The 113,179-nt window shown below is 48.0% G+C and overlaps 2 protein-coding genes, 1 long non-coding RNA gene and 1 other non-coding gene across 9 annotated transcripts; 3 read left to right on the plus strand and 1 right to left on the minus strand.

Moving 5' to 3' along the window:
* The first annotated feature begins 5,826 nt into the window (after window positions 1-5,826).
* Window positions 5,827-41,314, plus strand: IGF2BP1 (insulin like growth factor 2 mRNA binding protein 1). Of its 5 annotated transcripts, none has more exons than XM_037149947.2 (15): window positions 5,827-6,007; window positions 7,139-7,193; window positions 29,155-29,203; window positions 29,684-29,735; window positions 32,214-32,277; window positions 33,596-33,877; window positions 34,700-34,834; window positions 35,484-35,606; window positions 36,308-36,443; window positions 37,371-37,493; window positions 37,869-37,985; window positions 38,764-38,838; window positions 39,629-39,760; window positions 40,008-40,121; window positions 40,972-41,314. In XM_037149947.2, exons 1-15 carry the CDS (start codon window positions 5,827-5,829, stop codon window positions 41,062-41,064), a joined length of 1,731 nt encoding a protein of 576 aa, XP_037005842.1. In that variant the 3' UTR covers window positions 41,065-41,314. The 5 variants fall into 5 exon arrangements, with proteins under 5 accessions (XP_037005842.1, XP_037005840.1, XP_037005841.1 ...); XM_037149945.2 differs by having other exon boundaries at window positions 5,827-6,001; window positions 7,133-7,193; window positions 37,866-37,985; XM_037149946.2 differs by having other exon boundaries at window positions 5,827-6,001; window positions 7,133-7,193.
* Window positions 41,315-61,589: 20,275 nt separating this feature from the next.
* B4GALNT2 (beta-1,4-N-acetyl-galactosaminyltransferase 2) lies at window positions 61,590-96,740 on the plus strand. Of its 2 annotated transcripts, XM_053657037.1 has the most exons (12): window positions 61,590-61,753; window positions 61,892-62,024; window positions 74,558-74,755; window positions 75,295-75,426; window positions 80,493-80,599; window positions 82,292-82,329; window positions 83,961-84,141; window positions 85,096-85,182; window positions 91,764-91,951; window positions 92,720-92,860; window positions 94,670-94,889; window positions 95,518-96,740. In XM_053657037.1, the coding sequence occupies exons 3-12, from the start codon at window positions 74,610-74,612 to the stop codon at window positions 95,721-95,723; spliced, it is 1,446 nt and encodes a 481-aa protein (XP_053513012.1). In that variant the 5' UTR covers window positions 61,590-61,753; window positions 61,892-62,024; window positions 74,558-74,609; the 3' UTR covers window positions 95,724-96,740. The 2 variants fall into 2 exon arrangements, with proteins under 2 accessions (XP_053513012.1, XP_037005850.2); XM_037149955.2 differs by lacking the exon at window positions 61,892-62,024.
* Window positions 96,741-100,511: 3,771 nt separating this feature from the next.
* LOC128626132 (uncharacterized) lies at window positions 100,512-103,609 on the minus strand. Its single transcript, XR_008390056.1, has 3 exons — window positions 103,483-103,609; window positions 101,949-101,976; window positions 100,512-100,814 (listed from the first exon to the last, which is right to left on the minus strand). It is a non-coding gene; the product is annotated as an uncharacterized LOC128626132 (long non-coding RNA).
* A 511-nt stretch (window positions 103,610-104,120) lies between these two features.
* TRNAQ-UUG (transfer RNA glutamine (anticodon UUG)) lies at window positions 104,121-104,192 on the plus strand. Its single transcript has one exon. It is a non-coding gene; the product is annotated as a tRNA-Gln (tRNA).
* The last annotated feature ends 8,987 nt before the right edge of the window (window positions 104,193-113,179 follow it).

The following is a 113,179-nucleotide window of genomic DNA, read 5'->3' on the forward strand; positions in this document are numbered from 1 at the left end:
TAGTGGATGTATGCATTTTTTAAACTTAAAAAAAAACAACAACATAGCAGCATCTTCTGTTAAGCACTTTGAAATATTTGAGACAGCTCCTGAAAAAAAAAAAGTCCTAACTAGAAATAGGAGTAAAACTAATTAATCTTAAAGTCAGGAACAAAACTTTAAATATACAAACAAAAGTAATTTGCTATCCAGCCAGAAAAATTCTTTTAGTCTTAAAAAAGTATAGATATTATGTAGCAAAAATCAAATTACCTCCACACTATTTGTAATCACCTCCATGTTGTAACTGATTCATTTTGAAATAAATTCATTTAAATACTTTGAAGATATGTAGATTTCAAGAACAAAGTTGTATTAGTTTCACTTTAAATACTATTTAGGTATGGATTCTTTTTGTTGCTTTTTACAATTTTATTTTGAAAAATATCTTATTTCCCTGTCTTTTCTTGAATTGTACAATGACCTCCCTTCAGTGAACCAGTGATCTATTTTGCATTTTGTGCAAAATTGGGATTAAGGAGAGTTGTTCATTATCTTTTAACCAAATAATTTTGGAGTGAAAAAATGCAAAAGGCAGTTAACAGTGGAGAGTGAGGCATGTTACTGACATTAATTCCCCATGTGCCAACAGAGGCTAGTATGGTGCAGTTTAATTTACTAACAAACTGAATTTGAAAATACCCATTTTTTTCAAAGTGAATCAAATAAATTACTCCCTTACTTCTCTGAAAGTTTCTAAATTGCAAACCTAAAGCTAAAACAAAAAAGACTGAGCAGTTCTGTCATGCATTGTGTGACCCATAGAAAAACAGATGACCATTCTGAAAATTATTTTTTCTCCCTGAGTCTTTTTTCTTTCTGGAAAAACACATTTCTTTTTAAGATTTTAAACAATGAACACTTCAGTGATAACTTGAGGACATTTTTCTCTTCTGCTTGCAATTTTATTACATTTTATGAGTTATCTGAAGTACCTAATGACCCTTATTTATTTAACAGCAAAAAATGCTGCATGTGTTCTTAACAGGGGCTATTTTACAGTTTCTCCAAGTTTACAGTCATTTAAAAGAACCACACTAAAACCTCAAGTTACAGGAAGAAACAAAATATCCCAAGGCAGTAATAATGAAAAAACAAACAAACCACCCAACCAAACAACTAAATAAATAAAAACCAAACAAACAAATTCCTTTAAAAACTCTGAAGTCAAAGTAGTCATGTCAAGAAATGTGAAAACTTTTCCTGTATTTTATAGGAACCATAACTTCATTTCAAAATCAATTATGGTTCATTAGAAAATAAAATACAGAAAAATGTTTAATGTATTTCCTTCTAATTGCTTTCCAATTTTTTTTTTTTTTTGTAAAATAGGCTAACCTTTAAAAACAAAGTCATTAAAAAGATGAAAGTCATGGATAAATGTTAGGTTTGAAATGTAATATATATTCTTGGGGTTTATCCAAATGAGTTAATAGAAGAAAAAGTTATGTTTTCCTCAACATCTGTTCAGCACTATTTACAAAGGCAAAAATTAAAAAAAAATTGCCATAACTTTACATAACTAAAAATAACAATTAATGATGAACTTCCATCTACTTATTGTACTGCTACCTGTTCATGAAAAACGAGTTATGACAATTCTGAGGCAGCATGGGAAAATGCTGAAGATACAATAGCAAGCAAAAACAAAATATAAAAATAAAATAACTACAAAACTATCAAAATGAACAAATGCTGGAAAGACACATTTTGGAAACAAGTAATTTTGTATGACAATGGTGAAATTGATTTCTTCCCTTTGTATTTCCAATTTTTAAAAAGTTGTTTTAGTCTCTTACATTTTTTTTCTCTGCATGTATATTTATGGATTGAAGGAAAAATGATCAGAATCCCACCTTTAAAATGGAGTCAAATTTCAGTGTTTCTGAGGAAAACTGAATTCTGTAACTAGACCCAAGGCTTTTCCAGGAGAAATGAAGAACTTCTTAATACTTAGGAAGTATTATAAGAATAACTTGAAAATGATGTTATCATTGAATTGTATAAATTATCATATTATTAAAGAAAACAATTTATTCTGTAGCTACATTTTTCACTCATCAACTAAATTTAATTCTGCATTGAATATTCTTTTCCAAAGCTGCATAGAAAAAAATGGAAAATAAATACTATGTTTATTAGTTGTGCTTAATATTTAAAAAAAACAAAAAGGAAGATGATAAATTATGGAGCCCTGAGTCTGCCCATTTTTATCCCTAACCTAGTAAATGTGAGTTTGACAAGAAATAACCCTTCTCTTAGGTTAATTTTAGTACTGGGCTCACTCAGAGGGGAGAGATGAAGTACCAATTGGCATCTCTCAGTCCCCCCCCAACCCCAGCCTGAAACAGCCAGGTCACTGAGGCAAAACTGATTTGGGGGCAAAAAAGGTCTGGATGTAACCAACCCCAGCTGTCTCCTCCCTCTTGTGTTCTTTAGCCTGTGACTCTGCACAGACCTTGGAAAGGGGGGTGGGGGTGGGAGGATTAGAACTCAGTGAAACAGCCGATTTTTAAAACAAATCAGTTTCCATGGAGCACTGCCTGGTCCATTTTTAATTTTAAAAATGTATATTTTCTGTTACTTTAAAAATTATTTTCAGCTAACAAAGAAAAAACAAACCTACCCATGAACTGAATTCAATGTTTCCTTGAAAAAATGTTGCTTCCCTTTGAATCCAGGATGGGAAAAGGTGGGCTGCATTTTACAGGCGTGTGGAGGTCTGGTGAGAGGTTTCTGTGCGTTGTAACTTGCTTTGGTTTTAGACATAAAGAGGTAGCGTGGTCGTTGTGTTCCCCAGGGAGAGGTGCTTCTATTAATTCCTTAAGATTTAAATTAAACTAAGGAAAAACAGCACTTTCTGGGAAGTGGAATGCTCTGCCTAGTACCTTCTTTCTTGTCCCCCAATATAACAGAAGAGATTGAAGGAGGGTAGGGCTCCAATTTAGTAAAAGGCCAAGGAACACAGCAGCCTCTCCGAGGCTACCTCAGCCCTTTCGAAAGTACACACAACACCAAAAGTTCCCAGGCAACAGATGCACGCATTCTGGCCAAGATAGTTTTTTTTCCTCCTGGACTTTTTATCCTCTGAAGCCTTTTTTGCTTTGCAGTTTCTATCAGGTTGTTTTTCATTTAAAAATGTTTATTGAACGCCTACTATGTGGCAGGTCCCGATTCCAGGTCCTTGGTTTTCAAGTCATGTTTATGGTCAGGAGTTAATAGTAAGTAACAGAAGGGAGGATCGAAGGATGGGTGGGGGGGTGGGTGGGAGACACATGCTCCCCACCTTCTTGGAGAGAAGTCTTTTTCGACTCAGCAACTAATTGCTTATAGTATTTTAATTTCTGTTGCCCCATGGAGAGAAAAAAAAATCGCCAAAACAAAAACGCGACAAACACGTGGCTGGCTAGAACAAAACGTGAATTTGGAGGGTCGGTTTTGAAGGTGGTGGAGACAGAGAAACCGAGTTGGAAGCCCTCCCCCGCCCCCACGCCAAGCCCCATTTCTCTCCAACGCGCGAGGAAAACCGGGAGGGGGACAAAGGTGCGGCGTGCCGCCTGGGACTCCCGACTTTTGAACGGCACAAAATCGGCAGGCAGAAGAGCGGTGCGCAGAAGTCGGAGTGAGCTCAGACTCTGCAAACAAAAAATAAGAGAAAACCTCAAGGCATTCATATCGATGCAGCCAACACGTGTTTCGGAGTCGGCCCGGGCCGCCGGCGACTGAGACAATGGGGTCGGGGGCCGGGAAAGGGAGAGTGACCCCCTTCCTCACCTGCCCTCGCAGCACGCGCGCCCGGACCGAATGACCGGCCCCTCCCGCAAAACCCGAGCTTCCGCTCAGTTCCAGGAGCTTCTGGCAATATCGGGGGTCCACTCCCCGCTTTCCAAGTGAAGGGGCTCCGGGCCGCGCTCTCCGCCCCCCTCTGCGCCACCTCAGCCCCCGCCACAGGAAACTCGCGGGCCAGACTGGTGCCCCGGCTCCGGACCCCGGGGGCGCGTGGACCGCGCGCCCGGCTCGCCGCCGCGGATCTGAGCCTCCGAAACGCGCGGCGAACTGCCCCCTCCCCCAACGCCCAGACTGGGTGCGAGCGCCCACGTGTCGACCCTTGCCCATTCCGGTCCATCCCTCGGGGTCTCGGGGCCGGAGGATCCGGAACGGGTGGGTCAGAGGCGAGGAAGGGGACCAGGGCGGGTCCTCTTCCCCCTCCCCACGAACGGGCGCGGGGCGGGCCGCCGCCCCCTCCCCGAAGCGCCCGCCCCTCGCTTCCCCAGCGCCGAGCGGAAATTGCCCCCTCCCCCCGCGGGTCTGACCTGGGGACGGGGCGGGGCTTCGCTCTTGGCCCCTCTCCCGCCTTCCCGCCCGGATCCCTATCCCGCACCCCAAACAAAGTTCCGAGACCCCCGCCCGGCGCGGGGAAAGCGGCCATCGCCGCCCTGGGCGGAGGGCGGAGGGGACTCCACCTGTCGGTGCCCCCGGCGGGGCTGCGGGAGGAAGGCTCGGGTCTGCACCCGGTCACTCCCTTCCTGAGACCTCCCCCTTCGGTCCGCCCGGGTCTGCTCGCGCGACCACTCCCCGTCCTCCTCTTCACCCCTCCCTCCCTCGTGGGGTCATCTTGGGCCGGAGCCGCGCGTCCTCCCAGGACCCCGAGATCTTGTCGTTCCACAGCCAAGTCCGGGTGCGACCCAGTCTTTCTCCCGTGGGAATCCTGAAGCCTGATTTCCTGCGGATCCCTCGTTCCCAACCGCGATTCCCGGTTCCCATCCTCCAGGTCCCGCTCTCGCAGGGCCCCTGGATCCCGGATCCCCGGAGGCGAGGGAGTCTCCCAGGGCTGGGCATGGAAGGCCGAGACCCTCCCCCCAACACACAGTTAAAAATCCAGGGAAAAGGCGCCTTTTTTTTTTTTTTTTCCCCTAAATCATCGGTTCGCCGGCTTGCGCGACCCCCTCCTGAAGACCCCAGAGTCCTCGGCTTCTCTTTGTCTATCTCCGCGGTCCCCCGCCTGTCAGTCGGTAGCAGTTAACCGGGATAAAGTGGGCAAACTACCCCCTCCACCCACTACACGAATAAAAAAAAAAATAACCGTACATTTTACATATGAAGAGATGGGAGACTCTGGGCCGACCACCCTCCCCCAGCTAGGGCCTGGGTAGGGGGATGGGTGGGGGCGGGGCGCCTCCCTAGGGGCCAGATTCTTGCAAAGGAGGAGGGGGCAAGGGAGCTCCGGCAACGCAGCCCCACCCGCCGGGTAGACTCGGGGGTGAGTTGAGCGGGCCCCCCCCACCCCATCCACCCAGGCGCGAGATTAGTCGGCTGGGCTGGGCTTGAGGGTTTGAGGGCCCGGAGGCGTCGGGGGTCTTCCCCTTCAGGGTGGGTGGGGGCCCTTACCACGTGGCTTTGCCTCCCCTCCCACCCCCGCTCCATTTTTTTTTTTTTCCAAGTCGATTTTATTTAGAGGCGGCGCCAGGGCGGCCGCGGAGAAACGTGACACACCAGCCCGCTCGGAGGGGTTTCGGACAGAAGGAACGAGCTGCGCCGCGTCGTCCGCCTCCCCGCGCGCCGAGGGCACTTCTCCCGGGCCTCCCCGAACTCCCCCGCGACCTCTGCGTGTCCTCTGGCCGCCCTCTGCGCCCCGGGCTCCGGACAACTTAGGGGTGGGGTGCAAAGAAAGTTTGCGGCTGCCGCCGCCGGCCGCCCGCCTGCTCGCCTCTCGGCCTAGGAGGCTCGCCGCCCGCGCCCGCTCGCTCGGCCTTGCTGGGGACCGCGTCCCGCCCGGAGCCCGCCACCATGAACAAGCTTTACATCGGCAATCTCAACGAGAGCGTGACCCCCGCCGACTTGGAGAAAGTGTTTGCGGAGCACAAGATCTCCTACAGCGGCCAGTTCTTGGTCAAATCCGGCTACGCCTTCGTGGACTGCCCCGACGAGCACTGGGCAATGAAGGCCATCGAAACTTTCTCCGGTAAGAGTGCGCCCATCTCCCCGAGGAGCCGCGACAAGGTTCCCGAACAACGGAAACCTGCCCCCCTTCTTTCTTGCCCGCCAACTCCGCTCTTCCCCCGGCCTGCGCGCTGGGCTTCAGGGCCCACTCTCCACCCACCTCCTACCTCCTTCGACGCCCCTCCACCCCAGCCCTTTCCCGCCCCCACGTGGAAACATTCGGGGTTTCCTCACCCCTTCCAGCCACTGTAGGTTTGGGAAGGTGGTCCCCGAGCTCTCCACCGACGTGGCGGGAGCCCCAGGGGTGGTAGTGGGGGGGCGCCATAGGGGCCACCCCGTCCGGGCGTTATTTCTGCGCCGGCCCCTCCCTACCCACGCCTGGCGCGCTCCCCCCGCACCCCAGCTCTCCCTGCGCCCTAGGCCTTTGCAGGCGCGGATCGGGGCCCCTCTCTGTTTCCCGTCTCCCGGGTCCCCGTGTGTCCTGCAGCCTTCGGGCAGGACCTGAGAATGCGGATTCCGCCTCCCGCTCAGGGCCTGGGGCTTGAGCCATTTTGATTTGAAAGTGGGGCGTGAGCGGCTGTCGCGGCAGCGGCGGGTCGCCATGCTGTTTCCCGAGACGCGAGGCTGGGCCGGGAGGCGCGCGCCACGGCCGTCAGGGACCCTCCCTGCGGGCCCCGCTCTGCTCCTCCAGGGCCTCTGCTCCCCACCAGCTCGACAGGTGACCGCTCCGCCGCGGGAAGCCCTCCTCCTTGGCTCGACGCAAAGATAAAGTTTCGTTTTGAACCCCCCTCCCCAAAACACACTCAGAGAAACGGGTGTCCTTTCTCGGCCGGCCTCTTCTCCCCACGTCTGGAAGCCTTGTGGGCAGCCCGGCCACACAGATGCCCCAGCACTCCACGACGCAAAGAGCCTCGGTGCGATAACAACAAAACAAAATTTAAGAAAATAATAATGAATTTACAGACACCACCATTCTCAGGGCGACCTTGCTCATCCGGCTGCAGAGCCCATTGGTTGGATTCCTAGGAAGGTCTCAAATCCCATGAACTCGCGAATTATCCTAATGTTTTTTTTTCTTCCTTTTCCCGCCCCCCGCCCTGTTCAAGCTCTCACATAGGGTTTTTTTTTTTTTTTTGTATTTTTTAATCTTTAGGGAAAGTAGAACTGCAAGGAAAACGCCTAGAGATTGAACACTCAGTTCCCAAAAAACAAAGGTAGGAAAGAGTTCTTCTGTGGGGAAAGGGGCAGCCTGGGGGCGCTGAGAGGCTGTGTTCAGGGGTCCTTAGTGTCTCCAGTGGGAGAAACCCATTACTGGCCTTTCCACCCCCAACTCCGGATGTTGGGGGCAGGGAAGGAAGATTGGCCAAGATCTTGTAATGGGTGGTTTACATCTTGTAAAAAAAAATCAGCTGGGGTTAGGGTGGTGTAAGAGATGTTCCTTGGAGAAGTAAAAGAGTAGAAATCAATAGGGAAGAAACCCTGTGGAGTTTGTTCAAGGTGTGTGGGGCCATTTTTGTGAGGAAGCAAAAAAACCCCTTGACGAGTTTAGACTCATGGACACGTTTGCAGCTTCCTGGCAGGCCTCATTTTCTGTGTCCCCCCCCCTTTCCCTCACTATAATTTTTAAGTGGCTTGGGGGGGTCCCCTTTTGACTCTGTAAGGGAAATGGAAGGAGTTCCTGCCCCCCCCCCCAATTCTCTTTAGGGTTGTGCAATATTTTAATATTTCTGCAACAGGCAAGGACATGCACAGACCCCCTACCCCTAGTCCCTCCCAACTAGATTTTGCAGAGTATGCTTTGGTTGTACTGTCTTTTGCAAGCCCCCCACCCCCCACCCCACCCCTTCAGCCCATTGTTACAAGGGGACCATCTGGGGTGAGAGCTTTGTGTTCAGGCTGTGAGCTGGGGCTCTTTGGAGGATCTAGAACTCCCTGGATGAATGGGTGTGTGTGTGTGAGTGTGACCGTGACCGACCCAATACCATTCTGTCCTCACTTCAGCAAAAGTGGGTTGGTTACCTCTGTTGTGTTACCCCCCCCCCCCCAATCTAATTCGTGGTGGATTTCAGATCTTTATTGAACTCTGGGTGGGAGGTGTAAGGGCAGTCTTGCTGCTTTCTGAAATCTGACTTTAAACACGTTGCCTTCGTAAACCCGTCATTCTTTCACTAGTCCTCTCCCCTCATTTCAGCTGGAAACCATTTCAGAATAGTCCCTGGCCTTTTCTGGGTGGGAAGGTAGAGGTAGGTGGCTGTGTTTTTTTGGAGGTGGTTATAAAGATCTAGAGAGTTTAACACCAGTTAAGTTTGTCCAGCGGTTGATCTTGAGATATTTAAATAACCTGGAACCATTGTATCTGCACAAGATCAATATGGCTCGTAACTATGGTTATAGAATTTGTGATTTAACTTCCAGTGCTTGAAATACTCTGTTATCGGAAAGGCAATTAGAGTTAGGATTAAGAGGTAATCAAATCGAAAGAAAAAAAGTCTTAGTTATTATTTTGAAACATTTCCTGCAGATGGGAGTAATAAGAAAAAACCTTACATGGACACCTACTTACTGAGTGTGACGTCTATTGAGAAGGTTGTGTACGTTTGAACTGAAAGCTGAATGTTTGAAACACGTTGATGAAAAATATTAAGGATAACTGGAATTCCAAAATATGTGGGGAATTTTTCTTTTTGCTCTTTAGCGTGGTTTAAATTTTGAAGGGAATAAATTGAAAAGCAAGAGAAATAGCAAAATGTGATGAAATGGAACCCCAAACATTTATATTTTAATTTTCATGGTGCTCTGTATTTATGGATCTTTTCCCCTAAGCCATCTGCTTGCTTTCAAGCCATTTTTAGGCTCCTTGTTCCCTCCAAAATGCACTACTGAGGGCTCTTGTGAGTTGGGAAGGGGTGGGGTTTGTGAGAAGTGTGGGTACAAAATCTGTCTTTCCACACCCATATTGAATTCGATCTTTTGTGTGTTCTCTCCTTCCTGAAATAATATGTGAGCATCAACACTGTGTCAGTTGTGTTCTGCTTTATTTTTTGGGTGGTGGTGGAAAAGGCACTGCATTATTCTAGAATGCATCAATTTTTGAAGTTTTAGAATATAAAAAAGGAAAGTTTGTTTTCTTGAAGTCAGGACGCTCTATCATTTTGTGTCTCTGGGCAAGTATGTTTGTGGTATGTGTTTTGAGTCTGTCTGAAAAGTATTTTTTCAGTTGGTTTGTTACTGGTTTTTGTAATCTCATGGCTATATAAACAACAGGAACCACTTAACTCACTCAGTAACATTTTAAGCAAAATGAACAACTGTATGTATCCTGGTGTATGTATGCTCCAGCGTTTACGAAGTTTAAGATGGAATTCTTGGTGCACTCAGTGCCACGTGAATTATGACTGAAACGTTTTTAAGACATTCATAAAATCCTAATGAGCTAAATGGTCCTGATATTTTTTTGAGGGGGGAGTCCAACAAAAAATGTTATTATTACAGCAGTTAATCTCTGAGCAACCCTGATTTTGGAGTATTAACATTTTATTCTACTTGATAAATATAATTGTTTTCTTCTTTAAAAAGATGTATGTATTGATTGTGAGGAGAGAGGAAGGGAGAGAGAAAAATAGAAACAAACACTGATTGGTTGCTCCATTATGCATTTATTTTGGTTGATTACCTGAACAGGGGTCAACCCAGAACCTTGGTGTGATGCTCTAACCTGAGTCATCAGGCCGGGGTAATTGGTATCTTTTTACGAACCCCAGAGACTGAACACTGTCCATTTAAACCAAAACTGTTAATTTCAGTTTTTAAATGGGTGACATTAAATTTCTCTGAGATCACCCCCCCACCACCACCTTTTAGTGTTAAAATTTTGGTCAGCAGTTTTGGCTTATTGTTGAGAATTGGCATACATTCCCTTTCAAATATTAGGGCCAAAGAGTAAAACCAAAACCCTTTTTAAAAACAGCTGTGGTGTGAGAGTTTTGTGTACATATTCTAGTTTGAGATAGAATAGTTAAGGTAAAGGGGTAACTTCTTAGTGAGTCTTGTTTATTTTGGGAAATGGCTTGCTTTTTAAGGGAGTTAAACATTTGTTCATGTGCCCGTGTGTGGCCCTTTTCTAGAGGAATGTGACCTAAAGATAGCATCCCTACTGTCAACTGGTGTCATCAAAATTCAAGGTGGTGTTAAGAAAAAAATGAGGGGCTTGCAGTGCAGCTTTCTTAGTGAGGTGTGTTCCAGACTTGATTTCCTTAGACGGGCAATGGCGGTTCTTCACCTTGTATTGAAGTTTGGTGGACTAACACTTTTCCTTGAATTTCCAACTAATTTTTTTTTTTAAAAAGAAAGAATTGGTCTCAGCCCTTGTTAAGTGTGAGAACTCCCAGAAAGTGTTCAAAATGAATTGTGATTTTTTTACAGTTTAGTTTTCTAAAATGAGCCCCTTAAAAAATTTATTCTGTGAAGGGATGCCTTACAAATGGCAAACATGTTTTGTTTTGTTTTTTAATTATTGGAAGTGATTTGTGGAGACTATGAAGAAATCATTGGGTCACTAAATGTTTTCAAAACAAGCAAAAATTTTGCCTTCAGAAATGAGTATGCCTTTAGAGAAAATGGTTCTTAGGGGCTGAGAATGAATTATAAAAGGGGGTTAAGAAACAAGGGAATGTCTTTGAAAAAACAACACGGGCAAAAAGCACTAGAGTGGGGGGACTTTTAGGCACTTTGGCTTCGGTGATTGTAGTTGTCAGATGTATCTTTCATCAAGCATGTATTCAACAAGTGTGGTCAGAGTAGAAACAGTTTATGAGCTTTCAGGAAAGAGGTTTTCTTAGGAAAAGGAGGGTTAGTGTTGGGCGCATTAAATGAGTTGAAAAAATGGTTGATTCTTAAAGTTTTCTAAACTATTTGGAGAAAAAGTAGAAATCAGTTCACTCTCCCCATTTTTAATTTCCATATAGAAAGCGAACTTAACCTATTCATAAATTAAAATTTTTTTTTTCACTGCTAGAGAAGTCCTCGCTATTTAATACTTGGTATTTCAAGACAACTTTTCTAAGGGTGGTGGTATTTGACTGTCCTTTGGAAGAGTTGGATGTGTCCAGGACCTTTATTTTCTGACCCAAAGGAGAAGGATGAAATTTTATTCCAGTGGTTTCCCAGATGGAGAATTTGAGTAAAGAAGGGGAAGAATGATAATTCCCATCACAATGTATAAAAAAGTATAGTTAGCTCTTCCAAATGTAAAGTTTTAAGAGCACAGCTTTTGGTGGGAAAAAAGCAAAACATTCTCATAATTGTGTTTTAGAGATGAAATACAGGACGTTAGCTATTGGAAGGGTTTTGATTCCAAGGTTCTGAGCCTCTAATCTTTTAAAATTACCTTAATATATGTCATTTGCATCTATTCTATGTGTTTGGGTTTATTTTTGAGTTTATTTACTTTAGACTCGAATGTGTAATAGCCAGTTGAGAAGGATAGACTACAGAGTACACAATTTCCCAACGTTAAAGGAATTTTTTTTCAGATCCGTTCTGTTGAGTGAAAAGGGGGGGACCAGCAAGTGTTACTTGGCGAAGGTTAGGGGTTTGTGTTGAGGGGGTGCGCGCTGATTGTACCTGTGCTGATTTTTTTGAGCGTTGGGAGGGGGTGATAGTGGTGACATTATCATTAGGATAAATGTATGAACCAAAGGCGTCTGAAAAAAAAAAACAAAAACAGACATTTTGCTAGCTTTTAGAGTTTAAATTCAGTCTTGTTGTCTCCCTATCTTCTTAAAAGATACTTAAAATGTGGCTAATGTCTTCCAGAAAGTGCAGCCGAGGTTTGGAGGTGGAAGTGTTGGGGAGAGAAAAGGGGAGGAAAAAAAGCAGCAGGGGAGACTGGAGAAATCAGACGAGTTAGTCCTGGGTTGGAAATTCCAGACGGGGGGAAAAAAGAGAGAGGGGGAGGTGGGGGTTGGGGTGGGATTCCCGCTTCCCTTTTAAGAGAGAAGCGGCTGGAGGCGCTCGCGACCCCTAGGAGAGGGGGTCGCAGACGTCAGGTTTGGAAGACCCGCGGTAGATTTCAGCCCAGGGCGGGGCTATTTTTGCTTTCGGACTTGCCTTGCCTTCCCTTCCCCTTTTCAAAAAAGCAGAGCGAGTCGCGGCAGCGGCTCTTCCTGGAGAGCCGGCCCGGCCGCCCCAAGCCTTCTCCGCACGCCCCAGCCCCACTCATTCTGGCCGGGCTGCCTTCCTCCTCTCAGCAAGCCCCTGCCCGGAACATCCGCAGGCCCGGGTCTCCGAGGAGGGCTCCCTTTCCCAGGCCCCCAGACCTTGGCCCGCCGTGTGCCCCCCAGACTGCCTCCGCCTTAGTCCTTGGAGCCCCCCCGCGTCCCCAACCTGGTCCACGTGGAGTCTTCCCTGTCCGCAGGGTGCAGATCCTCCCAGTGCCCAGCTGTCTTAGGACCTTTCCATTCTAAAGCAAAAAAAAAAAAAAGCCCCAAGAGGCCATTGGGTAAATATGAAATGAAGAGGCAGAGTGGGTTAGGGGGGAAAGATAAAGAGTGATGAGAGCGGTGGAGAGGAAATGGAGGCACCTTGGCCATGGGGCATAGAACCTTGAAGACTGAACAGAGTCAACTAACCTGTGACCTCTAGTAAAATGGACCTTCTCCTTGTACCAAAGGCTGGCTGAAACAATAACAAAGGGAGTAAGAGTAACCCGAGGCTCTGGGCGATTTGATTCCGGTTGTAAAAGACAGACCACAGGGCCTCCCGTGGGCCACTGGCTGGGCTGGGAAGACCTTTCTCGGGGTCTCAGCCGTGATTGGCCCCATGTTAGTATAAAATTTGCACACCATTTCCACCTGTGTTGAGCACATTTCCTCTCCCTGCTCACACCTTTTAAAATGCTTGTCAAAACAAAGTCAGAAAAAGTCTCGGCCTCAAAATGCATGGACCTATAGCATGCTTATTTGGTGATTGATAAAAGTTTGATTTGGCTAGGAAGGGATCTTCCAGGAGAGAGCCCCTGCTGGCCCACACCACGGCCCGGCAGGCACCGCTAACAGGTTCGGTCCCCAGCCTGCTGCCTTCATGCTAGTGGAAGAACTTGGGTTCCCCTCAGATTTTGTTTAAAGGAGACCACACCTTCTAGCGGGTGGAAAGGGTCATCCGTCCTACTATTGAAGAAGCAGAGCCAGCTAGCTCTTTTGTAAGACCTGCTTCTTACCTGGCTGGGCAGCACAGTAAGAAGGCTTGCTTGCAGCAGCTGGGGGTGCCTGGAAGGAACAGGCTTAAGTAAGCTTTCACCCTCCGCAGACGGCTGAAATGAAATGTGTGTGGATTGTGGGTACATCGCAGGGGAGAAAGTGTGTCTGGACCTTGACATGTTAATATAGTGGGAGAAAACCCGAGTGGAAAACACTGAAAAGTCAGTGGCTACAGAACACACACCATCAGAAATGCACTCCTGTTGCAGAAGCCCGGGCTCCCAGGAGTTGACGACCTGGCTGTGGGTGGGGCAGAGCAGAGCCTGGCTGATCGCCGGCGAACTGCCTTTGAACGGAGCAGCAAACAGCCGAATGATGAAAAGAATTTTTGACTAGGTTGTCCAGATATTTTCAAGACCCCCTGAGGACAGGTGGCATTTTGGTGGCTAAAGGCTTATAAGAGACCTGTCAGGATGGGTGGGAATTTTGTTCATAGTTTAGGGGAGGATTGTGGAAAGGATTTATTTTCTCTTTTTCTTTCTACTCAGTTTGTTCCGTGGATTCTAGGCAATCCTCTCAACATTTCCTTAGGAAAAAAGAGTTAAGGAAAACTTCAATTTTTATTCATTTTGAGTTAGTGTCAGTTAAAAAGACATCAGTGTTTTATCTAGATGTTTTGACCCGCTGAAATGGAAAATGTTAGGTCTAAGTGAAATTCAGTTGTGTAGTTTCACTTAGTTGATTGGCCATAGATCGAATCTTTAAGAGGAGAAATCAAAAAGAATTTAGAAATTTTAAAACTTACGCGTACAGGTTGTTTGTGGGGTCTGCTATGTTTTTTGGCGACGGGAGCGGGGAAGACTTAGAATTCTTGAGGCTCAAGATGGGAGGAAGCTGTATGAGGTCAGAGTCTTCCCAACCCACCTACCCTGGGTCCCTCACACAGTCCATACCAGGGTGTGGAGGACCGGTCTCCCAGGAGAGGTCTGTGTTTAAGCACAAGAGCTTTGGAGTCAGGCGGTCACGGGGAAACTGGAAAAGTGACTTAACCTCTTTTGGCCTCAACTTCTGTACTGTAAACTGTCCCTATTACATACACACTAGCTGTTACTATCTGTTTGATACGGACCTCGCTGCCCCCCGTGTATTACAGCTTGGGGTAAATATCTCAGGGAATAGGTAGGCTGTCTAAATCTACTTATGTGGATGTGACTTGAATTTGTTTGGACTACTGAAGAAGGGGATTTGTGTGTTGGGTGCTTTGATAACCAACTGTATGCCACCGTTCTTACCCGTTGTCACAGACGACGGGCGGGGGGAGATGGGCTGCGCAGGACGGGAGTGCTCCCGCTTGTTCCATGGGGAAATGGGCCCCTGTTGGTGCTCTGAACCGCCAGGTTCCTAGGCGAGATTTCGAAGCTTGGGGCTACTGTCAAAGGTGCGTGTAGGACAGTGATGGTGGGAGAAGGACCACCCTACTCCTGCAGATGAGGTAGGTCTCCTAAGAATTCTGGATGAACGGGGACTATGTGAGTCCCTTTGATGGGGGAAGAAAGGAGAGCGGTTTCCCCACTTGGTGGGAGGTAGGCATGTCTGTTTTAATGTTCTGCTCTTGGTAAGCTAACAGAGTGGGCATTCAGGAGTTGGGGGTCCCTGGGTGTCCAGTCCAGGAAGTGGCTGCGGACGTTATTCCCAGTGCCCTCGTGAGAGGGTGGAGGAAAGCCACAGTGTCCTCACATTCTTCCCTTGGCCTCCCGGACTGGAAACGGTCCCCAAAGGTGTGCTCAGAACGCACCTTCCTGTCCATTTGCTCTCTCCAGCCCTCCCTGCTCCAAGGGTACGCACACGTGTGCACATACCCACAACCCCTTGTGCCATCTCGGTCCAGACGAGGAGTCTTGAACCTTCTCTTCCGTGGGGTCGGGAGGGGAAGGGCTCTAATCGGATGTGGGTTTTGGCCATTTAACAGGCTTGCGACTTTAATCAGTTAGTAGAAAGGGTTTTACAATTAGTTCATGTGGAATGATGCTTGTTTTTTTAGAGTGGCATTTGGGATTGCTCGGGGCTCATCAGCTTTCCACTAGGTACTCTGAGGAGGAGAAAATGAGGGGAGACAGGAACTAAAGTGGGGGCCGTTGGGTGGAGTAAACTTGTTGATGTCTGTTCAGAGTTAGAAATATTTATTCCACTTCCTCCTCCAGGTCTGTAAGTAGCTGGGGAGGAGAAGTCCAACTGTAATAGAGAGCAGTTGCTTTGCTGGGATTTGGAGACAGAACCTCAAATTAGAGGGCAGAGATGATGCTTCACAGACAGGCCCGTGGTGGCCACAGCTAGTCAGTGTGTTCTGAGCAAGGACTAGACATAATTGGACCTTGGCTGCAGAGGCGGTAGGGTTCAGAGTATTTCCTTCCCTCCTGTTGAAGGGTGTCCACTCTAGCAGCTTTTTATTCCATGTATAAGAAGGGGAAATCTAGCTGACCAAAGTTACTTTATCTGGAAGAAGGCTTTCTTCCCTAAGTTGATTACTGTTTGGCTCCACACTGCTGCTGCTGGCTTTTTATAGAATAGGGTTGTGGAGTGGTACCTGCGCAGAAGCAGCTGGGGCAGGCAGGGGATGGAATACAGCGATCCTCACAAACTTCGTGAATACCCGAGAGAATCTTGGATGACTAAAGTCACTTCCTACTCTTGCTCCCCACTGACCATCTTGAATGGGTAGTTTCCCTGCAGCTTATAACCAGAAGAAACAACGCCTGTCTAGACCCAAAGCTCCTTTGCTCTCTCCTAAGCATCCCACGATCAGCAACTTTAGCCTGGGGGGTGTGTGTGTGGGGTGCCTTTTCTAGTCATTCATTAGCCATTTTGGGGGGGAGCTGGGGGGAGTGTGATTTTTATAATATATTTACAACTGAATTCCATTTCAGAAAATATTCAGCGAGGTAGTGTGAACTTGCGTGATAGCTTGCACATTGCTGCAGAGGCTGGTGGTACCTCTAATCCTGTATTCTTTCACACATGCTCGCATCCATGTAGCCACTTATTTTTACATTCCGAGTCTGCTGTTCTTTGTGGCATGCTCCCTTCCAGGTACTAGAACTACAGCAGGGAACAAGGGGAAAGACCTTGGTCTCAGGGTGGAGATAAAAGCAAATATAATTTCTCAAATAATTTTTCCAGGGGCTTTTACATTTTCTACTTTATCCTGGGTATTAAAGCAAAAGCAAACTTCGAATGTGGTAACAAAACATACACAATTTACCATTGTAATCATTTTAAGCGGTACAGTTCAGTGGTGTAAAGAACAGTCACGTTGTAGGACCATCCCTCCATTTGTCTCCAGGATTCCTCCCCTTGCAAGACTGTAACTCTGTACCCACCAAACAATACCTCTCCAATCACCCCTCCCCCAGCCGCACTGAAACCCCTGCCAGTTTGGCCTTTTCCTACACAGTCGTCCTCGCTCCATCCTATATAAAATAGGAGTCTTTGCCTGATCCCTCTGCTGTATTAAATATTCATTACTCACTGGGTTTTTATTTAGCGTTAGTGGGTCTTTTTTTTTAGGGTGGAGAAGGGCGAGAGAGAGCTGCACAAAAGAGGTAAAAGATGAAATCCCTGCCCTCCAGCGTTTTCCCTTCAGATCCAGGAAAAGCTGGGAGACAGCAGAGGCCCAGAGACTGGAGGAAAACGAAAGGCACACAACCTCAGGAAGTAAACTAGAGGAGGGGGGCTGGACCGTGTTTTGGAGGGCAGGCAGGGAACACAGGCTTGGACTGAGGAGGGAGCATTGGGAACCGACGGAGGCGCTTGTGGGAAGACAGTTCATCGGGAAGGGTGGGATGGCTTGCAGACTCACGTTGGGGCGGGTGGGGGGGCGGGCAGGCAGATGTCCCTGTCAATGTCCCTTTTTGAGCATCTTCTTTGCCCCTCAGCGCTGTGCCAGTTCATGCGGGTCAAAGGATGAGCTGCTGCTACAATTACAGGGAGCATTTGTTGAGAATCTATTCAGAGTCCAGCCACTGTTGCTTCAGTGGGTCCTCAGAAGGCATTACTTCATTGTATAGGAGGAGAAACAAGCCGAGTGGTTCCAGTAACCTAGCCAACGAAAGTGGTACCTGGAATAAGTGGTAGTGTTAGGGCGTACGCCCAGGGCTGTCTGCCTCCAAGGCTGAGCTCACTTACAAGGTGGGAACAGGTGATCCTGGATATTCTGAGAAGTTGTCCGATCATGATCGTGGGCTTTTCTCAGTGAATAAAAACACACTCGACATTAATTTCTCCCTGTTCTGAATCTCCTTACTTCCCAGGTGTTTCATGCTTGCTTTGCATTGTATTTTCCTCCCCCTGTTGGGATTTTTCTGACAATCTTGAGTGATTGGAGAAAACTAGATAACTCTTCCTTTGTCTGGGTAGCTAAGGTGGGCACTGGCAATATTTTGCTCTTGGAGGGAAATAACCCACGGAGAAGGACTTGATGGGTTACCCTCGGGTGTGTCAATCTCAGCCCTGCCTTTCCCCGGATGTGCAAACTGTGGGGTCTGGGGTCAGTATCTTTTCCTGGGTCTTGTTTCATATCAGTTGTCCAGATGCCCATAAAATAAGCTGGTTAAGTATTTTGAGTGGTATGAACCTCTGCCCTTTGGCACTTCTGGTAGGCACCAGGGCTGGAGCCTTTGGGGGACTCCCTACCCCTTCTTTTTCTTTGGGTTCAACCCTGGGGAAGATGGGAGATTGGAGGGGGACAGGGACTGAGACGCATCCCCTGCCATCCCCTCTCCTCCTAGCAGAAGGGGACAAAGAGTTGACCTTTGTTACATTCCTACGGAGTCATAATTCATATGTGGTTTTGAGGGGCAACAACCTTTTTGTCTTGACAGGCAGGAGCAGGCTTCATGGTGTAGCAGTGACGCTTGCTGGCCGGTGTCATCTTGGGCTGGTCACTTGAGCCCTCTGAGCCTGTTTTTTTTAACTGCAGAATGGAAATAAAAACATTCTTAATTCTCTGGTTGTTTAGAGCAGTGATTTTTAACCGTTTTTTTTTTCAAATGCATTTAAATTTTTTATTGATTGATTTTTAGAGAGAGAGAGAGAGAGGAAGGTGGGGCAGAGAGGGAGAGAAAGAAACACTGATTTGTTGTGGCACTTATGCATTCTTTGGTTCTTGTGTGTCCTGACCGGGGATCGAACCCGCAACCCTGGCACTCTCATCAACTGAGCTACCCTGCCAGGGCCTTCAACTGTTTTTATCTCCTAGAACAGATAAACTAATTACTAAAATTGTGTAGCACACCAAGAAATATATATTTTGCTTATCCGACCAAAAATTGGTGTAATTTTGATTCATTCACAGCAGGCTGCTGTGGTGGCAGGTGTTTTTTTTTTTCTTTTTTTGGACAATCTAAGGGAAAAGAGTCAGTGCCCCAGACTAAATGAATAAGTCAGGTGTTGCATGTTTTAAAAATTCTCGTGGTGGAAAATCGCTGGTTTAGAGGCTCAAATCTACCTCTCGTCATTGTCCTAAGTTCACAGTAGAGTGTGGTGCAAAGTAGTACTTTGTAAACTCTTAAGTATTGTGCAGATGTGAGTTCCAAGATTATCACTAACTGATGACACCCCAAAAGGGCAGACAAAGAAAGTGATTCTCACCCTCAGACAAATGCCCTACTCTTCGCGGGGTGCCTTTCCTTTAGCTTCCCAGAACGCTTGGGGAGGAGGGTAGAGGGTCTTCTCCCTCCAGGCCTGGATGGCCTCGTGGTTCCGTGCCCCCAGCGCAGCCCACTCCACTCCCAGGCCGACGTTGCTGCCCTCGCAGTGGGGGGCCTTCGGGGCCCGTCCTGCCTCCTCCCGCAGCCCAGCCGAGGTCTCTAAGGAATGCCGCCTCCCGGGCCATTTTCTCCCCTCCAAGCTTTTGCGGCCCCACTTACAGCCCCCTACCCCCAGCCGGTTCCCACTTAAATGCTTGCAGGCCTGTTTGCAGCGGGAAGCCCCCTCCCCCACAGGACCACCTCAGTCACAGCCCTGACCACGGGGAGGTCGGGTCTGGATTTACTAAAGGACCCCGGAGGGGGGAGCCTGCCCCTTGCTGGTTGCCTGGCTCGCTGATGGGGTCGGGTTTCGGCTGGTGGCTCTGAAGAGAGAGACAAAGGGCAAAGTCCTGGTCCCCACCCCCACCCCGGTGCGCGTCCCCTCCCCCTCGGGGCCCTGTGCGGGTAGCCGAGGGCCCCCTGGGCCGGGCGAGACCGACGCAGAGCGAGTCGGGGAGCCGAGCGGGTTCCGGAGGCAGAACATTCTAGACGGACCCGCGGGGACCCGCAGCACAGGCCCCCCCCCCCCCCAGGGCATCCTCTGCCCGCCTCCCGGAGCCCCGCCGACTGGGCCCACCCAGCGGCTGGGGTGGGAGGGCGAGCGCTCGGCTTTCCCGGGGTTAGGTGAGCGGGGCTGGGGGAAGGGGCCGCCCACGTGGGGCACCGGCCGGCCGACGCCAGCCCGGCCGCTCAGCTGCTCAGACCTTCTCAATTGCCCGTTCATGAGGGCTCCCCTCCTCCCCCCAGCTGCCGCGGCCCTCCCCCGCCTTCAGCTGCTGCCGCCCTTCCCAGGCCCCGCTTTCTCCCCAGTTGCCCAGCCTGCGCCCACTTTCCGCCGTGAAAGCTTGCTCGCCACCTCGGGTCCCGTGGCCTGCTGCGGACCTTGCCCCCCGGTCCTGGCCGAGGGTGGCTGGGAGCCGTCGTGGAAGGCGCCATGCATCCCGGAGGACGGGATCCCTGGCCTGGGGAGAGGAAGGCCTCCATAGAGAGGGCTTTATGCTCCGGCCCCAAGCCAGGGTGGAACTGGGGGTGGCTGTCCCTGTCCGATGAAGAACCACCTCACTGGGAAGAAGCAAACACCGGTTCCTGAAGTTTCTGACCACCAGCAGGTCTTTGGCAGCTGAAGTGGATGTGATGAGTCTCTCTCGAGGTTGTTAACCTCGTGTTGGAGGAACACGAGCAGAGCTCCTTTCCACCGACAGGATACATTATTACTATTTATTTTTAAATCCTTCCCCGAGGGAGGGTATGTTCATTTACTGGTTTTAGACATAGAGGGGGTGGGGAGGCATGGATTGGTTGCCTCCCATGCACGCCCTAACTGGGGAACCCAGCCTGCAAACTTTTGGTGTCGGGTGGAGACTCCAACCAGCTCAGCCACCGCACCAGGGCAGGATACGTTATTGTTTCAAAGTGTGTTCTGGGATACAGTCTCATCCTTTCCCAGGAAATATTCGATTCCAACAATGGCTGAATCCCAGAGTCTTTTTCTCAGTGCAGAACTGTGAATTGCAGACTGATTTCTCTCGGGGCTGGTCTAGTTCCCTTTTCCTTGCTTTTGGGAGCTTCACCTCACAGTCCCTGTCTTCAGCTGGGTTCTCCCAGCATGCTCTTCCCTCCTAGCAGAGGACCTTTTTCCATTTTCCAGGCCCCACCCTCAGCCAGGTCACTGGGCCTGGGAGTGCCAGACCTTTTGGTTCTTAAGTTCTCTGGAGAGATGCTGACATCTCCACAAAGCCAGGGTGAGCGCTAAACCAACATGTCCTGTGAGGCAGGACATGGCCTTTCTAGCCCCCCTCCACCTTTCCTTCACTCAGAGCCTCTTAACCCTTCTCACCCCCAGGGAAGATTCCAGAAACACTTTGCACTGCCAACCTAAGAAGTGTCGAGCAGTGGCAACTGCCGGTAATCGAACGGTTAATGCCCACCCCACCCATCGCTTGCCTTAACCTGGAAGGTTGCACTGCTCACATTTGGTCACCTCTTCCATTTGTCTCCACGCGTTAGGTTTATTTTGATGGTTTCTTCTCCACCCCCCACCCCCCATTTTCTTTCTTCCTACTTCACACCGAAGAGCACACATAGCCAGCTTCTGCTCAGGTAGAAGAGTGAGAGAGTCAGGCAGAGGGAGCACAGTGGAGGGAGGGGGTGACAGTTGGCCCGGCGGACTTGGAATCTGTCTGGAAAGAGCTCCACTGACTCAGAGCTTCTGTTTTGGCTTCCTCCGGCGCTGCCCAGATGGGCAAGAAAGAAAATGTGGGTTCTCTTGTCAAACCATGCATTTCCGAGATGAGAGAATTGAGCAAAAATACTCATCTTTGAGGTTTGCTTGCTCTCTCACCAGGGTAGCCCCTTCCCGCTCAGGGCCACACCGGTGCTTCCTTGCCTGTCCCAAACCTAGATAAAATTTTTTAAGGCTGAAGCGTACTCTTTTACCCTGCTAACAAATCTGACAGTCATCCAGCCGTGTTATAGGGTAGTTAGCTTTTCTGCAAGTTAAATCCTGTGCCCAAATTGGAGCCGCATGCAGTAAAAGCCAGTTGGCACGCACTTAGCCATAGAGAATATGGGCACTTTTCCTGCTGCTGACATCGGGGCTGTGCAGCCGCTGCTGTGTGAATGCTTCTTGTCAGGGGGAAAGCCATGAGGCTTGGTGGGACGAGCATAAACTGCTAGTTGGTGGGGGAGAGCTGAGTTTGGTCCCCCCTCAAAGGTGCCGAGTCTTTTTCCTTTTTCCTGAGCTTCAGTTTCTCCATCTGTAAAATGAGAGTGACTGTTTGGAGCTTACAGTTCTCCTGTCTTATTGTAGGAGTGTAACTTGCTTCAGCTGGAACGTAGTGCTGGGATAGTGTGTGAGTGTGTGTCCTTGTTCCTGTAAGGAGCCCAGTGGTCTCTCCCCTTTCCTGACTTCAGGTAGACCACGAGCATATCAAATGTGGCGCATGAGCCTTCCCAATGGGAGGGAATAAGGTTCAGCCAAGAGTCGTCTTCTCTGGTCTTTTCCTTCCTGCTGGTCCCCAACATCGGCACAGGAGTTGGCACACATGTGGGAGAGTGTGCGTGTGCCACAGACATTTAAAGGACATGTTCATGGGACCATGGATACATTCCAGCCTCTCCTACACTCTGCCTGGTTCCGGACCTCCCAGTAGGTCAGTGTTTTCCCTGTCAGCCCCTACCTTGCCATCAACCCAGCGACCCACCTGCCTATCCGCTAGCCTGCCTGCCTGGTTGCCCTGCCTCTGGATCAGCCTGGCACAGAGCCCTGGGCATCAGGCCAGCTCCTCCTCCCCTCCCCAGCCCCGCCTCCTTTCTCAGCTATTGCCTTGCCTGGAGCGTGCCAGGTCCGCCCCCTTCAGAAGCTTCCCCGGACAATTATTTTTTTTTCCTCCACTTATCCACGCTGTAGGGAGAAGGAGGCAGGGTGGGGAGGAAGCACTAGGTCATTGGTGATCTTATGGAAAAAGCAGAGGTTGGCACGTTAGGACTTTTTTTTATGTGTGACTTCTAGTTGGGAAAAACAACTGGGAAGGGAGCCAGCTCTTGGGAGGTTGCGTCTGCTCCTGCGTCGGCCGCGTGGGACTCTCTCGTTGAGGAATCAGTGGGATCGCCGGTTTCTGCAGGGATCCAGCGGATGACCCACCTCCACACCTCAGTTAACTTTGTCCATTCCCCTTTCCCATCCCACACCAAACTGGGGTCCCTGCTGGACCAGAAACTCCCTGCGAGCAGGAGGCGTGCCGTTTACGATGCTCTGGGCTCTGCAGCCCGGTGCCCAGCGCCATGCACAGAAAATGCAAAGGGAGGGGGGGACACACGTAAGTGCACATTTTCTGATACCCACATTAGGAAAGAAAAAAAGGTGAACTTAATGTAAAAGGTGAACTCAAAAATTAATTTAAAAATTAAATGGAAAGATTGGTTGAACATGGATCAATAAGAAACAATGAGATATTTTACTTTTGGGCAGCACTGAGTGTTAGGAATTCCGGTGTGTATATTTGTATACTGGGAGCCCACCTGCCTTCAACTGCTAAGTTTTCATCGGAAACATTTGATCTGTATTTAGATTTCATAAACTTTAAAGATGAAAAAGCTAAATTGTGTACACAGTTAAAATGCAACACAAGCAGAATTCAGTTCCTCAGTTGCGGCAGCCACATTTCAAGTGCTCACTAGCTGCATGTGACTGGTGGCTACCACAGTGTGGACAGCGCAGGCCCAGTGCGAGGTAGGTGCCTTGAAAACCTGGGACGGGTGCCTCCAGCAGCTGGGTGCCTCCAGCAGCTGGGGTCCAGACACCAGGAGAAAAATCTTCCGACTAGTGATTAGAATGAAATGAGCCTGGTATGTTTCTGCAGGTTTGAAACATCTTTTGAAACATCTTAGTTCGCTCACTCATTTCCAACTTCCAAGCTACAACCTCCAACCTCATCTCCAGTCCAGCTCGTTTTCTGATTGCCCTGGGCTAGTCTCTTCCCACAGGCCTGTAGGCCTCCTGGAGGTTTGCTTGAAGACTGGGCCATCACTGGGGAAGAAGTAAAACGTGTAGATCTGTGGGAGGGTGTTTTAACTTTATCATGGGTGGATTCCCAAGTCTTCATTAGCCCCAGACATTTTGAAATTGTGTGCAAAATGTTAGTGCCTTTTTTTGTAATTGGTGGAAAGAGATCATATTTTCTAATGGGAACCCAGTCTTAGAAGAAAAGTTAGAACCACTTACTCAGACCATCAGGGCACAGAAAATCCCTCTAATTAAGAGTGTAAGTGGCAGGGATCAGGGAATTGGAGATCTTGTGAAATTGACTAGTTCTTATCCTTGTTTCCCAGATGTAAGAAACTGACTTCCAGAAAGTGGAAGCTTTGAATTGCCCAAGGCCACGCCCGTAGTCAGTAAGGCTGAGAGAATCACAGTCTAGGGGAAGGGTGGGGCTGAAGGATCTAATCTGAAGATCCCGGTTTAATCCTAGCTCTCTGTGGGGATGAAAGTGCAGATTTGACTCTCAATAGGGGCCTCAAATTTAACAAAATTTCCAAAACCTTTCTCCCTACCCCCAGCTGGTTTGCCCCACCCTGGTGCGAAGGATCTCCTTCCTTCAGGGAGGAGTGAGACTATCTTCCGGATTGAAGATGGCACTTTCCCCTCCTTCCCCTCCGGGATTGGGGTAGAAAGAGGAAGGAGCAGGTTTGCAGAGGTTTGGAGAAAAGAACAGCCCCTGGGGCAGCTTTCAGTCTGCCCCACCCTATCCGGTTGCCGTGTGAGGGGGGTCCCCGTCTGGGCATCTGTTCCTCCCACACTGGCCTTCAGGCCCACACGCTTCCTGCCCCCAGCTTTTGCCTAACCAGGGCCTGGATTCTTGGTAATAAAATACCAATAGGAAAACCTCATTAGCTTATACCCACAGATTTGGAACTTCTAATGACTTCAAATCCGGTTGAGCTAGAATAATCTTACCCCCCCCCCAAAAAAAACCCTCTTATTATGAGAAAAAAATTGTACATAAAAAAGCGGTGAAGACAATGTAATAAATCTCGTGTACCCATCACCCAGTTTTAAAAATTACCAATTTAATTGTGGCTGGTGTGGCTCAGTGGACTGACTGAGTGTTGGCCTGCGAACCACAGGGCTGTTGGTTTGAATCTGGGTCGGGGGGGGGGTTGTAGGTCAGGTCTCCAGTGGGGGGCATGAGAGAGGCAACCGCACACTGATTTCTCTCCCTCTTCCTCCGTCCCTTCCCCTATCTAAAAAAATAAAATCTTTAAAGACAATTAAAAAGAACGAAAATTACCAATGTATACCTAATTTGTTTTCATTTATCCTGTTTGCTGATTATTTTTGAAATAAATCCTAGACATCCCATTTCATCTGCAACTATTTCATCATGTATTTCTAAAATGTAAGAACTTTAAAAGTCACCGAGGCTTATAAAAAATGTTAACGATATTATCAAATGTCTAGTCTTAAGAGTTTCAGAGAGTCACTTGTCACGTAATTGGAAATGCTCAGGGGAACGCAGTTGCTAGCTGAGGGAATTAAGGGGTGTTTTGAGTGGTACTCGCTTGGGTAGAGTTCACTATGTTGTGTGAACTCCGAGTATCCGAGTATTTTAAATTTCTCCTCAAGCCTAACACAACTATATTTTTGGCAGAGGCCTCCTGTGTCCTTTTTTTTTTTTTTTAAATTAAGATTTTTATTTGTTTATTTTTAGGGAGAGTGGAAGGGAGGGAGAGAGAGAGAGAAACATCAATGTGTGGTTGCCTCTCATGTGGCCCCCCACTGAGGACCTGGCCTGCAACCCAGGCATGTGCCCTGACTGGGAATTGAACTGATGACACTTTGGTTTGCAGGCCCATGCTCAGTCCACTGAGCCACACCAGCCAGGGCTGTCCTTTTGTTTTTTTAGATTATTTGTTTATTTTGAGAGAGAGAAGAAGGGAAGGAAAAAGAGGGAGAGAAACATCAGTGTGTGGTTGTCTCTCATGCACACCCCACCAGGGACCTGGCCCATAAGCCAGGTATGTGTCCTGACTGGGAATTGAACCAGCGACCCTTTGGTTCGCAGGCCCATGCTCAATCCACTGAGCCACACAGCCAGGGCCTCCTGTGTCCTTTTTGCCACTAAACAGGTAGCAGAAGGGACAATGCAAAGAACCTGGAAAGGAGACAGGCCGAGGGTTCACATCCTGGCTCTGGCACTTAGCAGCTGTGTGACTCGGCAGAGACACCTAACCTTGCAATCTCAGGGCCCTGGCCTGTAAAATGGGGCCATGGATAACAAGAGGTTTGTAGGAGGCGCTGCGCATCAGAGTCTGGCACCTGGTACACTCCTCAAATGTTAGGCTCTTCCAAATGGACTTATTTTCCTTCCCATTCAGTCTGCTTTAGCTACGCTTCTCTGAAAGAGTGAAAAGGACAACGGCCCAGGGAGAACTCCCAACCATACTTCCGGGTGCCTAGCTTCTGCACTTCCTGAATCCCCTCGTTTTCTACTGATTAACTCCTTATGCGGTTGCATGGATGCTGTCTTCCTCTGGATTCTTCTGGAATCTGCCCTGGGCTTGAGAAGAATAGTCACTTGGTCCCTGTGGCCCCTGGTGCCTCTTGCAATAGACAGCTGGGTCCCCTGTGGTTGCTCTGTATCTGGGAAGCAGCCCGAGGGCCCAGTTGCTTCCCTGCAGGTCAGGGTAGGCAGAGGTCAGCAGATTCAGGGATTTGGCGCCCAGGGACATAATTAGACTGGGGCAATCATTCGTTTAGCCGAGGGCTAGCGTCTTCATTCTTTCTTTCCCTTAACAGGTTTATCGGCTGGGGGGGTGGGTGCTGGTTTTGGAACTCCGGTTCTTTCTTGCTTTTTCTGAACAATGGATGTTGGGGGTTCAGGCTGGGCTCAATACAGCGCCCTGTTTAGGTAGAGCACAGGCACTGCTCAAGTCCAGCGGGAGTTCCCCAGCTGGGTGCTGGAGTGGTTCCCTGTTGTTGACGGGGGTGGGGGTGGGGTGGGGGGTATTCCAGGCTCTGTGGGTTCCCACCAGTGCAGAACTCCTTATTTTACTGTCACTCAGGGCATCTCATTGTCAGCCCTGCTTTCCTCCTGCCTCTTCCCCTGCTGGTCTGGACGCCTGCAGGTCCAGGGGCCTGGGGCAGGGGTTGAGCACCGTGGCATGGTAGGCATCCTGCTTTAACTCTTAAAAAAGCCCTACCTGTTCGTTTTCCACAGGAGAAAACTAAGGTACTGAGCAAAGACCTAAGCAGTCAGGACTCTCCCGGCTCCCACTGAGCCCTCAGCACACTGCCCCTGCCAGCTGCAGTGTCGTGAGTGGGATGAGGTACCCAGGGGCCCCAGGGAAAGCCTGCGGTTCCCTACCTCGCCGCATGCTTCGGGCCTGAAATAAACTAGGTAGCATCATACTTCGTAAAAACTAGGCTCAGGGTTTAAAGTACAGGCAGACCTCGTAACCTCTGTGTCTGTCGGGGTCCTGTCAGGGTCGGGGGGCTTTGCTGAAAGCCGGTTTCCAGGCCCGGAGGCGCCCCAGGACTGGGTGTGTGCCCTGAGGGCTGGCAGAGGGCTGCAGGATGTCTGTTCCTGCCTTGGTCGGGTGGCCCTGCCCTCCTCCCCTCCCCTGGAACATTCCAGGCATTCCAGACTGCCCTGGCTTTCAGGATATGGATTAACATCCCAAGCAGATATTTGATTTCACCATCCCATCCCCTCCCCTGAAAAGAAAGCCCCTAAAACTGGGAGTTGGAAGTAGGAGGAAGGTGTTTTTGACCTTTGACCCTCGATGACACTGCAGGGGGCCATCATGAAAGATAGCTGTTCAAACTGAACTACTGCTGGGGGGGGGCAGATAGCCCCCACTCCCCTGTGCTTCATCCTTTGCTGTGGAGGTCGTGTCGTGGGCTTGGGTGGCCCCCGTCACTGGCGTTAAGCCGGGAACAGTGTTCTCAGTCTTCTGATGGTGTAATAATTTCTTCCTCAGTTCTCCCAACAGTTTGCCTCGTATTGTTGGGGGACCGGCATTTTCTCTGTCCACTGGTCACCAAGAGAGTCTAATGGGAAATCCCGCAGAAGGGCGGTGGCCCGGGGCTGCCCACTGGCCAGTGAGTTGTGCAAGAAGGTGGCCTGGTGCGGGGTCAGCGGGCCCGGCGGGGCACTTGTTTTCATCCTTATCCTTCTGTCCTGCTGGAGTCTGACCTGAGATCAGATCCCTGAGCAGCTGGAGCTGCGAGCCGTAGACTCAGGTTCTCTTCGCCCTTCTCTTCTCCTGAAGCGATGTCCCCAGAAGCAGTGTCCCAAACATATTTCGATGGTGACTTGCCTCCCTGAATGGGTCTTATCATTTCCACTTTCTAGCTGGAGGCACTTGTGATCCCCAGGGGTGAACTAAGTGAGCCGGCCCAGGACAGAGGCAGGTTGGAAACATTTATAGTCAGAGCTTAGCGTCCCTTGCCTTGGCCTCCCGTGTTTTCAATACTCCTTTCTCCCAGCCTGTCAGGAACTTGGGGATACTAAGGCCTGAAGCTTAAGTGGCTTGGTCAGATGAACACCCAGTCTGGGGCAGTTGGAGGGCTAGAACTGGACGTTCTTGCTTCCTAGTCCAGTTTTTTTCTTCATACCACTGGAGTTTCATTGAACCGTGTCCCTGAACTAATAATATTTTTGGGATCGGGGATAGAAAAAGACTGGAATGACAATTGACCGATACAGATAAGTCCATTAAGACGATTTAAGCCCAGGGATTAGGGTATCGATTTGGGCAGTAACCAATTTCCCTGCGAGTCATCCTTGAACCTGAAGGCTTCCTCGGGGGAAAGTACCTTGCGAGGCATTTGAAAGACGGGAGGGAGAAAGTGTAGGTAACGTGGAGGAGGGACGGGGCTGGTCTGAATGCTGGGTTCTGTGTGTGCTAATCACCCCACCTTACTATTCACACATTCGTCTATTATTACACTGTAAGTACTTACTCTAAGCCCTTTGCTAAGCTCTTTATAATATTATCTAACATTACCTTATATGCCACGCCTTCAGTAGGTATTATCCCTGTTTTACAAAGGAGGAAACAAAGCCTCAAAGGAATTAAATAATCTTTTAAAGATCAGTGCTCGTGAGTGGAGCCCAGGTTTAGCTTCACAGCTGCACAAAGCATGTCCCTGCCTCGCTGTCCTCCCTCCGCTGCTTGTTTGCATGCAGGTCTCCCCTAATAAACAGGAGACGCTTGAGGCCAGGCACCTGGCCCATTTTGTTCATGGCTGTGTCCTCAGCATCTAGAACCAAAGTCCAGCATATGAGGTAGGCACCAATTAAACAGGTATCGGGTGAATGAACAAAGCTACAGTGACAGCTTTGTATTTCCGGGGTCTGAAACAGAGTGGGTGGTAGTTGATGGTCACTGAGTTGGTTTCTCTAGTAAGAAACCTAAGCAGAGAGGCAAAGGCGGATGGGATATTTAGGGAATTTTGTTACGTGCTTAGGGCATCTGACTTTGGTTTTTCTGTCTGGTAGCATGGATAGAAATTTTGCTCTCTAAAAGTGAGGCACTGTTCCCAAAGTTCATCCCTCTCAGACTCGTTTGAGGAGAAGGTAGGGAAAGACTTGGACAAGGATTAAAAATCGCAGGTCACAGCCCCCTAAAGTGCTCAGAGCTGTCGCTAATCCTGTTTGCTCTAATTTCAGGAGTCGGAAAATTCAGATCCGAAATATTCCACCGCAGCTTCGATGGGAAGTAAGTGATGGGGGGACTCCTAGTGGCGTGGCGGGAGGAGACTGCATCCTGAGTCTCAGTCAGCCTGCGTTTGGCAGAGGAGACTGGGGAGGCCCACTGGTGGCGTGGTTGGGGCTAGGCCCGGGGTGCTGAGGGGAGGTCGGCTGGCTCTCTTCCTTAACCAGTGTTAGTCCTTTGAAATTTGGTCCCGGTAGTGAAAGGTGGGAGGGGTGTTCCTGAGCCCCAAACTTACCGATGGCAGGAGTTGATTTAGGGACCCAGTTGTCCCAGGTCTGCCGATAAAGAGGTGCTAAATCCCTCTTTGAGCTTAAAGTATATGTTTTGCAAAGAGACCCTGGTGGACCACCACCAGTATTAGTGGCCCAGAAAGGGCAAACGGAACAGGCAGTGCTGCTCCATGTCTGCTCAGTGGCTGGCCTTGTGATATTCCTGGGATGGTGCTCAGAGTAACTAACCTCCCTCCCCTTGCCGTGCTCCTAGGTCCTGGACAGCCTGCTTGCCCAGTATGGGACAGTAGAGAACTGTGAACAAGGTAAGAGTGGGCAGAGGTGGCAGGGTGGGGTGGTAGAGGAGTGGGTGTTGGAGGACTTTGGGGGATCTGCCCCCCCTCATCTTCCATGAGCAGATCTACTTGGCGTACAAAGAGACAACAGGTGGAATGTGGTGTAGGGGAGCTACGCTGGCCTGGGGTCTGGCGAGTGGTCCCCGCTTTGGCTCGGCTGCTTGTCGTGGAACAGGTTTCTCCTCCCTCCAGTGAGAGACTTGAACAGCACCGATCGCTCTCGTCGCGAGGTTCCCATGCTCCCGGGGGGCAACCCAGGCTAGGAACGGTGCTCCTGGAGCTGCCAGGGCTTTAGAAAGAGTTTAAGAATGGAAATGGCGCATTTACCCTGGGTAAGTGTGCGGTTCTTTTTCTCTAAAAGCATCTCGAGTCTATTGTTGGCTAGAACAACCTACCAGTGGTCTGTTTTTGTTACAGTCTCTGAATGTCGCTCCCTCTCTCTGGTCAAAGGAGAGAAGGAGGTTTATTGCTGTACTGCACCTGGATGGGCAGGCAGAGTCTTTCCCAAGTAGGCCTGCAGAGGAAATGATACAGAACTCTAGACTACAAACAATTGGCTAGGATTTCTAAGGCTTCTCCATTGTTTAAGGTTACACACTTTCATAGGAAATGAACTAAAATCAAATGGAGTGAAAGGGAGAGGGAGAGAGAGCTTGGTCCTTAGGTAGATAAAGATACAGTTTGAGTTTGTAGATCTTTGAGAAACTGAGATAATAATCACCTACTCAAGATTTACATATCCATCTCCAAATTCTTTGTGGAAAGGCTGAGCCATAAATCATAAACCATTAAAATATTCATCTGCCTGAAGATGTAAAGTGCAGAATCCATCAGACAGGTCCTCTCCTGCTTTGACCTTACGGCTTGCCTCTCGTCGCCATAAATACCAGGACGCACCGATAGCCATTGCCCAGTACTGTTCAGGGCTTAGGCTGATGACTAAGTTCCTGCTGAACACACAGACTGAGCAGGGGCTTAGCCTCAGTGGGAGGCCTGGCGGGAGTCAGCGAGGGTTTAAGTCGTCCAGGGCTCACCAGGGAGCTCTAACACTGGAGGCAATACCTGCTCCTGGGAGAGCAGAATGGGCAACTTTTCAAGTTGTCAAGCAAGACAGAGAGTCTTCAAGTCTGTTCAAATGTTGCTTCTTAAACAAAATTCCTTCTATTACTTTTTACAATTGGCTTATTAGTCATTTCATTCACTACTGTTTCCATTTAACAAGAAGATTATTCTTGCAGAGTCTTCCTCACCTCTGAGGTGGGAGAGCTTCACTGATGAAGGCCAGAGGAGTTAAGAGCGTGCCCTGCTTTGAGGTTCTGTGGCCAGGTGCCTTTCTCTCTGTATTGGCAGGGTGGGGTTAGAGGCTTGGTTTTTGTCCCCGTCGTCCACCCTGGGGTTGAGCAGGCCCAGGAGATCCAAAATCACAGGACAGTGCTGCATACAGCAGGCTAATTTTATTTATTTTAAATGAGAGGTATAGCCCTGGCTGGTGTGTGGCTCAGTGGATTGATTGCCATCCTGCAAACCAAAGGGTTGCCGATTCAATTCCCAGGCACGTGCCTGGGTTGCAGGCGAGGTCCCCAGTATGAAGTGTGTGAGAGGCAACCACACATTGCTGTTTCTCTCCCTCCCTTCCCTTCCCTAAAAATAAATAAATAAAACCTTCTAAAAAAGGAGAAGTATATGTGCCCGATTGCCCTGAAATTCTGATGTCCCACCCCTTCTTCCTGCAGGAGAGAATGTACGGTCATTGAATGAAAACGAAAGGGCTGCTCACGAAGGGTTTGATGGGGTTACCGGCTGGTGCCCTGAGTGCAGGACGCCCTGAACGAGTGCATTTCCACGGCCCAGGTGTTTGGAATCCTTGGGAAGTCCTTTCCCTGGAGAGCAGGCAGACATGCTCCTTCCCCACCGCCCCAGACCCCCGCAGCAGCCCTTCCTGTCACCGCCTGGCCCCGTCATACTGCGCACACGCTCGATTGGCGTGTTCTTCGGGACAGTCAGGCCCCTAAACTGGGTTTGGGTTGCCCAGATCTCTTCAGCCATATCCTTAAGGACCATTTCTTGGGATGTTTACTTCTATAAATTGTTAATCTCAGTGCGTGTTGATTTTTAACTAGTTTAACTAGTTGAGGGGTAACTTTGTCTCTCACAGGTGACCTGCCGATGTCTTGACCAGGTCCTTTTGTGTATCCAGCTCCCATGGGGGCTGGGAAGGGACGTCAAAGGAAGACATAGGAAGGAAAATGCAAGGAGATGAACTTAAGTTTTCTAGGAGTTCTGATAAAGGGGGCTTGAAGGGGAACTGTTTGGCCTTGTCATTCAAGTATTTCAGAAGCTCCAGGTGGTCTGCCTCACAGGATGTAAGGACCGGCCCTCAGCCCTCAGGATGCACTGGTCACATCTCTGGGTCTCCTCTCTAACCCGGTCTCTGTCTTGCCCCCCCAGTGAACACAGAGAGCGAGACGGCCGTGGTGAATGTCACCTACTCCAACCGGGAGCAGACCAGGCAGTGAGTAGGCTGGAAAGGGGGGCTCGGAGGGTCTCTGTGGGCTGTTGCTGGGTTGTCGGTTCAGGGATCTCACAGGTTCAGTAACACGTTACATTGGGATTGAGGGCAAATGGTTTGAAAGGTTGGGACCCAAAGAACTAACTCTAGCGCCCGTGGTCTGGGCAGTTCTCCCCCCCCCCCCCCAAAAGGTGGGACAACCTCTGTAGGAGAGAAGAGGTTGGCTCTTGGGAGCTAGCTAGTGGCCTGAGAACTTCGGGCTTTGCTGTGTCGATGGCGCCATCTAGTGATAGAGAGGAAGAACTATGTTTTTCTAAAAGGTTGAGTCAGCATAGGCAGTGGTGGGGCAGACATTTTATTGCAGTGACCTCCGGGAGCCCAGTTTGTGCTTGCGGAGGTCCTGTCAGTCCCCTTACACCTCCTCTTCCTCGCTCCTTGTCCCTTTGGTTGAGCAGTGAACATTTCCCACCCATTGGTCTTGACAAAGTAACTACGTGTTACACATTCGCCCATTTATATCTCTGTAGACCCTGTTGTAGGCCTTTTGCTACCTACATTTTACCATTGATGGCTTTCTTACTTCATGCTGCTGCCTCTATCCTTTCTGTTTCCTCCAACTTAGGCTCCACAGTAAAATCCCACCACTTCATTAGATACCATTTTATTTTAAATGTCTTCTGGGCTCAGACTTTTCTGGAGGCTACTACTGCCCCTAGTGGCCAACCTGTGGCTTTTAGTCTGGCTTTACAGAGGCCTGCGCACTGGGGTACTCCCCTGCTGCCTGTAGCTGCCCTGCTCACGTTGCTAACTGGTGACAGGTCTGGGGGTGGGCGGGGCTTGGCCCCTCCCCTCAGTGCTGCTCAGTCACTTTGCAGATGCCGGAAATGCTTAACCCCCTGCCTCCACGTGGGAAGCAAGTCGATCTGTCTCCAGCTCTTAACTTTTTTCCCATGTACTTTCTTTAAACATAGGTGCCAGGCTCAGTAACTGCAAAGATGAATCTTGTGAATTTTTTTTATGTACTGTGTTTATTCATTTATCATGAGGCACATGTGATTTTCACATACCTCATAATATAGGTAGTTTTGGCTAAAGTTGAAAAGCTGGATTAGTGGAAGTAAGTAGTTTGCATCCCTTCACTATTTTACACCCTTTAGACTGGAAGGGCTCTGAGGTGGAGGTAGGAGTGGCGGGCAGGCGGGTGAGTCCGTTTCTGGACTGTGCTCTGTGCTGTCACCCCATAGAATGCTTGGCTCACGGAGAGCGCTTGGTGTGTGTGGCATGGGTTGCAGTGACCGGTGGGTCCTCCCTCTGTCCGCAGAGCCATCATGAAGCTGAATGGCCACCAGCTGGAGAACCACGCCCTGAAGGTCTCCTATATCCCTGACGAGCAGATCGCACAGGGTCCCGAGAATGGGCGCCGCGGAGGCTTCGGCTCTCGGGGTCAGCCCCGACAGGGCTCGCCGGTGGCTGCCGGGGCCCCAGCCAAGCAGCAGCAGGTGGACATCCCGCTGCGGCTCCTGGTGCCCACCCAGTATGTGGGCGCCATCATTGGCAAGGAGGGCGCCACCATCCGCAATATCACAAAGCAGACCCAGTCCAAGTGAGTCCAGGCTGCGGGGGAATTGAGATGGGTGCCAGGGAGTCGTGGTTTGCACGGGGGGGGGGGGGGGCCTCCTGGAAGCATCCGAGGGTCCTCAGTGGGAGGTTTGCCTGGGGCACGTTCCTTCTTTTCCATTCAGGAGTCCCTGCTTCCCACCAGGAGGGGAGCTGGCGTGGGCGCGGGTGCACTGTGTGGTGGCAGCTGCAGGCCCTGTACTGTTGTTAGTAAAACAGCTCCAGAGTTTCTCGTCGAAAGTCCCGGCAGTCAAACCTAGTCTCGGCCAGTGGGTCATCCTTTGGTGCTCTGTGGTTTCAGCACCACTTCCTGGGGTCAGTGGGGCTGGTCAGCCTGGCCGGAGTCCGTCCCATCTCCCCTTCTACCGCAGCCCCCTCTCCGTCATCTTCACAGCTGGCCAGTGCACTCTGCGGGCGAGCAGGGCACGTCGTGTCCTGAGTCATAATCTATCCTTCGTTAGCTACTTTTAACTCGGGACAGTGTGCCTTTCTTTTAAAGTTGTTTGAAGGGGGAAACCCGAGAACTCACAAATGAGAGCTGCGGGCTGTTGGTCCCTGGCCCTGCATTCCTGTGATAGATGCCATCGTTCCCACCGCCACCTCCTGATTAAGACAGGATCCAGAGCGACAGGCTGGTCATAACATTCCTGGCCCTTTCCTCTGCCCTCTCCAATTCTGCCTTTGATTGACCTTATTCCAAGTAGAGCAGCTCCTATGCCTTTGATCTAGGAGAGGTCGGGGGACCCTCAGAAAGACCTGGTCCCCCCAGCAACAGCCAACCAACTGTCCTTGTCCTTGTGGTTTTCAGGATAGACGTGCACAGGAAGGAGAATGCAGGGGCTGCAGAGAAGGCCATCAGTGTTCACTCAACCCCCGAGGGCTGCTCCTCCGCCTGTAAGATGATCTTGGAGATCATGCACAAGGAGGCCAAGGACACCAAAACGTAAGGCTTTTCGCGGAATGTGGAGATTGCCACCTCCCCGAGTCCGACACACTCTTTATTAGCAAGAGGAGATGTAATCAGAATTGTACGAAATGTTGTAAACAGAGAGGAAGTCCTCTTTCCCACAGTGACACCTTTTATCTCTCCAGAAACTCTATGCACTTGAAAGCATGTGTGTCCGTGTGCATGTGTGTGAGCGCATGTGTTTTAGCATAAACAGGTCACAGTGAACATGCTGCTCTTTTCGTTTTCACGTACCAGCACGTACTGACTCAGCTCATGTGTTTAGAGCTACAGAGAATTCTAGTGTGTTTAGAGCTACAGAGAATTCTCGTGTGGCTACTTTAAAGTGCACAGTTGCATGGTCTTTAATGTGCACGTGCCTGTAAAACCGTCACCACAATTAACATAATGAACGTACCCGTTGCCCACAGCACTTCTGTGCATCTCGGCAGCCCGTCCCTACGACCCTGTTTCTCTTTCCCAAAGCAACTGTTAATCTTCCGATTTTAGTGCTGCTCTTCTGGAATGTCATTTTGACCTGCAGTTTGCCCTGAAAGCCGCCCGTGGGTTGGCTTGGTGGCTGAGTCTGCACGAGACTCACCATTTAGGAGCTCTCGCCCCTCACTGCTTTCCTTGTCTCTCAAAGGGCTGATGAGGTCCCCCTGAAGATCCTGGCACATAATAACTTTGTGGGGCGTCTCATTGGCAAGGAGGGGCGCAACCTGAAGAAGGTGGAGCAGGACACAGAGACGAAAATCACCATTTCCTCGTAAGGCACTCCAGTGTTCCCTTCTTTGGCAGGGGGGCCGGGGGCCTGGTGCTGGCCGTATTCCATTATTGAGTCCTAATCCTTGCCCTCCTTTCCATCGGGGCCGGAGTTCTCCCATCGCCCCCACTGTGTGGGCTGGGGGGCTGAGGTCAGGACGCTGCCCCCTCAGGCCTCTGCCCCTTGGGCAGAGAGCCTGCAGCTTGGAGCCAGGGCTTTGGGGTTTCAAGCACGTGAACGGGGCTGTGAGAAGGGGACAGAACTAGGTCCTTTTCTGGGGACAGCACCTGTGGTGGCCTGCCTGTCTGGGAAGAACCTAAGTTAAGAGGGTGGCGTAGCTCCTCTCCGAGCTCCGTGCATCTTCATTTCATCAGAGACTGGCTGGTGGGCATAGTTCTGCTCTGTTCCCAAATGGCACAGAAAATGAATGGCCTTGAACCACGGGGAAGGAGCGTTCTTATTCTGTCTGTGGTGACACACAGCCTGTGATTGGGCTCCTCGCACTTAGAGGGGTTTCAGTTGGGTGTTCTCTCCCTGCACCTCACTCACCCTATCCTGGTTACAACCCAGAGGCCAGGGAGAGAGCTGTTTGGCCAAAGTTACACAGCTTGCAGAGATGGAGCAGAGACTGGACTCGTCCCGGCTGGGGCCAGGGCCTGTCCTGTCCTATGAATGAAAGGGTGACGCCACTCTGCCACCCCCAGGCTGCAGGACCTCACCCTCTATAACCCCGAGAGGACCATCACCGTGAAGGGGGCCATCGAGAACTGCTGCAGGGCTGAGCAGGAGATCATGAAGAAAGTTCGGGAGGCCTACGAGAACGATGTAGCCGCCATGAGTGTGAGTGCCAGGCACCTGCCTGCCCTTCTCCGGGCCTGCACCACAGCAGCGCGGGCCGTCCCCAGGGGCGGGCCGTCCCCAGGGGGGGGGGGCGTGCCAAAGCACCATGTGGCCTTGGAGCACTTTGCTTTTGGACCTTGATTCAACAGAAGAAAAGGCTTTTAAATTTAATTTGTAGGGGTTCTTCATTTGATTCTTGGGGTGGGAGTTTTAATCTTGGGCTTTGAGGTCTGTGAGCATCCTGTAATTATGTGTAAAATTTGTGCGTGTGCGTGCGCACATGTACTCTAGTGCGTGGATGGTCCATGGTTTCCATTTGATTTTTAAAGGGGGCCAAGGATGTAGGGTAGGTGACCAAAAAGGTGAGACCTGTCCCTGCCACCCCTCACGTAGACCAGTTGCAGTGCAGGCCTGTGAGTTTAGCGTCTGTCTCGACGTGAACCAGAGGGTGGACTTCAGTTTTTTTCTTTTTAAAAAAATTTTAAAATTTACTTTCAGAGGAGGGAGGAAGAAGGAGAGACACTCATGTGAGAGAGCAATGTCGATCCGTTCCCTCTCGTGTGTGCCCTGACCAGGAATCGCACCCAGCGACCTTTCGCTTTGCAGGATGACACCCAGCAGAGCCACACTGGTCGGGGCCGGAGGATGGACTTCTGACAGAAGAGCCCATTGGCTCTTCTGGTCGGCATTGCTAGTTCTCAGTTCAGTGAGAACACAGTGTCACTTACAGCGGCACACCCCAAGTATTATACTCATGTGGGAAGAGCAGATGGCAGGAGGGCGTTTGGGTAAATGTGTGTAGTTCTTCTGCTGTTGGCCTACTCTCTTGGGGGGACTTGTCCTCTTGGTTCAGCCAGGGACACACACAAGGAGGGACCATCAGGCCCTGTCAGAATGAGCTGACCCCTCCTCACCTTCCTTCCACAGCTGCAGTCTCATCTCATCCCTGGCCTGAACTTGGCCGCCGTGGGTCTCTTCCCAGCCTCGTCCAGTGCAGTCCCGCCTCCTCCCAGCAGCGTGACGGGAGCTGCTCCCTACAGCTCCTTTATGGTAGGTGCAGGTGGGCCTGGCCGTGGCCGCCCTGCCTGGGGGTTTGGAGGGAGGGGGAAGGGGTCTGAGGCTGCTCCTCTTACATTGTTCCCAGCCCTTGGTGACACCTCAGAACCTCGGCTTCGTGGAGGGCAGTCTCGGATGCTGGCAGCACTCTTCCTCTTTTCTCCTCCTCTTCCTCTTGCCCAGCTTCTTCCCTTTATCCCTGCTGGGCATAGGGAGAGCTCAAGAAGATGTAGCCCAGGTTGGCCACTGGGTGCCTGCACCCCTTTCTCCCTGAGGATGCATGGCAGGGGTGGGGAGGGGCATCTGGGCTGTGCCGTTGGCCCCGAGGTAACGACGCACCCTGTCTGACTCTCCCTGTCCCGGCAGCAGGCTCCGGAGCAGGAGATGGTGCAGGTGTTCATCCCTGCCCAGGCGGTGGGCGCCATCATCGGCAAGAAGGGGCAGCACATCAAACAGCTCTCCCGCTTTGCCAGCGCCTCCATCAAGGTGATCTGCCCCGTGTTCTCCTGGGTCCCCGGTGTGGGCGTGCTCTGCTTCCATCACCCTCTGCCTTTGTTCCCAGGCACCCCATCTGGCTGGTGTTGGGGCCTTTGTCCTGTGGAATGGCAGAAATCCTTCCCACAGGGCAAAGCTGGGCTCTCGGCAGTGTTATAGTCTGGAGAAAGGTTCGCCTCTGTCACACGCTGACATGGGTTCACATCCCCGTTCCTAGGCTGTAGGTCCTGAGCCTCAGTTTCCTCATCAGTATAGCAGTGACTATAGTACAGCTGCAGCCCCTGGCTCAGTCAGTGCCTGGCCATCAGTGACCGCTCAGTACATGGTAGCAGCCATCTTTATTTGCCTTCCCTGGCCTGGCCTGTAGAGAAGGGAGGGAGACTGGCGCAGGGAAACAACGGCGTTGTTCAATTTCCAAGTCTAAATCCACTTGTTTCAGTGGTCTTACGGTTTTGCTGGAGCAGTCATTGCTTCTTGGGACATGCTGTGGCTGCCCTCCCCTCATTGGTTATCTCCTCTGCCCTCCGCTTGGCAGGACTCCAGTGGGACCCCCCAGGACAGTGGGTGGGGGCCCTGCTTAGGTAATGTCCCTGAAGCAAACGCCCTCAGACCTTCAAATCCGTTCTGGTGCAGGGGCAATGACCTTGGGGTTCGGGGTGTTTTTTCTTCCCTCCCGCGTCTTTCGAAGCGTTAGTGGGAGCTGGGCAGAGGGGTACAAGGCCTGGAGCGGGGCGGATGGGCGTGCCTGTGACCAGCGTTTGCTTTCCAGATTGCTCCTCCTGAAACTCCGGACTCCAAAGTTCGTATGGTCATTATCACTGGACCCCCAGAGGCCCAATTCAAGGTTCTGATCTTTATGGTTTTTTCTAAGCTGTGGACACATTGGAAATGACTCGGGGTGGGGTGGGGTAGGGGTGCAAAATGGTGTCCGGTTTTTAAGCTTCTCTGCAGAATAGAGGGCCGGAAGGCTGCTTTCAAACTGGCATCGAACCTCACTGCTGTTGACCACCACTTCCCTTGTGACTTCTGGGAGGTCGGCAGGCATGCAGGAGAGAAGTCCGAGGCTTCTTCAAGGCGCGCTGCCTCAGTTACTAAGGAAGGCCTTTGATGCCAAATTCCCTTCTATCCTTTGTGTCTCTACCGTATCCCTGGGTTCTCGAACTTCTGGTCAGGCAGCCAAAGAGCTGATGGTTAACTTAGCCCGCCAGGGATGGAGAACAGGGACAGCTCTCCAGGCTGTGTAGAGGGTCCAGCAGCCCGTTCTCTGAGTGGCCAGCTCAGCTGCTGCTCGGACCTGAATTGCTAGCACCACTGCCTTGTTTGAGTAAATGCAGTCTTCCCAGACTCCCACGGGTCCAGTTGATGGCCAGTTTTCCCAAACCGAATGCATTCTTCTAGGAAGTATGTGTTTGGTTACTCCACCCAGGTTCTCTGTATCGATAAGCCAAAGGGGCACTGATGTTGGGATAGTGCTGTTGACCTTCCATATTACCTGGCCTGGATGGTTGATCCACCCGGGGGCTGGGGTTGGGGGTCGTGGGCCCTAACAGTATCGGTGGGGAGCTTGGGGACTGTGCTTCCTGTTTTGTCATGTGGGTATGGCCCGGTGATTAACAACGGCCTCCTCTTCTCAGGCTCAGGGAAGAATTTATGGAAAACTCAAGGAGGAGAATTTCTTTGGTCCCAAGGAGGAAGTGAAGCTGGAAACCCATATCCGGGTACCAGCGTCAGCAGCTGGCCGGGTTATTGGCAAAGGCGGCAAAACGGTGAGCTGTGAGGGCCACTTTGAAAGTTTTGGACCTTTGTGCCCAAAACCAGTCAGTGGCTCTGCTCTGGCCTGCCCCGCCCAACCTTAAGGCTTCCGGTTTGTCTGTTCCCTTGATTCTGCTCCCCAAACTCAGCTTCTGTCCCCCCAGTTTCCACCTGCTAGTCACCAGCCTCTTGCCCCTCTCTTTAAGCCCACCCATGCTTTCTTAATGGCAGCTCACACTTCTCCACCTGCCCTACCTGCAGGTGAACGAGTTGCAGAATTTGACAGCAGCCGAGGTGGTGGTGCCAAGAGACCAGACCCCCGATGAGAACGACCAGGTCATCGTTAAGATCATCGGGCATTTCTATGCCAGCCAGGTACACAGGGCAGTCCCCATCACAGGAGGGTGACAGGAGCCCAGGGGTCAGAGCAGCAGGGCAGCAGAGGCTGACAAGCCCTGGGGGCCCTTCCTGCCTCTGGGCTGGCTCATTCTTCTCCTCCGGGTGCAGGTGTTACTCCCTCCGAGATTCCCTAGGGAAATCGATGTGTTACACGGTCTTTGTTAGTGACCTTTCCTGTTAGTTAACTGTAGACCTTCCCTAACTTTTTTTGGGAGGGGGGCACTGGATAAGAAAAGAAACGGATAATTTTATCACCTAGTCTTGTTCACAGATGAGAGAGAGACATTCTGGGACATTTTAAGTGAATTTTACATTTTGTAGTGGATTTTCCTTATAAAACTTTGTTCTTAGGGAAAAAGCTTTTAAGAAGGAAAGAGTAGAACTACTGACCCTTCAGCACTTGGCCCATTCACAGTGGTTGGTCCATGTCCAGCACTTCATCCACTCTGCGGGGGGGGGTACTTACGTGTGGAGCAGGGCCGAGATTTATGATGAGGGCTTTTGGTCGATGAGCCTTTGATCAACACGTGCCCTGGGAACTCCAGGAGGCCCATTAGGGGTTTAGTAAAGTGACAGCTTTGTAAAGTTTTAAGTTGTGAGTAAATTCTAGATCCTGCCCTGCCCCCCGCCGTATCAACCAGTGAGTTGCTCAGGGTCCACTCGGAGGCAGAGAAACGTGGGTCACTCTCCTACTCAGTCTTCCTCATCTTTCTTCTAAGTCCTGTGTGTCCTGTTTGCTGCTGGTGTCTGGGTCCCTAGGGCCTGTCTCCCTGTGTGAGGCTGCCGGAGACCCCCACTCCCTTTTTCTCGCCTGCTCTTTTTGCAGATGGCTCAGCGTAAGATCCGAGACATCCTGGCCCAAGTTAAACAGCTGCACCAAAAGGGACAGAGTAACCAGGCTCAGGCACGGAGGAAGTGACCTGCCCCTCCCGGTCACATCAACTCGAGGACGGCGGGCTGAAATCGAGAGCGCGTTCTCCCCAGCAGGCCTGAGAATGAGTGGGAATCAGGGGCACGAGGGCCGGGATGCAGATCAGGTTTGCCCACTTGTTTGAGAAAGACGTTCCAGTGAGGAACCCTGATCTCTGCCCCACACACCCAGCGATCGGCCCGGCACTGCCCACCCCTCAGGGTGTCACCATGGAAATTCTAGCTCAGGGTGCTTTTAAACGTGGATTGTTTTAAGTGAGTTCTTCCTGTCCCACCAAGGGGGTGGGCCAGATCCCACTGGGAAGAGAAATAAAATTTCCTTCGGGTTTTTAAAACATGCAGAGGGGTGTTTTAATCAACCTCAAAGAATGGTTTGCTCTTTGACCCGAAAATCCTTCCAGCCTTCTCCTGCTTTTGGTTTATGGATTAAAATACCTCCATTCTCACGCCCTGACGTAACCTCTTCCTGTATTCACACCAACTGTTCTGTCGTGAGTGCTACCAGAAAGAGTGGGAGCAGATGCATCGCTTAGCTTACACTATTGACCCAAAGGGAGAAGACACGGCAGCATCTGTAGTTTTAATTCCAGTCCCTCCCTCTCCAACCACCAGGAACAGCAAGGAACAAAGAAAGAATGGGGGAGAAATGGGAGAGAGATGATTGAACTCTAGTAATCCACGTTTAAAAGGGGTGCCCTCGTGGCTGGTCTGTTCCAGATCAGCATCTTGGAAAATTGGCACAATTCAAAGTTCCCCCTCCGCTGGGGCTTCCTCACCGAGACCCCCTGCCCCATCTCGTCCCTCCCACTGTGCCGGTGCCACGTCACGTCCGGACACATGTGGGTGGCACTGAATGCTCCGTGGGACAGGGGCCGACCACTGTGCTGTCCCTGATTCCCATCATTCTCAGGCAGATTTTATATTTTTTTAAAGTCTATTTTAATGATTGGATGTGAGCACTGGGAAGGGGACATTTCTCCCCTTGATAAAGTCTCAGTTCCATGGAGGACTTGCGTGGCCCCCAAGGCTGCCGCCGTGCCCTCCCCCTGGCCCGAGGGCTCCCCTGAGGGCTGGTTCCCCGAGGCAGGGGTTGTGGGGCACTCCCCTCCCCCCCACGGCACTGTTCTATTGGTGGTGGTGGGATGTGGAACCCGACCCTGAGCTCCCAATAAAGCTGAAGTTCATCATCTGGCATATATTACGAAGACTCAATAAATCGGAGAGTATTTGCTTCTGTCTGTATCCTAGAGGCATATTTAACTGTTGGCTCCTGCCTCTGCACCCTTGGCACGATGAAAAGTGTGCCCGAAAAAAAAAATTCAAAATACCAGCAATGTGTTATGTACCGAGGGGTAGATACACTTAATTTATTAACTTACCAGCCGCAATAAGATCCGTTGCAAGTTCAGCCCTTGTGGGAGACAGCAGCCCTCAGCCCTCTGAGGTCCGGCCTCTCCCACTCGCTGTCCGTGCAGATCGGCCAGGTGGTGCACTTCAGCTGCTCTGGACAGTGCTGTCCAGTGTGCTGGGGCGGGAGGAAGGCCTCTCTGTGTGCGGGCCCCTCCTTCCGACATTGCAACGACGGTAACAAAGAGACAACCTTGACACGTGGGCGGAGTCAGGTAATGCTGTGTGCAAGTAAACTACCTCAAGGTATGAAGTTACCTCAGCAATTACTTTACTTTTTGTTCCCCCCACCTTTTTTTTTAAATCTTTTTTTTCTTTGCGGCTTGCTGATATTTTATATAAAAAAGAAAAGAAAAGCAAAAGAGACGCTGATAGTCTTGAATATTTTATTTTTTTAATGAAAAGAAAAAAATGAGAAAGTTATGTTTCATAATTTCTTAATCTCTTACAACGTGAGCCAGTGTAACCCTTCAGGAACTCCCTGGAGCGCAGGCCCTGTGGGAAAGGCAGCGGGGCTGTCTCCGTGGGGTGTGGGGGGACTGGGGCTGGCCAGGGAGGCCGAGTCGGGGGGGCCCAGGGCCAAGCTCCGGGCTCTGACTCCAGCCCCTCCCGGAAACCCCCAGCAGCAGGGCAAGTCTCTGGTGTCCCCTCTCCTGCTTTGGCTGAAGGGCATCCCAGCCAGTCTTTCCCACCAGCGGTACTGTTGACATATTTTAAAATATTGCCTCCGTTTTATCGAGGAGAGAAATAAAAGTAAAAAGAAAAATGCTTTAAAAAAATTTTATATTCCTCTGTCTAAAATACGGGAGCCAAGATTCTGTTGGTGGAAGAGACGAAGCCACCCTCTCACCTCCAAGAGGTCTGCCTGGTCTGCCATCGCCGCGCTTTCCCTCCTTTGTTCTTGGCTCATTTCAACCCCATCTTGTCCTTCTTCTTGGTCTGTTGAAATAGACCGAGAGGCAAGCAGGTTCTTGGACAAGCGCTCCTCTCCGCCGCCCTGTCTGTTGATTGGACGGCAGACCCAGCCTTAGGGGATTCTTGGTTTTGGGGTGGTGGGGGGCCAGCAGGAGTAGGGGGTATGGGAACATGACTGGGGGCAGGTCTGTGCCTCATTCATGTCCTAACCACTGTCTTGCTGTGACGTTCCTTTATAGCCCCCAGAACTGCACTCTCAAGGAGAGGAGACCACAGGAGAGCATTTGGGGGCAGTATCAGGCCAGTTCATCCTGGCGCTTCCCACCTGCCCTGACCACAAGAAAGGGTCTTCCAGCTTTCATCTCTGGCTCTACATGCTTAATCCCAAAATGAAGCAGATAACTTTCAGACATCGGCCATTTAGTGATTTAAGGTGAAGTTACAGCAGCAAGCATACTTTGATACCTGGTTCAAACCCCCGTCAGGAAAGAGAAAACCCCGCAGTACCCAAAACATGATTGTTGCAGTGCTCAGTGTGCTTGGGGTCCTGCTCCCGCCGCTCCCTCGGCCCAGGTCCTCCTCAGGGTGGCTCAGCTCCCGGGAGAGACCTGGAAATATGGCAGCGGACTGTCTGCCTTTGCTAAGATTAGGCACAGCTCCACACATTGCTGATATTTGCCCAGCAGGAAAATCATGAACGTTAACACACCAGAAAGCAAAAGGAACTTGGTTTGGTGGCTAAGGTTTTAGCGGGATGGACTTGTCTTGGTGGGTCCACCCTGGACCCATAGGCCAGGTCTCCGGGCAACGCCTCGCCCTCCTGCACATCACCTCCATGTCCCCATCCTCGGCGAGGTGACAGAGCTAATGTGAAAAGCACTTGGGAGATTTGTGTGATCTGAGACAAGTGACTTCTGTGCTCTAAGATATATATATGTGTGTGTGTGCTACATATATATTTTTAAGAAAGGGCCATCTCTTTAGGATCTATTTTTTAAATCTGTGGAACACGTAAAAAACCAAAATGGTTTGACTCAACTGACTTAGAAGCTGCATCTGACAGTTACACCCCAGTGGCTTTAATCCCAAGGGTCGGTGGCCTTTTGCCCTTTGGGCTGTGGCCTCGGCTCCTGCGAGGGCTCTGGGTGGTGGGGAGCCACGCTCTTAGGGACGGGGCGCACTGTTGTGACCTTGCGCCCCTTGCTCCCCTCCTCCCAGGACTTCTCGGTCTCCATGCTTTCCCCTGAGCTCCCCCTTCTGCAGGCACTTGGGACCTGTTCTCTTAGGCCTCACTGTTGGCAGACAGACGCATGTAAAACTCAAGAGAACGCCTAATGGGACACTCCAGTTGGTTCTTTGTGTCCATTTTCCTCTGTGCCAAAGACAGAGGCTGAGAGCGGCCATTGCTGAATCAAAGCAGTAGCCATCTTTCCACGTGGACCTGGGCTGTCTGGAAAGGGCAGGGCTCCTGGAAACAGAGCTAAAGACTGGACCCTTCCTTTCTGAGGCTCCTGGGGGTGTGGGGGCTGTATGTGCCAAGGGGTAGGGAGCTGCGAAAGGGGTCTGATGGCTCCTGGTTGCACTTTGGGGGGTGGAGGGGAGGTTTGGAGCTCCTCCACATGGGACTGCTCTCTGTCCCCTGCCCCCACTGCGGAGATGGCACCTGAGTTCCCTTCAGGCCTGGCAGACTGGCGGTGAGGAGGGGCCTCAGTTAGCTCTCAAGGGTGCCTTCCCCTCCTCCCACTCCAGACATACCCTCTGCCAAACTGGGAACTAGCAGGTGCTAGGTAACTACCTCACAGAGCCCCAGAGGGACCGCCTGGTCACCCCCTTCCTCCCACCTCTCCTCCAGGGGTGGGGGGTCACCTCCTTCCTTCTCTCCCCACCCCCAAAGGTGCTCTGGGGAGACCCCAGTGGCTCTGGCACCGGCCGTTCTGCCCGTTGAGACCAGGTAGAGAGGAGAGCACACGGCCTGCCGCAGTAATTGCAGGAAGTTGGAAGAAAAATCCTCCATACCAGGGGACATAAAGCCATTTCCCTTCCAAACACTTGACTTAGATGCAGAACATGTTTCTTATATTCAGACTTAGAGCAACACCGGCTGAAAACTTCGGTTTCTGCCCTTTGGATGCATAAGGCTTCCCTGGGGGGCGCAGGACTGGCAGGAGGCCTCGTGACCGAAGGTAGATTTGTAGGGTGAGGGCCAGAGCCCCACCCCTGATGCTCTGCCCTCCTTGGGGGCACAGTCTGTGGGCACCGTGACTGGTGACTTGGTATGGTTGAATCCGGACTGACAAGACAAAAGGAAAGGAAGATTTTTTTTCTGAAGTAGCAGGAAGCTCCTTCGGAGCATGTGTTCTGAGTAACCACAGGTGATGGAGGCTGTGAGTGTAAGTGGATTAACTACCTCAGTCCTTACAGTAAGGTTGGAACCGAGGGCGGGGCCTCGCGCGTAGGGTAGGCAGCCTGGCCAAGAGGAGTGAGTTGAGGCTTGTGCCACGAAAGGTTTGTCCTCGAGGAGCAGGCAGGCCTGCCAGTGTCCCCGGACTCCTGTCAGTTGGGTTGAGGGGGGCTGGCCATCAGTTCTCCACTTGCTGCCTTCTCTGCCCTGGGGTCCCAAGTTTTCACCGCTTTCGCTCCAGCTGGTCCCTCTCACCTGCTGTATCTTCGTCGGTCAGCCCCGGAGGGTGAGGAGAGGGGTCGCCCCCTCTCCCACCAGAGGGGGGGTGGCTGGAGGAGCAGCCTGGGGCTCGGCCTGGAACCCAGCGCTAGGCCCTGGAGCTGGGAAGCCTGGGGAAGCCGGAGCTAAGGCGTCTTCAACAGGGTTTCCTTGAGATGCTCCCCCCCACCACGCCCCCCCAAGTCTCCGCGGAGACTGGGGGCTCTAGAAGGAAGAGAGGTGGAGCCAGGAGCCTTTGTCCTGAGCGTCTGAGGGCCAGGGTCCTCTGGTCGCTCGGGCGTCTTTGTAGTCAGGGGAGTTTGCTGGGCCACCCCAGCCGCTCCCCACCCTCTAATGGACCTCCTCATAGAAGCCCCATTTCACTTTTGTTTTATCTACCTCTTAGCCAGACAATAGAGATAAGTTAGGTAGTGGCAACTCCACTTGCTTAGGTTAGGGGGGGGGAAGAAGATTTCTTTTTCCAAAGGAAAAAAAAAATATTACCTTAAAAATAACTTTCCAAAAATTTTTAAAAGCCAAAAAAAAATTTTTTTAAAAGAGGGAGACATTTTCCAGTGACTACTGGATTATTTTAATTTCCCCAGACTTTTTCCCCCCCCCCCCCCCCCGTAAGTGAGTTTGACTCTTTGGCGATGAAGATGATGCGCTCCTCTAACAGGTACCACTTCCATGGCTGGGCCCTGCCCTCTCACCCCATTCCTGCTCATGAGTCCTACCTGTGCTTCTCACTTGTTCCCCACCCCCACCCCTTCCCCAGCCAGGTGATTTCCGGTCACCCCCAGCAAGAACTAAGGCTTTGTGTGTGTTGGGGTGCTTATGTCTTGATTTACCATTTCCCCCTGTAGGGGTTGGGGGTTGCTTGTAACACTTCTGTGTAAAGTTTTTGTAACCCACTGCAATGCAAAGGTAAGATGAATTTCAGCAGGTAATGAGTTAGCATCACAGATAAATGTGTACCACCATCATGTGGATTCTCCCGTCTCCAGCATCTTGATCTTGGTCCCAGAGAAGAGCCCCCACCCCTGAGGCGAAGTGAATGGGTACCTACGATACGCCTCTTACTCAGGACAGTAAAAAATGTGTTGTGGTGAATGTGCATCGCGGTGGGGGCTGGCTGGGGCAGGGGTGGGGGACTCACATACATCTGTGACTGTGCAACCCTGTTCTGTAAATGTGGCCGCTTTGGAAATTGTACTCTGCTGGAAATTTGCCAGCCATCACCACCCGGATTTTGATTGTACCCATTCTCCCGCCCTCGAATCTGGCCTTGACTTTGTCCAGGGGAGGTGGGGCAGCTGGCTCAGACTTTTGGAGCTTGTTCTTTTGCTGGATGAGCACTCCAGTGTCAGCCACAAACCACTTCATTCCACTGTTTCAATTTCAAAATAAAAGGAAACTTCATATTGAAGGCTGCGAGTGTCTGTGTCTCAGAGGAGGGCTTTCTGGGTTGGGGAGCCGAGCTGCTGAGACTCAGCAGAACGACCTCAGGGTGGGAGCCCTGGTTTCCAGGGTCCGAAGCGGGCGTTCTGCTGACATTCTCAGCGGGGCGGTGGCTTCTAGGTACCACCCTGCCCTAATGTTCTTTGTGTATCAGAAGAAGACCTCCGCTGAAGAAGACGTTGGAAGTCACTGCGCAGAGCCGTCACAGTTGGCCCGGAAATGATAAGGGTGTGTCTTGCTCTTCTTCCTGAAACCTGTCCTAAGAAAAGCTGTTATAAAAACAGCTTCTAGGTTTTTGGTTTTTGTTTCCTGGGAAGAGAACCAGGTCACCATTTGTCATGTTGTTTGCTGCCTTCTCCTGAATGTTTCCTTTTTGAAGACCGGATTGGTGGAAGGACAGCCTTGGGTGGTATGACTTGGCTGTCCTGATGCTTGGTCCATCCCTTTCCATCCTAAAAAGTGACAGAGCAGACTGGCTCACACCATACCTAAAGGGATGTTCCGGACTATGTTGGTGAAGAGATGTGCGTGGTACCGCTTCCATCGTTCTGAAGTCCGTTGTGCAAGGAACACCAATAACCGCCCCTCCCTTTTAGTTGCCCCGGCTGCTGAGTGGACAGTGAAATCTTAATTTCCACAGGGGACAGCATGGAGTTTTTGCTCAGTGTTGCAGGAGCAGATTGCCTGCCTTCCCACCCTCTCCTGCATCCTTTCTTTTTTCCCCTCTACCTAACCCACCCAGTCTTGTTTAAAAAAAAGCTTTAAATGTCAGTCTGGATGGGTTCAGGTCATTAGGCTAAGTTCGGTGTTGCTGTTAAATATACCTCACCAAGCCCTGGCTAGTGTAGCTCACTGGATTGAGCATAGGCCTGTGAACCAAAGGGTTGCTGGTTGGATTCCCAGTCAGGGCACATGCCTGGGTTGCAGGTCAGGTCCCCAGTAGAGGGCACATGAGAGGCAACCACACATTGATGTTTCCCTTTCTTTCTCCTTCCTTTCACTTCTCTGAAAATAAATAAAATCTTAAAAACAAAACAATAAATATGCCTCACTAAACAATTGGATGTACCGGTAAGTGGGGACATGAATTTTGAGTGCTGGTGGGAGCTTTGTGTAGGAGGTGAATATTTATTTGTTCCCTGGCTTGTCTCGAAATTAATGACTGTATTTTGCTGTGTATATATTGCACTCCTGTGTATAAATTGTGCGCCCACATTTTTGGCCTGAACTTTCAGGAAAATTTTAATTCAAAATTTTAATTTTCATTTAGAAACAAAAATGATCATTGTATTCCAGGGTTTACTTTGTGGATATTATTGTTTTCTAGAGTTACACCTTTAACACTAAGTATAAAAGAATTTAAACATTTATGTAGATACAGAATTAGCACTACCTATGTCTAATGCTCATCCTTATTTTTCCTTCAGAAATTGGGGCAAAAAAGTGGGCATCATACACGGCAAAATACAATAAATGATTTAAACATAGTAATGAAACCCTGTGGGAATTTTGCTAATCGCCAGTATTTCTTGAGATAAATGTGCTTCTCACACACCCGTATATGTCATTAAAGGCTTTACATGACGGGTTATTTAACCCTCAATAATCCGAGAATGAACGTGGCTCATTTTCTAGATGAAGACACTGGAGATCAGAGAGGTGGTTACTAAAGTCCCAGACATTTGATTCCACAACCTGTACCTTTAACAGTCCATCTAACCAGCATCTCTGCCAGAGCGACCTTCATCGGTGCCTGAGAGACAACGTGGAGACTCGTGTCATTTCAGCCGTAGGTTTACTGGAATACATTATCTTTTTACCATCTCTGTAAATGATAAACTGTGAGCCTAAAAGTGACTGTGAATCTTCACCAGTCAAATTGGTCAGACCTTGGCCTTGCCTTGTTACATAGGCATGAGCTTGACCACTTTGGCGCCCAACCTTGGGACTCACAGGTGACAGAGCCCCGAAGACTGGAGGCCATATGGGTGAGGTCAGGGGATGACATACGTGCGCCGGTACCTGGTGGCGCAGCCCTCACCTAAGGGGTGGTTGGGAGGAGAGACATTCTACCCATGGGCCGTGTGGGTGGAGGTCAGGTTAGCATAGCGAACGCACCTGTTGGTAAACGTGTGCAGGTGAAGGCAAGAGGTTGGATTGGCGCCTTCAGCTGTTGGGAGATAGTTTGAGGCTGAGTTAAGAGCCACTTAAAACCTAAACTCAGAGCAAAGCTGAGTTTGCCTGTTTTCTGAATAACAAATTGGTTTCCAAGAATTCTCCAAAGTCAAAGACTTTTTTTAAAGTGTTTTTAAGAATTGATGGATTTTAACATAACTAAATGTGGGTCAACTCTTTGCTGCTGTTCTTTTTTGCTGCTTAGTCCAGTGAGGAGACAGAAGCCAGTTATTTAGTAGAAACTGAATTTAACATAAAAGTTATTAAGAATTGCTAAGTAGGTATAAAGTTAGCAAGCAGATAATTCAAAGTGTAAAAGGAACTATAGGGCAGCGATTTTTCAACCTGTTTCATTTTGTGGTACATGTACACTAGTGAAGTGATTTTGATTCATTGACGCAGGATGGTGATTGTTCTGTTGGCCGTTGTCAGTTTTTTATTTGACAATCAGGGAGAGGGGTCAGTGCCCCTGCTAAATAGGTACTGAAAGCTTTCAAAATCCTCCAGGCACCAACAGTTGAAAAGGGCTACTGGTATTCAGGAGTTCAAATTGTCTGAAGTAGCTACAAATAGGAGCAGTGTCCTCTATTGGTTTTTATCTGTAGCTTTGGTTACTTTTTATTTGTATTTAAAGGGTTTTACTCATCTATTTGTAGATAAGTTTACTTACCTGTTTTTTAAAAAGATTTTCTATTTATTCATTTTTAGAGAGAGGCAAAAAGAAGGAAATGAGAGAAAGAAGATGATCAATGTGTGGTTGCCTCTTGTGCCCTGTACCAGGGACTTGGCCTGCAACCCAGGCATGTTCCCTGACTTGGAACTGGCTACCCCTTGGTTCGCAGCCCGCGCTCAATCCACTGAGCTACACTAGCCAGGGCTACTTACCTGTTTTTAGAGAGGGGAAGAGAAAGAGGGGAGAAACATCCATTGGTTGCCTCTTGCATGCCCACAAATGGGGTCCTGGCTTAAAACCCAGGCATGTGCCCTGACCGGGAATCAAACCAGTAGTTCGGGTTTGCAGGAGGGTGCCCGCTCACTGAGTCACACTAGTCAGCACTCACTGGTTACCTTTTAATTATATACTTCACTTTTCATTTCCCAGGATTAAGTTTTCTTCTTCAAACTTGGAACAAGGAAGAGGTGTAGAAACTGAGCTGGCAAAACAGAATGAGTGTAATTTGGGGGTTGAGGGGATTAAAGATTCTGGAGGAAAGAGGGGCCAGGATTTAGTCTTCAGTAGACATTTTGGACTGCTTGTATCAGGAAAAGCAGAGGTTGGGAGAGTGGAAGGGGAAATGAAAAATAGAATTTGATAGAAACACAAATGCTCCTTTTCCTTTTGTTCCTCCCTTTTTAATAAAACATTTGCATTAGCCAGTAAGTTGCTATAGGCTGGGCATCACAGGCCCGGGGATCTAGTAGTCTCATACTTTGTACTATCATTGGGGCCATTGGTTTCTGCCAACTTTCAGTTGTTTATATTATTAGGGAAACCCTCTCCCGAAGCAACAGCTTTACCTGCCATCTCTTTCTTTTAAACCCTTTACCAGAAGCGCTCACACGGGGAGCACCATGGTCTGCGTCCCACGTTCTCCTTCCCCTTCCCTTTTGGTGGTGGAGGTGCCGTGAGAAAGAAGTGGCCTGGCTCCTGCGTGAGCACCGAGCACCGGGCTCTGGCCTCCCTGAGAACCAGCTGCATCCCTCACTCCCGGGGCTCACTTTCCATCTGGCCTCCCTGGGGGCTTCCATCAGAGGACCTTGGGAGAGCGCTAGTCCTGGCGGGGGTCCTGGAACCCGCAGGTCTCCTTCCTTAGGGAGATGGTCAGTTGAGTGTCTAATTGACACTCAGCCTTCAGTGTCTGTGGGCTGTTTTCTCTGTGAGATCATCTCCCTGGGGGCGACAGAATGCTGTACGGGAGCAGTTTGGGCAGCCGAGGATTCTGGGTGTCGCTTCAGTTTGGACACAGACAGGGAGGTGGAAGGGTGATCTGGCCTCCCGCTGCCAGAGCCGTTCCTGGCCTCTTCCCTCCAGCAGCTGTGGGGGCCCGGCAGCCACACTGTCTAAGCAGTTACACTGCCTCACCTTGTGCTCACTCTGTCCCCTTAGACTCATCTGACCTTTGGGAAGGAGGTCACAGAAGCCGTGAAGGTTCGCACAGGTGGCCACACAGGTGGCCCAGTAGGAAGCAGATGCAGTGATCACACAGGATCAGATGATTGGCCTCATGAGACTCAGCAAAGTGTACTTATCTCAGCTGTAACAATGACAGAGGAGGTAAAACAGGAGAAGAAAGAAAACCAAATATCAGAGATTGGAGATATTCAGGTCCTTTCTCAGTCTCCTGGAACATGCTTCTTTTTTTTTTTTTTTTTAAGATTTTATTTATCTTTAGAGGGGAAGGAGAAAGGGAGAGAAACATCAATGTATGGTTGCCTCTAGTGCTTCCCCTGCTGGGAAATAGCCTGCAGGGAACTGGCCTGCAACCCAGGCATGTGCCCTGACTGGGAATCGATGGAACATGCTTCTTGAGAAGATTACAGATCACCAGGATATGTGTGAGGGATCTAGGTCTTTATAGAAAAACAAGATACTATAAAAGGTGAAAGATATATTCTCTTCGAAGAGAAAGCAGAGTGTAGTAAGACAATATAAAACAGCAGCGCTACAGAGTGAATTGTGTCCCTTCCAAATTCATCCACTGAAGTCCTAACCCTCCCAATGGTGGCGCCACTGGGAGACGGAGCCTCTGGGAGGTAATCAGGTTCAGGTGAGACCCCGAGGGCGGGGCCCTCCTGCTGGAATCAGTGCCCTTATTGGAGACACCGGAGCTCCTGATCAGTCTCCACCCCGTGAGCGCACGATGAAAAGGGGCCAATCACAAGCCACGAAGAGAGCTCCGCCCACCACTGGGCCAGGCTGCCACCTTGAGCTCAGACTTCCAGCCTCCAGAACCGTGTATTTTTAGAGAGGGGAAAGGAGGGAAAAAGAGAAACATCAATGTGTGGTTGCCTCTCACCTGGCCTGCCCTGGACCTAGCCTGCAACCCAGGCATGTGCCCTGACTGGGAATCGAACCGGCAACCCTTTGGTTCACAGGTCAGCGCTGAATCCAGCGAGCCACACCAGCCAGGGCTGTTTTTTTAGCCTTTTCAGATAGAACTCTCGTTAGATGTGTTTTGGACCTTCTCCCTTAATCTGTTTTTTTCTTTTTTTTCTCCAAGTTCTTTAACTCTCTCTGTGGCATTCTGGAGATTTTCTTTAGATCTATTTTCCAGTTTAGGGAATTTCTTTTCAGCTAAGTCTAAATTATTTTTTATCTGTCCACTAGTTTTTATTTTAATGATTTTTTCTATTCACAAACTTTCTAGTAGAATCCTTTTTCAAATCTGCCTGTTTTTTTCATCATATTCCATTTTTAAGGATTCAATGTCTTCCTTACTCTCTTTGAAAAATTCAAACACACTAATTTTAAAGTTTATTCCAAATTGCATTATTATTTCTACATTACAGTTGTTGCATTTGCTAACTATTTCTCATGGTGTTAGGTTTCCTTATATACTTTATAATTTTTATTTATGAGTTTCTCCTTGGGAGAGTCTCTTCTGGGCGTTTCTTCTTGTGCAATCCTTGTTATTATCCTGGATTATAATACATTTTATAGTTGCCTTTTTTAAAGTTATACAAGATCCACTTGTTCTGAATCAGTTTTTATATTACTTAGCCATCTGGGAGTTTCCACAATGCAAGCTCAGTCTGTGATGCCTGAAGAAAAAAGGAGGAAGTTCAACAAATTCAAGCCCTGCCTCAGGCTTAAAGGAGACATTTCCCATTAGGAGAATTAGTGCCAATTCTTCCCCTTGGCATTAAATGTGTCTCAAAGCCCAAGTGTCAATGTCTTTTCTGGGTGTGACAGGTTGCCTGAGCCCACCTCCTGTGTCCGCCCCCATCCTTCCCCTCTGCCATCTATGGAAAAAAGACGGTCCCTGGTGCAAAAATGTTGAGGACTGCTGCATTGGTTCCCTTCACCACCCATATCTCTGTAAACAGTCCCTTGTTTGAACTCCATTCGGTCAAACCCTTTTGAAGGAGCCACATATATTTGCCCGTGAAATTGACATTCCCTGATGCATATAATTATTTAAAGAAGTTTAAACATTAATCAACCTTGACTGATGTGGCTCAGCGGGTTGGGCATCATCCCACAAAGTGAAAGATTATAATTAGTTCACTTCCTGGTCAGGGCACAGGCCTAGGTTGCAGGCCAGTCCCTAGTAGGGGCACATGCAAGAGGCAATTGATTGACGTTTCTCTCAGACGTCAATATTTTTCTCTTTTTCTCCCTTCCTGCCCCCACTCGAAAAATAAATAAATAAAATATTTAAAATGTACTGGTTTAATAATTAATAGAAATAATAGTCTTTGTCATTAATAGAAATGAAAGTCTTGGTTGACTTGTGCCACAGTAAGTGCTATATAACAAAGCACCCCAGCACTGCTTACAGGAAACACTTAGTCTCGAGCTCTTGGGTCCAGAGACCAACTGTGGGGAGCAGACCTGGGCTGCGCTCACCTGGGCGACTCTGCTACAGACCGCTGGGGAGCTAGGTTTGACTCCAGGCCGTGGGTTTGCTTTGGATCTGCTTCCTAGGTTTTATTCTGGAGCCAAGGCTGAAGGGGACAACAGCTACCTGGGCAGGTTCTTCAAAGAGCAGATCGCTGGAACTCAGAGGCAAAAAAAAAAAGTTGGCCCACACAAACGTATTTCAGCCTCTCCTACCATCCTTTTAGCTAAAGCAAATGTTCTGGCTGAGCCCAAGTCTGCGGGGTAGGGCCCATCCTGAGGCTGTGATAAATGTGACGTATCACTGTGATATGTGTTGGAAGCAAGAATTCTTTCCATCACAAGTAACATCTGCTCACTGTTTGTTATTAACAGTTGTCCCCACATTTTCCACCTCTGCTCCCCTGCCTCAGGCAATCGCCACACCATTGTCCTTGTCCAAGGGTCATGCGTATAAGCTCTTTTGCTAATCCCTTCGCCTCTTTCACCCAGTTCCCACCTGCTCTGACAGCCGTCAGTCCGTTCCGTGAATCTGTGCCTCTGCTTCTATTTTGTACTTGACTTTGTTCATTAGGTTCCACATAGAAGTGAGATCATGTGGTATTTGTCTTTCACGGACAGCCTTATTTCACTTAGCACAATGCTCTCCAGGTCCATCCGTGCTGTCACAAACAGTAAGAGTTCCTTCTTTTTTACTGCTGCATCGTATTCCATTGCGTAAGCATACCACAGCTTTTTTATCCACTCATCTACTATGGGCACTTAGGCTGCTTCCAGAGCTTGGTTACTGTACATAATGCTGCTATGAACATAAGGGTGCATGTTCAATATAGATAGAGCTTACATTTGTGACTCACTAAATTTAATCTTAACTTAAACCTTGGTAATCACACGGCAACTTTTCAACGCGTAGGAGGAGCTGCCCTTAGATATTGCTAACACTTAACTGTAGAAGTATTATTTCCTAATAAGACTTTGTGTTTGAAGCGCTTGAGGGCACTTTACATGTATTAATTCACTTAAGTCTTAGAACAACCTCACGAGAGAGGTGCTATTATCACCTGCATTCTTGTAACCGAGGATAAGGAGGCACAGGACATTAAATAACTTATCCATGGTCCGCACAGCAGGAAAGGGGCAGAAGCAAAGTCAGGCTCTAGAGTTTATCTTTTAACCAGTACACTATGCTGCTTCTTGAAGGCATCCAGATAATTCAGAAGACAATGAAGTAATGTTCAGCCTCTCAAAGTGTGCTCCTTTTGCCTCGGTCCACACGCATGACGCATTTCTTGACTGCCAGGGTCAGCCTGAAGCCAGCAGGGTGGCACCCTTGACTTCTGTCCTTGATTCATTGTTCCAGACGTGTCCCTGGTCCTTCCCGGCTTTCTGTCTCTTCCTCGCCTCTCCCACACTCACCAACCCGGACCCTCCCCACACCTGGCCGCACGCTATACTGCCTGATACAGGGACGTGTAGGGCTTTAGATCCAACAGACCTGGCTCCAGGCCTTCTGTGTCCTCTCGCAGGTCTCTCAAGTTTCACTTCCCTCCCAGGAAAACGAGACATGCAACACCGAGGCTCAAGACTGTTCTGAGCAGCGAACAGTATAATAACATTCATCCATTTCTTTCTCTAGCAGATAGTTTTTGAATGCCAACTAGGAGCCCGCCCCTAGGCTGAAGTGGTTTGGCTTTTCAGGGAACACGGGAAACACAGCAAACACACATGCACCTTCATCTACAGTTGCCAACTCTGACCAGGACCGTGACCAGAAAACACTGGGACACCCAAAGAGGAATCTGGCCTGGTCGAAAAGAGGCCGCGTTGAGGAAGTGACATTTAAGCAGAGACATAAAAGCCAGACAAAAGCAACACGCAGGTGCGGAAGAAATCTTTCTTGGAGAAGGGACAGCATGTGAGAGACTGAATGGCCCTCGGGCTCTGAGACCCTCACACAATCTGCTGAGGACCTTCCTCCCGTGAAGCGCAACTCGGCACCCCCACAGCTTGGTTCTCATTCTTGAGCAAATGACGCCACTTCCTTTTTCCTTGAGTTTCTGGTAAGCCAGGTGTTGCAAGAGGTAATTGGAGAACTGCTTGTCCATTCTCGGGCGGGACCTGGGCTCCCCACCCTGTCCTGTCCTTGGAATGTATCCCCCACCCCAGTGTTCTCACAGTGGGAGCTGGTCTGAGGACGCAGTGTAAAGGAAGATGTTGCGACAATCTAGACACTACATATGACTGACCACAGTTAAGGCCTCTATGTAAACTTTAAGATTCTGGGGGGGTGAATGCAAAGATCTACTCATTTTGTAGCCACCCAGGACAAGCCTCTTGTGTAAGTTCCCTGGTTTATTAAACCTGCCACCAACCAGGAGAAAAGCAGTTACTTACCTACAAGGAAGCTTCCTGAGACTCTCAGATGATTTCCCAACAGAAATTTTGCTGGCCAGAAGGGATCGGCACAAAAATATTTCAAGGGACGAAAAGCCAGGACCTACAGCCAAGGTCACTCTACCCAGCAAAGCTGTCATTTAGGATCAAAGCACAGATAGAGCTTCCAAGACAAGAAAAAGCTAAAAGATTTGCTCATCACCAAACTAGTATTACAAGAAATCTTGAAGGTTCTTTTTTAAGAAGGAAAAAAGGATTAAAAATACAAATAATAAAATGGTAGTAAGTACATATCTATTAACAATTACAATTACTGTACATGCAAATAGATGAAGTGTTCCATGTAAAGGACATATGGTGAATGAATGAATAACAAAACAAGACCCTTACACGTACAAGAGGCTCACTTCAGATAGAAAGATACATACAGACTGAAGGTGGAGGGATGGGGGAAGATGTTTCATAAAAATGGAAACAAACAAAAAAACTGGGGCAGCAATACTTGTACCAGACAAAATAGATTTTGAAACAAAGGCTCTAACGAGAGACAAAGAAAGACCAGCAATTCCACTTCTGGGTATTTATCTGAAGAAACCCAAAACACTAACTTGAAAAGACATACATGTCCACATGTTCACTGCGGCATTATTTACAACAGCCAAGACAGGGACCCAAAGGGTCCCTCAACAGATGAGTGGGTGAAGAAGAAGGGGTGCATCCAAACAACGGAATATGATTCAGCTGTAAAAAAGAATGCAGCCTTGCCCCCTACAACCACGTGGATGGACCGAGAGGGTGCTGTGCTAGGAAACAACTCAGACAGGGACAGACATGTGCCATGTGATTCCACTTATACGTGGGATTTAAGAAACAAAACAAAACGACAATGAACAAACGGAACTGAAACAGACTCCAAGACACAGAGAACATTTTGACAGTTGCCAGATGGGAAGGAATTGAGGGGATGGTGGAAAAGGCAAGGGGATTAAGAAGTACAAATTGGTAGTTACAGAATCGCCACGGGGATGTGAATTGCAACATAGAGAATATAGACAACAATATTGTAAAAACTATGTATGGTGCCAGGTGAGCACTAGATTAATCAAGGTGATGACTTCACATTGCATAAACGTCTAATCACTGCCCTGGCTGGTGTGGCTCAGTGGATTGAGCACCGGCCTGCAAACCAAGGGGTTGATGGTTCGATTCCCAATCAGGGCACATGCCTGGGATGTAGGTCAGGTCTCCAGTAGGGAGCACATAAGAGGCAACCACACATTGACATTTCTCTCCCTCTCTTTCTCCTTCCTTTCCCCTCTCTAAAAAGAAATAAATAAAATCTTTTAAAAAAAAGCTTAATACTATGTTGTATACCTGAAATGAATATATTATGTCAACTGTAACTGAAAAATTTTAAAAATTATTTAAAAAATAAATTCTGGCCCTGACTGGCATAGCTCAGTAGATTGAGCACGGGCCTGCGAACCAAAGGATCACAGTTTGATTCCCAGTCAGGGCACATGCCTGAGTTGCAGGCCAGTTCCTAGCAGGGGACACAAGAGAAGCAACCATACATTGATATTTCTCTTCCTCTCTCCTTCCCTTCCCCTCTAAAGATAAATAAATAAAAATCTTTTAAAAATAATAAATTCTGTAGTTAACCTATGAATAGCATAATAGGATTGCTGGACATTGTCATTTGTGATAGAATATTAAGATAAAGTTAACTCAAAAAAAAAAAACCCCTGCCACCTATCAATCTGGCGTGACCTGTCCACTCCAGGGGGAGTGGGTCTTTCCTTGCCCTCCGTGTCCAGGGCCGGTTTGTAAACCAGCCCCAAGGTTTTTCATCCCTACTTCAGTCCTCTGAACAGTTGACTCCATCTTTCTTTTTTTTAATTTCAACATACATTTATTGAACATCAGCAAGGACTGGATTTGGGAAGGACAAATGTCTATCGACTGTGTGGGTGGGTAAGCAAACAATCTCACCACTCAGTGCAATCCGCTCCCTCAGTGAATGCTAAGAGCCTACTCGGAGCAGTCCAGTGCGAAGCTCTGGAAATAAAAAAAGTGAATAGAACAGCCCTGGCTGCGTGGCTCAGTTGGCTGGAGCATCCCACACACCAAACAGGTTTTGGGTTTGATCGCCCCTAGGGGTGCATATGGGAGGCGACCAATTGGTATTTCTCTCTCACATTGATGTTTCTCTCTTTCTCCCTGCCTTTCTCTCTAAAATCAATAAGCTTATCCTTGGCTGAGTATTAAAAGAAAAGTGAACAGGACACGGTTGCATGCCTTTGGAGCCCAGGTGTTGCCATCACGCACCGGCACTTGGGCGGAGTGTGAGAAATCATTTGGCTCCTTTCTTCCCTAAGTAGTTCTTCCTCTTGGCTGAGAGCATGGTTTTAATCTGACCCGGCTACAAAGCTTGGGTATGTTCAGGTCATGCAGCTGAGTTCCCTCTGGGCCACCAGGAGCTTCTCCCACAAGGGACAAGTAGACAAGAGCCTGATTGTCAAGGATAAAGAATTTTTCTTTTGGTTCTGCGACACCAGTGCCAGCTGAGAGTGGCCGGGCTTATCTAGCACAGAGGAGATTCACATTACAGAAGAGCTGACAGATTTGTCCAAGTGACAGCCAGAAATGGGTCGGCAGCCCATTCCATTCACCCCAGGGAGAAGTAGAGGTCTTGTTCTAGTGGTAAAACAGTAACCAGCCATAGTGGAAAAGTTCGAGGTCAGCCACTGGGAGAAGCTACCCCTGGGCTGACCCCAGACAGCACCTGGGGAATGATGTGCGCAGGTCTGGCCTCTCGTGGGGCTCCAGGCAGTCTTGAAAGGCTAGTTCTTCTCTGTCACGGAGGGCTCTGTTTGGCTTGGCTCAGCATCTTGACTCCTGAGGATAAGGGAATGGCTGCCGTGGAGAACTGGTGTTAGCAAATCCTCACTTTGCCAGCTTTCCCTTCCTGCCAGTCACTCCCAGAGCAGGGAGAGGAACTCACAAACACAGAGAATTCACCTTGAGACTGAAACCAGAGGTTATAATTCTTCCGTAAGGCAGAAGACAAGGTCGAGTTAACTTCATCCCCACCTCCAAGTCACTAGTGTTTTCCCATTTGGAGAGAGCTGGGGAGGCAGGTGTACCTGGGGGCCAGCATCAAGGGGCCTGAAGGACACAACTCCCAGGTGCAAGTCCTAGCTCTGACGCCGGTCACAAAAGTTTGAACAAGTCGTGAAACCTTTCATACACTGGTTCTTCACCTTGTGAAGCGGCTCACATTGTCACTCGGAGGATTGAATTAAGGGAGATAATGTATACAAAAACCTTTCGTAAGCACTGGGAGCATTTTATTACATGGACATGGTTAAGTACGATCCTTGGCTCATCAGTGCTGTCCAGGGAAGTATAACCTCCCTCTTAGAGCTGTTTCTAGAACCCAGTTATCTGCAGCTGCTCTTTCAAAGCCTCCCCATCTCCCCCGCCCCCCCCCCCCCAGCAGGGCTGAGTTTGGGACTGAGTTTGGGACTCTGTTTTGTCGGCTGCCCAGAGGCTCGGGGCTGAGTCCGGGACTCCCCAGCCCCACTGCTCTGGGTCCTCCGGGCATCTCTTTCTGCTCACTTTCCTGACCTATTGGGTTGGATTCGTTTCTCTCACTATTTACACCACCTCATATGTTATGTATCTCTGTCTCAAATTCTTCTGGGGACAAGGCAAGGTCTAATTAAGTACCTACGGTATACACAGAGAAACACTTATTTTGCATGCCATTAAAAATACGTCATGTTTGCGACTTAGGCTTGGTCATGGTAAACTACAAGACCTGAGATGAGCCACAGGAAAGCACCCAACATCGCTCCTGGCTTGTGAAAAGCCATCCTGCGAATGCCAATTTCACCAGAAATTCACCAGACTCTTCCAGGCACAAAGGCATTAAGTGGCTGCGTGGGCCTGTTAACGGGATTCAACCCACTCCAGGTTTCCTCCCGGCGTCTTTTGCCAGAACAATTTTGGTGGAGTAAGGGGTGAAGTGAAGTGTGCAGGCAGGACAACAGCTGAACTTGTTGAACCCAAGTAAGAGGTGGGTGTGGGGGGGTGTGGTGGAGGAAGGAATGAGGTGAGGCGCCGAAGCTCATGGACCGTAAACACAGCTTAGCTGGGAAGAAAAGGAAGGGGCCGTGGTGGTAAGGAGACTAGAGGTGGGCACAGGGATTTTATTGTTCTTTTAAGATGGAAAGAGAATTCGGGCTGCCCACCGACAAGAAGCCACTGGAAGCTGGGAGGTCTGGCGAAGAGCGCAGCGGCGGTGCGTCGACGTGCACGGGACGGAGGAGCGAGAGGGGAACCGGAGGCTCCGGTCCGCTAGGGGGCACGTGACCGCGTCCCGGCCGGCCCCTCCCTGTCCCGGACCAGTGAGAGGATGGGAGGGTTGGGTGAACCGCTGAATCCCTGCGCTCCTCCGCGGAGAGGTCCCTGGTACTGACTCGGGCCTCCGACGCTGGGGAGCGCGGCTGCTTCGCGGGCTCCGCGCCCGACGGGCAGAAAGTGCAAGACTAGCCGCGCGGGCTTCCAAGTCGCCCAGACGCGGCTGGAATCCCAGCTCCACTTACTAGCTGATCGTCCCCTGCTTTGCCTCAGTTTCCCCGTCCTAAAAGCGGGGCTAAATAGCGGTATGCGCCTCTCAGGGCTGTTGTGACGAATAAATGACACACCCTAAATAAAGCGTTTAGCGCCGAGCGGGTACCTAGCATCACACAACGGGGGCTGGGATCTTTATCGTCATCTTTTCCCAGCTCTCCAGGGCTGTTCGCGGTGAGGTTTGGTTGTCCCCAACGGTATAGGTGTTTGGACAGACTGCCACCAAGCTGGGCTCTCCGGTAGAACCACGAGGTGGGCGGGGTGGTGGTGACGTGGGACTTGGGGGCCGACCCAAACTCTCATACCTCCTCCACCTGCCCTGCTCCCAGAAAATTTGGCGGCGTTGTTGCCAGGACCGGACCGTCTGCGGGGTGGCTGCAGGGTTCTGCCCCACCGGCCCCCCAGCTCGCCCCGCTCTGTCTGGCTGGGCTGGTCCGAGGCGGCCTGATTCAGAATGACTTTGTACAGGTGAGTGTCACCAGAGCGCAGGGAAGTCACACCTGGCCATCGGAGAGTGGCCAAAAGTGGGGTCTGCGAATGCCAGGGCAGAGGGAGGCGAGAGCTGGTCTCTAAATTCAGTCCAACCCGCCCCCCACCCTCGCGTAGGTGGGGGCAGCGAGAAGGGGACCGCGCCTAGTGACGCTGCTGCTGTGCCCCCAGGGCACACTGGTTTTCCAGTTAAAAAATTCGACCTGGAGGCTCCGGTCCTCTTTCCTGCAGTCGAGATCGATCGCCTCGGGTACGTGTGTCCCCACCCACCCCCACGCGGGCTCTGGACGGTCGGGGAGCTAAGGCTGTGTCCCTTCCGTGGCTCCAGAAAATATCCTAACAGCAAGATTTTGGAATGTCCACTTTCAGGACCACGCACGCCCAGGGGCGCCAAAGAGTCTCTAAGGAGTTGGATAATAATTAACACCTTTCACCTGAAAGGAGACTCGGAGGTCTACCTTAATGTTTATAAACCACTTAGACGGTTCAGAAATACAGCTCGTGCCGTTTTATTCCCAAAGATTCTCTCTTCTTTGTAGAACAATCTTTCAGCATTGAAGTCACCTTGTGAAAACATGGTGAGATGATGTTTTAGGAGCATTTATATGAGGTCTGCTTTGTGCAAAGGATGCGACCGAGGGCAAGGGAAGCAGCCCGTGTACCCACCCAAGGTCCCTGGCTAAGGCGTTCTTTCCTCCAGTTTCCTTCCCCACCATCACCCCTCCCACCGCACATATCTTCCTGCATGGCCGCCCTAGGAATCCTTGCGCCCTGCTAGAAATGAGTACCAATAAATTTAAAGCAGATTAGTGCTTGTCCAATTTGGCTTTCCCTGTGCAACCGGACATTTAGAACCTTATGCAGAGGTCTGGGTTGTAATTGATGTATCCCTATGATCTTAAGGTTGCTGACTAGTGTGACCTTGGGGAAATTACAGTGTCTCTCAAGAAACTTCTTTTAAACTTTCCTTTGCTTCTAAATTTTCTTTTTCGTATAAAAAAAGTCTGCTTTTGAAATGGATACTTCCGATCTTGTCCTTCTAAGATGAGGCAACAAAATAATGGGAAAGGTAGACTTGGGGGCCTACCTTAATTTTCATAAGCTACGAAGGGTCAGAAATACATTTTTCCCTCTTTATCCCCAAGTTTTCTTTTAATTTATTTACTTTAATTGTTGTTCAACTTTTCTTTTTTTGTATTTTTCAAAAATCCGTTGACTTCTTCAGTCATTTGACACGGACAAGGAAGTCAGCCCCTGAGAATGGAAGAATGTGTTCACGAGAAAATGGTTCATAAGCATTAAAAAAGTACACAGTTGACAGAGGGTGAGGCGCCTGGATACACTCCACCCCAGGAAATGATTTGAAATGATTTAGTGAGTTTATTGCTTTGCAGTAAACTCAGTAAGTGGGGGTGGGTTGGCAAATTCGTTTCCTACCCTAAGGAGCATTTTAAAATATCATTCATTCATTCATTCATTCATTCATTCATTCATTCATTCATTCATTTATAGAGGGGAAGGCTTAGGGAGAGAAAGATCAGTGTATGGTTGCCTCTCGTGGGTTCCCTGCTGGGAACTGGCCTGCAACACAGGCATGTGCCCTGGCTGGGGACCAAACCGAGATCCTTTGGTTTCACAGGCCTGTGCTTAATCCACTGAGCTACACCAGCCAGGGTCTATGGAGCATTTTTATGTTCTGTGTAGAGCCTGTTCTTGATTTTTCCAGCAGTGCTCATAGCAGCGCCTTTCGAAGAAAGTACTCTTAACTACGTCCACTCTACTCTACTGTGGAAATTGAGGAAATTCCCCAAGGAATACACTGGAGGGAACAGATTGGTTTTCAGCTGTATTTGAGGCTAAAGCAAATTTTTTTTTTTAATCGTGTGGGATATTTTACTCATTTTATTCTGTGAATATTTGCTGACACTACTATGTGAAAGCTATTGTCCTAGGTGCTGGGGACACAGCTATCCCAACCTTCTGGAGAGGGGGCATCTGTAGCATAGTTGCCATCATCAGCTGCTCACTTTTAACCTCTCTCTTCTATACAGCAGAATTGTTTTCTCTAATAATCAATACTAATGGTTATTTTCTTTCTTATTTAATTTTAAGACAATTAAAATTAAGCTACACCCTGGCTGGTATAGCTCAGTGGATTGAGCACGGGCCTGTGAACCAGACAATCGCAGTTCGATTCCCAGTCAGGGCACATACCGGGGTTGCAGGCCAGTTCCCAGCAGGGGATGCATGAAAGGCAACCATACATTGATGTTTCTCTCCCTCTCTCCTTCCCTTCCCCTCTAAAGATAAATAAATAAAATCTTTAAGTTAAAAAAAAAATTAAGCTACAGTTTTTAGAGAGACTCAAGTTGGGTAAAATACTTTATGTATGAGTTAGAATCCTTATATCCCCCCAAAATATTATACTTGGCAGTTTATACTGTTGTTTTCTTTATTTTAATTGTTGTTCAAGTACAGTTTTCTGCCCTTTACTCCCATCCCAGCCAACCCCCAAGTTTATACCGTTTTAAAGCATAAGTAGTAAAATATGCTAATTTGAAGTTCATACATGTTATTAAAACTTAACAGTAACTGGAGCAATTGCTTAGAATTTAGATTATTATGCTCTTGAGAAAATGATTGAGGTCCCCAAAGAGCTTTTGCTTGTGTGGGTTGTATCTATTCCTATTAAAACTGAGAAAATCAGAAACTATTTATTTATTCAGTTGTTAAGAATAATAATCAGCCCTTGCTGCATGACTCAGTTGGTTGGAGTGTCGTCCACACGAATACCAAAGGGTTTTGGGTTTGATTCCCCAGTCCGGGCGTGCAGGAGGCAACTGATTGATGTTTCTTTTTCCCGATTCCTCTCTCTCTAAAAAAATCAATAAATATATCCTCAGGTGAAGATCTTTTTTAAAAAGGATAATAATCATAAGCCTACCAGATGGTATAATAAGGTATGTTCATGAAAAATAGCTAAAATGAGTTGAAGGCTTGACGGGGGCTGATGGATACACTTCAGTTCACTCAGGTTCCTACTGGCTGCGAGGGTCAGCTCTCCGCCTGGCTCTGCACCCGCGACTCACAGCCTGGCAGCTGACCTCCCAGAGCTCACTGTCTGAGAGAGACAGAATGTGCCACCAACACAAAAGCCACAGTGTCTTCTAGACCTAATTTCAGAAGTGATCTTTGCTGTTATCTGTCAAAACAGAAGAAACCTTAAGCAATAATTTCATTATTTCAATTAGTTGCAGGGGTTGGATATACATTTTAGCTGAAACCTTATTGAAAAAAAAATAGGAAAAGCCCAGTTGTAAGTTACCACTCAACCCAAGCCAAATGATAACTTTGGAAGCAACGTGGTTGCTGAAACAATAAATGAATGGTCTAACCCCTCCTGGGTCTTGGAAACCGTACACCCTTGCCAAGAAGGAGTGAGGGAGTAAGCCTGTGCATCACTTATCCACACTGGACTCCTCGGGGGTGGGGTCTATTCCTGATCCATCTTCGTGTTCCAGATCATTGTCTGGTGCATTTTTACTAAATTAAATGGGATTTTTGCAAAATTTATACATATCTCTAATATATGTTTATATTGTATACATACCGTATAAATACCCTGCTTGGGTGAATAGCCTACAAGAGCAGGCTATGCCTCATATACACGTATTTCCATATTATACAAACTACAGCAGGGGTGCCCAACCTTTCGGCGTCTCTGGGCCGCACTGGAAGAAGAAGAGTTGTCTTGGGCCACACATGAAATACACAAACACTAATGAAAAGTGATGAGCAAAAATCAGGTTTTAAGTAAATTTACGATTTTGTGTTGGGCTGAATTCGTAGCCATCCTGGGCCGCATGTGGAATGCGGGCTGCGGATTGGACACACCTGTGTGTAAATTGTCCAGAGGAGTCATTTGCGTGTGACCACTGCTGACGTTAGCTGTGTTTGAGGATTCCATCTAATATGTGCCTCCTCTGATTAAAACCACTCCCTAGAGCGCCAATTGTTTATAATACTGTCTCTAAAACATTTTCCTAAATAAAAAGGTGAAGTGATCCTTTTTGATACATACTTAATGGACACGTTTTTACACTCAAGCCAGGACTGGAGATAGTGTTCCCACACTCCCACCAGCAGTGTCCCTGTGCCACACAGTCCCCCTTCTCAGCCAAAGGGGCGTCACTGCGCCCTCGTGATGTGTTCGGGAGCATTCTCCACTGAGGCTCCTTACTCACAGGAACGGCCTCTTCCTGCAGCTCATTTTAGCCTGTGGACAGTCCTGGTCTGCAATGGCTGAGGAAGTGGGCCAGAGAGTGGGGCTGGACTGGGACAAAGAAACTGCGAGAGGGTATAATAGGATGCTAAAATGCCAGTTTTATGAACACTCGGTGCATTTTTAAGGAAATGGTTGACAAAGCACAGGGTTAAGACCAGCAGGTAACTGGGGAGGTACAGTTGTGCAACAGCTTATTTCTAAGTATTGCTTCTTAGCTGCTGCCCAGAGGTTTTGATATATGGTGTTTTCACGATCACTTAGGTCACACTATGATCTAATTTCCAGTGTGATTTATTCTTTGACCCATGGTTATTTAGAAGTATATTTCTGAATGTTTGAGAACAGGATTTCTCTGCTCACTTAATTGCATGGGGAGCAGAAAATATACTTCATAGGTATTTAAGTTCTTTGAAACTTTGGACTCTTGTTTTATGATTCAGAATTTGTTCAACTATTATAAGTGTTCTGTGTACATTTGAAAAGATTGTTTTATAGTCCTTAAGTGCAGTGTTCTGTATATGTTCATTTACATCAAGTTTGCTGATGGCTTGGTTCAAATTCTTACTAATGTTTTGTTTGCTTTCTCTATTAGGAAGAATAGTGTGCTAAAATCTTTCACCTTGATTGTGGATTTGTGTATTTCTTATTGTAGTTCTATCAATATTTTGCTTCATATACTTTGAGGCTATATTATATGAATAAGAATCTTGCTCTGAACTGAGTATTTTACTTTTGAAGTATTCTTCTTCATCTGTGGTTTTGGATTTTTGTCTTAAAAGTGCACTTCATTTGATATGAGTATAGAGATAGCAACTTCATCTTGGTTACAATTGGTGTAGTTATCTTTTTTTTATCGTCGGGTTTCTACATCCTTGTGTTTTAGCTCTTTCTCTTGCAAACCACATATAACTGGGCATCTCTTTTTCCTTCGGTTTGACTAGCTTTGTGTGGTAACTGGAGCATTTAATCAATTTATATTTATGTAATTGTTGATACATTATGTGATTGATTGTTTCAGTATAACATTTCTTTTAGTTCTATTGTTTTCTACTGAATCTTTGTTCTTCTTTCTTTCGTTTCTTGCACTTTTTGATATTATTTTTTATTATTCCATTTTCCTATCTCTTAGCTTGAAAGTTATTCACTATTTGTACTATTTCCATAGTCATTATATTATAGAGTATAACGTACTCTTGGCTTATCGAAGTATAAAATGGCACTTTTTAAAAAAAGATTTTATTTATTTATCTTTAGAGGGGAAGGGAAGGAAAGAGGGAGAGAAACATCAATGTATGGTTGCCTCTCGTGTGTCCCCTGCTGGGAACTGGCCTGCAACCCAGGCATGTGCCCTGACTGGGAATTGAACCTCGATTGTCTGGTTTAAAGGCCCGAGCTCAATCCACTGAGTTACACCAGCCAGGGCTGCCTTGGCACTTTTAATCCTCCTCCTAAACAATGCAAAGACCTTAGGACACTTTTAGTTTATTTATTGCCTTTCCTGACATGTCACTATTTTACTATTTTTATTCTATTGTATTTTAAACCAAACAAACAACATTACTGTTTTTTTTAAATTAATTTTTAAAGAGCAGAGAAGGGAAGGAGAAAGAGAAGAAGAAACATCAGTTGGTTGCGTCTCACATGCTCCCACCTGGGGACCTGGCCCACAACCCAGGCATGTGCCCTGACTGGGAATCGAGCTCGTGACCTTTCGGTTCACAAGCCGGCACTCAGTCCACTGAGCCACACCAGCCAGGGCTATTGTTTTATGCAGTTAATAGTTGTCCAGCTTTACCCACTTATTTACATTTTTTATCCCTTGTTAGGACCTGCCATCTGGGATAATTTCTAGTTGTTGCATTAGTGCAGATATGCTGGTGATGATTTCCCTCCAATGTCGTTTGCCTGAAAATGTTTTTTTTTATTTTAATTGTTGTTCAAGTACAGTTTTCTGAAAATGTTTTTATTGCACCTTCATTCTTGTATATATATATTTGCTGGTATAGAAGATATTTCAATGTCCCTGGCTTCTCATATATTCTGTTGGAAAGTTAGCTAGAGTTCTGTTTTGAAGAGAATTCCCTTTTCTTCTCTGGTTGCTTTTTAGATTGACTCTTTGTCTTTAGTTTTCAGCATTTTGACTATATTGGTATTTGTTTTTTGTTTGTTTTTTTTAATTTCCCTCCTTGTGGATTCCAGAGCTTCTTGAAAACATGGATTGAAGTCTTTCATTAGTTTTGAGAGTTTTCAACCATTTCTTTCTTCAAATATTACTCCGTCCCATTCTCTGTCTCTTCCGGTACTCAGTACTCACCATATCTTCTATGTCTTTACTTCTCAATAAGTAAAATCTCCTGTTTCTCTATCTTTAATTTTGGCTGTTTTCTTCTGACCTGTCTTCCAATCTTATCTAATTATCTGTTAAATTCATTCACTAAGTTTTCATAACCGTTACTTTTGTTTCTAAAACTTCTGTCTGGTTATTTTTATGTTCTTCAATACCGTATTAACATTTTCAATCATTAACTTACAGTTTTTTGGGGGGAGGAAGCATACTTATTTTATGACAGGTACCTGATAATTCCAATATTGGAAGCCGTGCATTTTTTGTGTGTTAATTCCCTCATTTAAAAAAAATGTCATATCCTGGCTGGGTAGCTCAGCTGGTTGGAGAGTCATCCCAATACACCAAGGTTGCGGCTTCCATCCCCGGTCAGGACACTTACAAGAATCAATCAGGGATCGCATAAATAAATGGAACAACAAGTACATCTCTCTCTCAAAAAAAATCAATAAAAAAATTTCTCATATGAAAAAAATGTCCTATCTCCACATGTTCCTTAAAAACACAGTCTGTACAAAATAGTTTGTGGAAATAATCTGAAATAAAGGGTAATTTACCCCAGAGATGACTTGCATTTGGGACTGGGAGGCTCCGAAAGCACCGGTGGAGTAGGATCGCCTCTGTTTAGTTCAAGAGATGATGGATTCAGCTCGCTTCACTCCTCGTTTCAAAGAAGCTTAGTCACCAAGTCTGGCCATGCTTATCTGATTCTGACTCGCCCTTGTCCCAGGTACTACAGCCCATTGGTGTTCTGATGCAAATCGAGGGGGATTCACCAGAAACCCTCGCCCCCACCTCCACCCATGGTGCATCTTGAACTCCAATATTTCTTCCTCTCGCCCCAGGAGGCCGAGAAAAGCATGTTTGGCCTATAACCTGCCCTCCCAGGAAGCAGCAAACACATCCAGAGGAAAAGTGGTCTCTGCCTTTAACCTCTATTATCCCTTGAATCCTATCTAAGTAATTCACTATGTAGGCAACCATCTGGTCTCTCAAGCAGATTTTTTTTTTTGGTCCAGCTTTTCTAGTTGTCATCAGTGGGAAAGTTGATCTGAATTGCATGGTCCACTATTACATGAGGCGGAAGTCCCTTTTGCCCCCGAGGCTATAGGTGGAAGTTGATAAGACTGTTTTTGGAACTTCCACCAATCACAGTAAGGGTGGAGTATAGGCAATTTTAATTCAGTTTAAGGAAAATAAAGAAAGGTGATACTATTTGTACTCATAGTCCACTATGAAACACTGAAACAATTCATAGTCATTATATACATATACTTTGAATGGGTTTCTATTACTTGCAACCCAAAATTCCTAATATCCAAAAACTGTCTATATATCACTCTTGTCCCCCATCACTTTTGGTTATTAATAGACATTAAGTGCTACCTCAAAGTTATGTTTAGCTCTGGCTGGTGGGGCTCAGCAGATTGAGCGCCAGCCCGAGAACCAAAAGGTTGCCAATCTGATTCCCCATCAGGGCACAGGCCTGGGCTATAGGCCAGGTCCCCAGTTGGGGGTATGCGAGAGGCAACTGATCAATGTATCTCTTGCATATCACATCAGTGTTTCTCTCCCTCTCTTTCTTCTCCCTTACCCCCTCTCTAAAAGTATATAAATGAAATCTTTTTCAAAATACATTTCATTATTTTTCTTTAGATGTTTGAGCTCTCACACTAGAGTTGAGCAAGGGGCTGCATGCCCACTGGAGACATTATTTCTCCCAAAGAACTATAACCACACATTCTCAGCACAAATATATAATTGAACTAGTGTCAGTATACATCCCATTTTATCAATTACATAATAAAACAAATTAGCAAGTATCCAAGTATTACATTACACAGCTCAAAAGACATATATCTATCTATCTATCTATCTATCTATCTATCTATCTATCTATCTAGATAGATAGATAGATAGATACCTATCTAGATAGATATAGATAGATAGATAGATAGATTTAAAGATTTTATTTATTTATCTTTAGAGGGGAAGGGAAGGAGAGAGGGAGAGAAACATCAATGTATGTTTGCCTTTTGTGCGTCCCCTGCTGGGAACTGGCCTGCAGGGAACCGGCTTGCAACCCAGGCTTGTGCCCTGACCAGGAATTGAGAATTGAACTGCGATTGTCTGGTTTGCAGGCAATCTATTGAGCCACACCAGCCAGGGCTCAAAAGACATATATTAATGCCTGTTCAATTGACTACCAGAAGCTCACTTTTTTAAAAAAGAGAAATTGGAAAGAAAGGGAAAATAATCACACTTTAAACAAAAATAATAGTGGTAAGCCCTAGCCAGTGTGGGTCAGTTGGTTGAGCATCGTCCCACAAACCAGAAGGTCACGGTTTGATGCCTGGTCACGGCACATGCCTGGGTTGCGGGTTCGGTCCGTGGTCAGGGCGTGTACTGAAGCCAACCGACTGATGTTTCCCCCCACATCGATGTTTCTCTCCCTCTTTTTCTCCCTCCCTTCTCTCTAAAAACAAATAAAAATATCTTTAAAAAAATAATAGTGGTCAGCATCTTCCAAGGTGTAAAAACATTACAAGATGTTCAAAAATTTCATGACTAGATCTTGTTTTAGCTGCAGTAATAAACCATCACTACCTTCTAAAATTATGTACTAAAGGATAGATTCTACATGTTCTGCAAAAGACAAAGGCAGCATTTTATTGAAAATATTCATAGTCTCTCTCATTCTTTCCGAGGCCCTTCCTGTTCAGTTCTACTCCACATGCAAACATTTTCAATTAACTGTAAATTTTTTATTTTTGTCTGAGGTCATTAAGGACAGATGCTTCTGTAAATGTAGATTTTTCTCTTTCGTAAAACATTTTCAAAATGGAGATTTTCTATAACAGCACAAAATGAGATTTCTAGAAAGACAATAATAATCACTGTATGACTTGGGTAAAATCCAATACAAATGAATGCTTGCATCAGTCTAATTATACTGGTGTAAACATGGGGAATTTAACATAAAACAGCAGACTCATAACCATACAGGCCCTTCTTTCTGGGTTCGTTGTTCCTGGGACTTTAATTCTATATGATACGAAAAATACCCAAGTATTGGGCTGGGTATTTTGGTACTTAATCTCTCTAAATTTATTTTTTTTTAAAGATTGTATTTATTTATTTTTAGAGAGAAGGAAAGGAGGGATAAACAGAGGGAGAGAAACATCAATGTGTGGTTGCCTCTTGTGCACCCCCTGCTGGAGACCTGGCCCACGGTGCCCTGACTGGGAATTGAACCAGTAACCATTTGGTTCCCAGGCCAGTGCTCAATCCACTGAGCCACACCCACCAGGGCTAAATTTCTTATATGTTAATAAGATTCTGGCATGGGAAGAGGTTTAAGGAAGACCTAACTTAAGACTTCATGATTTCAGGAGAGGCCAATGATACCAATGAGGAGCACATTTTAAATGCTGAATAGCAACAGTTTTTTGCTAAGTGTCCGAATAGGACCAGGAAGGGCTATCCACCTGGGGTTCGTGGGGGTTACCTTAACAGTCTGCCTGCCATAGAGGTCCCACATGTTTCTTCTTAAGTTTCTGCTGCCCGAGTATTCTGTCCCTTAATTTAAGTTAGCTCCCTTCTTTCATTCTATTTTGACTCATTGTTGGCTTGTGGAAAACTGTGGAGTAGTGTGGTTTTGAGTCCTCCATCCACTGTGTACCAACTGAGCAACTTTCTTTTCCTCTTTAAGCCTCAGCTAACTCATCTGTTAATTGAGCGGCATAACAGACCCTTTCTCTCTATGTTGTGAGAATTAAATGAGATGATGTGCATGCAGCTCTTGGCAGAGGATTAGCACACAGTGGTCATTAGATGATAACATTAATAGTTATTATTAGAATTATGTATGCCCTGACCGGGTAGTTCAGCCGGTTGGAGCGCCGGCCCAGTGTGCCAGGGTTTGGGGTTAGACCCGCGCATCAGGGCACGTGCAGGAGCCAACCAATGGATGCGTCAGTGGGTGGAGCAACAGATCGATATTTCTCTCTCTTTCTCTAAAATCAGGAAGTGAAAAGTGTATTTATTCATAATTAGCTACCCTACTAAAATCTTACTATTTCTAATAGTTACCGCATTGATTGTGCCTTCATGACGATGTTAAATAATAACAGTGAGCATTTTTATCTTGTTCCTGACAATAAGGGAATAAGGAGCATAATTTTTTTACAGATGAAATAATTGCATCCTGAAGAACTCAAATGCATTAAATGAGAAACTATGGGACCAGAGGCAGGCACTTCTGTCTACACAGGTCAGCTCCCGTCTGGCTCTGGGAGTATGTTTTCCCTTGCCACCAAAGGCTGGAGACCCTGTTTCCCAGGCTGGAGTTGAAGCTGAAATACTGAAGAGGTCTTACTGGAGCAGAATGGGGCAGACCGGTGCAGGGCAGAGCAGGCAGGGGCCTGACCCCAAGGCCACCAAGGCCACCAAACCTGTTTTCACAGCCCTGCTGTGTCACAGTTGAGCTATTTGCAGTGCATAAAATTTCCTTCTTCACCAAACCCCAAATTAGGAATTACAGTCGGTGTTGAATTAATGTCAACTGACCTTGGGTGACCCATCGTTATTCTTAAGTACTGATTCTTGTATCCCTGTTTTGTAAAAACAGTTACTGTAAAAAACAGTAAAAGCTGTTTTGTAAACCAGGCTGGAACTGTATACTTTTGAAACATGGATTTGGGACTTTGTTGAAAGGGGGGAGGGGTTGCATAGGCTTTCAACAACCTCCTCACTGCCCCTCCCCCCGCTCCGACTATAGAGGTCCATTTATATCATTTGTGGTTTTTTAGAAAGTTACCTCTTTCATCTAGGGATTCGAGATCCAGGCTTCTCATGCCTCACCTTCCTCTGTTTGAGCTCTTGTTCTCCTATTTCTCCTCAGTTCAGGGTCCCAGGAGAAGCCAATCACTATCTCTGCTTCCCAATTCCTGGGGAAAAAATTCCATTTCGTTGACCCAGTTCAGACGTTCATCCTTAGTCGGGTCAACCATGACCAGCGCAGCGTCATGTGATACCGACTGGGCTCGTACGTGTGATCTTCGTGACTCAGAAGAAAAGCCTTGAAGAAGGGAGGTTACAAACTAGCAGCGCTCCCCAAAGTTGTCTATTCAGTGCTCAGATTTAGTAATGATTTGATTTTAGAGGTTTTTCTACTTTATCACTTTCTACTTGCATGTAACTAAGTTGTTTCTACTTGTCTTCGATTTATTTTGTTGTCTTTTCTCAGAGCTATTACTTGACTGCTCAATTTAATTTTTTTATTTTGTGATTAGACATTTGTATTTAAAGCTTCGAAATTTCCTCTTCCTATAATTTTAGCATAGTCCATAGTTGTGTATGTAGTGTCTTTATTATCTTTATATTCTTGCTCTGCTCTTGTCCTTGATTCAAGAGTTGCTTTGGAAAATTTTTGGTTTTGTTTTTAAATTTCCATGTTGTTGAGGGAGGGAGTTTTTAGTAGGTAACTGACTGCTAATTATATGATCTGAAAAATTCTACTTTATTACAGTTTTCTTTGTGTCCAAATATGTGGCCAATTTTTGTAAGTGTTCTATGACCTCTTTCACAGAATTCTCTCATTTAATTGCTCTTACATATTTTTGAGACTTAAACTGTTAAGCACTAAGATATTGAAATGTTAGAGGTTAGATGTGAGAATGTTAGACTCGATGGCTATTTTTATATTTGGAATCCTTCTTCTCTTATAACCTGCAGTTCTTTGCGTTGTGTATTTTAGTGCTGTTATTTAGAAGATAAAATTCAGAACCACCACAATGGTTTTGTGGATCATGCATTCAATAATTATCAGTGATCCTTCTTGTCCCATTTAATACTTTTTTTCCCTGCCTTGAGTTCAACTGTGCTCACATTAATATTACCAACTTTTACTCATTTTCCCCCCTTAGAATGTTTTTGCCTATTATTTTATTTGTGATTTTTCTGAGCCTTTTTGTTGCAACTTGATTTTTTTCGATTTATCAAAAATAAATCTTGATAAACGGTATGAAGTATAAGTGTAACTTATATTTTCCCCTTAAGTTACATTTCCTTTATCTATTACACAATCAACTCGTTTAATACCTAATCAGGAAAAAAATATTTTAACAGAATTTGCTGTTTTGTGCCCCAACAGCTCTAGATTTCTGTGGCTCTTCAAGGTGTCCGTCTTCCTCTTGGGAGCTGGCATGGTTTTGTTTGTGCTCAGAGCGGTGAACCTTCATGAAGAGTTCAGTCTCCACCCAGAGTTCCCTCGTCCTGCTCAGGCTGTCCACATGCCAAAGCTGCTACCTGAGAAACATCTCAGGAACCTCTTTTCCTACGATGGAATCTGGTGAGACATCACCTGTCTTCTCTCTTCCCACTTGGTCTGGTGTCTCCCTTGATCCTCCTGTGGTTTGCTCTGCCCTTCTGTACCCACGGTACAGATGGTTCTCTACCTTCCTGAACAAGTGTTGGTTGCTAAAATGATTCCCAACCGTGGGACCAGGGAAGGGCTTGGTCTCCAGGGCACAGTCTCTGTTCTCCGCAACGCTCAGCAAAGTGCCTTAAAACCTTGGATTTAACTGCCACCTTTTTGTCCCTCCAGCCTCCTCTTCTGAGGGGGGGCTGAAATGTCACTGGCATTCCTGTGACCCAAGTTGAAGGAAGTTTGGTGCAGGGGATAATTCACAGCCTTCCCCCGTTCTCCCTCCTCTCTGCCCCCCGTGGCTCTGTCGGGGACCACTACTGAGATTCCAGGGTCTCAGCCCGACTAGGACAGTACTTCTGGGGAGGGAGAGTCTCAGAATGCCACACTGGACGAAGCCTCAGGCTCCCTCTCACCCACCAACCCACCCACCCAATCATGTTCCGTCTTCTTGCTCGTTTTAGGCTGTTCCCGAAAAACCAGTGCCAGTGTGAAACCAAAGACCAGGGCTACCGCTTTCAGGATGGCTATGGCTGGACAGACCTCCCTGCCGTGAAGGCCAGGAGGCAGGCTGAATTTGAACACTTTCAGAGGAGGTATGGTGGGCTGTGAGGGCTCCGGGGTCCTGACAGAGCACGAAAGCTCTCTCCACTTTGTCCTGAGAGTGCGGGTTCGAAGAGAGAAGGAAGGAGCTCCCCTTCTTGCAGGGTCCCTGGGAGGAATTATCGGGAGCAAACCAATGAAAGAGAACTGAGGAAGTAGCCCTTAAATGAAGATTTCTAAACTTGGCTTGTATAAAACATGTCGTAATTATAAAGGAGCGAAGGAACGGCGGCGGTTGGAAGTGTCCGCGTGGCGCTGTGGCGCGGCCTCCCCGCACCCAGGCTCTCCGAGCAGGTGGCGTTGTCGTCCCACCAAGTCTCACTGTCTAGTTCATTGACACTCAGAACACACTGTCTCCCTGCTGTGCGCAAGGTGCAGGATTATTGATTGAAAAGAGCAGAGATTGATCCTGGCTGGCGCTGTCCAAAGGGAATTTGTGGGAAGGATGTTGGGTGCCGGAGTCCGGCCTCGGCAGGTCTCAGGGTCCCCAAAGGATGGACTGTGCAGGTGACAAATGATGAGTCAGACACCCGACTGGATGCCGGAGAACAGCCAGCCTCTGTGGGACTGACTGAACTCCTAGAGTTTGATTTGGGCTTTATTTTTAATGTATAACATTAAAGGAACAGGGGCATGGCATGATCAGTCAAGCAGAAAAAACCAATGCAGAGGGAACCAGGAAACGTACAAGAATTGCCATAGTTTCAGTTATGTTAAACAAAAGTTGTTTTGACCAGGAGAACTATTAATCAGACAATTTGAACTAGCTTTATGTACAGAGTTTGAACGTCTTAGTGTTTATTAAAGGTCTTAGAATTTGACATGGGGCAAAAAGGTACGCTAGACCGAGCAGAGATTAGGAAATTCATGATAAGCCTTCGTGATGTCTAACTTAGCTATCTATCTTTCTGTCCAAAATGTTTCTCTATGTACTATGGACTCTAACTCCTTGGTAATTGTATCTACGTGCTTAGCTTATAGTATCGAACAGGCTTCTCCTGTTTCTTTGCCTGCTAAATTCTAATTAATATATATTCCTGTTCAAGGTAAAGGAGGGGCTGTTACTCCAACAACTTTTAGACATTCAGGGGCTATTTCATTAGAGGGAACTTTGTTCTCTGGTCAAGAAATTATTTTGTACAACTTCATTGGAATTATGCTAATCAGTGAACCTGAAATACAGGTGTCTAACAATCCCACCACCTTTTGATCACCCAAACAAACATGTAAGGAGAGATAGACAGGAAATCCAGCCACAGGTGCCTCTGCCTTGCAGATGCATCTCAACCATCCCGATCTTGTCAAGGGACGGTTGCTGGCCAGCTCCCGACAGTTGGGAACTCACCAAATCCGTAGGTGGTAGGCTGACCAGGCTGCAAAATTAAGATACAAGGGAGTGCATGAGGGCTGGACAACCCTTCAAGTAATTAATTAATTAACGAATTAACAATGATTTATGAGCTATTGTAGCAGGTGTGCTATAGTAAAAAAAATAATAGCACTGTGATTAAGGCCTTTAACTTTGAAACCAGCTGGATGGCAAGTTACTTAACCTCATAGTACTTCAGTACCTCATAAGAAAAATTATAATAGGGATATCTCCTTCAAAGCCTTCTTGTAAGGCGAATGGTATCGCCATGCAAAGAATTAGTGACTGGAAAAGAACCGGACATGTAGAGTCACTGCAGAAACATTACCTACTCTTGGTGTTGTGGTTTATTATTAACATCGTCATCTTCTGGTTCTTCATGGGCAATACATAATACAGGAAGAAATACATAGACCGCCTATATATGAGATGGTTAGAGGTGCTAGTTGGAGACATAAATGAAAATGCTGTGGTAGAATGCTCTCTGATGGCATAGAATTTCATGGGATCATGAAGGAAGGTGACTTGGAACTGTGACTCGTTTATCAAGCAGGTGTCTCCCCAGGCTCCCCATAAAAAGCGTTCCAGAGAGAAGAGTTGCTGCAGAGCCCAAAGCCATGGGCCTTCCAGGCTGGTGGCCTGACAAGAGAGCAGGCCACAGAGCCCAGCGAGCCAGGGGAAGGCAGGGCATGTCAGCCTGGGGGCGGCCAGTCCGGAGGGCCGTGGTAAGTCAGGAAGAGGAGAGTACATTTTGTTTTCTGGGTAGTGCAAAGAATTGAACGGTTAAAAAAGCCGACAGGTTGTCTGAGATACATTTGTGAAGCATCATGCTGGCCTCTGTGCAGAACGAGCTGTAGTGACGGTCGGTGTAGGACATGCAGGGAAAGCTGCGGAGTAGTCAGGCGGAAGGTGAGTGTTCGTTCAGCTGGTGTCGCCGTTGGCCGAGCCTCCTTGCGGGACAGTCCTCGGTGGGGGGACTGAGCCTTGGTTGTGAGTCACAGAAGGGAAAGAGTGAACTGCGCTCTGTCCAGGTTTGATCTGGGGAATCAGCCACTAACCCCTCAAACTACATACACATGGAAGATTCCCCAGAAGACAGATGAGAGCACCAGCAGGAAGGAGCACTGAAGTCAGAGAACTTGTGAAATGCACAGGTGATTCTGGCAGGGATTCGAACCCTCGCCCATCCAGCTGTGTGGGCAGCAGCGGGGTTCAGTAGTGAGCAGTGCTGCCAAGCAAGGCAGACTGGCCGCGTCCAGGTCCACATCCTCCGAGTCCCGGGTCAGGGACCCCGGGCAAGAGGCTTAACCGCCTCCGTAAGTGATGATAATAATAGTCCCTAGGATTTTTGTGAACATGAGTTGATACGTGGAAGGGCTTAAGACTGTACCAGGTTTGTAGCCCCAACGAGATGGTACAGTAGGACAGGAGTCTCTGTGAGGTCCCTGGTGGGGACTTGAGGCGCCTGGCACAGAGTAGGGTTCACCAAACATCTATGAAATAAATAGATGGTTGAGGGGCAACCCTTGGGCACGTTTATGTAGGGTAATGGCTCCATTTGTCCTGGGCAGTGAGGGGACCGCCGAGAGAAGGAAGTCACCGCTGTGTCCAGGAGGGAACACCTCAGCTGTGCAAAATGCCAGGCATGCGTGGTGAGGAGGGAGAGCAGGAGGTGGGAGAGGCGAGATAGGGGGCACGGGACTGTGGGGTGCTGTGCTGATCTGGAGGGAGCTGGGAAGCGGGAATTATAAGAAGGCTGAGACTCCGAACAGGGAAGGGGCCGGCCTTGTCTTTAACTGCCCCTCCCTCACCTGTGGACATGCCCATCTTTCTTGAAATGACACCTGACAGTTCTGGTATGAACAACAACGACAAAAAACAGAGCCCAGTATAAAAATCAGTGTGAACCAGGTCTCGTGACAGTGAGGAGGTAGCTGGACAGAGAGATACCCAGCTCTCTCAGATCTCTCCATCGGCTGCTGGAAAAACACTGAACATCTGCTCTGAGCAAGGCACTGAGTTCGGGACAAAGGGAAATCTGATCTAGATCCTGCTCTCAACAAGCTTGCGGTACAATGGAGAAGATAAAATCAGTGGCCCTCCTCCAGAGCCGTGTTCATTCCTACCACAGCCACCGCGCAGAGTGGCCGAACCCTGTACCGAGTGAGTGCGGGCGGTCTGTGGTCCATACACTGTAGTCGGCAAACTGTGTGGAACTCAGGAGTTCAAGTCAAAGCTCAAGATTTGAGTAGCGGTCAGAAGGAGTAATGTGATAACGACTTAGAAAGGAGAGCCACTTCCAGCTCTGGGGATGGAAGAGGAACAGTCAAGAAGATGGCGACATTCAGCTCTGGCTGGTGTAGCTCAGTGGCTTGAGTGCCAGCCTGTGAACCAAAGGGTGTGAACCAAAGGGTCGCCAGTTCGATTCCCAGTCAGGGCACGTGCCTGGGTTGCAGGCCAGGTCCCCAGCAGGGGGTGCATGAGACACACATTGATGTTTCTCTCCCTTCCCCTCTCTATAAAATAAAATCTTTCCAAAAATAAGTAGTGACATCTGAGCTGGTCTCACCTCTGTTACTGAGCAAATTCCAAGTGTTCTGTGTTGGTGCCTGGGTGTAGGTCCCCCATTTCCGGGAACGGGGCTTTATTTTCTTTTTTGTCCCCCATTGGGCGCAGGGCCTGGCAGTCAGGAAGGGAATGAATAACGGGGCACAGGTGATGTGTGACTTCAGGCAGAGGCCTGGGCGTGGCTGGTTTCTTGAAGGAGTACAACCAGCTTGGAGGAAAGTGTTTCAGGCATTAAAAAGAATCAAGTCGATCTAGACACGCCAATGGGGGAAAAGCTCTATTATGACAAAAAAAGCAAGGTACAGAAAGTTTGTACAGGGTACTACCATTTGCGTTTTTAAAAGGAGAGGGAGTATTCGTGTGTGAGAGCGTGTGTAGGTCCGTTTACACGGGCCGGGGGAGGTACGGACGGTGGTGGTAAATGTTTAGCAGTGGGGTTTTGAAGCTTTTGGTGGCTGCTTGCAGGGTTCGCCAGTTTCCATGGTGTAACCACCACACCCTGGTGGGTCTCAAGCTACGGACCCGATGTCACTGAATGCTCAGGCTGGGAAGGCTCGGGTCGCCAACCCGTGATGTCTGCACTGTACAGATACCCGACAGATGTCAATCACCTGCAGAGCAGAGATCATGAAGTAATTAGGAAGTGATGTGCTCTGAGTGTTTATTACCTTTTTGGGCATTACACGGTATTTCATTTCAAGTGTATATAATTTAAATTTTATTAGTGGCTGTACTTAACAACTGGCTTGCAAAATTCCTCAAAATTCAACTGCTATTGGCTTTCCCTTGCCAGGACAAGCCAGCCCCAGGGTTGGCTCACGTGGCCTGGTTATTTTGTTTCTCTTTTGCTGGTTGTGATTTTCATTTTTATTGCTGATACCATTACAGATGTCCCCCTTTACCCACCCCCACCCAGCCTGTGACTTTTATTTTTTTAAGCGCTTTGTTGTAAACTGCCTCAGTTTCCTGGTGGAATTAGAGGCTGGGAGGAAGGAGGGGGAATGGAGGGGAGAGGGGGACGGTGTACTTTCCAGTTCTCCCCACTGACAGCACCAGGCTCTGGGCAGAGGCGCCACTTTAGGAACTAACCTGGGCCGCTGCTAACGCTCCGTTTCCGGACAGAGAAGGGCTGCCACGCCCACCGCCCCTGCTGGCTCCGCCCAACCTCCCCTTCGGGTACCCGGTCCACGGGGTGGAGGTGATGCCGCTGCACACGGTTCCTATCCCAGGTAGGTACGTCCCCATCTCAGAGAACCGAACAAGTTTCCTACTCCTTCTTAAGCAAGAGCAAGTAACAGAAAGGAACAGTCATAAATTGAGTACCTGCTGTGCACCCAACACAAGGCAATGTATTGCAAGTAAATACAATCACTTGACGTGATTTCATTGAATGTTAATGTCACTCTTCCCACCACTGGAGATCACCCTTAGTAGCTGTGACCTCCCGGGGGCTATGAGGTAACACAGAAGGGGACAGATATCCATGTGCCCCAGGGCATCTCAGGACAAAATTGGCATTTGGTGTCCTACAGCATCATGGGAGCAGGCAAAGCATGAGCTCATCGCCAGGCAGTAGAATATTTATGTTGATTAAAAACTCTGAGGCCTGTGCCCTGACTGGTGTGGCTCAGTGGGCTGGGAGTCCTTTGAATTGAGAGGGATGCCGGTTCAATTCTGCTCAGGGCATCGTATCTGAGGAAGGCAGTGGCCTGGCTCTCTGGGGACCCTGACGCACACACAGGGACCCTGACAGCTTCATCCTGCAGGAAGATCATGCAGGGGGCGCTGGCTGAGACACAGGCACCACTGTGTCTCTCAAATCAATGCCTCCTAGGAAGGAAGCATTGATTTGGTTTTTAAACAAGTACAAATCTTCTTGTCCTGAGCAGGGACTTGCTGGGGGCGGGGAGGTTACTCACTGCTCGAATTCAACATCCCAGCTTTGTGAGGTAAACATTATTTTGCCAATTTCATAGACGAGTTCAGAAAGTTATCTATGGCCACATAGGGAAGATATGTTTGAATTAGGACTCGAACTAGTCATATTATAAGAAAAGAGGTAAATGCTAAAGTAAATACATTTGGGGTTGTTAGTATTTTTGAGTAGTCATTTAAAAATGATATGATGCTTTGGATGATTCATTTTTTTTATCGTGGTAAAGTACACATAACGAAATGTACCATTCTAACTATTTTTAAGTGTGCATTCTGTTACATTAAGCACATTCACATTGTTCTACAGTTATCACCACCATCCCTCTCTAGAATTTTTCCATCTACCCAACTGGGACTCTGTACCTTTAACACTGACTCCCCTCTTCCCCCGCCCCTGGCTGCCGCCATCTATTTTCTGTCTTTTTAAAAGAATTTTTGCAGATATTATTTATTTATTTTTAGAGGGAGGGGAAGGAGGGAGAAAAACACCAATGTGTGAGAGATACTGCAATGATCAATTACCTCTTGCAGACCCCCAACTAGGGACCTGGCCTGCAACCCAGCTACGTGGCCTGACTAGGAATCGAACCGGAGACCCTTTGGTCAGGCACCAAATCCACTGAGTCACACCAGCCAGGGCTCCTTCTTGTCTTGATGAGTTTGACTGCTCTAGGTGTCTCCCGCCAGGATGGTTGCCTTCCCTTCAGTAACAGAGATACCGGAAAGGGGCTGGGTTAATTCACAGCACCCACCCGACGCTGAGGATAGGCATCAGAGGTTTTAGAACGTCTGGAAGGACCATGGGAAGCATCTAACAGAACCCTGGGGAGAGGGAAGTGTGCCGGCAAATACCCTGGAAAGGTGGGGGGCACTTAAAGGGGCTCTGGAAGGATATGGAGTCAGCCAGGAAGGCAGGAGACTCAGAGAGCCCTTGGAATCCTCTCAGATGCTGTTTTCTTTTTTGTCCTCTTATCTGCATCCTGCAGGTCTCCAGTTTGATGGACCCAACGCCACCATCTACAAGGCAAGAGTTCCCTTCCCAGTCTTTTTGTGCCCTTGGCATCCTGTCCTTGACTCACAGCCCGTGCCCCCTCCCTCAGTCTCAGATTTTGACAGAGCCCCGTCCAGATTAAATATCAGACACGAGTCTGAGATGGGGGGTAGGAGGAAGGGTGCCTATGGAAGGCACACTTTTTCCAGCCATAGGAGTGGCTGCAGTTCCAGGGAGGACTTCGAAGACCACGCCAAAGCCCTGAGTCCCCCTTCTTCTGCAAGAAGCAGCTGCTGCCACAGCCATGGCTCCTGAGTTGTGCAGCCGCTGCCAGGATTAGCGCTTCCAAGATGGGTGCCCGCGCCCTGCCCCGCTTTCCCCACTTAACAAAGCTCCAAATCGGGGTCCCATCTGACTGGTGGGACATGCATCACATTGAGAACCCCAACTAAAAAGGACCCTGGGAAATGCAGTGGCAGTTTTCTTACCTCTGCATTTTAAACAGAGGTTGGAAGGGGTGGTGGGTGGGCGGAGCTACCCTACCCTGCAGGGGCCTCCTCTGCCCCTCCCCCGGCTGAGCCCCCCACCCCACCTGCTTCTGTCGCTCAGTGCTCTGCTACCTTCTTCACGGCACCCTCTGTGCCTGAACCACCTCGTTGTGTGTTATCGCATGCGTATTGCCTCTCCTCCCCAGCGGGCTATGAGCTTCTTGGAGGCAAGGTGTCTCGTAGTCACAACTCTTCCCTCGGGCCTGTGGTTTGGATCTCAGGAAATATTTGTTGACTGACTGATGTGTGTTTTCAGCAAGAGTGACATATTCTAGTCTACTTCTCATAAACATAACCGGCCATTGCAGAAGACGAGAAGGCCAGAGAAGAGAGTAGCATTGGAGAGTAGCAATGGGGATGAAGAGAAGTAGACCGATTCCGGCTATATTTTGAAGGTAGAAGTGATAGGACCGGATAACAGATTAGCTGCAAGTGTGAGGGAAAGGGCAGAAGAACAGCAACGATTTTCACTGGGGGACGTGAGCAGTTGAATGGACGAAGGTGCCATTCACAAGGCAGGGAGAACCAGGGAAAGGGTGCAAACAGGTTTATAGAGAAAAATCAATAGTTCAGTTTTGAAGGTATCAGTTGGATTTGCTTGTGAAACTTCCAAGCAGGGCAACCGACCAGGCGGTTGGATCTCAGAAAGCGATGAGCGGTTGACATGTATTTTGAGACCATCAGCACAGGGATGGTATTTAAAGCCTTGGGAGTGGATGAAGTCTCCTGGCAAGAAGGTGTTAGAATAAGAAGGTGAAGAAGAGCATAGAATCAAGCCCTGAAAAACCTCCATTTGGAGGCCCGGTGGAGGAGGAGGGGTTGGCAAACGGAAGTCGGAAGGAGCGGCCTGTGGGAGTAAGAAGAAACCTAGAAAAACCGTGTCCTGTAAGCCAAGAGATGAGAAGAGAAGAAAGGAAACTGCTTGAACGCACCAGGCCCCAGGACTTGATGCTCCTCCGCTGGACCCGGAGCAGGGACGCCACGCAGAGCCAGACCCTAGCTTCTGGGCTGCCCGCGATGCTTCCCCTCTCACCCCAATGTCCGCGCTGCCTGCTGGCCGCGCTGGGTATGTGTCCTTCCTTGGCATTTAGCCTGTTTGTACTTCGCCCACGCTAGGTCACCCTGACTGCTTCTCTGGGGACATTCCACACCCTCGTTGACATCCCGGACAGTGTGGTGCAGGGCAGAGGCCAGAAGCGGCTGACCATTTCGACCAGGGACCGGAAGCTTTTGAATTTCATCCTCCAGCACGTGACCTACACCAGCACAGTGTACCAGCGCCACAGGCTGGATGTGGGTGAGAGCCTGTCCTTGGATCTGCTGGGTGCTCTCCAGACCTCTCTCCTCCGAGAAGCCTGCCTGCCTTTTGGTCGCTTCCCTTACGCCCGTTTCTAACCCTGGACCCCTAACTTCCGAACCACTGTACCCAATACTGTCCCCACATTGCCATCGACTCCATAGAAGGGACTCAAGGAAAGGGCAGGTGAAATGCCAGCTTGTCTCTCTGTGGGGACAGATCCTTCACACTGTGCACCTGGAAACCGTCCCATTCTTCTCCCTTTTCTCTAGTTCTCACAAGCGAAGCCTTCAGCTGTGGTAGAGGAAGGAGCCAGTCGATGCATCTGTTTATTGTCCGGGTATTAACAGGAAAAGGATGGAACAGCCTCGCCCGAAGGGCAGTGGCTTTGACTCTTCCTCCCCAGCCCACGCCCCTGACCCCTGCTCTAGGAGTTGCCCGGAATTCCTCGGGGGAGCCCGGTTTCTTTGTGGATGAATTGAAGTGACCCCTTTCTCTGTCGCCTGGCATCCCCAGGACTCTAACATAAAGAAATGGGGCGTGGGACAGATCACTCATGACCACACACTGAAGAGCAGGTTCTCAAACATTTCCTTCCGCAAGACGACCGTGTGAATTAAAAGAGGGCAGGCAGTATCGTCCGGGTTTTGTAACTGGAGGAGATGGCGTCGTTTGCCCAAGGCGTTTCAGATTATAATCGGCAAAGTCAAATTCAATTCACACCCTCTGACTCCACCCTACCCCACCAGATTCTAACAAGGGCAAGACACGTGAGTTGAGGAACGCTCACCCCAGGTTTCAGCGGGACACACAGCAAGTCAGGAGCCAGAGCGCCGAGGGACTCCCCGGGACACTGTCTGCCAAACCTTCATCCCCGCCTTGCATGGGCGTCCCACTCCCGTGGGAGTGACCCAGGCACGATGCTGACCTCTCTGACCCTTCTTCTCTCTGCAGTGAGTCTGGAGTCCAACTCCTCAGTAGCCAAGTTTCCAGTGACCATCCGCCATCCCGTCCTCCCCAAGTTATATGACCCTGGACCAGGTAAGGCCCTTGTCCCTGGGGCTGCACGGTGGCATCCTGTCGCGCTACTGGTGGAATCCAGATCCCCTCTGAGACGGAGGCTGAGACTCCATCAAAGTAGCAGCTCAGATACGGGCTTCTCAGATATGTTTCTGACAGCAGCCTTGTGCAGCAGGAAGCAGTTCGGGGACACGCTGCTCCGGTACTGCTGACTTATGCTTATCATACGGTTGTGCTTATTTTGAGAAAGACCTAACGCATGGCAACATTTTAATAAAGAAGAGTAATAGGAGTAAAAACAGAATGGTACTGGGGCATGAACAGATATATCAATGGAATAAAATTTGAATCCCAGAAATAGACACATTGGAGTTTTACCTTGTGATAAAGGTATCTTTTCAAATTAAAGGGGGAACAGACAGATTATTGAAGAGACCCCGTGGGATGACTGTAGCTCTGTGGACATGCGCAGCTGAATCTGTCTCATAACTCGTACCAAGATAAATTCCGAATAGATCAAATGTCTAATTTTTTAAGTACTAGAAAAAATGCAGTTTAAAAATAACATTGGAGTATAAGATCTTTGTAAATATAACACAAAACCCAGAAGTTATAAAAAAGACTAGCACATAACATACACAAACTTTTTTAGCATTTTCGTGGCAGAGACCCACCATATACAAAGTTAAATGAAAAAAAAAAAAAACAAGTTGGAAGAAATATCTTCAACCCACACTAACACGAAAGGTCTAATTGTACTGACAGCACCTACAAATCAGTAAGTAAAGAACACCTGATAAGCCCGTGGAATATGCACGAATAACAAAAAAAAAAAAATTAGGTTTGGCAAGTCTTTTAGCCATTAAAATATATGCTCAGGATCACACTAAGAAAAATGCAAATGAAAACTAGGTTTATATCAGAAAGTACTGGCCGAGAATTGGGAAAACAGACGTTCTTACAAACTGGGCTAGTGGGACCCAGTTCTGGAGAGACTGGCACTATGAACATTCTCAGTGTGTGTAGTTTGGGCCAGGAATTCCATGTCTAGAAATTATCCTACAGACGCTTACATCTGTGTGAAAGAACTTTTTTTTTTTTTTTTGGCAATGAAAAAAACATTAAAAGTGGAATGTTCTGGAAGGAGGGAGGAGGAAAGCAGACGGGTTAGGGTTTTTAAATACTGATACAAAATGCTTTCCGAGACCTGAGCAAGGTACAGAGGAGAGCAACGAGTAAGCTACAATTTATGTAAAAGAAAAAAAGGGGGAAAAGAATGTATTTACATAGTTGCTTAATTATGGAAAAAAGAAATAAGTTGCTGATATTGGTTGCCTCCTGGTAGGAAACCCAAGTAGTTGGAACAGGGGTGAGAAGAAGTATTTTCATGGTATTACTTTCTATATATTTAGAATTTTGAATTACTTGGCATTTAAAAAATATACTACCTACATATTTAAAATATAATCTATTTTTTGAATAATTTTATTCGAAACATAAATTAAATTATTTAAAATAGAAATAAATATTATGGACAACGATTGAAAAGATTTGTTTAATATAACTATCTCAAAAATAAATAAAATAAGCGTCAGAAAATTCCCCCAAAACTATTTAAGGGCTTCAGGTTTGTTTTAAAGACAAAGTGTTATAGACCTGACAGAAATCACCACCTCTGCCCCTCCCTGACCCCAGCAACCACAACCACGTGCATTTCTCCCTGCTTTTGTACATTTACTATGTAGATTTCTATTCTCCCCACTCCCCACACACAGTGGGTACAGTGTGAAGTCACTTATTTTTGGAACGTTTCCTAAAAGTTTTCACACGGTGTGGTGTGACATTCTGGATCCTGATGTCCGGTCAGCCCATGGCTTGTCTTTCGATTTTGTTTCTGGGGTCTTTTGTTACATGAAATCTTTATCCTTGACTGTAGTAAAATTGATCATTGTTTTCCTCTAGTTTTTGAGCCGTGTTCAACAAATTCTTCCCTACACTAAAGCCAGAAAGCTATTCTTCTGTATTTTTTCCAAAAATTCATGTGTTTGCTTTCCCATTTAGATAGCTGAACTATGTAGAGATTGTTTTTATTTTAAGATTTTATTTATTTATCAAAGAGAGAGGAGAGAAATATCAGTGTATGGTTGCCTCTCTTGTGTCTCCTGCCGGGAACTGGCCTGCAACCCAGGCATGTGCCCTGACTGGGAACCGAACTGGGATCTTTTGGTTCGCAGGCCCGCACTCAATCCACTGAACTACACCAGCCAGGGCCTATTTTCTAGGCATATGATGGAGATCTAATCTTTTGTTCTATTTACAGCAAATTGTGCCAACACCACATAATCCCTTCCTCCTCCCTGGCTTGTATGGCACTACACCACACGCCATGGTTCATAAGCACAGGAGCCTGAGTCAAGGCTTTCTTCTGTTGCACTGGTCTGTTTACTGTTGGGCTAATTCCATAGTGTTTTGATACACTTTATAATAGGTTTTCTATCTAGTAAGGATAAATCCTGTACTTTGGGATAACTGTATTTCATTAAAACATTTTTTTTTATGTAAAGTTCTTTTTGGTCTTTTACTCTTCCATTAGAATTTTTGAGTCAGCTGATCAAGATCCTCTAAAATGCCTTGAGATCCTGATTAGAATTCTGTAGCATTTAATTATTAATTAGAGATGAATTCTCAATGTTATGAAGTTGAATATTCCCAACAATGAGTTCAGTAGACCTCTCCATATTGTAGTCTCCATGGGTTCTTCAGTAATTTATTTTTTTAATATTTATTTATTTTAGAGAGAGGGGAAGGGAGGGAAAAAGAGAGGGAGAGAGACATTGGTTGGTTGCTTCTTGTATGTACCCTGGCCCAGGGACAAACCCACAACCTTGGCATGTGCCTTGACCCAGAATCAAACTGGTGACCTTTCGCTTTGTAGGATGACACTCAACCAACTGAGCCACACTGGTCAGAGCCTCTTTAGTAATTTATTTTGTGATTTTTATTTGTAAAGGAATTGCACGTATTTTATTGGATTTAGTCTTAGGTATCTTGCATTTTTATTGTTATTGTGAATTAGATCTTTTTCTTCTACATTGAAGTGATTGCTGATACTATAAAGGGTGTTGGTAATTTCTGAATGTTAAACTTAGAAACCACATCCATGTTTCACTCTTACTAATGATTTTTTTAAACATATACAGTCTCTTAGACAAATGATGATTTGTCCTTTTTGTCCTTTTCTTTCCAGTTCTTATAATTTGTTTCTTTTTCTTGTCTTACTGCATTCAGCTAAAATCTCCATTTTTACAGTATTGAATAGTAGCAGGCAATTTTGCTTGTTCCCAACTTTAAGAAGAAACTCTGTTCCCTCACTAATGGCTGTTGGGTGGGGGTGTGGTAGATGTACCAGGGTAAGAAAGTTTCCTTCTTCCCTTCTATTTCTATTGCTAAGCATTTTTCTAGTTCTACTTTCTGTTTTCTATTTCATTGTTAAGAGTTTTTGTTGTGACCGAGTATTGAGTTTTATCAGATAATTTGTCTGCCTATTGAAATAATTTTTCCCCTCGATATGGGTTCATACAGTGATTTATATGGATTGATTTTTCTGCTGCTGAAATATCCTTGCATTGCTGGAATAAACCCATCTTGATAGCCATGCATTATTTGATTAAATGCTGAATTAAATTTATGACTATTTTATTTAGAATTTACACACCTGTATTCAAAACTGAGAGTATCTTTTCCTGTGACATCCTTGCTCAGTTAACAATATTATACATGCCTCTTAAAATGAGTTAGGTAGCTTTCCTTTTTTTTTTCTTTTTACTATTTTCTGAAATGAATTGTAATAAAGTAGGAATTACATCTCTCTTGAACTTTTCTTAAAATGTATTTGATCCCTTTGTCTTTGAGGGCTTTTGAGTTGCAAGGTATGTGGTTAGGGATTAAAAATGGGAATGTGTGAGGGAAAGGGGAGGTTTTAAAATGTAATTCTGTGCCTTAATGGTTATTAATCTGTATGTGCATTGAGTCCATTTTTTAAATGTTTCCATGAAAGTATCCACTTGACATAAAATCGTCAGTTTTTGTCATAAAGTTGTCCATAGCATTCACTCTTGTGCTTTTTATAACATTTAAATAATCTAAAGTCATGCCCTGCTTTGCATTCTTAACGTTGACCTCCAGTAATTTGTAAGCAGTTTGCATAATCAAATATTCTCATTTTATTAATACTTGTTTTTGTTTCATATTTTCTTTTTTATACATGTGACTGTTACTCATTGCTTTAAAGATTTTAAACATTTTCAGTTTAAATCCTTGTCGGTTGTCCCTACTGTTTGCAGTCTCTCTGGAGTGGGTTCATCCGCACAAGGTAGATTAGTTGGCTGGTGTTTTTTGCATTAATTTTGAGTGTTTTTGAACTTTTGTTGGTGAGCTCATCTTAAGGAGGAGACCCTTGCTTGCTTGTTTTATCTTCTCTCTTCCTCTCCTCGCTCCTTCCCATCTCACAGCTTTACAGTTGGTTCTACCTTCAGGTTCCCGATTCCCAGTTCATTCTCTGACACCGGGGTCTTGGGCTCCTGCCCCACGGAGATACTGGAGTTACCAAGGAGCCAGCTGCCGGGCCTGAGGGTGGGTCAGCACAGGTCCTGCTGTGAGGTGGTATCATCTCTGTTTGCAACCAGAGAGGTGTGTGGGGGTGATAGCTGTTTGGGGCTCCTTGTGCAGTAGGTGGTAGACGGGGGAAGGGGGAATGAAACCTAGTTTCAGTCCCTGGCTTCTAGCACAAAAAGCCTGGCTCTGGACGCACACATCCCATGAGACACTTCTACTTCGTTACCTCTCGGAATCAGCCTCCCACCTCCTCGGTTGTGCTCTGACCCCAGAATCCAGCCTCTGCTTGGTGCTCTTTGTTTCTTTTCCTTGGAAGAAAAGTCATGTATTTTTCTGCTCCATAGTCAGACGCAGTATCCATTACACCATTGGCCCCGTACTAGAAAAGTCATGTATTTTTGTGCACGGCTGTCTCTTTGTATGTATTTCTCTTTATCATTGCTGTGTGTTTGTGGGATGGAGGAGGAAAGCGGAGAGCTACACTACCAACTTAGCCAGGAATCCCTTAACCTTGACCACAGCCTATGATAATTCACACTCCTGGTTCTCTTTAACGAAAGAACCAAACTTGTCACGTGGCCTGAGAAAAGCAAAGGGAGGATTCATTTGACCGGCTCTTGAATGGGATCTACTTGACTCTTTCCACTCATACCTTTCCCCCTCTCTCCCTCAGAGCAGGAGAAGATGGGATAACGGAGCAACCCGGGGGGTCGGGAACGACTCCTGTCACTGAGAAAGTGGCTCTGCAGTGGGATTATGCACTCACAAACACTAGGTAGGGGTGTACTTTTCAGCATGAACTAACTCCAGCCAAGCCCACCCACCGAAACCCCCCCTCGCCCGCATGCTCAGTCAGCTGGCCTGGCTCCACCCTTGGTGGCTGTTCTGGCATGGGGTCTTTTCCTAGAAAAGCTGTCCTTTCTCCAGGCTTTTATGTAAATCACATGCCTTAAGGTGGACAATCTGGTCCGGTTCTTTCAATCTCCAAGTAAACCTGTTTTCGCTCACGTCTTCCTGAGCATAAAGTCTCAGTAGGTTTCTCTCTAGGAGTTTCAGCTGATGGCAGGAACAGGTCTCAATTCCTGTAAACCTTCTGTGCTCTTCCTGGGCCCCGTGACCTTCCATATCACAGGGAAAAGCTCTGTGCATCTCAGCTCCTAGTAGTAAGTGGAACCAGGATGCAAGCAAAGTGTGACGACCAGGCGTACCATAAAGCATTCAAACAGACAGCAGAAGATGGCATAGTGGAACCGAACAGAACCAGGAAAACAACCTCTAAAATATAAGATAAAATTTCAACAAACTCCCTATGTTTTAAATTAATTTATTTTCTAATTTTATTAATTTTTTGCAGTGATACTGGTTAATAAAATTACGTCGGTTCCAAGCGCACAGTTCTAATGCATCATCTCGGCATTGCACCGGGTACTTACCGCCCAAAGCCAAGTCTCCTTCCGTCGCCCAATAGTTGACTTCCTGTCCCTCTGGTAACCGCCAGACTGTTGTCTGTGTCTGCGAGTGTTTGTTTGTTTGTCTTGTTTGTTCATTTGGTTGTTTTCAGTTTCATATCCCACATATGAGTGATATCATATGGCTCTTGACTTTTTCCGTCCGACTTATTTCGCTTAGCATGATACTCTCAAGATCCATCCGCGTTGTTACAAGTGGCAGTATTTCATGTTTTCTTATGGTTGACTTGCATTCCACTGTCTAGATGTACCACACCTTCTTTATCCAATCATCTCTCTAAGGGTGCCACAGTTGTTCCCTTATCTTGGCCACCATGAATAATGCTGCAGTGAACATAGGGACACATAAATGTATTTATTTTCCAACCCGACGAACAAACCCTTCTGAAGCACCTTCTGAGGCACAAGACCCACGAACACAGAGAGGCTGTGACATGAAGAAGCCACCAGAACAATGCACATTAAGACAGTGAGGCTTCTCGAAAGACAGTGCTCTGACATCTGCCCTTTCTTGCCCAGAGAGGAAACTCAGAGACATGGTGACTATTGCCACCAAAACTTTCCTCCGTCCCCACAAGCTCATGGCCATGCTCCGGAGTCTTCGTGAGTATTACCCAGACTTGACTGTGATCGTGGCTGATGACAGCAAGGAACCTTTGAAAATTAATGACAACCGCGTGGAGTACTACATCATGCCCTTTGGGAAGGTATGTCCCTCCCAGGTGGGGAGACACAAGAGGGCCCCAGAGTCAGGTGCCACCCTGGACGGGGCTGCTTCAGTGGCCTTCCCAAGGAAGCCCGGTCCTAAGTGGGAAGGAGTAAGACTCTTCTCTGGGTCCCCTCGCTGACTCCAAATTCACAGAGAAATCAGGCCACTCTCACTTTCCTGAATTAACGGGGTGGCTAATCTGATTCTCCTCATACCTGGTGTGGAAGTTGACCGAGGTCCTGCTAAGTGATTTGAGGTGTCTGACGTCCCAAGGAGTCCTGACATATGGCTCCAACAGCAGAGAGACTTCTCGTCCCTGTGATGCCGCCCCAGCTGGAGCAGCCGTCTCTCTGTCTCTCTCTGCCACGCCGCACCTTCCTCCAGAGACACACAGAAGGGAGTGGAGCTGTACGTAGTATCCATTCCTTCCAACATCTTCCAGGCAACACAAGGAGGCATGGAAGGAGAGCCACAGAGATTCTATCAGATGGGAAAGAGCTTCAGTCCATCCATACTGGCCACGGGGCCAAGAAAGGGCTTTTTAGTCTCTTTCTTAGGTCCACAAAGTCACTGTCCTTCTTCCCGTGTCTCTGAGACGTGGGCTCCCTTTAACCCTGTGGCTCTGAACCGCAGTCGTATCCTGGATTCACTCCCACAAAGTCTGACTTCATTTGTCCGAAGTGCAGCCTAGTTATCGGGACTGAGAAAGCTCCCTCATGTGATTATGCTCATGGTGACCACTGATCGAGCCTCATTCCACCTGCAGGGCTGGTTCGCTGGTAGGAATCTGGCCATATCTCAGGTCACCACCAAATACGTTCTCTGGGTGGACGATGACTTTCTCTTCAACGACAAGACCAAGATTGAGATGCTGGTGGATGTTTTGGAGAAAACTGAGCTGGATGTGGTAAGGAAGGGTTGCCCATTTTACCTCAGTTGCAACCTGTAGAAACATCCAAGAGAGGGAAGGAGAGAAGGGAAGAGAGGAAAGTATGTGAGGGACGAGGAGAAGAAAAGAGAGGAGAGGGAAGAAAGGAAGGAGAGGGAGAGGGGCTGATGTAGGAGATGAAGAGCCGGCACAGTCTGGGGTTCAGAGCATCACACCAGGACTCGGGAGACGCGCGAGGTCTGTTTCTGCCTCCATATGTACTTTTCCTGGAGAAAATGATGGCCCCACCCCAACCCGCCATTGTTTCATCTTTCAAACGATGCGTTTCTGCATCACTTCTAACCTCCTCCCTGGGGTGGTGTGAGAGGAAAGAGCAAGCAGTGCTGTGACTCTGTCACTCACACCTGAAAATAAGTGTCAGTGGTGCAAAGCTTTAAAGGCACACTTGTCCCTCACGACAGTTTAAGAAGAAGAAAATAATAACAACATCGCAAGTCAGGGCACATACAGAACAGGGAAGAGAAAGGTACTGGTAGGGAACAGTGCTGCACCGTGTTCCGGGACTTTGGGGGAGGACCGATCTCACGTCTTCTCAGCACACGCAGTGATACTTACGTTACACTGACAGGTCAGTCAGCTTGACTGCGGCGACCCTTTCACATGTGTATACATGTCAAAACATCAAGCTGTATACCTTAAATATGCACAATTTTAACCTGTCAAAGGTATCTCAACAAAAGCTCTTTTCAAAAAAAAGAAAGAAAGTGGATGAGGGCCATCGTGACCACAGCCAACTCTTACCCCAGATGGACAGTCCCCAGAGCATCCAGGTGACTGCTCCGGTCTCTCGGCTACTCCTCCAGAGACCAAATCAACAGCGCAAATGAGAGAGAAGGTGTGGCTCCCGCATGTGTTGGAATCCGAGCTGGCCCTTGACCCTGCCTCCGAGGTCATCCTGGACCAGCTTCCTTCTCTTGTTGCTCCATCGCTCTCGGGTCCTCAGCTGCCAGGCCAGAGGGGAGGGGGAGCAAAGAAAGTTTCATTTCCTTTGAAAAATGTGATCTATCTAAATCGTGGCCCGTCAGCCAGGACTTAGCCACATGGTCAGACCTTGCAAAGGAAATGGGGACATTTCTTCTTTAGCTGGGTAGTGAACTAACTGTATCTTAATATAATCCACTTAAAACTCAGACGGTTCATTTATGAAAAGGAAGGAGGAAAGAACAGGTGACGGGGGACAGCAGTAGGCTGTGCTATGCCATCTCAAATGATGATGATGGTTCAGGAATAGATGTACTCGTTTGTCCTGTTCTGCTTGGGCTCAGGTATGGAAGTGCCCGTGTCCCCCATGAGTGCAGGGACAGCTGCTCAGACAGGTGAGTGGGGAGCAGAGAACGGGAGGACAGACTTCAAAAAGCTGCAAGAAGCCCAACAGGGGAGACTCTACCACACACAGACCACTGCACGCTCTTGCTTTTCCAAATACTGCTCCTCCTAATGGAAGGAAGTGAGTTACCTTCTTCTGGAAAGGACGAGCTTGCTGGTAGGCCAAGCAGAGCAGAGAACGTGTCTGCCCTTTCGACCTGGTGTAAGTGCTTTCTGCTCTTACCAACCAGATTTTCTGGGGTGAGTAGGAACGAAGGATCAAAGGACCCTGCAGTCGGTGCTGAAGGCTGTGGCTGCCATAGCGAGAGAGTAACTGAGGGACAGTATGAAGGGTAGATCGAGAAAGGGTGTGATTCTTGTAACTGAGGTTCAGTCCTCGCAGAGACAATTTGGATGTTGGGTCTGTGTTCACTAATGCGGATTTCCCTGTGCATGGGCTAGGTAGGCGGCAGTGTGCTCGGAAACGTGTACCAGTTTAAGCTGTTGCTGGAACAGGGTGAGAATGGCGACTGTCTTCACCGGAGGGTAGGATCTTTCCGGCCCCTGGACGGCTTCCCCACATGCACGGTGACCAGCGGCGTGGTCAACTTCTTCCTGGCCCACACAGACCGGCTGCTGAGAGTTGGCTTCGACCCCCGCCTGCAACGGGTGGCTCATTCAGGTGGGGAGGCCGGAGGAGGGAGGGCGGCCGCTGGTTTATGAGCTGGCCTTAGAAGTTTGTTCTTTCCGTAGCATTGCTCCACTGATCACAGCCACTTGCCCGGCGACTGTGTTTCCTGTCCCTTTCCTCCCAAATTAAGGAGTTCGTGGCCTCTTCTGGCTCCCTCTTCACCTTCTCCTTGACTTCTTGCCCCCTGCAGGCTATTCCCATTCACCTGAGACACCCTTCCCCTTCATTGCTCCCCCTCTCAACAGCTCTGTCCACACCCTCTTTCCCCACCCTGCTTCCTATTCTCATTTTCCCTAAAATCCTTTCCTATTTATCTGCAACTGGTTAACTGCCCTCCTTCTTTCCCCTCTTATTCCCTCAATCCTGGAGTCCACAGTCCGTCCGGCTGGAAAGCTAATCTGTGTTTCTCTGCCTCTCTACCCACATCTCTGTCTGAGAAATGAGCGTATTGATTTCCTTCCAAATCAGCTTGGCCAGGTGGCTCTGCAGGAGGCTGAACCTCCCCTAAGGGTAGAAACTGTGTCTCCTTCCCCCGGACTCTCCTCCCAGACCTGGAATATGGCCCTGGGTCTCTGGCTGAAGCTCACATTTCCTTCTCCTGCTCCCCCTCTCTTGGCAGAGTTCTTTATTGATGGGCTTGGGAGCCTGCTCGTGGGGTCCTGCCCAGACGTGATCATAGGTCACCAGGGCCATACATCAGAGGTAGACCCGGAGCTGGCCGCCCTGGAGGAGACCTACAGCAAATACCGGACCAACACCGATGCCCAAATCCAGTTCAAGATGGCTCTCCACTACTTCAAGAACCGCCTCTACTGCCTCACATAAAGGTGCCCAGACATCGGAAGAGCACCAGGTCCACCGGCTGGGGGTGTCTGGAGCAGTGGGGCCAGCGGCCAGGCTACCAAACAGTGGGCTCCTAAAAAGATGAACATTATCACAAACCACATAGTGTATAGGGCAAATGGGGTGGATTTGGTTACTGGAAAGACCCATCGAAGGCTAGCGGTCATTAGCCCCGGTCACTGATCAGGGCAATGGAGACCATATTAATGATGATTATTTATTTGTTCGATGCCTTGCTATTGATGAACCATTTGCACATATAGTATCTCACATCATTTCCTTAGGTCTCACAGGAAAGAGGGTTCGTATCTTCAGTCAAAAGACAGGCTGGCTGCTGGGTCCTTGAGGGTTATTTGGTGGCAATTATGTAACAGCCAGAGCATCATCTCCAGCATCACTGTCATCCACACATTTTTATTTGGTCCTACCTTTCGGATTTAGATGATGGGAACAGCCCATGATCCTTGCCTTGAGGAGGTCGTAGCTTGATTCAGTTCAGTCCACTTGCACCATCGGGCAGCCAGGGTCAGAGGACCAGAGGGAGAAGTCACGTGGCCCAGGCAGCTGAGGACGGCTCTGTGGGGTGAGCTTTTCGGCACCTGGAAGATGGATGGGATTCAGGCAGTTGGAGGGCGGGCGGGGAGCGTGGGTAGTCTGCTGTCTGCGAGGACAGAGGTTTTCCTGGCATCAGACTTGCTACCACAAAGACACATTCCAGAACGCCAGGGATTGAACTTGGACCACACTCTAAGGTGACGTGATAAAGAACATGAGTGTGGTGGCAAGGCACTCAGTTCCTGGGACCTGAGACCAGTGACTGACTACCCTAGACCCATGTCACCTGCAGCATGGGGCCACCACCTGTTGTTGAGAAAGGCACTCTGTCGTCTTTGGAGCCTGCAGGCTCTACAATCGCTGCCCTGGCCCCGCTTACGGTCCCCTCTCTTTCCTACGGAAGATGCATGTCTGAAAGCCATTAATAAAACTTCGTGAAAAGTATTTCAGGCCCTGGCTGGGCAGCTCAGTTGGCTTGAGTGTTGTCCTGCTACACCGAGGTGGTGGGTTGGGTCTCCAGTCATGACATATATAGGAAACAATCAATGAGTGTGTAAATAAATAAATTGATACACACACATATGCATATATCAATGGTCAAATACATTTCAAAAAAATTACAATTCACATTAGCATAGTAAAGGCTCTGAGAAGTTCTGCAGTAGAGAAACCGGTTTAACTTTAATTCAGCATTTCTCAGGGATGGATATAGGCTGGCCATCATTTTTTTCCCCCAAATTGGAATTGAACACATAGACCTCTTTCTATTGTTGTCATAAAGGTTTTTAGGTGCCCTGTCTGGCGTGGCTCAGTGGATTGAGCACAGGCCTGCCAACCAAAGGGTCGCTGGTTTGATTCCCAGTCTGGGCACAGGCCTGAGTTTTGAGCCAGGTCCCTGATGGGGGAGGGTGCATGAAAGGCAACCACACATTGATGTTTCTGTCCCTCCCTTCCCCTCTTTCTAGAAATAAACAAAACCTTTTAAAAAAGATTCTATTGCAAAAGTTTTTCTAGCTTTAACTAACATGCACAATCACTTCATGTAATAACAGCATATGCATTTTATGGGCAGTAGTGTTCGACAGGACAAGGCTCTCAAGGTCCAGGCAGTTCTTACTAAGTGCCATTCTTGCTAAATGTTGTGTAAAATGCAGCACAGTATTTGGCAGGTGCAGCCGTAGTCAGAGGAGCTTCACCCAAACCCAACCAGATAAGTTTAGCCAACTGCGAAGAAGCAATCAACATTAATGTTAACGAGTAGTACGTATAAGCGGTGGTTCAGCCTCCTTTTCTGGGAGACAGAGCTTTGGGTGTGACTCCCGTCTCCAAAACTGCCTCGTAACAACCATGCCTCTTTCCTGAACAGGACACCCCAGGGGCGAACCCCTTGAGTTGGGTAACATTCACAAGCCTGGGGGTGGTCCCAGGAGTTTTAAACTCACCAGTTATTATCAGTCGGATTTTTAAAGGAACTGAATTGCCCACGAGACCTCAAAAACCTACAGGTTTTCTGTTCTTTCCAGTCAATTCCAGACATCTGGTCTAGACATAATCTCTGAGTGGGAAATCCATTCTGGTAACCACAGGCCTCTATGCCTTGCCTATTCCTTGGCACTCAGTTAAGTGGTCTCTGCCCTCAGTCTATTCAAAATCTGCATCTAAGGTACAGAGAGACCATTTATAATCTCTTTCTTGCCCCCCACGTTTTTCCTCATTGTGGGCAGTAAATGTTGGAAGCTTTGCAAGGGAGTAGGCTGGTCTTTTTGCTCAAACTGGTCTTCGGCTGTCTCTTCTCTCTGCCGGTGCTTTCTCTTGGGGAAGAGGATTCAGCCTTTCCAGCCCTGCAAGGCTCCAAACTATAGGGCTTTCAGTAAACTTGGACTGCAAACCATTCTCAGCAAGAGCATATTACACCTGCTTTTAAAACAGGGTGTCTCAGCCCAAACCTCGTCTCTCCTCTAGGACCATCCTGAAGACCACGTGAAGTCACTGACACGCACCAACGTCCTCCTCTGTTCCGACCACTTCCTATTCTTGATATTCTACTGTCTTGGGAGACAGTCTGTGTTCCAGACACCGGCAACGGTTTCAGGATCACCAGCTTCCCACAACGTCACTGCTCTCTCCCCCAGCCCTTCTGCACAATGCTACGTCTACTCACCTTCACAGAGGATTCGCATCTGCATACAGTTCTTTTTCTTAATCTTTTGCTGGGATGCTCCCACTGCCTTTATACCCTTCCGTCTTCCCGCTCCGGCTTTGAACAAGTCTTCTATATAAAATCTATATTTCTCATCCTCCTTTCAAGTTTACCAGGAGCTTGCCAAGGTTTCCATTCTGTAACTGAGTAACCTGCGTAACCGCATGTCTGTTTCCTCTCCCAAACGCTCCGAGAAGGACCCCTGCTCCTGCATGTAAGGACTCAGAAGGCGTTACTCACAAAAGGGGAAAAAAAGGGATACATCTGACATGATCAAAATGAAAACCTTCTGCTAATCAAAAGACACAATTACAAAAGTGAAAAAAATAAGCCACAGACTAGAAGAAAATATCTATGATACAGATATTTGGTAAAAGATCCATATCACGTATATGTAAACAATTCCTATAAGTTAATAAGATGACAATCTTTTTAAGTGGGCAAAATACTTGAAGAAACACTTAGAAAAAAATATAACCAAATGGCTAATGAGCATGTTTAAAAAAAAAAAGATGTTCAACTTTGTGAACCAACAGGAAACTGCAAATTCAAGCCACAAGGAGAGATTGTTATACACCCACTAGAACGACTGAATTTACAGGACTAATAGCTAAGACGTGGAGCAGCTGGGACGCTCGTACACTGCACGTGGGAGTGTAAAATTGTACGGCCACTTTGGCAAGCTGTTTGGTAGTTCCTGATAAACAAAAATGAACATCTAGCCTGTGACCCAGCAATTCCATTCCTGGTTATATACCCCAAACCAAATGTCTGCAGGAGAATGGTCATAGTAGCTTTATTTATATTAGATCCAAGATGGAAAAAACCCAAACGTCCATCAACTGGAGAAGGGACCAAGAAATTGTGGTGTATTCATACAGTGGACTCCTACTTAGCAATAAAAACATGCTGTTGATACATAAAGTGCAATGGATGACTCTTAAAAAACATTGTTAACTGCAAAACAGTATCATTTGTCTGGCTTCCTATTATATATATAAACTTTAAAGTAGGCAAAACTATTTTTTGGTGATAGAAACCAAAGTAGTGCTTTTAGCCCTGGCTGGTATGGCTCAGTGGATTGAGTGCCAGCCTGCAAACTGAAAGGTCACAGGTTTGATTCCCGGTCAGGGCATAGGCCTGGGTTGTGGGCTAGGTCCCCAGTTGCGGGTGTGCAAGAGGCAGCTGATTGATGTTTCTCTTCCCCCCTCTCCCCTCTCTCTTAAAGTAAATAACTAAAAAAATCCTAAAAAAAATAAAAGACTGAAAATCCCAAGCATTTAAAAGACAAACGAAACTGAAATAGTGAATTCAGGGGAGCAGGGTAAGTAATCACTAAAACAGGGCACCAGGGAATTTTCTGTGGTGACGAAAACTCTTTATAACTTAAAATTTGTGTATAAAAGTTTTCATTTCTCAATTGCAGTTTACATTCAATATAATTTTGTACTAGTTCAGGGGTATAGTACAGTGGTCAGACAGGCACGCATTTTACAAAGTGTCCCCTGATGGTCCCAGGGCCCACCTGGCACCACGAGGGTCACTCCAAGCCAATGCTCTACATGTTAATGTAGGTGGTGGTCACACAGGTGTAAGTGTTTGTCAAATAGTGATTTCAGTTCAGAGTGGTGCATTTTACTTTATGTAAATACTATCTCAATAAAACACCACTGAACAAGAATGAGGTCTGTTTTACATACACTGTCAGGGAACGGCCCTCAAGATAACGAGAGCTAAGTAAACAGAACAAGGTGCAGAGACTGTTTTGATTTTTTAAAGAGAAGGAATGTGCATATACAGGGATATTTTTATAAGAATAAAATAGCTCTAGAAGAAGAGTATCAGAAGTTGCCTCTAAGTAAGAACAGGAAAGTTTCATCAGGAAGTTTTATTTGGCTATGTATTTCCTTTCATGCCCTTTGAATTTTGTATCATGCTCATGTTTAAATATTTACCCATTTAAATATTTTAAAAATTTTTAGGAAAGAAAAAGCCAGAAGCCTTTGTAATATCAAGTTATTATTATGTTAAGTACCAAAACAGAACAAAATTTACATAGATATGTGTGCACACACACACACATCCAATACAGCAAGACTGACTATGTAAACATACATTTTGAAAAAAAGGAAATGATCCCTGGCCGACGTAGCTCAGTGGGGTGAGGACCACCAGCCTGTGAACCAAAGCATCGCTGGTTTGATTCCTGGTCAGGGCACGTGCCTGGGTTACAGGCCAGGTTCCCAGATGGGGTTGTCTGAGATGCAACTGATGGATGTTTCTCTTGCACATTGATATTTCTCTCTCTTTCTCCGTTCCTGCCCCCCCAAATAAATTTTAAAAATTTAAAAAGTATTTAAAAAAAGGAAATGAAACACATCAACTGTTAAAAGTGCTTGTTGGGACTGTGGTTATTTTTAAATCTTTCTACTTTACTGCCTTTTCTATATTTTCCATTATAAATGTTTTACTTGTACAATCTGATAAGATAAAATCATTATTTAAAAAGACAAAGTGAAAACACTACAGGAAAAAAAATGAAATGTGGATGCCGCTTTGTTCAAAATAAGTATGTGGCCAGATTTCCCCGTCAGAGTCTCCCGAGGAATGCCGGGCCCAGAGCAGGGGGCTGGGAGTAGGGGTTGGGCGGGGCCCGCTGGGAGACTCAGAGCATCACTTGTCACCCGGCACAAGGAGGTGCTGACGGATTGCCTGGCACAGCCAGAGCTCCCAAGGCAAAGCGGAGGATTTGTGGCAGGCAACACCTAACCTGGGTGGTGAGGACACAGAGCAAGGCAGATGCTATCCCAGCTCACTGCGAGTGGCCTCAGCAAGGATAAAGGAAAGCGATGAACCTTGATAATGAACATGAATACTTTTCACTTTAACTACTCAAGAGCATCACTGCATCTATTATCCTATCCATTTATTATCTGTTTATACAGGCTCACAAGAAACTTGGGAGAAAAGTCCCTTATCCTGGACTTCAGCCCTCTTTTCTTAAACCCTGGCCTCACTGTACTTTCTGAGGTACACTCTGCCCAAGTTCAGCCTTTAGACTGAACCTCACCTCAGGCTAACCCCACCTGGGATAGAGCCTTGACTTAAGGGGCCACCTAAGTGGAGGGTTAAAGTCTGTTCTCCAAGATGGCAAAGATGTCTTTGGGATGTCGGGCCCTGTCGATTTATGTTAAAAGAAACTAGTCATGCTGGGTCAAGGAGATGACATGTTCTCTCTGTTTTTATCTGTCTCTGAGCACGAAATTGTAAGTTGTTTCTTCACCTAAGTTCTCCTGGGCCCTCTAAAGGGGTTCAGTGAAGTGTTTGGTAAGGCATTAGACACATTCAAAGATCAGCAAGTCCTGGGTCCTGTCCCCAACGGAATTCACAGCCCAGCCAAGGAGGGGAGAGAGGAGATGGGGGGGGGGGACTGAACTGCAGAACACAGTTACCTGTACTTCCAGCGAGTCACGACAAAACCTGTAAGAAAGACAATCCTCCTGTAGCGCTTGAGGAGTAGAGTTTCAGCCAGGGTCTCATGTGAGCTGGCAAGATTTTTCTCAAGCTGAGGAAGGAGGTGGGAACTGCAAAAGAAGTACTAGGAAAGGGAGTAGGGGAAGTGGGAGGAGGAAGTCACTCCTTCACCCTTGTCCCGGACAGAAGGTACCATCTCCTATACACTTTCAAAATCTATAATCGTCACCCTTTAGGGTTTCTACAGTAGTTTCTGAAAATTAATTGCAATACACTTTCACGGAGCCCTTGTAAGAAGGAAATAGATGGGAAAGCTGAAGCCCAGAGATGCTAAAGCCATTTGACATTAAGTCAATTCGATATTAAGTCACTCCAGCCTTAACAGAGGGACACCTTGACCTCAGCAAAGGAGCTCAAGGGGAGTTTGGTTCAGTCCTCAAAATGGAGAATTGCTCATTTCTTTTGACAATATATAAGAGTTACACATTTTTTCAAGCAATACAGTAAAATAGACCCTCATAAATTCACTCCCCAGAGATAATTGTCGTCAACAGACCTTCCACACTTTGGGCTAAGAAGGTTCTTGACTGTATGGAACAGAATGGACTTTGAGTGCCTTAAACAGAAAGGGGGCTTGTTGGGAGGAGGCCAGACAGCTCAGAGCACCAATGGGAAAGCACAGGCAGGAAAAGGGGCAAGAATGGGGGGTGGGGGTGGGGGCGCGAGGCAACCAGGAACCAAGCCAAGGTCAGGATCCTGGACAGTCTGGTTAGGGTGCCACTTCTGTTGCCAGTGGACATGGATGGATGGCTACCATCACTGGTCCTGTGACCCTGGGGGTCACAGCCACCGCCAGCTGCAGGACAAGTTCTAAAACATCCCTGCTTCTGGGATGTTTTGGAATCTTAGAACTGGATTCTAAGTCCAACTGGCCAAAGGAAGGACACTCACTTTCACTCCGGCTACCAGAAGCCTGGAGAATAAATACATCTGTCGTGGAGACAGCCCTGCCACCCAGACCCACAGCACTGGATGCCTCAAGAAAGGGGAGCAGATGTCACAGAGCAAATAAACGGCAAAGGTTTATTACGTAGTCACACAGCTTTTCTGTATACGTGGGGTTTTATTACACACACTAATTGGTAAGTAGATTTTTGTTTTTGCTTAGGCCTGTATCTCTTTTCATGTTAATACAATAACTCATCTCTTAAATTTCTGCACAGTATTTATGGTATTGATAGTTAATATTTGTTTAATCAGTTTTCACTTAATGGGCATTTAGTGTCTGTTCTTTACTGTTATAAGTAACACAGCCGAGACCACCCCAAACATTTGCATTTGTCCCGGTCGTTCTTTAGATGAGGTTCCAAAAATGAAATGGCCGCGTCAAACGGCAAATAAAATTTTATCTGTCTCCCGATCTACATGAAGGAACATTACCCATTTATATGTTTACCAAAACTAAGGACAAAATCCAAAAGGGGCTCTCTCTTTCAGCTGATTGTAACACACCTGTTAAACGGAACCACGCACGGAGTGGCTTTGAAAGTTGAGCACGAACTGGAAGTGAAACCTTCTGTGCAGAAAACTCCGCTGCCTCCAGCCACGTGAGGCTCCAGGAATCCGGTGGGGTGCACGCCCCGGCCAAACTCGTGCCTGGCGCGCTCGGGCTTTGAACCCCAGTGCCCTCACGTGCCAGTCCGCTTTCCTCCCCACTCGGCTAAACGACCCCCTTCAGAAAACCGGTTTGCAAATAAATAAACAAACAAACAAGTATGAAGCCCAGGATGCGGGCGCCGAACTTCCTGCTGGGGGGCTGGGAACTGGAAGCGGCCTTGGCCTCCGCTCGGCCAGGCACCGCGGGCCGCCGTCCGCCTAGAGCGCCCTCGCCGGCTCGCGGTCCTCCCGGTTCCCGGGACGCGCGGGCCGTGACCCCGGGGGGACCGCAGGAAGAGGGGACGCGGACGACATCCCAGCACCAGAAAGACGCGGGACGCCGAAGCCCGCGTTTTTCGCTTCCGCCCGCCCCTGCGTCCTCGGGCCCAGCGCCCAGGTCGGCGGACTCCACACGGACCGCCACTTTGTGAAGATAAGTCGGCCCTCTGATTATATGATTTGAGAAGAAGCCCGGCCGCCTAAAGCAGCCAGCAGGTCCCATGGTGTAATGGTTAGCACTCTGGACTTTGAATCCAGCGATCCGAGTTCAAATCTCGGTGGGACCTCTCCAAATGTTTTTGGTTCTGCAAATTCTGTTTTGGCCAATACATGGCGGCAACCATCACTCCGAGCCGTGCCGTCGCCCCTGCGACCTGCTGGACTGCGGTTTAGGGTCCCTCCCCTTCTCTCGAGATGCTTTCATTGCAAGGCCGGCCCATAGGTCTCAGTGCGCATGCGTCAGACTCGGGGGCGGAAGAAAGTGTGTCTGCGGGAGACTTGACACCGGAGCGGACAGCGGGAAACCAGAAGGGTCCCGGGGGGTCCTGCTCCGGGCGCGCGGCAGAGTGCGACACGTGGGGCAACCGGAGGAACCATAAGGGTCCCGGGGATCCTGCCTCGGGCGCACGGCAGCGGCAGAGCTACACGTTTCTGTTGTACAAAGCGGGACGAACTGACCCACCGACCTGAGCGGAGCGCGCAGGGATGACCGGCTGGGGAGGAGCGTGGGGTTTGGGGGTCAGCCCAGGAGTAAGTCCCTCCCGTAGGTTGTCCAGGTCTGTTTTGGTTGTACGGTATTCAAGCAGTAGACAGCAATTTCTGCGTCTTTTCCTTTTTTAATAGGTTCTTTAAAATTTTTTTAAATTAAAGTTTACATTCCATATTAATTTTGTATTAGCTTCAGGTTCGCTGCATAGTGGTTAGACAATCATATACATTATGTTCCCCCTGACATTTCCAGTACTCAACTGGCACCATGCATAGTTATTACAATATTATTGACTACTATGCTGTTCAATGTCTTTTTTAAAATTTTTAAAATTGGTCTGAGAGAAACATCAATGTGTTGTTCCACTTATTTAGGTATTCATTGGCTTCTTGTATGTGTCCTGACCGGTGATTGAACCCCGAAACCTTGGTGTATCTGGATGACGTCCTAACCAACGGAGTCTTTCTTAAAGACTTAAAGGGCCCAAAATCTTTCTTAAAAATTTTTTGGGGGGGCGGGGAACGGGGTATCCTCAGTTAAGCTTATCCATTCCTCAGTCTGTCTTAGTGGATCAGGTTATCTCTCCCGTCAGTTTCTCATTGTATTAATGCATTATTTCTCCTGAGCAGAGGGTAGGGCTCTCTACATGGTTCACCAACGGAGATTCGATCCTGAGCGAATCTCTATACTGGCAAATCTGTCTTGAATCTGCGTTTTGGGTGCTGACAGGCCCACGTGATTTGCAGGAAAGGGTGTACCTTTGGAAGAGCAGACAAAAGACGTTCAGGGAGTGCTGTCTTCTTTGATTGGCATCCAGGTTTTGAGAGCTGTATGTCCCTCTGGGATAAGTGACAGGGATCCCGCTGACGCATTTGCGACCTCCCCATGGGGTGACCGTGACCCGCAGGCGCTGTGGTTATAGTTCCCGCCCCTTGGGAAGATGCCTTGGTAACAGAGAGGCTCCTCCCATTGCTCTGAATCTCTCCCGGGGCGCTCCTCTCTCCATTCCATCCCCCCACCCCCACCCCGCGCTCCTTAAAGGTTTGAATGGATTTGTGTGTATGAGCCAACCCAGCCTCAAAAGTACCTAGGCATGAGAGGTGGGGACTTGCTCACCAGATGTTAAAGCCTATTGTCAACCATAAACTATAGGAGTTGATAGCATGGTACTGGTGTGGGGATACTGTGCAAACATACCCGTGAAGCAGAACTGAAAGCCCGGATGCAGCCCTGCACGTACTTGGACAAGTGATTTATGACGAAGGTAACACAACGGGGCAGTAGACAAAGGACCTACTTTTCAATAAATTATTCTGGGACAATGGATGTCCTATGGAAAAATATGAGGTCAACTTATACTAAGCAGGGCAATAAATTCCTTGGGAACTGTAGACCTTTGAAAGGAGAAAGCAATAAAGCTTTTGGAAGACAAGTACGAAAATATTTTTATCACCTCGGAGTAGGGAAAGTCTTAACCAAGACACAGAATGTTCTACAAGTTTCATCTATGCCATCATATTAATATGACGTTCTATGTTCTTCTCATCAAAGATCTGAGTAAGAAAGTGAAAAGGGCCCTGGCTGGTGTGGCTCAGTGGACTGAGTGCTGGCCTATGAACCAAAGGCCGCCGGTTCAATGCCCAGTCAGGGCACATGCCTGGGTTGCAGGCCAGGTCCCCAATGGGAGGCACGTGAGAGGCAACAACACATTGATGTTTCTCTCCCTCTCTTTCTCCCTCCCTTCCTCTCTGCCCAAAAGTCAATAAGAGAAAAGAAAAATAACCTAATGGAAAAACAGCAAAAGACTTGACATGGCACTTTACAAGAAAATTCAATAATAATGTACACCATTAGTGATCAGAAAAGTGCAAAATTGAAAGTGAGCTGCCACTGCACGCTCACAAGAATGACAATGCTGAATGTTGCCCACAGAGCGGGACTCAGACCAGCATAACGCACTTGGAGGATGCCGAGCCTCACACAAAGACACTGATAAGTTTCCTCCTGTGATCGTGCTTAACCCACGTTTAGTAAAACACTTAGGAGCTCACCCCCAACCTGGCCGTCACTCCCCCTCCCAGCTCCAGCGACTCCGAACCCCCCTCCACATTTCCTCCTCTTTCCAACCCTAGTAATTCAGGGTCCCTCTTCCTCCCTAACAGCCTGTCCAATGGTTTTATGGTTTTATGGTTTTATTCTCTTGAAGGGCCCCGAGAACAGCACTTTCCAGAAGATGGCGCCTGCAGCCTATTGTTCCTGGACAGAGTCACCAGCAGAGGGCAGAGTGCCAGGACCGCTGGGGAAGCCGGGCCTTGTGCTAGATTCCCTGGGTAGTCCATTATCTCCTTCGTTTATTCTTTATACATCACATAATGTATACATAACATTTATCACGATGCCTCCCACACAGTAAGCCCGTAAGTGATATAACAGGCAGTGCCATTTAACACCCATTTGTTGAGCACCTACCATGTTCTGGGAGCTGGAAACACAAAAATCGAAGACTTGACCCATGCCCCCAAAGGGCTTGAACTCTTGACCGTTAAATCAGAGACTGAAGTCCAGTGTAAAATGAAAAGCGATAGACTCAGGAGCATTTGTGGACACAAAGGAAAGTAAAATCCAACTAGGTATGGTTTAAAAAAATCCAGAGAAAAAGCTCAGAATGGCATGAAAGTGCTACCATTTGTGTAAAAAGGAGGAGGACGTTTCTATGTATTGGCTTGTACCTAGAGCCCTGGCTGGTGTGGCTCGGTGCACTGAGTGCCGGCCTGCGAACCAAAGGGTGGCTGGTTGACTCCCAGTCGGGGCGCGTGCCTGGATTGTGGGTCAGGTCCCCAGTAGACAAGAGCTCAGCCAAGCCCTGCAGCAGACAAGACCTCATGCCTCCAGACAGCAGGGGTGAGATCCGGGAGGCACTAGGGGTGAGAGGTGGGGGAGGGCTGGACTGTCTGATTCACTAGGAAGGATTTCAGCTTTTGCTGGGTAGAGCAATCTTGGTTGTAGGTCTTTAGTTTTCATGACTTGGAATATTTCTTTCCAGCCCCTTCTTGCCTGTAAGGTCTCTTTTGAGAAATCTGCTGACAGCCTGATGGGGACTCCTTTGTAGGTGATTGTCCCCTTAGCTCTTGCTGCTTCCAGGATTCTCTCCTTCGTTTTAATTTTGGCTAATGTAATTATGATATGCCTTGGTGTGTTCCTTCTTGAGTCCAACTTTTTTGGTACTCTCTGGGCTTCTTGGATTTCTTGGAAGTCTGTTTCCTTTGCCAGATTGGGGAAATTTTCTTTTATTATTTGTTCAAATAGTTTTTCCACTGGTGGTTGTGTCTTTTCCCCCTTCTGGTACCCCCTATAATTCGGATATTGGAGCGTTTATAGATGTCCTGGAAGTTCCTAAGCTTCTCCTCATTTTTCTGAATTCTTATTTCTTCATTCCTTTCTGATTGATCCTTTTTCTCTTCCTTCTGGTTTACTCCATTGAGTTGAGTCCCAGTTTTTTTTCATCTCTATGGGTTTCCTGTGGAATTCCATTCATTTCCCTTAATTTAGCCTTCATATGTTTCTCTAATTTGTGGCTATAGTCCACCAGATCTGTGAGGAAGCTGACGACAAGTGTCTTAAACTGTGCGTCTGAGAGATTTGCTATTTCTTCGTCACTTAGATTTATCTCCGGGACTTTGAGGTCCCCCTGCGACATTTTTGGTCTGTTCTGGCCCTTTAAGTGAAAGAAGCGGCGCCTTGGAGTCCCAGGTCGCTGGGTTGTGACGCTGTATGTGGGGGCGTGGTCAGAGCGGGGGAAAATGGCGCCGCCGCCGGTCCCCCGCTCACTCCCTCACCCGCGCGTAACCGGGCACCCACAGTCAACTCGCTGCCACCGCCTCCCCACTGACTCCTCCGTAGTCACTCACCCGGTGGGCTGCTCACTAGGTCCAATCCTGGCGCTTGGAACCCGGCGTGCGACTGGATGGGTCCGCGCCCGCGCCCGGGTCGCTCAAGTTCTCCTTTGTAACTCCTCAACCCGCCGCCGCCCGGTCCTAAGTCGGGCTGTTTGCATATGCGACCCCGGCGCGCTACCAGCTTCAGAAGCTGAGCCTTGAATTTACCAGTCGGCTCTGCCCCTCTTCCCCTCTCCTCTTTCTGAGGCCTGGGAACCCCACCCTGGGGGACTTCCCTGAACATGAGGAAGAAAGGCGATAACAGAACTTGAACCCTGAGAGCTACTCCAATTGGTGTAGGTTGAGGAATGTTCCACTCTCTTCCTCCCTCTTCCAGCTTGACGTCATTTCACTAATCAGGTGCATCAGAATTTCAATCATCCAGTCCCTGCTGGTGGCCTCACCTCTCTGACCCTCCCTTCTCTGCCCTTTCCACCGCCCTCCTTCCTCCACCCCGGCGGTAGTTGCTGGTGTTCTCCAAGCTCTATTTTTAGCCTCTTCTCACTCGGATCCAAGCAGCCTTCTTGAGCGGTGTCTCTTATTTTTGTACCATCCGCGGCCACCTCTCAGCAATTCCCAACAAGGCTCAAGGGTAGGGAGGAGAAGCCTGGGGGAGTCATTTAGAGTCACCTGGTAGGGCGGCACAACTATTCACCGAGTCATCCCAGAAAGGAACTTGACGTTCCCTGGCCATCCTCCACATTGAATCTCTAAGCCCTGAAAAATTTCCTTCCCAGTTATCTCTCCAATCATCACCTTCTCTCTGTCCTGTGTCCACTTTCCTGATTCAGTTCCTAATCACATTTGAGTGCCTGGGTCCCAGTGAGTCCCACTTTCTCTGGGAACGACCCTTCTCTGGGGGAACCGAGAGTCATCAGGGACAGGAATTCCTTCCTCTCTGACTCCTGGGAAGTGAATGGGCGGGTCTTAGAGAACAATCGAAAGACAGGAGACGGGATATCGGGATGGGTAGAGAGCTATGGGGCCGGTTCCCTTAGGGCGAGCTCAGAGACTGAAAATATTCAAGGGACACAAACAGGTTTACCAGAAGCCTTTCTGTACAAGAGGCTGTTTAGAACCGCACTGGGGCTCTGGCTGGCGTGGCTCAGTGGACTGAGTGCCAGTGTGAGAACCCAAAGGTCTCTGGCTCAATCCCAGTCAGGGCACATGCCTGGATTATGGGCCGGATCCCAAGTTGGGGGCATACAAGAGGCAACTGATCCTTGTATCTCTTTCACATTGGTGTTTCTCTCTCTCTCTTCTCCCTCCCTGCCTCTCTCTCTAAAAATAAATAAATAAGATCTTAGAAAACGAAAAACAGAACCCCACCGAGCTGCCTGGGGCTCATGAAATAAAGCAGCCAGAGAGGCAATGATAGTGGACTTAAGAGTTAGAAATTTTTAGTTTACAAAGGAGTTCCCATCAGACTGTCAGCTGATTTCTCAAAATAGACCTTACAGGCAAGAAGGGGCTGGAAATAAGTATTCCCAGTCATGAAATCCAAAGACCTACAACCAAAATTGCTCTATCCAGCAAAACTTTCATTTAGAATGGAAGGACAGATAAAGTGCTTCTCAGATGAGATCAAATTCAAGGAGTTCATCATCACCAAACCCTTATTATATGAAATGTTAAAGGGACTTATCTAAGAAAAAGAAGAAAAAAAATATGAACAGTGAAAGGACAGCAAACGCACAGTTATTAACAACCACATCTAAAACAAAAGCAAACTAAGAGGACAGCTAGATCAGGAGCAGAACCATAAAAATGAAGATCACATGGAGGGTTAGCGACAGGGGAGTGGGAGGAGGAGAAGGGGGGAGAAGGTACAGAAAATAAGTAGCATAGACGGTAGGTAGAAAATAGATAGGGGGAGGGCAAGAATAGTATGGGAAATATAGAATTCAAAGAACTTGAGGCACATGGTCATAAATTAAAGGGGGGGAATGGTAGGGGTGAGGGGTGCAGGGTGGAGGGGAATGAAGGGGGGAATAGAACAACTGTAATGGCATAATCAATAAAATAAAAATAAAAATAAAGAATCCGCCCTGGCTGGTGTAGCTCAGTGGATTGAGCACAGGCCTGCGAACCAGACAATCGCGGTTCGATTCCCAGTCAGGGCACATGCCTGGGTTGCAGACCAGTTCCCTGCAGGCCAATTCCCAGCAGGGGATGCATGAAAGGCAACCATACATTGATGTTTCTCTCCCTCTCTCCTTCCCTTCCCCTCTAAAGATAAATAAATAAAATCTAAAAAAAAAAAAAAAGAATCCCTGTAAATGGAAAAAAACCCCGATTTTTAGTTTAAGTAATAGCTAATAAGCTTAGTAATCAATGCATGTAAAAGCTTTTGTTCCAGGAACTGAAGGTATGACCCACCCTGACTCCAGGGGACGGTGGCAGTTCCACCTTTGTGCCTCACAGGAGGACCGTGAGCAATTCAAGGGGATATCTGAGCCATTGTACTCCAGGGAGAGGTGACCACCGCCCAGGACACAGCTAAAGACCACCTGGGGCACAGCTTAAGACCACCACCCAGGGCAAGAATGCTGGAGTTGTTTTTTTTTTAATCCAATTAACTTCTCCCTGAATTTCAAAATCCCTCACCACATCCTGTTTATTCCTTGCTATAAAAACTTTGGTCGGGAAAGAAAAGATAAGATGGCCTGTTAGGGTACGAACCTGCCATTTTCTCAGATCGCTGGCCATCTTCTCAGATCACCAGCCATCTCAGATCGCCGGCCATCTGAATAAAGCGCCCATAAAGATTCGATCCCTGACTCTGCTTATTGGGTTTGGTGGTGACAGGCAGCCCGAACGCCGGTGTCTTTGCCGGTTTCAGCAGGTTTAGAGCTTACACATGAGTGGACAAGCCTGGGCTTTCCTTCACCAAGGCCAGCTCAGCTCTACCAGTGGGCCAGCGATGGTGACAGCCGGGAGCACCAGCCAGTTCTCTGGTGGCAGGTCAATGTCCCTGGAATAGGCGCTAATTCAGGAATGGGATTTCTGTTCCTTGCCTGTCATGTCCCTGTCAACACGGCTGATGATGGACCCATGCGGTGTCTTAAGGGCCGTGGTGTGTTAGACCCTCTCTCTCCTGGACGCTCTTTCCAGCAGAAGTAAGACAGACGCTGAATGTGACGTGGATCCTGGAACAGGAAAATGACACCAGTGGGAAAGCTAGGGAAACTCAAACAAAGTCCGCAGCTCAGTTAATACTATTGCACCGATGTTCATTTCTTAGTTTTAATGAAAGTGTCATGGTTATGTAAGATATTAACACTAGAGGAAGCGGGGGGGGGAAAGGCACGTGGGAATTCTGCACTCGATTTGCAACTCTGTAAATCTGAAATTATTTCAAAATGAAACTACTGAATTTTCAAAAAGAAGTAAGGCAAGGGGCTCATGTCAACAGGATCTGCTGATCTGGCCGTGTGTATCCATCCCTCGGAAGCTGGTGGCTTTACAGAATGGTGGGCTGGCCTGGTAATGGCCCAGTTTGGTGCCCACTAGGAGACATCACTTAGCAGAGATGAGGTGCTGTCGGGAGGCCGCCGAGTGTGCTCTGAACTGAACCAGCAACAGCAGACGGTGCTTTTCTTCCCAGGCTAAAAAACTCAAAGGTGGGGCAGAAGGGGGGGGGCTGATGGCTTAGACTGCACAATGACGAGCTCTCCCAGTGGTCATTCTCGTCCTGTCAGCTTGCTCCTGTGACGTCCGAACTGGCCAGGAAGGAATGCTGCCCCCAGGGCACAGAATAGTAACTCTTTTGAAGTGGAAGCTGAGATGGTCTTCAGCCATTTGAAGCTCCTCCTGGAACCAGGACCACAAACAGAAAAGGAGTGTGCGCCCCTCCTGTGGCCAGGAGGTGTTTGGGAGGGGCCGGGAGAATGCCTGGGGCACCATGGTCTAAGTAGAGGTGCAATTTTTTTTTATAAATCTAAAGTTTTGCGGTTTTTAAAAAAGATTTTATTTATTTATCTTTAGAGGAGAAGGGAAGGAGAGGGAGAGAAATATCAATGTATGGTTGCCTCTCGTGCTTCCCCTGCTGGGAACTGGCCTGCAACCCAGGCATGTGCCCTGATTGGGAATTGAACTGCAGATGTTTGGTTCGCAAGCCTTCACTTAATCCACTGAGCTACACCAGCCAGGGCTAAAGTTGTTTTCTTTTTTTTTTTTTAATATTTTATATATTTATTTTTAGACAGAGGGGAATTGGAGGGACAGATGAGGGAGAGAAACATCAATGTGTGGTTGCCTCTCTTATGCCCTCAACTGGGGACCTGGCTGGCAACCCAGGCATATGCCCTGACTGGGAATTGAACCACTGACCTTTTGGTTCACAGGCCGGCACTCAATCCACTGAGCCACACCAACCAGGGCTTAAGGTACTATTCTACCCAGAGCCCCACCAAGGGCTCAAACTCCTCAGGAATAATAAAGGTTGGATTCACCCCTGGACCCTGAACTTCAGCCAGTGAGATTGTGTCTGAAGGCAGAAGACCGGGACTGCGGGTGGAAGAAGGAAGCCATGGCCACACGGTCCACCGCCCCATGACTTTGGCCCCAGCTGGCTTTCCTTTTCTACTGCTGGAGCCACATGGGATATTCACCTTTCCCCATTAAAAAA

Source organism: Artibeus jamaicensis, unplaced genomic scaffold (assembly GCF_021234435.1).
Source record: "Artibeus jamaicensis isolate MK-2021 breed Jamaican fruit bat unplaced genomic scaffold, CSHL_Jam_final contig_1998, whole genome shotgun sequence".
Classification (NCBI taxonomy): Eukaryota; Metazoa; Chordata; class Mammalia; order Chiroptera; family Phyllostomidae; genus Artibeus; species Artibeus jamaicensis.

Bases quoted from the DNA above. Each gene is read 5' to 3' on its own strand.
- IGF2BP1 (XM_037149945.2), top strand. From the start codon at position 5,827: ATGAACAAGCTTTACATCGGCAATCTCAACGAGAGCGTGACCCCCGCC. The intron at 33,878-34,699 runs GTGAGTCCAGGC...TGTGGTTTTCAG, and splicing joins ACAAAGCAGACCCAGTCCAA to GATAGACGTGCACAGGAAGG. The intron at 38,839-39,628 runs GTTCTGATCTTT...TCCTCTTCTCAG, and splicing joins CCCCAGAGGCCCAATTCAAG to GCTCAGGGAAGAATTTATGG.
- B4GALNT2 (XM_037149955.2), top strand. The intron at 91,952-92,719 runs GTATGTCCCTCC...TTCCACCTGCAG, and splicing joins ACATCATGCCCTTTGGGAAG to GGCTGGTTCGCTGGTAGGAA. The intron at 94,890-95,517 runs GTGGGGAGGCCG...CTCTCTTGGCAG, and splicing joins GCAACGGGTGGCTCATTCAG to AGTTCTTTATTGATGGGCTT.